Source organism: Silene latifolia, chromosome X (genome assembly GCF_048544455.1).
Source record: "Silene latifolia isolate original U9 population chromosome X, ASM4854445v1, whole genome shotgun sequence".
Classification (NCBI taxonomy): Eukaryota; Viridiplantae; Streptophyta; class Magnoliopsida; order Caryophyllales; family Caryophyllaceae; genus Silene; species Silene latifolia.
The window spans coordinates 335,471,472-335,614,909 of record NC_133537.1 but is presented as its reverse complement, the minus strand read 5'-3'; the positions used below and the strand labels follow the sequence as shown (position 1 = coordinate 335,614,909).

The window sequence follows — 143,438 nt, the reverse complement described above, 5'->3', positions numbered from 1 at the left end:
CCAGCCGAACTTAAAATCGGAGAGGTCCACAAATCGTTGTGCACAATGTCAAAAGGAAATAAAGTTTGAGACAGAGAATTAGAAAATGGCAACTTAATATGTTTGCCTAAAACACAAGGTTGACAAATCAATTTAGAAGGAGAACTACTGTAATCAATGAGTTTATTTTGCGTAAGAGAACGGAAAATGGATGCGCTAGGATGGCCTAGCCTGGTGTGCCAAATTTCAGAGGAGACGACAACATGAGAAGAGGTTGTACTGATGGGTGAGCTTGGGAGGACTGGTGTGAGAGGGTAAAAGTCACCGGTACTGTTACATCGCATAATTCTCTTCCCTGTCTGGATATCCTTCACAGAGAAACCAAATGAATCAAACTCAATTGAAACATTATTGTCAGTGATGAAACGTCGGACAAAAATCAGATTTTTAATAATGTTTTGGGCATGAAGTACATTTTGAAGAGTGAAAGGAGGGTGAGGAAGGTAAGGCAGCATTACCATAACCACGAACTGGAATAGCCTGTCCACTACCGACAATTATATTATTATTTAAGCTCGATTGAAAATAAGACGATAGAGTACCTGGAGATGCAGTCATGTGAGACGTAGCCCCCGTGTCCATATACCAATTTCCATCCGGTGCTTGAAGGTTCATAGTATGTAAAGCCTCATAAAGATTGGTTGGTGTATAGGTAGGCTGTGACGACGATACTTGGACAGAGAAGGCCTGATTGTGCTGTGGACGTGGACCAAGGGTACCGGCCTCACCACGGGGCTGGAATGGACGAGTCCAGGCAGTAGTTGGATATGGGCAAGGTGGCATGCCCCATATCAAGGGGGAACTGCGACCAGGGAACCAACTGAGAAGGGGAAACAGTAGGAGTAGCAGGAGTATCCGCAGTGGTTCCATCACTGTTATTATTGCCTTTATAATTGTGTTTATTATTGTTATTGTTATTATTGTTATTATAGCCTTGTTTACCCTTCCAGTTGCGGTTGCTATTTCCACGTTTACCGCCACTAGATTTATTGGACTGTTGTGTAACAGTAGTATTGGTACGAGTATCAGTGGCAGTGGCAACCAGAGACGCAGCAGAAGAGGCAGCCTGATTGGCGAGACGGGATTCTTCGAGAACGAGACGAGATCGAGTCTCATAAAAATTGGGTAAGGGGTCAGTTTGTTGAATAAAGGAGGCAACAATATTATAGGTCTCATTCAAACCCTTAATGATCTGTAGCACCAAACGTTGATCCGAAACCGTGACACCCACATTAGCTAGACGGTCTGCAATGGTTTTTAACTCTTGACAATATGCCGACACATTGCAGTAATTTTCGAGACGAACACTAGTGAATTGACCTTCCAAATAAACAGCACGCGTATTTTTATTGTCATGAAAAATACCTTGGAGACGTTCCCATGCTTGTTGTGCAGTTGAGTTCGGTTTAAGAATAATTTGGAGGAGATCAGAGGAGATTGTACCATAGATCCATTGAAGGACAATCGCATCATTCTGGGACCAAGTTTCCCGAGCAGCAGCAGCAGTTTCGGAAGCTTTGCTGGCTGAGACTTTTGGTGGGATGATGTGATGAAGAACCTGATTGGCACGACAATGGATTTTGAAAAGCTCCGCCCACGAATCATATTCAGAAGTTTCTACCTCGAGAGGAGTCGAGATAAATTGTTTGATATTGTGGAGGGAAAGGTTGGATTTATTAGCCATGTAGATGAAAGAGAAAAGGAAGAAGAGGAGCAACGGAAGTTTTGTTTAAGAGTGGAGAAAGATCGAGTTTACCGATACCATGAAAGAATACAATCCCGCCTTTCATTGATTTTCAACGAGTTTATATACAAGAGTTTTAGTATCCGTATGTATTCTACAAACAAGGTAACAAATCGATATTCTAGGGAGAATATTGACCCTATAATATTATCCTAACTAAATGAGATATTATGATTATTTACACAATAAAACAGATTAGCATAATATTTATTATTTACATCGGCTGAAACCAATTAGTTAATACTAGTTGAGATTTCGTGCTAAAGCACGGTATTTGTGAGGGTTAAATTAATTGCGCTTTAATTTTTACATAAATGGGTTGTAGTTAGTAGTTACAATAGTATGTACGTTATTTAAAAAGGCAAAATTTATTTATACATCAGAATTTATTTATACATCATAAGATTTTGGAAATTTTTATTTGTATATTAATTATACTCTTTAATTCTATAATCTATATTATATTTTATACAAGCACTATATTGTTTGGAGCTAGAACTTTTCTGTGTATAGAAATATATGATACTGAATATTTTATTTGTGGCAAAGATTGCGCATATAGTTATGGAAATTCTATTAGTATTATATAAGGTAATATTAATATAAAATATCAATGTTTGGGGCCCACCGAGTTTCTTGTTTTACAGAAAAAATTATATTTACACATTGAATTTTTCGTTAGCCCACTAATGTATTGAATGGAAGCGAATTAAGATGACCAAAAAAATAGGCCCACTTAGACCATCCCCAAGCAAGGTCACCGACTGGGTCGTGACCTTGTTGGGTCACCTTAATGACACCTTAAATTAGGATTAAGGGGTTAATTTTGGTGACCTTCAACTACTCAGGGTCAATTGGTGACCTTGAGTTAAGTTGTTGACCTTGTTGGTGACCCGTTAGGTGACACTCTTCCATTGGCCGGAAAGAAAAAAAAGGACAACCGTCAAAATAAAGGAAATGTGACCTTTGGTTGAGTATGGTGACCCGGTAGGTGGCACTCTCTCATTGGTTAGAAAGTGAAAAATAATTGGGTTGGTGACCTAGGTCGCGACCTTCTGCTTGGGAGGATGAAAGTGGGTCAAAATAATTAAGATGTGATGATGAGGAAAAATATTGGTGACCCGATTAACTCGACCTTCTGCTTGGGGATGGTCTTATAGAAGAATGTATTTAGGTGGGAAAAACCATTATTGAGTTTCTTATTCTTTTAGTTTAGTGGGGATGATATGAAGTTGTATTAGATTTTACTCATAACTCGCCATTTGAAATATCCTTCCAGGAAGTTTGGGTAGTGGCAGAGCTAGGGGCCTCTTTTCGGGGTCCCAGGACACCGCAATCGGAATTTTTTTTTATGTATTTTACTTCAACTTTTAGATAAAAATAGAGTATTTATATTTTCATGTAAAAATAGGGTTATATTTTCCATGGAAATCCACAATGAGTCTCTCAAAATTTCCAACATTTGGTGTTGCAAAGTTGTGGTTAGACATGGCATTTTTGGTCTCTGCCAATCTTGATATATATCGTATGAGACAAACTAGTTTGATCTCTATTATCAAACATAATTGGTGAATCTTTATTATAAAATTCAAATATGTGCATCCCAAGTAAAATCACTTTATCACCATGTGCAATTTTTGGTCACTTTGTGCTAACTTGATTAGTCGGGGACCTTTTGATCAACTTAAGAATCAAGTTCTTGGCTTTTTTAATAGATTTTACTGTTTTACATTTTTTTTTTAAATCTTATTTTTTCGTGCTCTTTAAAATGATTTTGATTGTATATAGAGGATCAAATTTTGATTATTTTTCTATTTATCACTAAAAACTAACCAATTTCAACAAATTCTGATGAAGAATATTATTATAGCGCGATGGAGTACCAATTATCATTGTGAAACAATTTTCATTATCTTTTTAATACTCCATTTATAAGAGATTTACCGAGTTTTAAGAAGTTAGATGAATACTTAAAGAGATTGATTACTAGAGAGTACTACTACTTACATTTATAAAGAGTCTCTTTTTTTTTTTGTTCCTAAAGTCAATTTTAAGAAATCTACAGACAAACATCTTTGCATGACAAATTAAACAACTTTAGAAAAATTCGCAAAGATACAAACATGTAATTCTAAAATTGTTTGAAAACAAAAATAAGGTGCTTTGTAATTGTAGACCTGACAAATGGGTCAGTTGGACATGTCTAGGTTGGCCAATACATGTGTATCATACGTTTGGACATGTTTGCATCGGGTCGAGTCATTTTTGGGTATGTTATTTCAGATTTTCAGTCATGTCATTTCAGATTAGTGACCGAGACAAATTTTATTAGTTAACTTGACAAAAAAAAGTGCATTTTAGATAATAACTTTTAATAATTTAGGTTTGATGATTGGTTCTTAATTTTAAATTAACGAGTTTAATTTGAAAATAGTTACTTTGAATTAGTCTAATCATGTCATTTTTGTATTGGTTGGTTTTGGATCTAGACGTGTCATAACAATGAGTATAATTTGAAAAATATGACTCAAATTTGACCGAATTTGAAAAAGACCCGGTCCAAACTAACCCGACTAGAATAACCAGAAAAACCCAAAACTACCTGAAGTGAACTTCTTAAGGCAAGATATTGACTTAACACAAATTCTTGTTTGTGACGGCACATATTCGTCACTCTGACGGATACCATTTTACTTCACAAAGTACCCACTTTTTCTCTCTCTGCAGCACTATTCATGTGCTCCCCTTTTTCCACTAACCCATTTTGTTACCATTTTAACTCACAAAATATCCGACACAAATGGTAACCCGTCACAAGGGAGACCAATTGTTGAATCAAAATAATTCAATCCCAAAATATCCCAACCCGTATAATTAGAGCATCTCCAATGGTTACCCAAAAGGACTTGCTTGCAAATAAAAAAAATTTCAAACTACTTGCTTAACCATTGGAGCACTCCTATTGAACTAGCTTAAATTGAAGCAACTAGCTCATGGATTTAGTAGCTCAAATGGTCCTACAAAAAAATCGCCAACTAAACTAATACACGTGGAAATAGGCATGAAGTACAATTGCATTTTCAGAAATGTTGTTGTGCATATGGGCCCATCTAAGCCACAACACTAGTGAAACTACCATTGTATTAGTTTTTACTTAAAAATGTTGTAAGGCAGAAAATCTTATGTAAGCGATGGTAGCTTTAGTAGCAACTAGCTTACCATTGTGGATGCTCTTAGTTGATTGCCCAACCAATTCCAGTGCATTTATACACGATTTTTTTCAATTAGGATTCTATCCATTTCCTAAAAGAAATGGAAATGCCATTTTCTATAAATGGTCTAGCTTTCATCTTGCAACGATCTAACGGACCCGATTTTAGTATGAAAAATAAAGGTAAAAGTAAGTGAAATCAAAACAACAATACTCCTTATTAAATTGTATTATGAGAGGAAAATGGACTCTCCATTTTTTTAGAAAATGAAAAAGATCCTTGCTCGATTTTCCATGTAAAATTCTTCCCATATACTCCCTCCTATTCACTATTTTCTTCCCTATATCCTTAAACGGATTATTCAGGTTTTCTTCCCCTTTCTTATTTTGGAAACTTTTACTCTTATTTTATTCATCCCTCTCTCCTATAACCAAACCCACCTAACTCACAATTTCTTATTTAATTTCTAATTATTCATTCCTCTCTCCAATTCACAAACCCCACCATCTTCTTTTATTTATTCTTTAATCATCTCCTAAAATCTTGTGCCCACGTCAAAGGGGAAGAAAATAACGAATAGAAGGGAGTATATAAAGTTCAAAGTAGGACAACCATTTGTCCATTTGTATAATACTACAAACAAAAGCGATGGAACACCAACCCCCACCATCATCTCATACCTCATCTCCTTCATCAACAAATTCATCACCATCATCATCATCTTCAATCCCATCTCAAGTTTCCAATAAGACAAAGGAGCTTGATTATCCTCTCCATGCTATCGGTTTTGAAATCGAAGAGATTTCTCCTTCTAAGATTACTGGTCGTCTCCTTGTTACCTACAAATGTTGCCAGGTTATTATTCCCTTTTCCTTTTTTATGCCTTTACTCTTAAAAACTAGAATTCCTTCTCTTTCGTTGTTAAAGGAGTCAGAAGAGCGATTTTGATGCTGACGGAATTTGAACCTCGGTCATGAGCACCACCAGTCATGACTTTACCGACTAAGCAAGTTGACATTAACCCCTTTCTAGTTTTTTTTTTTTTTTTTTTTTTTCTCTTTTGGGCGTGAAATGAGTCACAAGGACGGTACAATATAAGCAGGACGAACCTATAAATAAAATTTTGGGATAACGAATTTTTTTAATACTGTATGTGTGTTAAAGTCCATATATAAAAATTTTGGGATAACAAAAATCGATAATTTTAACTATTTTCTGAAATTTTGGGGCAGCAAGTGATACTTTTGCCACTAGCTGAAATTTTGGGGCAGTAATCTTATAAGGGGACCTAATGTTTAATGTTTAATGTTTAATGTTTTTAGTAACTCCGTCTTAAACGCTAGATAATACTCCCTCCGTTCAACTCCACTTCGCAAGTATGCTTTTTGCACGGATATTAAGGGACGGATTAAAAAAACTATAAAAAGTACATAGGGAAAGAGAATGGTGAGGTTAAAAATGTTAAAAAAATATAAATGTGGGGTTTTATGGTGGATTAGTGTGGGGTATGGTTGACATTTTTTGGAAATATGAAGTGTGAATAAGGATAACATGGTCATTTTCTTTGCCTAACAAGGAAACATGTAAAGTGGAGTTGAATGGACGAAAAAGGAATACATGTAAAGTAGAGTTGAATGGAGGGAGTATGTTTTTCGTAGTAGTGGGATTGATACATGTTGGCACCATACGTGCATGATGCATGTGCAAGTATTAGTAACCATGTGTTTTTACCGGAGCTTAAGGAGGTCAACCATCCCTTGTTTGATCTCACCATATTTTTTTTTTTTTTTTTTTTTATTTTTTTTTTTAACAGCGGTAAATAGATACCATATGAATTTCGATTGTGAAAGAACATGTGGTTAATATACGGCTTATCTGCAAGCAGCCTCTTTGTATTATCAGAAAGCACGTAATTATGATTGTATGGAGTCGTTTGGTTATCACTTGAAAAACACATGCATTAGAAAATCCCATGATTTAAAAAAAACAAGGTTGTTTGGTTATTAAAATCCAATGCCTACATGATGTGGGAAGTGGCTTACCTACTTCCCCTTGGTCATTGGAAATGCCGTGAAATTTAATTCCTACATGGGCAACCAAACAATTTTGCCAAATTCACCCGAATTAGATGATGGAACTTAATTCCTATAAATTGCAAGTTCTTAGAAAGTTGAAGTTCCTTGATCAACCAAACGACTCCTATAAATCTAATTCGTATCCATCCATTTTGAGACAATTGAAAATGTTGAGGTCGATATTGTTGTTGTAATACATGTCGGATAGTACAACCGAAATAATTGAATTGGTGTCATACTTCAAATCATTTTATACCAAACTTACCCAAATTAGCATATACCAATTGAGTTAGGCAAAGTTTGATAGGAATGTAGGATATATGATGTTTTACTCCCTTTTAAAATCAAAATTTTTAAAATTACACCCTTTTGAATTTTTTTTATTAAAATTACTCCCTTAAATTGCATTTTTTTTTTGCTAAAATTGCTCCTAAACTCCACTCTAAATGACTTATTTCGTCTAGTTTTGAACTTATTCCGTTTGTGGCTTAGTCATTCTATACTTTGAAACAGTGGTGGAGCTAGGGGCTAGTAGAGGGGGCGGTCGCCCCCTTCCTCCCCTCCTCTCCCGTGAGATGAAATTTTCGAAGTTTTTAGTTAAATTTTTCGAAGTTTTTTCGAGTGTACCTTATGAAATTAGTCGTTCACCCCCCTAAATTCAAATCTTGGCTCCGCCACTGCTTTGAAAAGTATTACTATGTAGACAAATGTAGAGGGAGTTCAAATACTGAGGAAATAAGTTAACTTAAATTGGAAAAGAAATACAATTTAAGCAAGTAATTTTAGCAAAAAAATGCAACTTAAGGAGTAATTTAAAAAAAAAAGGTTTTAAAAGGGGTAAAATCTAATTTACTCTTTACTAAATGTGGATTTGATATGCTTAATTGGCAGCCTTTCAAGGTGTTACATGGAGGAGTATCAGCAATGATAGCGGAGTCGCTAGCGAGTATGGGAGCACACTTGGCAAACGGGTTAAACCGGGTGGCTGGTATTCACTTGAGCATAGACCATATCAAGCGGGCTGACCTTGGTGATCTTGTTCTAGCCGAGGCTGTTCCATTAAACCTCGGCCGTACCATTCAGGTCCTCCTCTACACACCCTCATTCTTTTTTATCACGAACTTGTGTCGTTAGGTTCGACAATTATATTTAATAGGGATAATTATAATAGTTGGGTCCTTATGGTTGAGATGGTTCATCTATCATGGTATCAGTGTTAGATGAACTATCTCAACCAAAACCTTGAGGTGAAGGTTGAGACCCAATTATTATAATTATTCCTATTAATACTCCCTCCATACCAGACCAATGGTAACATTGACCGTTTTGCTACTATTCATGGTCGTAGGGAATCTTCGATATTATTCTTAATTTATAAGACAAAATATAGTCATGTGAGATCTTGTTTGATTTATCGTTATGAATGCTATAAGAATATCAAATTTTTATAATTTTTAATAATATGTAACAAAAGATATTTACGTTGCAAAACGTATCTCGACAAGTGTGAAAAAGTCAATGTTACCATTGGTGTGGTATGGAGAGACGTGTGTAATTGCCATTTCTGTTGGCGATAACAGATGATGCAGGAAACTACAGTAGTAGTTTTCATCATTCTTTTCCTATGAAAATGCTAAGAAGTACTCTGTAAATGCTAAACAGAAATAGACGAATCCCTCGAAACCCGAGTACATAGGTTTAATTAGTGATGGGGCCATGGCCATTAACTAGATGGAGACATCATAACATTCATAAGTTAGTCTATCAGGCTATGAGAAAGATTGAAAGAATTGTCCTACCTACTAAAGGTCAAAGAATACTAACCTCACTTCTTGGTAGTTCATGAATGAAAGGTACTCGTTCCGTCTGTCTTCTGTTTACCTTTTATATTCATTGTGAGGGGTATTTTAATCAAAGATAAACAAATAATTGGACGGAGGGAATAGGTGGATAAATAGAGCCGTAGGCCTGAGTTGACGAAATGAAGGAGATATAATGTTTCTGATTATTTACTCCCATAGACTACTCCGAGCACTAGCTTCTATCGCGAAGTACTCCCTCCATTCAACTCCACTTTGCAACTTTGGTTTTTACACGGATATTAAGGAGCGGATTTAAAAAGTATTGAAAGTACATGGGGAAAGAAAAAAAAGAGGTTAAAAATATTAAAAAAACATAAAGGTGGGGTTTTATGGTGGGTTAGTGTGGGTTTGGGTGACATTTTTTGTAAATAAAGATTTTCAATAAGGATAAAATTGTCATTTTTTTAGCCAAATAAGGAAACCTGTAAAGTGGAGTTGAATGGACGGAAATGGAATACATGTAAAATGGAGTTGAATGGAGGGAGTAGCATTTTTGGTTGCATATGATCCAACCCTTACATTCAAGCATCATATCCTCCTTAGAGCAAGTCCAATGGTGTAATTTAGGGACTTGCTTGCAATTTTTAGAAATTGCAAGTTAGTGGCTACACCATTGGAGTTGGCCATGTAAACTTGCTTAGTTTAAGCTACTAGCTTCATTAAGCTAGTAGCTTAATTGGGCCCACAACAAAAAATCAACCAATAGCAATTTAGTTTTGGCATTTTTAATTATTTAAGTAAGTATAAATGTTAAGCTAAACCATTGTAGTAGGTTGGTAGCTCAAAGTAATTGTAGCCTAAAATATGATATGGCAAAGGTAAGCTAGTTGCAACTAGCTTACCATTGGACTTGCTCTTAGAGCAGGTTAAACAAAAGGACTTGCTTGCAAATAAAAAAGTTTTCAAACTACGTGCTTAATCATTGGAGCACTTTATATGTACTAGCTTAAATTGAGCTAGTAGCTTCATGGAGCTAGTAGCTCAAATGGACCTACAAAAAAAAATCTACCAATTAAAACAACACTAAATATTTTTAATTTTTATTTTTTAGGTAAAATAAGTAAATGTATTAATTAAAAGAGTGTTTTGGAAGGTAGTTGACATATGGTGCATTTAAGCCACAACACTAAGCTAGTAGCTTACCATTGTAGTAGTTTGTAGCTTACAAATATTCTAAAGAAAATCTTATGTAGAAAGGTAAAAAAAGAACAACAAATTTACCATTGTGGATCTTTCTTATGCAATTGTCTTTGAAGCAGTGGGGTAGCGGAAAGGCATTGGAATGAAGGAAAGGCCCTCTAAATAGTTCCTCATAAAGGATAGTGCTTTAAAGAGTGGTCCATGGATACATTGAGAGTGAGTGAGCTAGGTGCCCTGCACTCCTGCATTTTAAATCTACCCGGCCCCCTTTAAAACACACCAAACACTCCACATGTCGCACCTAGACCTGGCAAAAGCAACCCGACCCGATTGACCCGACCCGAAAAAGCTGACCCGAGACCCGAAGTGACCCGAACTACATCACCCGAATGTGACCCGAAAACCCGAATTGACCCGACCCGACCCGAACATGACCCGAGCTTTCTTAACCCGAACTGGCCTGACCCGAAAATGACCCGATCCGAAACCACCAAACCCGAAAATGACCCGGCAAAATATAACTCTAATTGAACCGAAAAGATTTGAAATGACAATTTCTCTATTATTCATTGACCCGAAAATGACCCGACCCGAAACAACCCGACCCGCTTGACCCGGAACTGACCCGACAACAAACCCGAAATAGACCCGAAACCCGAAATGACCCGTCCCGACCCGAGTTAACCCGATATCAATGAGAAACCCGAACTGACCCGACCCGAATTGACCCGACCCGAACCCGACCCGTTGACCCGTTTTGCCAGGTCTAGACTCGCACCTACCTCTCGTAAAGCATGGCGATACATTTTTTTTTTTTTTTTTTTTTTTTGTCAGAGTGAAAAAGATTGATTTCTTAGGCTATAGACATAGCTATAGCATGAGCAATCATAATAATATTACATTGAACATTGGCTAACAAAAAAAACAAACCATAAATCTAATAAAACTAAAACCGTCTCATGACAAAAGAGACGCCTAGTGACAAGCTGGTAAGATGAGATAGAAAGAACTAACAAAAATTGGACTGTTGGAACCTAGGACTTAACCTATCGAAAATCAACCTTCTCTGAAGTTCAGGTAAGAGTATTTTACTTCCTGCGCGTATTGGCTTCAATTGTGTCTCTTTCTTGGTAAACGAGAAATTGGAAAAAGTCGTGTTAACTGCAGCGATTATTCACATAACGTTCTCCCTTGAGTCTACTCAAGGAAAAACTATACTAAGAAAAATAATTGTTGCTTTGTCCAATTTACTTAAGATACGCATTTGGTCTAACAAAATCTTGATCGCTAAATTTGATGGCAGGTTTGGGAAGTGCGACTTTGGAAGACGAATCCCGGCAATATGGAAAGCAGATCTTTGGTGTCATCATCGAGAGTAACTCTGCTTTGCAATCTTCCAGTTCCGGAGAATGCTAAGAGTGCTGGCGACACTCTACGTAAATATGCAAAGTTGTGATAATTGGTGCACTTTGCCGGAAATCTTGTCCAAAATGAGAATCAAAAGAGTGAACTGCTGCTGTAAAATGAAATCTATATCGAGCACACTACTGTAAAGTAGTCGAATATGTTATTGTGGTTAATGAAAATATCCCGAATATAGGCTACTTATTCTGAACATTCCTGAGAATAATATTTATCTGCTTAGTTCATCAACTTTCCCGAGGATAACTAATGGAACAACAAATGTCAACGAGTTTAGCCGGTGAAGTTACTCAAGAAAGATGATCATGGCACAAGATCGAAATCCCCCTAATTGCGAGAATAGACTAGGCAAAGTTATCCCGACCTGCACTTAATAACCTAAATATGACTCGATGAAATCTAAATTAGCTGGTTTCGAACTACCCTTACTCTAAACCTGCTAATAACATATCAGGCACATACCATAACCCCGAACAAAAACATACCAAAAATGACCCAACCTAAGTTCTAACTCGGAAAAAAGGCCTGAAAAGAAAAAACCCCATTTGTCAGATCTAATTGCAACATTCTTCTAATAAAAGCAAATCCTGGAATTTTTTTTCATTATAGCTAAAAACGAACATTGCCGGTTGGAAAACGAGCATTGAGTGACTAAGGAGACACTATGCTTCAGTTTAACTCAAGTATCGTAAAATTAAGCAAAAAAATCATTCAAATGCTCTCCACATTTGGAGATAACTCTAAACCAGCAATTTACAATTTCTGTTCAGAATAGAAGTTTGTCAGCCGACTGTGAACCAACCAATCTATTTCTTCTTTTTCCCACCCTTTCCAGATTTAGCAGGGGCGTTGCTTGAACTGGAAGCTGCTTCCGCCTTCTTAACTCTTCCAGGGTGCCGAGGTACCAGTTCTGCGATACGCAACATCAATTGCTTTCCTGCATCAAAAGAATGGCAGGTGTCAACCAAGTTACACAAGCAATGACACCAATACGTAGACATATAAATTAACATGTTCGGATGAGCAACTACAGTGTGTTCTTAAGTACTGTTATAGAATGATTGATGAGAAATAGAAGATTTACATAATTATTAAGAATACAAAGTTATGAATAGGGAGGGGATTTATGTAAAACGTTGCTCAGCAACCCCAGAGATATGATAGAATGTGACTGAGGAGGTCAAAGGTGACATCCGTATACAAAACAAGAAATGAATAATGATGCATGTCAAGCTATCTAGGTAAAAAGACGGGTTACAAACATCTGATTTGGGTAAAGCACATGGCTCCAGCTATACAGTGGCCTCAAAAATGAAACTTGAACTCTAGATGGGAAGAGGCAACATCAATGATCCCATCCAACCCAAGGAACTATTTTTTGACATCGGTAATCCAAACTATTTCCTATCTTTTCCTCCAAATAAAAGTACATCTAGAAATCTAAGCATGAACCCAACTTGTACCAAAGAGAGACAAGGATACATTCCACAAATACGATCGTCTCCATCCTCAAATGTACTTCTTTCACTTGTTTATCTATTTATAGTTCTCTAAGAAAAAACTGGAAACAGTTAACCTGAACCTAAATGGCTTTTTTCACAGAAGTTATGGTGGCAACTTGATGGATAATATTTCTGAACGAAGTAAATTGTTAAGGCTGAAGATGGGATGCATTTAGGTTGTTATTTTAAAGGCATAAACTTGAGATACGGTGGTGGGTATGACAGTCCTACGGTTGGACGTAATGATTTTTATTATGTTGAATATGTTCATTACTTTCCGCCGAAGTATGGTTGAGGTAACTAAGAAACAATTGTATTGCTTCTGGATTTAACTATGAGTTAAAACGCATAGTATGATCATATATTCATAAATCATGTTTGTCCATATCCTGCCAAATTAAAGAAATTTAATGTTCCTCTTTATAAATCATGTTTGTCCCAAATTAAGAATTTTTATGTTCCTTCACATTATGGAAGTCAATATAGGTAAAGCCCCCCTCCCCCCTCTCAATATGTCTCCAGTAAAGGCCTCCCTAAGGGTAAAAAAAATTAAACAAACAAAGGATATTGTTGGATGAGCTCATGATTAGTGAAGAGAAAGGAGCATTGAAAGGTAGGAGTTAGGACTCTCTCGCTTTAATTATTATTGATTACTATAAAATTTCATAGCATGTTTTCGGATTACTAGGTTCAATTAAAGCACCACGGACTATATGTAGTAGCTTGCCAATCTCTTACAAAACCATAATAAAACAAAAAATATTAAAGTTTAGGGATCTAGCAACAAAAAGCACAAGCCGAAACACACAAGCCATGTGATGCAATCATCTTAGGACTCAAACATAGTCTAGCAACAAAAGGCACAAGCCGGAGCACACAAACCAGTGATCCAAACATCTTAGGACTCAAGTACTCAACCATACTCTAGCAACAAAAACAAACAGCTAAAGAACACGTACCAAGTAGTGCAATCATCTTAGTATTCAACCCATAGTCTAGCAACAAAAAGAAACAGCTGAAGAACACGAGCCAAGTAGCAATCATCTTAGGATTCAAGCAAACAAACCAAGTGATGCATCACCTCCGCTTTTGCGGAACCACAAACACATCGTGCTAATTGTTCCATTAAGCTAACCAACGTACTTGTATCGGTGTATCCATAGAAAACAATCAACCCTTAATAACTACATTCCCATCATGTGTTAACAAACTTAACACCATCCAACTAATCTAGAGTACCCTCCGCTCCCCCAAAACAAAATCAGTCCTACATTGAACCCTCAATTCACAAGATTGCTTATATACGTAATAACTAATAAGAACTAAGAACGAGCTAACAGAATGCTCCATCGAAAACTCAGCCATCAAGATTTATAAGAATTGAAAACGAAACTGATATTTGTAGTTTTGTACTAAAATTCCGATCATCCAGTCAAGAACATACCAAAAACTAAACCAAAAAATCAACAATCATCAAATACAATGCCAAGCGCAGACAAAAAAGAGCTTATCAGAAAAGAGAGATCATTACTTGACGAAATCTCAGGATTTGTTAAACTGCCATCTTCTCTTTTCAGCATCACTCTTACTCTTCCCCTTTGCATAAAATCTCTCGGATACGCTTTATCAAGCTACCAAACCACACAAAAATCAATCTTTACAACATACATATCATTTACCCTTCTAAATTCACAAGATTCACAAAAATCAACAATAAAAAAATCGAAAAAGACGAGCCAAACCTCGATAGCAGCAGGTAATTTAAGATGTCGACAACAATCGGAAATCTCAGTACAATTAGGGTTTTCACAAGCTTTAGTAGCACAAATTCTTCGACCTTCAGCAATAGTTTTCTTTGAATTGATATAAATCGGATAAATCACCACCCACTTCTTCACATTTCCCAATTCTCCATTCATCTTTTCTTCTTCTAATTAGCTCAGTAAACCCTAATTTCGATCAAGCATCAATGTCAATCGCGTCGGGATCCAGTTAAAACAAATAAACATACTCCCTCCGTCTCAGTCAATTGTGACGGGTTTTTAATAAAGATAAACAAATGATTGAGACGGAAAGAGTATAAAATACAATCTAACCATCATAACCTCTATCAACTCTACCGTATCGTAACCAGCGTCGATCAAACACAATAAATCATCAATCAATTGAATGCAGTTGATTTGATGCTAACAATGATAGATTAAATTGTAGAAGTTGAAGGAAGAATTTACCTGGAAATTGATGGAAGCGTTGAAACTTTGGGGAAAGAATTAGTAGGACGTTTTTTTTTTTTTTTTAACTTGAGAATTGGGGGATGTAGTAATTGAGTTGATTCTTGTTTATATACGGAGTAAAATTTAGAGTAATTTATCAAATACACCCTCAGCAAATGCACTTTTTTAAAATAACTCCCACCTCAATTTTTTTTATTTTTTTACACCCAACTTAATGGCTCCGTTCAAAACTTGCACCCAATAACGTTTCCCGGCAAGTTTTCCGTCAGTTTTTAAATTTTTTGAGTTAAAACCTTTTTTTTCGGACCATTTTGCCCTCATTTCCTCCTTTATAATTGTGTTGTGTTCTTCTTTCTAATTCCCCCATTCATTCTCTTCTTTCTCTTTCAATCCTTCTTCTTTTCCTCAATTTTGTTTGGATTTCGTTTCCTTCATTGTATTCTCATTCTCTGTCAAGGTAAATCATTCTCCATTGTTTGGATTTGGTTAACTTTTTTCATTTTAATTTCGATATGGTTGTTGGTAATTAGGTTGTGATTTTGATGTTGGTTTGATTTGTCTTCTGAAAATTAGGGTTAGCTTGCCAATCAAAATGTCATTTGAAAGTAGCTATGAAAGCAGTCATAACAGTGGCGTTGAAGAGCAACCGGAAAAATGTCTTTGTGGTGTCCGGTTGCCATTTTGACGCCTGGTACTAATGACAATCCGGGGAAGACGTTTTGAGAAGTGCAAGTTCTCTAACCCAACAGGTGGTATGGTTGGTTGTCGTTGGTTTCGTTGGCATGATCGCGTTCAAACCGAGTGGCGAGAAAGAGATAATCAACAAGCTCAAGATGGAGAAGAGACTTGTTGATTATGAAGTTGGTTGTTTGAGTCGTGAAATACAATGGCTTAAGGAGGATAGGAAGAAGCTACAATTTGAGATTGAAAATCTGAAGAACAAAGCCTTCATGGCAAAGTATGAGAGAGGGAGTTATTGTTCGGACTTGTCTATGGTAGTGTTTGCTGTATGTATGATGCTCATCATTTTCATAGTAGTTTGTCGTATGTAAGTTTGAGTATCTATGTTTAATGTAATGGCAACGACAATGTGGGTTTTAAGTTCTTAATGATAATGTCAGACCTTATGTTCTTCTTAATTGCTTGTTCATTTTAATTGCTTGTTCATTACACGCTGCAATTTTTTACATTGCATTTGGTTATTAGCACAACAAAAGCAAGTTCACAAAACCGAAATATTGATAAACGTAAACCGATGAATTGCATTACATCACAAAAGCAAGTTCACAAACCTTACACAAGTCCAACTAATTGTTCATAAGTAACAAAAGCAGGTTTAGAAATTTGTTGAATTGTTCATAAATAAACCTTACACAAGTTCAATAACAATAGCATTCATGACTTTGATCAAGACTGGTGCCATGCTTGATTTCCTTGAACATTAGAAGCTTGGGATAAAAGCTCTGTGAATGACAATGAAGTAGGTGCGGCAGGTGTTTGTTGATGGCATAGCGGTGGAGGTGCTTGATGATGCTCCATTGAGATGTCTTTGTTTTCCATGCTTCCTTTTGGGGCGCCCTTGCCCTTGCTTTCTCTACGATGTTCTCGTGCCCATTCGGTCTTTTTTGTGGTGCCACTGGTGCCCTCACAAAGCGGTGTTTGGTGGTGCAAGAGGGTTTTTGCAAGTTCTCTTGTAGTGACACGAGCCTCCACGATTCCGCAATGTTTAGACTTCTTCCTCTCTTGATTCTTTCTTCTATCTCTCCACTTCTTTTCTTCTCTTCTTTCCCTTAGGTCTTCCCGGCATGGTCCTTAAGGGTGGTGGTAGTGGCTAGCGGCATAGCAAAGAGGTTCCCAATGTTTTACCCCAGGCATAGGGGAAACTTTGTTGGCATAGGTGAGCATGTACCTCTCCTTTGAATAGAAATCATCCACATAGTTTTTTGGGTCCATTCTCTTTTCCAAGAGACATGCCATTGCATGTGGGCAAGGTAAACCAGTTAAGTTCCAATGGTTGCACCCACAAGTCTTGTCTAACAAGTTCACAACAACTTGTTCCCCTCTGAGTTCCACCTCAAATTCATGCTCATCAGATTGCATAAAGGTAGCAAATCTGGACTCATCCTTTGCCCAGTCTAAGTACTTATCCACATATGGCATCACTCTCCCTTCATATGATTTAGCACCCTCTCTCTTTTGACATAATCTTTGCATAACATACTTTCTCATCCATTCTAGTTGTGTAAGTATATGTTTATCTCTAGCTTCCTTCAACACAGCATTAAATACCTCACACACATTGTTTAAGAGAAGGTGTGACTTACAGGTTGTGTCAAATGCATGCCTAGACCAATGCCTTGGGGGAATGTCATTCAAAAAAGACCATGCATCTCTTGATAATAGCTTCATGCCCTCCATTTCTTTTGAGAAATCAGCCTACACATTTTAAGATACATAGATACACCGTAAGAAATAACGATTAAGAGTAAACATAAAAAAACAAGTGACCTTTGAATCTCAATTTCGAGGATACATTAGAGAAGGCATGCTTACCCTTGTCATAGCTCGGTTGTGACCCGAGAATGTTTCTTTGTATAATCGACCACTTTGAATCTCAATTTGATTGGCCCAAATGTGTCTTGCACGAGAATCGATATTGGCCTTTGGCACCACAAAGAGCTAGGGCATCAATCGGACCCTTACATGCGTCGACATCACGTAAGCCCTTCCCCTCTACTTTGCCTATATCACTAGCTAGAAGCTCCAAAAACCAGGTCCAACTGTCCCTATTCTCCACCTCAACCACTGCCCATGCTACTGGGAATATGTTATTGTTTGCATCAACCCCAACAGCAACCAGACATATGCCAGGATATACACCCTTCAAATGACATCCATCCACTCCAATTATAGGCCTGCATCCTTGTATGAATCCTTCTTTACAAGCTTTTAGGCAGACATAGAATCTTTTGAATATAGGTGGAGGCCTCTCAATATTGTCACACACCACAAATGCTGAACTACCAGGGTTGTACTTCAATGTTGCTGCTGCATACTCCCATACTTTGGCATATTGATCCTTGCCATTACACTACTACAAAAATGATCAAAGAGAACGGTTGGTAACCGTTCTTTTATGTAATTTGGACCGTCCTGTGGCCAAGCGTTCTCTTTGATCTAAGAGAACGGTTGAAATCAAGTCAACCCGGTCTCTTTGTAACAACAATCAGAACGGTTGCCTTTTAGAACCGTTCTCTTTAATATATCAAAGAGAACAGTTGCAATATAAGAACCAGTCTCTTTGATAAGGTAGTTCTCGTTGTTAAAGTTTTAGATTTTTTGGCGCCTTACTTCTACCTTTTCAAAGAGAACAGTTGTGATGGTACTAACCGTTCTCTTTGATCCTGTTATTTTTTTTTAAAAATATTACTATTTTTATCGTAACCCTACACGATTGAATCGTATAGCTCATAATAATTAAACCTGTTACAATTCAGAAACTCCAGCAATTTTGACACAAGAAAAACCTTCCGATTTAATTTGAACCATTAGGACAAATTCTATTGAAACAAAATACAAAATCGTTCATGTTGTTAAGAGCCTACAAATATCGAAGATACGCTACCATGTGCAAAACATAAATAAAAGTTACATGCAAAATAAAAAACGTATGGAAAACCAGAGCCTTATGTTCACTTTTCACAGGAATACAACAAAACCTGTCTGGTCAGCAATGGAGGAAAATCACTACTTTTCTTATAATTTTTTCCATTTCTTTTTATTATTCTTTTTTCTTGAGGCGGACGGAATATCAAACCCCGGTCACTGCAATCACGGTCTGCCAACAGTGCCAAGTAAGCAGATATCGTCCATGTGTCTTATCCTGAGTGGCTTAGGCATGTTAGTCTGATAATATGCACAAAGTACAACTATAAAATGCAGTACTGAGAAGTTAGTCTGTGTGGTAGAGCTTGGTAATAAGAGTTAATAAGAGTATAAGACTTACTCTTTGCATATCTTTTGGTTAAGTCTATCGGAGTATCAGGCTCTTTAAGCACATAATAATTGTTGTAAAATGGCCTCAACATCTTTTCTAAAGACTTCCCCAGTGCTTGACAAGTCTGAGTTTGTCAAGGGCCAGACTCTCCGCCTTCCTTCAGTTGTCGGTGTTAGGTGCCACCCAAATGGTCCATCTTTTGTCGCCGTCCGGGCTGCCAGCTCCTATGCCGATGAGCTAGTCAAGAACGTCAGGATTTGTGAGAGTTGAGGGAAATATCATCACTTTGGCCCTACAGAAAAATAGGTAAAAATTCCACACTTACAAAGCTTTTGTTCTTCTCGATGATAATCTTGTTGTAGAAGCTCCTGGCGCAGATTCTTGTTACCTTGCAGAATCTACCGTCTTACAGCAAATTTCAACATACTGCAATACTAAATGAAAGAAATTTGATTAATGATTTGGTTTGGGAACGCAGAAAACCGTAGCATCGCCTTCTACATCAGATAAGCTTACTGCGGAGAAAACATGTGTAAAATTGTTTTCACAAAAATTAAGCAAAGGCTGACATAATAAAGACCAAATATCAGTTCAATGGATGTCCGGCATATGTTTCTTCATCGTGTCCAGAATCAACCACTAACAACCTCGATGGAGAAGGCTATAAAATGCTGAATGAAGCCCATTGCATATATCTGCAATAAGAGAACTCCGTGCGCATGCTCACCAAACACTGGTACACTACCAGATGATGCAGTGATGTATATAAAGGAAACCGTCTTGCTAATTACTATAGCTTATAAAATGACTTTTAAACTGATAAGACAATAAACGATAAACTTGGCAGCTGACATAACGATAAATGTAAAGTATTCAAGTGAAAACAAGAGAAAACTGGGTTTATACTTGAATTAGGTCTTGCTGACATAACGATAAATGACTTTTTGAGGTTTAAAAAACTCAAAAATATAGATTAGAAATAAGATGGTTTGGGACCTTATGCGGTAATACTCACTCAAACCCTATAGACTAGTTCACTAGATGTTTATCTAGGAACACACACATTTGATTGAAGACAAAAACTGTTGTATCAAAAGCTTACAGCTTCCAGCCAATGTCGTAAGGCCAACTTTTGAGTTTTCTCGTTTTGGGACAAACCTTTTCCCACCTACAGTTGGTACAAAAACTATTTTAGTTCTCAAATACTACATATGGAGTCCTAAATAAAGAAATAAACAATCTGGGGTTTGGATTTGAGACATTCCTATGTACCTTAGTAACCCTTGTTTTTGCCCTTGCCTATTTTGCTACAGCACTTTCTTGCTTCTCATCATTGAAGAAAGACACAGAGCTTCTACCAGCAGCAGTAGTAGCAACACCAGCGAGAAAACTCGAATGTTGAAACACACCTTTCTTCTTTTGTCCACATATAAAGACCTTAATGCACTCAAAACAAATATCCATTTACAGTCATCGACAGTCTCGAGTAAGTTACCGCTTTGTTTATATACAAGTTTTCCCTCTTCCACTATCACTTCGTACACTTCCCGTTCTTTCTGAATTATTTTCAGCAGGGTAAAAATCAGAAACAGCAATTGAAAGTTGTTGTATGGGAAAGCGGAAGGTTTGAAATTTACCGGTCCCAGATACTTGATGCATTGCTTCTGTAATTTGGTTCTTGAGCATTTTTGAGATTAAACTCTTTTCCGTCTCCAATATCCAACCTTCATTAAGGCATATATTTAAGGTAGGTATGTTTGAAGAAACTGAATTGGAAAAAGGACAGTAAAAAAAAAAAAAAAAAAAAAAAAAAAAAGAGGAATGTGAAAATACCAGTAAAAGAATGGCTGGCTGGTTTCACTGTTAAACCAGAGATCATAGTAAATGTGCAAGTTGTGGCCGTAACTATGGCGTGGGTCAATCTGTAGTCAACCAAATCACAAGATGTGTCAGCTATCCATAGAATGATACTCCATCTTAGAGCCAATAATTTTCATGTTTTATACATAAAACTCAACTTGAAAGTATAAAAGGGTTCAATTATTGAGCCAATAAATCAGGAATTTTGTTTATGAGCATACTATATTAATTATCAAACCATGAACAGTTAATGACAAAAGTAAATCCAATTCGAAGAACCTCCCACAGTCCAACCTGTACCCATGGTCCGAAACAGTATGACCCGATAATAACATATTAACATGCTGTACATATATCTAAACTTCACTACACCGGGATGACCGACAATAACACAGGAAACATGCCCAAATTACCCTATCTGACCGTTTATCTAGGAACACAAACACATTTGATTGAATAAAAAAACGGTTGTATCAAAAGCTTACAGCTTCCAGCCAATGTCGTAAGGCTAACTTTTGAGCTTTCTCGTTTTGGGACAAACCTTTTCCCACCTACAGTTGGTACAAAAACAATGTTACTTCTCAAATACTACATACGGAGTCCTAAATCAAGAAATAAACAATCCGGAGTTTGGATTTGAAACATTCCTATGTACCTTAGCAACCCTTGTTTTTGCCCTTGCCCATTTCGCTACAGCAGTTTCCTGCTTCTCATCATTGAAGAAAGACACAGAGCTTCTTTTAAGTGAGGCAAATTCTAATGCCTTCCACCTACACATAACATTCATATATAATAATGAATCGATTCTTGTCATACTAACTATATACTCAGGTTAACTTTGGGCAAACCCGGTTCAATAGCAAGTAAACTGTAATGACCAAAACTAGCTCGAGTGAATTTTCAAACATGATACAATTTCATAAATTCTCATACAGTAATGCTGCATAAATATCATCAGAGACAGACTAAAATGTAAGTCTGGCAGGCGGCTATTTGAAAACACATCATTTAAAAACAATATGAATACACCAAACTATAATCTATAAACCACAAATCCACATGTAATGAAGAAAACAGCAAGCCACCATCATTCTCTAGGAAGTAGAAAGTGATGGTGTGCCAACGGAGTTGTGCCGTCAAGGAAAGCACAATTTGATTCTTGAGGATGAAACTGGAATTAGGTGCAAATTCTGCTCATTTGTGAAGATTGAAATAAGAGATATCACACCAGCTTTTGTAAGTCTTTGATTGTTTTTTACTTGTGTTTATGAAGACAAAATTTCCAGCTTTCTATATATTAAAACAGGCACAAACTTTCTGTTCAGAGATTCAGAGCTTCTCATACTTGGCTGCAAGTAGTTAATATGAGTGTGTATAACTTTGGAAATAGGAGACCATGATTATATTTTGCTGATAAAAAATTCCATAAAAAGTCTCATAACCATCTTTTCTCAGCACAAGTTTATGAAATATTTGCCTTTCGATTTTGGTGTTTCGTTCTAAATCCCACAAACTCATTGTTTATCATGAAATCTCCTAGGCTGGACAACTTGACCATAAGAAAAGTTTCCATGTTCTGATTCCATGTTCTGATTCATTCCACTAGGTCCCAACCAATTTTACTTTTTTTTTCTCCCTGGATGAGCAAATTGCTTAAACCCTTTGTCCCAACCACCAAACCTTCATCTTCCCCATATTCTCGTAACCATCATCTCCCCCAAACCCAATACCCAAGCACAAATCCAGTAAACCCTTTGTCACCATCAACCTAACCAGATCCCTACCCCAAACCGTCAATTAAGTGAACCGTTAAATTGTTATCGCTACCCTAACATCACCAAATATTAACCCTAACATGACCACAAATTGAATTCATTATACATGACCACAAATTGAATTCATTAAAGTAGCAATTTAATGAATTAAGTGAAAAATATCATGTGGACTGTAGTATTATCTTGACTACTTAAACTAATAATAAAAAGTAGTGAAAAGTGGTCTTACCAGCAGCAAGAACGATCAGCAACGAGAAAGGCGAGCGACGAGGGACAACCATGTGGTGGCCGGAGTAAGAGCGAGACGGACAACAATGGCGAGACCGTGCTAGATAGGGAAAACGCGATGATGGTCGGTGTTTGAAAGAAGCAATGGAACAGTGTTTGAGAAAGCAGTGGAAGTTTAAAGGCTTAGTATTAGAATTTGGAACGGTGATTAACAATTAGAACGGTGATTAGGTTCCACCGTGCTCTTTGTTTTTACAATTAGAACGGTTATAGCTAGTAACCGGTCTCTAAATTCTTTTAAGACGGTTGGTCAACTTTAACCGGTCTCTTTGTTAATTTAAGAGAACGGTTAAAAAAAACAACCGTTCTCTTTTGGAGTCATATATGCGCGCCATATCTAAAAAAAAGTAACACACCGGTTCCGCTATCAACCGTTCTCTAAGTGGCGTTCTCGTAGCCTTAAATTGTAGTAGTGTTACCATGAATCATGAGCCTTGCCCTAGCTCTTGCCAACCAACATCTCATGTAGGTTACATGAACTCCTAGCTCTTGTAGTACATGTTTCTGGAATTTCTGTAATTTCCAGTCACTATTGTTTCTCCAAAACTCAACATACTTCTGAGCTAGGTACTCAGACCCCACTTTTCTATTGTAAGTGGACATTACACAGTTATGCTTCAAATGTAACCCAGTTATCTCAAAAATTCCTTCTATCACATCCCTAGCATGTACTCTGAACTTACAGGGATTCTTAATCCCACAAACACACTTTGGAAGCTTTGACCTCTTCTTGTTCCACTCACACTTGCACCTATTGTAACAATGAGCTGTCACCCTGTCCCTTCCATTGTGTGAGTAGTAGAAGTCATAGCCATTTGTCACACTATGCTGCACAAGGGCTTTCCTAAAAACCTCAACACTAGGAAGTTTAACCCTAACCTCGACTTTATAGGCTTGCTAAAGTCATGGTCGTGGTTAAATGTAGGGTTAGATGTGCCCTCATCATCATTATCAGATCCAACCAGGCTTCTCAACTCCTCTGAGTCATAATCCAAATCTGCCTCCACATTGACATTCAAGTCATCAACTCCATATAAAACCTTCTCTTTTGCTTTTGAAGGCTCAAGTACATTTATTTCTTTTCCTTTCAATTCTTCAATGCCTAAACCAGCTTTTACTCCCTTTATAGTTAAAGTATCTTGTTTTTCAAATAAGTCATCACTCTTATTTAAACCAATATCAAATTCATTAAGACCAAAATCTTCACTGCCTTGCTCACTCAACTCAGAATCACTGAACTCTTCTTCTTCTATTATGTTTTCAAGCAATTTCTTCCTACCCTTTCTCAGATCTACTTTCTTTCCTTTCTTCTTTAGATCTACTTTCTTCCCCTTCCCAAGATCTACTTCTTTCTTCTGGCCCTTTCTCACAACTACCTTCTTCTCCTCCTTTCTCACGATTCTTGCTATCTTCTTACCTTTACCTTCCTTTGTCACTTCTATGCCTTCATTCACTATAGCTTTCCCTTTTCTGTCCCTTTTTTATGTCTTCCTAGCTCAATAAACCCAGTTACTACACCATTCAAACAACCACTCTCCTGCTCAGACTCCACATCTGAATCCCTTATAACAATCCCAGGCTGAGCACCAAAGTTTACCCTCCTCCTCAAGGGTAACTTCTCCCTAGCAGTGGCCTCATTTACAATAACAAGGTCAGTTTTTGTGATCTTTTTTGTTGAAGCTTCTGTGGTATTTTTGTGTTGTCGAGGGCTTCTTCTTAAAGATCTCAGAGTTGCATTAGTTGGGGTAGGTATTTGTTGGGTGGGTGCTTTGAATTGGAGTGGGATGGGACAAAGAAGGCTATTTTGGGCCTTAGTGTTTTGTTCTGTAGTGCATAAAGAAGTAGAGGTACTTCCCATCAAAGCATGTTTACTTGGTGGGACCACTGTTGCACTTTTGCTCTTTTCTGTTTGTACTATAGTTGAGGTAGAAGCAAAAGATTCTCTCATTAAGGGTTGATTATCCACACGATCAATGTATTGGTAGTCTTGCATAGAGTCTTTACTAAATTGATTAAATCAAAACAGGAAACCAATAACCCTTTTCCATTAGCATCCCTAATACTCCTCATTGGTCTTCTATACCAAATTTCTGAGTCATCTCTTCTAGTTAATCTAATAGCCAATTTCTTAAACATCTCTACAGGTTACATCATCTAACGAACACCGGTTTGAAGATGCACAAGACCCCACATAGTCAAACTTCCCTTCGTGAACCTTAAATTGACCACCATGATTGACACGCAAAGTCACCCTAGTAGGAGTACTTTTTGAAGCCATTTCCTATAACAAAGGACAAAATCAAAGATTGGAAAACCTAAACTAATAAACACTAAAATTAGAATCATAAACCCAGAAATACAAAACCCCAACACCCTAAACCCAGAAATAGATAACCCAGAAATTAGGATGCTCAAAATTAAGCTTATAGAATTATCGGATTACAAACCGAGAAAATAAAGCTACTACAATCAACATTATTGAAGACAAAGGTTACAGAAATCAAAAATAACAAACAAAGAAATTCGAATTAAGAGATAGAATGAAAACTTACATAAATCAATCCTGATGAATGAACAATCCCTCGAAAATTAGGGTTTTAAGCGGAAATTTGGGGAAAATTTAGGGGAAATTTTTAAGAGTTTAAACTGGGATTTGGGAAGATTTTTGGGGGAATTTTAACAAGTGTTGTGTTGTTCAACAGATGGAATAAGGGAGGGAAATGAAGAGTCATAGCTTTTTAAACACGCGGGGGCATTTTCGTCATTTCACATGCTTTTTCACCAAAACTAAGTTATGGGTGCAAGTTATAAACGGAGACATTAAAATGGGTGTAAGAAAATAAAAAAATTTGAGGTGGGAGTTATTTTAAAAAAGTGTATTTGAGGAGGGTGTATTTGATAAATTACTCTAAAATTTACGGGTGCGGTAAATAATAATTTACAGTGTGTGAAAAATACCGGAGTTAGGCTGTACAGTACCGGCCCAATTTTACTTCAAGCTGGGCATGGTAATGTACTCATGTTGGACTTGGCAAAACCGACTCTACCCGAATGTCCCAACCCAAATTTGTACGACCCCGTTAACGTTTATTTTCGTGTATTGGCCATTATCCGACCTTAGGAAGTTCGACTTGACCCGTCCGAATGCTTGCAAAGACAAATGACCCGATCTCAAATTAACCCAACCTATTTATCCATTTGTTTACTAATAATGAGTCTCATAACACTATTCCTCCGCTTTATTGTGGCTAGGGGTGTGCAAAATTCGGTTCAGATAGGAATCTAACGAATCGGAATTTTCTCCGGTCCAACATTTTTTAAGATCCCGGATTTCGAGCCTGATTTTTTCTGGTCCAGACTGAAAAGACCAGAATTGTTGTTATTTTTCTTCTTAGAATAATACTATTTTGGAAAACATTGTAAGCCTACTTAATCTGATGCAACCGGTCCAATAGACCGGATTTTTCCATCGGAATTTGAAAAAATTAGTACGTAAAGGATAGATCCCAATTCCCAACCCAATCAGTCCGGTCTTGGACCAGAATGTTTCCACACTGATCTTGATCCGGAAGTTTATTAATCCGGTCCGGAATTTTTGTCAATTCCGGTTTTGATCCAAAGACCAAACCGAATTCGATCTAGTCTTTGACCGGTGCATAGCCCCAATAATGTAATAGTGAGCAATGTTATGATTTAGATGGATATCGAGTATGAGAGGTAGATACAACCTCAGGTCCTCATATGTTTATTATTGGTTTTGGTTATTAGTTTCATTCAGCCCTTTTAAACTAATACTTTATAAAAGAGGTCAGGTTTGTTTTAAAAGATATGAGTCTTTGTTATATCTAACATTATCTTAATATGAGGCTGTAATTTAGGTATAGAGATTAATAAAAGTATTTTCTATGCTATTAGTCGATAACCTAGTGTGTCTCACTAAGAGCAACTCCAATGGTTGCTTTTAGGGACTTACTTGCAATTTTTGTAAAATTTCAAGCAAGTAGCTTACCATTGGAGATGGAGTGAACAAATGTAGCTTGAAAGCATTGTAGCTTTGTCAAACTACATGCTTGACATGAAAAAAAGAAAAGGTAAATTTTTTTATTGGATGAAATTTATAAGGTGGGACCCATATAAGCTACAAAATGTTGTAGCTTCCCATTGAAACGGTGTGTAGCTGAAAAGCAAAACAGCTTAAAAACCGACTTGGCAAATCAGGCTACAATGTATTGTAGCCGTCCATTGGAGATGCTCTAAGCAAGTTGGCTTTATAAAAAAACAACAAAAGTGCTTATACTACTAAAAAAAAAAAACTAACAAGAATAAAAGATGGTTGAAATAATGTGCAATTAGGTTCCAAATGGCATATGACTACATGGTTTAGGACCTTTAGTCCTTGGTAATCACATCTTTATATGTATGTGTCTTGCCTTAATGTCTTTGCTAACAAGAAAAAATATTCCACCACAACCTCCTAAAGCCAACTATTATTTAACTACAAAAACCCTTTACAAAGTTCACAAATCTTTACTAGTCTCACTTTGTATATATAAGACCACTTGACAATACCATAGGCCATAGCACCAACATATGTAATATCCTCAAAAACTTATTATTTCCTTACATAAATGAAATTAATTTTGGGTTAACAAAATTACATCAAAAGATATATACAATTATACATTATACATAAAAAATGGCAAAAAATAGGCATGGTAAGTACTCTTGCTTGTATATCTTCTTGGACATTTTCAGAGGGCGTTGGGGGAGTCATGACATTGTTGTCGATGACTCAGGGGATGAGGCGATGAGCTTGAGACGAGCGAGGCTGGTAGATGATGAGTATTGGATGACGGAGCCTGGCATTGATTGGAAGGCCTCTGCCTTTATTAGGAGGTTTCATGCTTCTCAACACACCTAGACAGGAAATAACAATACTTCCTCCGTTTCAGTCATTTGTCTACCTTGATCGATTAAAATACCATTTACGAAGAAAATAAAAGATAAACAAATGATTGGGACGACAAAGAGATATTGCATAAGTTTGTTAAGAAGGTTTAATGCAGATTTGATTTGTATGTTTTTAATTATGTGTGTGATGCAAGTAATTGTAATATACTTGCATGGAAAGCTGACTATTCACGTAGGATTATGGAGATTAAAGTTAGCACGTTGTATTATGCTTGCTTTTCGTTTTTATGTACGTAAAATGAAACTTTTTCCTTATCGATCAAATATCCTCTTGTATTTGTTTTTCTCGTTTGTCTAATTGTCTATTAGTAATTTAATTTGAGTTATTCCGTACATCTCAATTCTCAACCTTTAATTAAAAAATATTTTATAAACATATAAAAGATAAACAGATAATTATAACAGACGGACAACGACATTTTATGAGTAATTTGTTACTCCCTCTGTCCCGGTCATTTGTTGTCCTTTTCCATTTTGGGGTGTCTTAGTCATTTGTTGTCCTTTCTATTTTAAGAATGAACTTGATGAGTAATTTGATCATTCTCATTCAATTTGTTCCACTTGTCATTTAGTTATTGGCCTATTCCTCTTTCCTTGGTCTTTGTGCCAAAACAAAAGGACAACAATTTACCGGGACGGAGGGAGTATTACTTAAGATTTTTCAATGAGAATACTTTGTACTTCCTTGTGACTTGTGAGTAGCCTATTATCGAATAAATCTTATTGATAACAGAGTAGTAAATATCATAAGTACGGAGCAGTCTGTTGTACATAGCATAGATAGATATGGAGTTGTTCGCTATAGATAGATATATAACAATCTTAAAAGCATAAGACAACCTGCTTAATGGGTAAAGTCATGAGAGATAGTGTTACTTATTGTGAAGAATATAGACCTCCATTGTTGATGTATGGAAAAGCTTAGAGTAGAAGAATAGTTTGTTATAGAGAGAGAAGTAATTAGTTATAGAGAGATAATTGTGAATGTCAAAAGTTCATAGAGTTAGTTACAATGCTTCTATTTATAGTTAGTCATAATACCACTAACTAACAGAATCTATATACTAGACTTCCTTATATTGTCACACTCCCCCCTCAAGCTGGACTCATCTTATTGTGTCTGAGGCCAAGCTTGGCTGTAAGGAAGTTGTGTTGCTGTGTCCCTAAAGCTTTAGTCATTAGGTCAGCTAGCTGCAGATCAGTTCTAATGTGTTGGGTGCTCAGGAAACCTTCTTGCAACTTTTCTCTAACATAGTGACAATCCACTTCCAAATGTTTAGTTCTTTCATGAAAGACGGGATTATGTGCTATGTGCTCAGCTGCTTGATTGTCACAAAATAAGGCAATAGGTTTAGGCACATCAACTCTTAAATCTGCCAGCAAATTGTTAATCCAGACCATTTCTGAGGTGGTGAATGACATACTCCTGTATTCAGCCTCTGCTGAGCTTTTGCTAACCGTTTTTTGTTTTTTGGTTTTCCAGGAGACCAATGAATCCCCAAGGAAAATGCAGTATCCACTCAATGACCTTCCTGAGAAAACACACTTGGCCCAGTCTGAATCACTGTAGGCAGTAACTGTCAATGAACTCTCTGCCGGATAGAAAAGACCAGTGTTTACTGTGTTCTTCAAGTATCTTACAACATGGGTTGCTGCCTGCATATGAGGTACTCGTGGCTGCTGAAGGAATTGGCTTAGATGTTGTGTTGAATATGAAATGTCCGGCCTTGTCATGCTCAGATAAAGTAACCTGCCAATCAGTCTTCTATATGGTTCAGGATTATCAAGGACTTCCCCTGAATCAGTAGAGAGTTTCAGTCCTTTAGGCAATGGAAATTCTGCTGATGTGCATTCTTCCATATGCATGTCTTTTAAGATGTCAAGGATGAATTTCCTTTGGTTTACCAGGATTCCAGTTGCATTTCTAGCAACTTCTAGTCCTAGAAAGTACCTTACTTGCCCTAGATCTTTAATGGTAAAAGCTTCATGTAATGCTCCTTTTAATTGCTCAATCTCATGTACAGATTCACCTGTAAGTAGCACATCATCTACATACACAAGAGCAACTGTAAACTTCTTTGTAATCTGATCTTGTCTTGTAAATAGAGAGTAGTCTTGCTTAGACTGAATAAAATTATGTTTCTGCAAGAATTTTGTGAGTTCTATGTTCCATTGTCTTGAAGCTTGCTTCAAACCATACAAAGAACGTTTTAATTTGCACACTTGTCCAGGTTTAGCTCGTGTATAACCCTCTGGTGGAGTCATATAGACTTCCTCATCAATGAACCCATGTAAAAATGCATTATTTATGTCCATCTGGTATATTGGCCAATTCTTTGAAGCAGCTAAAGCTAATAAAACCCTTACTGTTGCAAATTTAGCAACTGGAGAAAAGGTATGAGTATAATCTTTGTACTTCACTTGGTTATACCCTTTAGCTACCAATCTGGCCTTGAATCTTTCTACAGTGCCATCTGCTTTATGCTTAATCTTGTACACCCATCTTGACCCTATAGGCTTGTGACCAACAGGTAAAGTAGTTAACTCCCAAGTTTCATTTGCATCAAGTGCTGTCAATTCTTTACTCATTGCATCTACCCACCTTGCATCCTGATTTGCTTGAGAAAAAGAAGCAGGTTCTATTTCACTAATGACATTAGCAAGAGATTGGACATACTCTGCTGAAAAATCAACCAGTTCAGAGAAAACAGCTGCACAAACTGCATTGGATCTGTGTCTGACCTGTGTTGTATTGACTGGTAGCTTATGAGATACCTGATAACCTGCTAGTCTACTGGATAATTGCCTGGGTCTTGTAGATTGTCTGAGACTGGGTTGCTGTATTTGAGGAATATTTACAGTTTGTTCTTGAACTGTGTTATTCTCTGCAGCAGTAGGAATCAGGCCTGAAGTAGGATTTTGTGTCCCCTGATTATTAGTTGAATTGCCAGAATCTGAACCATTATTGTTTCCTGGTACATTACTTGACCTAGATCCATTATCTACTGCAGGATTAGGTTCTGTTGTAGGAAAAACTTCAGTGGTGTCATGGAATAAATCCACCATTTCATCAAATTTTATTGAATCCCCTAATTGTTGTTGATAGGGGAAAATGTCTTCCTGAAAAACAACATCCCTTGCTGTAAAAGTAGTGTGATTCTTCATATCATATAATGTATATCCCTTCTGTCCATATGGATATCCAATGAATATACACTTTCTTGCTTTATCTGCAAACTTATCTTTACCAGTATTAGTTCTAGCAATAGGAGCATAACATTGACACCCAAAAACCCTTAGTTCATCATATGTTGGCTTCTTTTTAAATAAAACTTCAAAGGGTGTCTTCCATCCCAGAATTTCTGTGGGCATCTTATTAATAAGATATGTTGCTGTAAGAACACTATCTCCCCAAAACTTGATTGGTAAGTATGCATGAATCCTTAAAGCCCTGGCTGTTTCTATCAAATGCCTGTGCTTTCTTTCCACTCGACCATTTTGCTGTGGCCTACCCACAATACTTCTTTGATGCACAATGCCATGTTGTTGGAACAATTGAAGACAAAAATCTTGGAAAAATTCTGTACCATTGTCACTTCTGAATTTCTTAATCTTGCAAGCAAACTGAGTATCAACAAATAAGATGAAATTCTTCAACAAGTCTGGTACTTGAAACTTATTTTGAAACAAATATATCCAAGTGACCCTTGAATGGTCATCTAATATGGTCAGGAAATACTTTGCCCCTGTTCTGCTTGCAGTTCTATATGGACCCCAAAGATCCAAATGAACTAACTCAAATAAACTGGCAGCATGTGAATCACTTCTTTGGAAAGGCTGATTGTGAAATTTAGACAATATACATGTCTCACAAGTAAGTTTCTGAGCACTAGTAATACTCATTACATGCTTGAGTTTATCAAACGAACTATGACCAAGTCTAGAATGCAACAAATCTAGATTACATTCTTTATTACAACCATTTGAAGAAGAAACATGTGACACATTATTAGTTGTCTGAGTCTGCAACTCTTGCTCTTTATTCTTCAAGTGTGGCTCAAACCAGTACAAGCCTCTTCTTTTTTCAGCTAAAGCCAAAGGAACCTTACTGGAAAGGTCCTGGAATGCACAGTACTTGTTAGTAAACAAGACAATCATAGGAGAGTGCTGTATCAACCTACTTACTGATAACAAATTCTGCTTGAAATCAGGAACAACAAGCACATTCCTTAACCTTATTCTATCAGTAAGATCAATGTTTCCAACTTTGTGGACTAATTTAATAGTTCCATCAGGTAATCCAATCATAATAGGTTTACTTAATAACCTTATGTCATATAGCAAGTCTTCATAAGATGTCATATGGTCAGAAGCCCCCGTGTCAACAATCCAAGATAACTGACCATAAGTGTTAACTACAGTACATGCCTGTGAATACAGATCAGTACCTGCAAAGTTTACAGATGAGGAAGCCCCTGCAGAGTTTGCTGTGTCAGAAAGTGCCTTATAAACTTGTTTCATGACATTCTGCATAATTCCATCCATCATGACAGAGTTTACTCCTGGTATTTGAGTAGCTGCAACAGTTCCAGGAGCTATCTGGTTTTGATCTGCAATATTAACCTCAAGGGGATTGTCAGGGAAATGCACTGTATCAACATTATTAGCATTAGTAGTCCTGTGATACACATTCCCTCTTCCACCAGAATTATGATTCCTTCCTCGTCCCCTTGAATGTCCACCATTGTTGCCTCTTATTCTCTGAAAACAAGTTGCTGGTGGATGTCCTTTCTTGCCACAATGTTCACAAGGATTATATTGAAAACAGCTGGCCAAATTATGACCTCCTCTCTTACAGTGAGTACAGTATTTCTGTTCTTTGTCAGTCACACCATCCACTTTCTGTCTCTTCCAGTCTCCTTGTGTGACAGCAGCAGACCTTGCAGAAACATAGGCACTTGCCTCAGCATTAGAACTGGCAACCTCAGAAAGTTGCCTGTGTTTTTCTATCTTCTGTAGGAGTCCAAAAGCCTTATTCAAAGGAGGCAAAGGTTCCATGGACAAAACAGTCGTCCTAACACCATCAAAAGCCTTATTTAACCCCATCAAGAAATGAATAAGCTTTGAATTGGTCTCCCTATCCACTATTCTTTTAAGCAACTGACAAGAACAAGCATCAAGAGCACCGCAAGAACAGTACGGAATAGGATCAATAGCATCTAAATCTTCCCAAGCATTCTTTAATTTGCTATAATACTCAACAAGACTAGCATTATCCTGAGAAATTTCACCTAAATCCTTCTTCAATTGATAGATTTCTAGACCATTGGTTTGACCATATCGTTCTAGAATTTCACTCCATAATTCTTTAGCACTACTTGCATATTTGACAGTTTCAGCAATGCTAGGCTCCATAGAATTAGTAATCCAGCGCCTAACTAGCAAATCACACCGATTCCACTGATGATACTTCTTATCCTTTTTATCAGTGATTCTAATTGAACCGTCAATAAAACCTTCTTTATTCTTAGCAAGTAAAGCTTGATAAACTTCTCGCTTCCATTGCAAGAAGTGTTCTCCATTAAATTTTACTTCAGTCAAATGTAAACCAGGTTGATCCGAAGTAGAAATATACAGCGGATCATCAAACATATCATAAGTTGCAGGAGAAGCAGATGAAGAAGATAATGTTTCAGGCATAATTGCAGAATTCAGTAATTGATAAAGAAAGAATCAAAGAAAGTAGAAAATCAACAATCAGCGAAGAAGCAAACGAACGAACAAAACAAAGGAACAAAATGAGGAGACAGTGAAGAAATCCACACCAAAAACAGAGAGGTCTATGGAGAGAAAGATGCGGAAGCGATTGGAAGCTCAAGATCGAAACGTGCACGATGATACCATGTGAAGAATATAGACCTCCATTGTTGATGTATGGAAAAGCTTAGAGTAGAAGAATAGTTTGTTATAGAGAGAGAAGTAATTAGTTATAGAGAGATAATTGTGAATGTCAAAAGTTCATAGAGTTAGTTACAATGCTTCTATTTATAGTTAGTCATAATACCACTAACTAACAGAATCTATATACTAGACTTCCTTATATTGTCACACTTATACAATTATGACCTAGTTTTGACCCCGTCAGCATTTAAATTACCTTTAGGACTCCCTTATATACCAAAAGAAAAATAACAATCGTATGTAAGAAGTAATAAGTCGGAACTAGCATAAATACGGAGTAGTTCATTATAGAAAACAAAAAAATACGATTTCATGACGAAAAAATGGCTTATGCCGAGTTTGTATTTGCACATCAATATATTTGAAAGTTTATTTGTGAATTGTGATTTTGCGCTTCACTGCGAGAATGTGAGAATGTGAGATCACATCAATACATAAAATCCGTAATTATATTTCATAAAAAAAATATTTAAATAGTAAATTTAGATAGCTCAAGCGAGAATGCGAGATCGGACATCAACACTAAGTTTTCGACTACTGAAATCGATCTCGTTCTTCAATGACATTAGCACTTTGTTGAGGTCAATAAACAAGGCTAAATACAGCATTTACTGCCTAATTTAGGTCTCTCTGCCTAAATCCATTGACAATTGGGTGCACTTGGTCAAAAGTTCTTTTTTTTTCCCACGGTTAAGATGCTCATGCTCACTTAGTTTATGAATTTATGATCATGGTTAAAAAAAAAATCACAATCGCCTTATGCATGCATTAGTTTATTTGTGCGTGACCATTAAAAATGTATAATACTCCGTATATTATTATATTTTGTATGTACTCACTTTGTCTCGATTATTTGTTTACCTATTCTATTTGAGATTTTTGGTTGTCTCAATTAATTGTTTCAAAGTGTCTTGCTTGTGATGGGCTAATCCCGTCACATGCTGAAGACCTCTCACAAAAAGGGAGAGGGGACAAGGTGGGGCACCCTCATGTGCTTCCCCACTCACCTTTCATGGGTATTTTGTGAGAGGAAATGGTATCCGTCACTAGCTTGTGACGGATATCGCCGTCTTCAATGAGATTTTGTGTAATTGTTTACCTTTTCTATTCTAGGAATGCTTTTGAATTTTGATAAGCAATTTAATTATCCATATACAATTTGGTCCACTTATTATTTAATAATTGATACCCTCCTGTAATTTTTGTGCCAAAATCAGAGATACATAAATATCCGGAGCGAAAAGAACAGTGTTGAAGTCACAATTTTATAAGAGCCTACCAACGGAAAGAGTAGTTTTAAGTTCATCTCTCATTCTCTCTTTCTCGGCCATTCTATCATTTGGAGGGAGATATTTAACAAGTCACAATCTTTTGTGTAAGATAGTTGTATGATTCGTATTCTCGTAAACTTAAAACAAGTTAAATAAGATAGATGGAAACTCTAAGTTAGTTGTTGTTCTTTGATTTTGATACAAAGATCAAGAAAAGAGGAGATGGTGACAAATGGATTAAATTGAGTGTAAATGATCAAATTACTCATCAAATACAATCCTAAAATAAAAAAGACAATAAGTGACTTAGACACCCAAAAATAGAAAATGATAACAAATGACCGGGACGGAGGGAGTAATGCGTAGGCCGGGACTATTTGTTTGCTAGTCTCATATAGCCAAATAAGGTATTATTTGACCCGTTTTAACTCTTAATATAAAGACAATTACTATATCATTTTAAGAGAGACTTGAGAAATATACTACCTCTGTCCCGGTCAATTGTTGTCCTTTGGTTTTGGCATAAAGACCAAGAAAAGAAGAGGAGATCAGTTACTAAATGACAAGTGGAACAAATTGAGTGTGAATGATCAAATTGCTCATCAAATTCATTCTTAAAATAGAAAAGACAATAAATAACTGAGACACCTCAAAATAGAAAAGGACAACAAATAACCGAGACAGAGGGAGTAAAATCGAAGGAGGAAAAAAAAGGAGGGAGATATGCTATGATATTATCTTTCAATTATCTTTTTACGTGATTTCAAGTACAAACGCAATACTCCCTCCATTCAACTCCACTTTACAAGTTTCTTTTATCACGTTTGCCAACGTAGCTTTTACACGATAAATATCATTAGTTGCGTATTTGCAAAAATTATAAAAGTTAGATATTTTTAATGTACTCTTAAAGACGAATCAAATAGGATCCCACATGAATATATTTTCACTTATGTATCGAGAGAAAATTGAAGTTGAATATCCGCTTGTAAATAGTGCGCAAAATAGAAAGTTATAAAGTGGAGTTGAATGGAGGGAGTAATAATTTGGTGCACCAAACTTTGGTAGAATGAAGTTCGTACAATACAATTATATGCGTTCGTGCTTTTATCTTTAGTAGATGCCTAAAAAGAAGACAGCTTGAAGCAACTGTCCCTGGAAGACAAGAAGCAACAGAGTGAAGAGACTTTCTTACAACATTCAAACATACATCACTACCCAATACATAATGCCTAGAGAATATTTAGTTTTAAAGAGTAAAGAACGTATCTTTTGTAATGTTCACTCTAATAAAATTAAAAATTCTCATTTAAAACGCATATATCCATCTTAAGCTTAGAATGAGTCAAGTATCACACACAATATAAAAGCAGAACGCATTAAAATGAGCATAAGGTTTGTTTTATCTATGTAAGTGGTCAGTGCTATTTAACCTGTTTTATCCTCAAGGGCGATAAAATTTAAGGCAAGAATGAAATTCGGCGTACATCATGCATGACTTAGTACGGTCGTATAAACTAATAGTCGTTGAAGTTAATAAACTACGATTCATTTGACGCAAACGGAACTTGAATTAAGCAAACGGAACTTGAATTAAAGAATTCGTGTTATCATTTTTTACTTTAGTTGTGCTTGAAAATTGAAATTGACCTTGACACGGGCTGGGTTAGGGCTGGGTCGAAGACTGTGTGACAGGTCTCCCATGCCTTAGCCCGGAACCGGAACTTGAAGGAGGGCGGGCTGACGAAGTTGTCCTAACTCTTACGGTTTGAAGCGGGCTCTAGCGGGCCGCGAGCCACTAAACAAGTGCGGCTCACAATATTGAGCCCTGAATTAGTCCGGTTCAGAAGCGGGTAGATGTGGGTCTCTGGCAGCTCTGCCAGGGCAACACGAGCCAAAGATAGGCAACATTATATTATGAAGATAGGCAACACGAGCCAAAGATAGGCAACACGAGCCAAAATATGCAAAGTCTATATTATGAAGATTAAAAATTGAAAGGTAAGAACTATTTGTCACATAAGTTGTTTGAAATTTACCGCGAACGGTTAAAAATGAAGAGCGGAAAATTCCACTCTTCAATGACCATAATGTCTTTTTAAGTTTGTTGCTAATTAGATAGTTATAGCCAGATACGTGAAAAGGCTGAAAACTCTAGAATAAATTTTCACTTATAAAAAAAATTAACCTTTTTAATTTGTATTCAAATTCTCTTCTTAGGTAATTCATTAATGAAATATTTATTATACCATTACATTCATAAAATTCCGAATTTTTATTGGTGTTTTCTTTTAATCTATGATGAATAAGATGCTTATTAAGTGCTTAACTCACATGTATCATACTCTTTCTATTAAATGTTGTTATTATTTTGGCCGTACTAACCTTTAGGTACTCCATATACAACCAAAAACATTACAATAATGAACTACAAATTTGAATTTCAAAGTTGATAGACCAAGAATAGTAGTACAATACTTGTCCTATAAGCAACTTCTCATAAACTAAAATAGAAAATTAAAAAGTAGTGTGTATGATAATGCACTTGGATACCCAAATAGAGAGATTATACATGCATACAACCTATAGGCTATAATAAGGTCATTTAATTGAAGAATGGACTAACTTTTGTAAGTAGGTCAATTTAGAAAGCAAGGGACCAAAACACTTATACCCCCTCAATTTTTTTACCACCATAGATACCCTTCATTACCAAGTCTTTTCATTCCTCATGGTCCATACAATTCCAAATATTTCACATGCATCCCTTAATTCCTTTCCCTATATAAGTATCATAGCCACATTACATATTAAAACATACTAATAACTTCTTTAATTCTAAAACATCACATTAACATAAAACTATCCCGATACTCCCTCTGTCTCTGAAATACCTTCTTATTCGAGTTTTAATATATATCACGAGTTCAAAATTAAATTAAAATGGCAAGACAGAGGAAGTCGAAGTCATCTTCAATATTTGACATATTTAGGTCTTGTTGCTCAGCTGGTAAAGACGATGTGTCCTGGGAAGAACAACCCGTCTATGGAAGAAGAATATATGCAAGTGATGAAGATCGAGGATACTGGGTTGGGGAGCCTGGGATTGATAACCGAGCATCAGCTTTCATTGCTAAGTTTTATGAAACTCGACGTACTGATCCTGGAGCTCTTGTGCATTAGTGATATTCTAACCTATATTATTTCTTCATAATATTGTTTTCTAATGCATATATTATAAGTTTAATTTATGTAGTACCATTGATAAAATTGCTATTTCTAGCACTTGCAAGTTGTATGTACTTATAATGTGTAGTGTATAATAATGTATATGCATGTAATAATGTATTAATGTGATTAAAAGAAATAAGTGTTGTTATAGAATTTTATTCTTTTGCTATATTTATCCATGCTAGTCACTTGAGTAACGTTTATATTACACAAATAGGATTTATACATCTAGTTGTATCATAAGCATTGTACAACCAAGGTATAAGAGTCCGAGCTTATATGTATTTTTTTTTGAGCTAATTCAAAGTTCATATTTTTAATGTGTAAATAGACGAGTTTAATACTTTCTAATAAATTAAAGGTCATATATTATTTAACATAAAGCTCGGATACTTTATCACAAAGCTCATATTCAACACCGTAAAACATATACAATTGGTTGTATAATTCATGAATTTTTTATATTATGCACTTGCCAATTTTATTTTATTTTTTGTCTAACGAAGCGTGCACTTAGTCGCGTTACAATAGGATGCATTTGCCAAATATTGATACTTAATGATGGAAATCGTCTATTGTGTATGTGAAAAGGACACTACCAAACCTAGCTAATCATCATCAGTATAATCTTAATTAGCTCATCTATGACTATATATGAGATTATAGTGAAAATAATGTATTTTTGTTTGTTGTTGATAAAGGGGTATCCTTACAGATATTTGATACAATCTTCTTTAAGGTACTAAAGACAACAATGTAGTGGGTAGATAACCGCATATTGATTAAACCCTCTTAACTTAAAATTTCTCATAATCTTTTTTTTTTCCCAGATCTATATTAATGAGTGTATAAATTGTTGTAAGTTAAGACGGTTTTAAATAAAAATTAGTGGGAGTTTTTGATTAACAAAAGCCAATAATTAAACATCTTACAACTTGTTTAAGAAATGGGAGTTTCTAACATATATAGGCCAAACAGTTTTGATAGAGTGACAACATAAAAGGGTAATAATGGTACTCATGTTTCCCATGAATTTGATAACCAAATGATTAACTTATTTACTCAATTAACTAATAAGTTCAATATTTTATATACAAATAATTTAGATGAATAAACATCAAATAAAGACTAAACATTTGCTAATTATACATGCAAACACACCCCCCATCAAGCAAAGCCTAACATTATTTTGATAATTAAAGTATTACTAAGGTCCTAATCTTTTAGATTAAAACCATCTAAACTGAATTGAACTAAATACAGTTGAACCGAACTGAAGTAAGAGTTAATTTGTAAAGAGAAAAACTGAATGAAGCTGAATTGAATTGAATTGAACTGAACTGAACTAAATTGAGCTGAAATTAAGTCAAAAGAACAAGGTCTAATTTATTATATAATATACTCCTCATCAAGTTCGCTTTTATTGTCCTGACTAAAAGTCATATTTTTAAGAAAATTGGTGAAATATCATAAATACCCCTTGACCAATAAACTTAAATACAAAATATAAGCAAAAAAAAAAGGAGAGGTTATTAAATTATGGGTATAATGGGTTGTTCACTACTTTTGCCTGCTATATTTAGAAATAGGACAATTATTTTGGAATATAAAAAACACAAAAAGAAGACAATAAAAATTAAATATAGGGAATATACATTATAATGTAAATTATAAAAATGAGATGACGTCACGAGATAAAACGGACTAATATAATGGTGATTATTCGAGTTTACAATAATAAGACAATTTTATAAATCAACTAGTACATTGTAATGATATATAGTCGGCAGCAATGATAATGGAATAATACCAAGTTTTGGGGAGGTATGTAATATGTACTCGTATGATTTACATATATGATTAGAATAAAAATCAAGAAAACACAAGAATCTGGTATTTATGAATTATTATGATTGGCCTTTCTTGACCAAATTCTATGGAGTACCTTATAACCATGCATGTCATTTCAAGAACATAAGACATTAACCATCAATTTGAATCTTGGAGGACAATTTCTTGTCTCTTTAATAGTCAGATTCTGATACTAAATCACTTAAAAAAACAAAAGAGGTCATTTATATTGACGACATTGAAAAACACTCGAACGTGAAAACTCCCGCTTTGGCATTTTAGACTATACCTTCGCATTTGGGTGACACGATCTCATTTTAATTAATTAGTAGGTCGACTAAAAGATACTTGTATTTTTATGCATATTTCAATATTAAGTGTAACAATTTGGAATTTAATCCTTCATATGTGATAAATCTTACATTTGTATCTAACTAATGGAAGAAATTATTATACAAAGTTGACTTCACGGTTGACCAAACTAATTTGGGTTAATGAGGAAACCGCAACCGCTCTAGAAGATATTAATAATCCGACAAAATTGTTCCTAGAAGGGCTTGAAAACCCTTTGAGAATTTCACCAAGTTTTAAGTTTTAACTACTAGATTTCACATTTGGAGTCAACTGATACCAATTATTCTTTGTTTCTCTATTGTAATTTTTTTTCTCCTTTTTTTTTTTTTTTTTTTTTTTTTTTTTTTTTGCATTATTTGCTCGTTCTTGACCATTTCTTCTAGCCGTGTGGTTGGGTTTCGTGACTAGTGGAAAAATTTGTCGCCGGAATAGTATGTTCCGTGCCTATCAAGGACTTGAAACGGTTGCTACAGGTTATACGAAAGCCCAGGCCATAATAATCATAGCCATTTTGTATACAAGCAAAATGGACTGTCAAGAGTGGCTTTCTATGGGTTATAAAGCGGGGATTACATGTATACAACTAATACAAGCAAAATGGACTGTCAAGAGTCACTTACCTACTTGGTCGAGTGGACACACTCTGCCGAGTCTCGAGTTTACTCGGTCGAGTGTCCCTATTCGTAATAAAGCGGGGATTACGAGTAGTAGTAGCTGTAGCAGCTTAATTGAATTTTGGAACACTTGTAGCAGTAGCAGTAGCAGTAGTGGTAATAATTTTTGTAGTAAGTAGTAACTACTCCGTAGTATAATGGTTTGCCTCACAATAGCATGCCTCCTCATACGAGAAGCTACACCTTTAAGGGGGTCGCAAAGGTAAATATATTCTTTGATGAGATTTGAACCGCGCACATGAAGACAACCTCTCGTGACTTTACCAGCTAAAATAAGTGACATGTGGAGAAGCTAAGTAGTGAAGAAACAATAAAAACCAAATAAGTCAAATATCCACATTCATTGAGAAATACAAACAACAAGTACAGAGTATGGAGTATTACATAAGAGCACAAACCAAGTAAAGATTACTTGTTACAGAATAGTATTACACGAAGACGAAACAAAACAAAACAAAACACGGAAGTATAGGTTCCGATACACAAATCAATGACGAAAGCTGCGAAAAATCACGAATCACCAAACCATAGACAAAGAATGAGCACCTAACTTCACATATTTTTACGGTTAATCCGACTTCCACTATCGCACCTGAAATATTAAACAAGGGAAAGTTGTCCAAAAGTGTAAGTAAGATATCGGTTGGCTTTAGAAGGAAAAACAATACACCAGTTCTCACAAAAGACGGTCTTACACAAGTTTATTTGTAAATCAGTCATTAAAGGACTAATTGAAAAAGATAACCTTGAAAAAAACGACGAATCAAATGAAGGTATAGATGGAAGGGGACATTACATGATCACTTGGTTATGACATAGACGGCATAGATGATTCCAGGGAGGTATCCGAAGAAGGTTAAAATCAAGCAGATCCAGAACTCCATCTGCAATAACATTCAACAACAAAATCTCAATTAACATTATTCTGATTGAATGACATTAATTCGCCTAACGCTCAAAAAATTCCGCCTATGGTACCATACAGGGGTCTGAATTGAAGGTAACTACGCTTATCCGTGTTGAAAACATATACGGAGTAGGTTATTTCGGATGAACCATGATGAAAATTACGTCCACAACTGAAACCACCCAGACCCTGTTCTTTTGAACTTAAGGTCACTTAATTTAAGTTTACCTTAGATAAGTTCAGTTCAGATCATATAAGTTCAGTCAGTTCAGATCCTATAAGTTTCGGTCCAAAAGAACGCGCCTTAACATCCTTTGTTTTCTACTACTATGCCATTATCAAGTACTCCTATGTCACATCGATTCGCCAGCAATTATAAAATGGTGAAATGTATATTTTTAAAACGGTTTTACAGTAGACTTTTTTATCTCCACCCCAAATGACTTGATCTACGACTCGAATAAAATATCATTGCTTTTGCTAAGTTAATTAGTTGAGAGCAACTAAACAATACACAAACTAAACTGGGTCAAACAGTGCAATTTTTCCAACTTGATCAAGCATTCCTTGCAATTTAGAAAGTCTAACATAATTGAAACTCGAAAACCTTAGGAAAATGAGATAGCGTGACTAGTGGTTGACTGGTAGGTATCGCACATTTAAAATGTAATGACCATTAAAATGATGGATCTTAATAAAGCATGTGATTGGTACCAAGACTGCACCATTTGGTGACGCCCTACCATAATCTAAAAAATTGTCGGTTTTTGAAAACTAATGCCAAAATTGCCAGCATTTAACATAGTACAGTTAATTTTACGAAATATTGCAATAAATAAAGAAATTTTATGCCGAACATTGTTAATTATTACTAGTAATTAACTTATCTGAAAATTGGAAATTTCGAATTCCTTAGCTAAAATTTTCAAAATTTTCCAAGGTTTACTTTATGATATTACCATTTCACCCCCGATATTTCTGGTTCCCCTTATGGGAAATCTGGCTCCGCCACTAAACATTATATTACTTATAAACAAACCCAAATCGTAATAATTCCAATATATAAAGAACACGATGATAAAGATTTAAAGGGCATTTTAGTAAAAAAACAAAATATACACTTCGTCACAATTATTTATTTGTTCACAAATTCAAGTGTAAAACGGTTTTATATAGTTATTATAGGGAAGCAAACAGAGCTGCAGATTTCCTTGCTAATAAGGGAGTCAATTCTAGTACTTTAATTACGCATTTAGATTCTCCTTCTAGTGAGTTAAGCCATATTCTTAGGGAGGACATTTTTGGGGTGGCTATTCCCCGTGTAATAGCTCGTAGTTAATTTCGGGGCTTTGCCCCTCTTAGACACCAAAAAAAAAAAAAAAAAAAAAATAAACCTAAGTATCATTTTACTTAAGTAACCCTATTGAAAGTAACTTCCTTCTACTAATGTTACAGTAAAATCGTTTTACAGGAGACAAGAATAGAAAAAACAAGTAATCGGGACGGAGGGAGTACCTCACAGCCATATTTGAGGAAAACACCAAGAGGAGGAAGGATGATAGCCAAGAGAATATCAATGAAAGTTGCTGTTGACCCCATTTTTCTTTGATGTAATTTTTAGGTAGCGTTGATAGTGGTGGTTGTAGTTTGGTGGTTACAAATGTGAGGTTTTTAGTGGTTTTTATAAAGAGATACGAATAGTCCAATTTACAGTTATTTTTATATTTTTGAAAATGATTTTTTTTTTTTTTTTTTATTTGGGAGTGGAGGTGCACCACCATGTGTAACCATCCACTAGATTTTGTTTAATTTTATGCCAAGGTCGTGAAACACGGGTTTGAGACGGAGGTTAGTAGGGATGCTGGTCCTTACTGGCGTCATTTTCATTTGATTAATTTTTATTTAAATTATATCAAATAAATTATAACTTTATTACTGACGGGTTTCAGTTAAATATGTAGAGTTTTGGAAATTTGGTATTTATTACAATTTGGATGAATCATGCTCAATGATTCAAAATAGATGGTACAATTCTAAAGCGAATCAATAGACGTTAAAAAAACTCTTGTTAGAAACAGAGACGTCGATTATGAAAATTCGGATATTTGTATAGTGTAATTACTCATTTACTTCATACTTTCTCTATGGCTTTGCTCAATAATATCAATATCAAAATAGTTAGAAATTGACAACTGTTAACTATCATTGAGCTACATTTAGTTTGATAATTAAGAAATACACTCGTAATAACTATTATTCAAGATTGGTCTTTTTTATATAAAAAACACTCAGCAAAATAATAAGAGCTATCACATATTATTATGCGGTCTTATTCAATAATCTAAGGCCCCGTTCTTTTTAGCTGAACTGATTGAGCTGATTAAATTGAATGAAGTTAAATTAAATTGAAATTTGCGGAGATAAATCGAGCTGAGCTGAACTGAATTGAAGTTTGGAAAAAAGTAAACTGAAGCAAACGTAGAAGAAAAAAGTCGGTGCTGGAAAACATGGGGGAAATGCAAGTTTGGCTGTATATCCGTAGGACAGATCATATGATTCGCAATCACAGCCCATCATTTGACGGGTAGCCGGGCAGAGTGTTTTGGTCAGGCCAGACTGTTACAGACTTACAGTACTTAAAACCAAAGTACCAAACACTGTCATTGGTCCCCTGGCTACGTTTCGTCGTTTATGAATAAACTATAAAGATTCATTAAAAAAAAATACATTTGTCTTTTTGCACACTATTCACAAGTAGGAAGAATTTTCGATAAAACTTCTAATCAGGGGCGGACCCAGAATTTTTCGTATGGTGTAGCAATATTATAACGCACTAAAAATTACGGAGTATTTGGTTAGCTACCGCACATATATAGTTAGTCGTCTGTTATAAACTTACATTTTTTAATAAAAAAATAAACAACAAATTTCATTAAAATTAGCCCAAAAATTAGAGTAGCACATTTGTGTTGCTTTAAAATAAATGAAGTGAATTGTGATTTGTAGCTAATAACTTTGACATTATCATGATAATTTTCCCAATTCCGCCATCTTATGATATTCAAGATTCATCTTAACTAGTTTAAGGTAAAGCATAACAAATCAAAATATGAATCTTATTTAGTACGGAGTAATTCATAAAATAGCGTCAATACAAAAATACTTCATAGTATTTAACTTAGAGACATATCTATTTCCTCCGTTTCAATCATTTAATTACCTTTGATTAAAATATTTTTCACAAATAATATAAAAGATAAAAAAAAAATATGACCGAGTATTAAATATCTTCTACGTTTGATGTATTTATTACTTCCTCCTTTTCATTCAATTCCATACATTTGCTTTATACATGTATATCAATGCTCGTTTTCTTTTGTTCATATCTTTAGTTACATATTAGTAAAAATTATAAAAATTTGTTATTCACGAGGTACTCGGTAAGACAATTACAACAAAATCTCACATGACTATATTTTATGCTATATATTAGAAGTTGTATCGAAAATTCTCCGTACTTATGAATAGTGTTCAAAAAGGCAAATGTATGGAATTGAGTGAAATGGAGGAAGTATTATTACCACTTAATATATGGCCTCCATTATTTTTCTTTGTATAAAGCAATAAGAGAAAGTTGATAGACAATTAAAACAAATAATTCATACTAATCAACTAGGGAGTACTAATGCTTCATTAAATATTTATTTAATGGTAGATAATACACCGTATATAAACATTGGGATAGGGTATTGAAAAATAGAAAAGGCATTAAACTAACACAAAACTAGTCCACCATGGACATTTAATGGTGTAGCAAAGATGGATTTTCTCAAGGATTTTTTTTGTTTTGGTGTAGCATATGCTACACCTTAGCTAAGTGTGGGCTCGCCCCTGCTTCTAATATATAGCAAAAAATATAGTTAAGTGAGATCTTGTTTTAATTCTTACCGAGTACATTGTAAATTATTTTTACAATTTTTATTAATATGTAACTAAAAATATGAACAAAAGAAAACGAGCATTGAAATACGTGTATAAAACAAATGTATGGAATTGAATGAAATGGAGGAAGTACCATTAGTTCGGATTTGAGTTTCTGATTTATTGTTATCGAATTATTTAGGAGTAATGTAAATTCCCAACTTAAATATTTGAGTCTCAGGTGAGATTGAAATTCAAGTTCATTTATTACGTACTTTCTTTATCTCGGTTATTTGTTTATCTTTAGTTTTAGCACAAAGGCTATGTTTTTGTGTGTGTTTTTGGCCGAATGGAGCTGAATAGAAATTTACTAAGATATATAAAGCTGAATTGAAATTTGCTAAAATATATAGAGCTGAATTAAATTGAGCTAAGATGAATTAAAGGAGGCTAAAAATGAGTTGTATAAGAGGTCAAGTTAAGCTGAAAAGAATATGGCTAAAGACCAAGGAGCGCGGGAGGGGACAATTTATGAATGTTGTTATTGAGTGAGAAGTGGATATAGGTTATGTGAATGATCAAATTACCCTTAAAAAGTATTCCCAATATAAAAAAAAAGGTAAACAAATAAATGAGATACTAATAAATAGAATAGGTAAACAAATAATCGAGACAGAGAGAGTATCTAGTTAGATTATTCATTATGTTTTTACCAAGTCTGTCTAAATTCAAGGGAAGATAATACACTTATTCGTACTCAAGAAGTACAATTGGTCTCCCTTGTGACGGGTTACCATTTGTGACGGATATTTTGTGAGATAAAATGGTAACAAAATGGGTTAGTGGAGAAAGGGGACCACATGAATAGTGTTGCAGAGAGAGAAAAAGTGGGTACATTATGAGGTAAAATGGTATCGTCTTCAGCTTGTGACGGATATGTCATGTCTTCAATGAGAATTTGTGCAAGAAGTAATAGTATGATATTTGACGACTCCTAAAATTATGCCGTGTTAGATGAAAACTTGTAAGTTGTATCTAGAGGTGGTAATTGGGTCATTCAGGTTAATGCGGATCGAGTCATGTCGGGTTTGGGTTGTGTAGGTCACTGACTTGTTGGGTCGGTTATAGTTCATGTCAGGTCATCATCGGGTCGGGTCATCAGTGGGTGGCAAGTCGGGTCGGGTTATTAGCGGGTCAGTGTCGGGTCAGGTTATCAGAGTATATTTTATCTTATGTATTTAGTTTTTGATGGTTAATTTTATGTTTAAACAATACTATATAGGTATATCAATTGTAGTTTTAAATGAAAACAATTAAGATAAATGTCAATTTGATTTATTTATACCATTATCAAGCTAATTTATTATCGGATCATCCATCGGGTTGAATTATATCGGGTCACGGCCCACAGGTCGGATCGATTCAGGTCGGGTCGATTTCGATTCACCCAATTTCCGGATTTTATCGAATCGGATTTTGGGCAGTCGGGTCGAATTCCTCAGGTCAGATCAGCTTTTACCGGCTCTAGTTCTACCAAATCAAATAGAGTAGCTTGTTAACAATTTACATTCACAAGTCACGTATGGATAAGAGCATAGGGCTGTCCATACTCGACACTAAGGCATTGTTTGGATGGGAGGATTGGGAGGGAAAGGGAGGGGAGAGGAAGGGAGGGATACAAAATCCCTTGTTTGGATAACAAAATGGGGTGGAGGGAAATGGAGGGGGGAGGGATTTGGAGGGATCCATTTTCCCTCTTTCAAGGCAAATCAAAATCCCTCCACAATAGGAAAGATTTGGAGGAAAAATATATCCAAACAAGCACTTTCCATTCTCCCTCCCCTTCTCTCCCCTCCCTTTCCTTTCCCTCTATCCCCCTCCCCTCCCTTTCCCTCCTATTTTGCTATCCAAACAAGCCCTAAAGAATCATCTCCTCACGTGCTGCAGAATTCAGATCCAGGGCACCCGGCATCTCATCTCAAGTACTCCGTATCCTTTATCACCTCCATCACATTTCATCGTACATAAAGCCATTTACCATTTTTTTTCCCCTAAATGTATTTTAATTAAAGGTAAATAAATAATGTTTAGATTAGTGTACTCATGCACTAACATAACAACTTGGGTGAACCAAGTGCTTGCAGTCTAGTGGTAGACTTGGGTAACCTCAAAGCTTGCAAAGGCAAGAATTGCGAGATCCCGTGTTCGAACCCACGGATGAGCAATTGCATGCGGTTATCTCGACGGCCCCAATTGGGGTGGTTTACATGGTCCAGGTGGTGACGCCGGAATGCCTGGGCCCGGGGGATTAAAACCCCTCGTCACCAAAAAAAAAAAAAAAAAAAAAAAAAAAAAAAAAAAACTTGGGTGTTCTCGGTAACCATATTAATGTAGGCATGTAGCTATAAAACTGTCTCTTGAACAATGTTTACTTTTCTACCCAACTCCATCTCCGTAGCTTTTTTATTAGGTAGACTTTACACTGTAATATGAAAATCGTAACCTTACTAAGAGTATGTTTGACCTCGATTTAGGAAAACTGTTTTTGCTTTTAGAAATGAGTTTTTAATAAGCTACTTCTTGATAAAACTGTTGTTTGACCTAACATTTTACAAAAAACGACTTCTCAACAACACTTTTTACGTAAGCGGATGGAAAATGAAATTTTTTGTTAAAAAGTATATCAAGATGGGTCCCAATTTGTAGAAAATGAAAAAAATATGAATTAATAAGTATTAATTTTATTTTATTTGACATCTTTATAACATAAAAGCAGTCATTTATGCATTAAAAATCTATAAAATAAAAGTAAAAACTAGAAGCACTATTTTTGGCTCCCAAAATTGACTTTTGAATTTAAAAGTTGTTTTAACTTCTTCAAAATTGATTGTTTTAACTTGTGCTTATTCAGTGGAAAAACACTTCTAAAAGCCGGGCCAAACAGCACCTAATTGCCGATGGAGATGATATCCTGAACATGTTCAGCATAATAAGACAATGCCCTTTAACTAGGAGGAGTAATTATTAGAGAAATATACGACCGACCATTCCCTATTGAACGCCTGAAAATGCTGTATCTAGGAATGAATGCTATCATGTGATGCAGAAATTAAAAATAGACAACTTAGAAAGGCAACATTACAAATAAAACCGACCACGTTAATTCTAAGACGGTTTCTTAGCAGACTTATTCAATCGACAAATTGTTCTTGGACAAGAAGGCATCAATGGATACCCGAGCAAAGGCGACATTGTACTGATGGCTGCGGCTTGCTCTGAATGTTTACATCGGACATTAGTAAACAAGTCTCCGGCATATCAAATCTGAAAAATGAAATTTGGTATCCAGAATTATGAGCCTAGTCGAGTTCAGACAAGCTACGACTCTTGAATTAGCCGAGGCTGAGTCACGACTCATTATAAACCATTCCTGCAATCCTGCTAAGCGTCAACCCACCAAGTTTGAACTTAGTTACGGAGTTCAAGTCTTAATTTGTGACAGATTTTGGAGCAAAAAATAAGGAGGCTAGGTTTGATATATTTGACCTAGTTCCTGACTATCTTATAATTTTACGTCCATTATTTGTGACAGTCAGAAGCAACAGATACACACAGCCCTATTTGGAAAACAATAATCCTGATACAGATCACTAATTTTGCTAATTCAATGCATCAGCCGAAATCAAAGACAGTTCAGATTGAGATACACTTGAACTGCGGACAAACTGCGCAAACATCAAAGATAAAGAATGCCAAAGTGAGCTTTTAAAGTGTTACCTGCAAGAGCAGCTGCTGAAACATGACAGGACTTTAAAACTAGCACATCGATCAACTGATGGAGAATCGATTTAGCTCAACAAGAGGTCGCAAGTTCAAGACCCTGAAAAATGTGCAATGTTAAAACTCGGTAGGAAAACATTTACCTTATAATCGTACCCACATCAAGTCCGTAGATACTATACTAGATCTGATGACCTGCAACAAAATTTAAATAACACTGCTTTGTCATATAATTTCAGTAGCTTAGGGTAAATCTAGGAGCGGGATACGCAGAAACAAACTTCTCCCATAAACAAGGATAATAGGCACTCGTCTGACTTATAACGCACGTAACTAATCCAATAGCATACCAGATAAAGATTCAAACGAACCAAAGACAATACATAGAAGTAACATTAATAACTAAAATAACATAACTCGCAACAATTATACGTGTTGCGTTAGGGAAAATAAAAACACTCTGGAACTGTGGAGTACAATAGTACGAAAACAAACATTTAAGGAAATAAACTAGGGCTGGTGCTGATAATTAGAGGGACCAGCCTCTGCCGCAAAGGGAGCACCCACATTGTCACCCATGATAGCATCAACACCTCCGATCATCTGATTTCCAGCACCCTGATTCAATGCTTCAGATTGCTCCATTGCCTGGACCAGGCGATCCACAGTCCTTTGCCTGTCCTCGATAACCCATACCAATTCCTTTATGTCAACATAAGGCACTTGGACAATGGGCTTTCCAAAAACGAGGTCGGTCATTAGATTCTCCATCCGAAGTTCAACGTTCCTCATCTGCAACCTCTGAAGTTTTTCTTCAGATCTTTTAGCACTTTGTCCTAAGAAACCCTCGTGGTTAAGGGTCCTTTGTTCATTCTCAGTTTGAGGCCTGCTCCTGTATTCCAGCAGAATACGCCTAACTTCAGCTTGATCCTCAGGGCACGTGAAAGGGGTCGCGCTATAGGGAGTGTAAACGATGCTACAGAGGTCAACATCGCATAAAATACCCAGTTCATTGGTTTTTTTCATCAAACCCTTCACTCTTTTCTTGCAAGTTACTTTCCTGGCGGTATCATTTTCTATGAACTGAAGTTTCACCTTCTTGCGGGCCATTTCGTGGTTTTTTTTTTTGGTGATTGAGGAAATACTATCAAATGGTCAACCAGTCAGATAGTAGTGAAACTCCTTTTGTTAAATTGATGTTCTCAAGGATTCATAGAATGGGTTTATATAGGGCTAGTCTAGAATGCGGTAACAAAATCACTTCCGGACATTTACAGAAACACAGATTATGCATATATTCAGTTTTGATAACATATCAAATTGATTTTGTAATGACAGCAAATGATGACGTACCATAAAAGAACGTTACCGGTATACAACAAATATAACGGTATGCTGATCTCGTCTAATTAAAAGGTTAATATGCTCGACATCCAGAATCCAAATACGCTGAATTACGTCTTATTGAAATTTACGACATAAGAGAAAAAAGGGAAGTAATCAATGTTACACCAACATTCCAGAAATCATGATTTGGATATATCGAGATAAAAAAGGATGGATGCTTGAAAAGAAATCAGCGATTTTGTGGTGAATAGAATATGGAAAACCGTTGCTAGCGACAATCTTCCTTAACGAGTTCCCTCTTTCATATCAAAGAGATCATATCATGCGGCACGCCTTTCCATAAGTGAAAAGCTAAATCTAAAAAGAAAGTGAGACATACATTGAATTGAATAATAATGTACTCGAGAACACAGACTGTTTTATTTGTCACGTATAATGTTAACTCTGAGAACCAAGTATATAGGAGCGCAAACCAATCCCGGTTGTATAGATAGTATCCTTTAAGGCTTTAACCGACTCCTAAGCCTCACAAGTTTTACCACCCAATCGCACAGGTATCGTTACAGAGTGTGTAAAAAGACAGTCCTCAAGTGTAAGGGTACTAATTAGGCAGACAACTTTTACCACCCAAACTGAAATATCACTTGAAATTATAAGATAAAGGGAAAGTCAAGAATTTTCACATGCTATGGTAAATGGAAAGTCTTGAATATCAATGAGAGCCTTTAGAGGTCGGGATGTGATCGACATTTGGATAGCAAATAACTTTAAATTTACAGCATAAAAGGAAAAAAAAAAAAAGAGAAAAAAAAAGCCGATTTATGGTACTCGGCATACCTGCAAATCATGACTCAGAAGTCAGAACCCATAAGCTACAGAATTGGAATTTTTTTGCTTCAAAATATCAGCAATTTAAGCCGTAAATTCCTATTTCAAATATTTTTGTGGAACACAGTATATATTATAGTGTTCCTCTTCCCGGTTCACGATAGGAAGTGTTCTACTCTACATACTCAAACCCGTTTCACGAACCAAATCAAGTATTGAACCATATAACAAGCTCTCCACTATTTCCATTAGTTAGGGTTTGACTTATTAATGAAGTCCTGATCTAATTTTAGTAAGACAATGAATGAACACAAGATAAGAGCAGCAAAATGATCAAAAACAAGCTACTAAAAGAAGGTTTTTCAAGGCTACAGCGAGAAAATCAAACCTCGACAAAACAGCTTTGTCAAATCAATTGGTTGGCACCTGCAGATTTCAATGCAAGAAGAACAACACAATCAATCCGTTAGCTAATTGTTCAAATCTCGACAATAAAACTCTAAATAACGTCAAATCTACCAGAAATACGGAACAAACGATTCAGATGGTATAAACCCAATCATGGAACAATTAAATCGCGATGTCAGTTGCAATCACGCTGATGTACTATAATACGGTAGCATGTTTAGCATTATGATTTATCAGCTATTAAACCGTATCTATCTCTACTGGCTTCATTTGGCTTCTACTGGACTAAGTATTGGTCTAATAATGGAGTATCAGTCAAATATCGCCATGCCGGCCAAATATCGTTTATTTTTGGCGAATCTTTATAAACAAATAAAAACCGTCATACTAGTGATTTTAATTGTGGTTACATCTTTATTCTATTTCATATACGTCTGAGGATCCGCAGAGCCCTCGATTTATGTGTTATATATCAGTTCTTACTTTCTTTATGCCAATGTTGGTGACTTGAGATAACTCTCTTCAAATATTCTTGGGATGGGATGGAGTAGGTGTTGCTTCATATTTGTTAATTCATTTTTTATTTACGCGACTTCAGGCAGATAAAGCACCTATAAAAGCTATGCTAGTCAATCAAGTAGGTGATTTTGGATTAGCTCTTGGGATTTCAGGTCGTTTTACTCACTTTCAAACAGTAGACTTTTCCACCATTTTACCGTCTTCTAATGCTTGTACATCTCAATTATCACCCTCCCTGCCTCTAAAAATACTAGATCTGGTGTTTGACCTTAGTTCGGCTCATTTACAGCCACAGGAAACCTCATGTCCTTGTCCACATAAAAGGCATAAAGCTTGTAGATAATTACAAATCTTAATTTGTGACGGATTTTGGAGCAAAAAATATGGAGGCTAGGTTTAATATCTTTGACCTCTAAGTTTAACAGTTTATCAATTGAAATTGCGTATAAACTTCAAAATCAGCAGGGTTTCAGCCTCGTCTCCGACTATCCTATAATTTTACATACGATTATTTTGACGGTCAAAAGCAACAACATACACAGCCCTATTTGGAAAACAATAATCTTAATACAGGTCATTAGGCAAATTCAATGCTTCGACATCAAAGACAGTTCAGATTGAGATACACCTGAACTCCGGACAAGCTGCACAAACATCAAAGATACAGAATGCCGCAGTGAGCTTTTAAAGTGTTACCTGAGTAGTGCAGACTACAGAGCAGCTGCTGAAACAGGATACGACATTGACACTAGCACATCGATCAACTGATGGAGAATCGATTTGGCTTAACAAGAAGTCGCAAGTTCAGGACGACCCTGAAAAAGGTACAATGTTAAAACTTGGAAGGAAATATTTGCCCTATAATCGAACCCAGATCAATTCCGTAGATCAATACTAAATCTGATGACTCGCAACAAAATTTAAATGACACTGCTTTGTCATATAATGTCAGTGGCTTAGGTCTTTCATGAAATTTGGCTTACTTGAGTAATGGGTACTTGCTTACTTGGGAATACGCTAATGTGCATGTTGGACAATGAACGGAAGACGAAAAAAAAACATAAAAGAACGAGCAATTATGTCAGGATGAAAATAGAGTACGTCGAGGAGCGGGATACACAGAAATAAACTTAACCCATAAACAAGGATAAGAGGCACTCGTCGACTTATAACGCACGGAACTAATCCAATAGCTTGCCAAAGAAACTTTCAAAACGAACAAAAGACAATACATAGAAGTAACATTAATAACTAAAATAACTCAACTCGCAACAATTACACGTGTTGCATTAGGAAAACAAAAACACTCTCTGGAACTGTGGAGTACAACAGCATGAAAACAAACATATAAGGAAATAGACTACGGCTGGTGTTGATAGTTAGAGGGACCAGCCTGTTCCACAAATGGAGCACCCACATTGCCACCCATGATAGCACCAACACCTCCGATCATCTGATTTCCAGCACCCTGATTCAGTGCTTCAGATTGCTCTATTGCCTGGATCAGGCGCCCCACAGTCCTTAGCCTGTCCTCCATAACCCATACCAATCCGCTTATGTCAGCATAAGGGACTTGGACGATAGGCTTTCCAAAAACGAGGTCCACCATTTCATTCTCCATCCTTAGTTCGTCGTTCCTCATCCGCAACCTCTCAAGTTTTTCACCCGATTTTTTGGCACTTTGTCCTAAGAAACCCTCGTGGTTGAGCTTCCTTTGTTCATGCTCAATTTCAGGTCTGCTCCTGTATTCCAGCAGAATACGCTTAACTTCAGCGGGATTCTCTGGCCACGTGACAGGGCCCGTGGTATAGGGACTGTAAACGATGCTACAGAGATCAACATCACATAATATTCCGAGTTCTTCGGTTTTTTTCATTAAACCTTTCACTCTTTTCTTGCAAGTTACTTTCCTGGCTGAATCATTTTCTATGTACTGAAGCTTCACCTTATTCCGGGCCATTTTGTAGATTTTTTTTTTTTTTTTTGGGTGATTGAGGAATACTATAAAATGGCCAGGTATTAGTGAAACTCCCTTTGTTAAATTGATGGTTTGAAGGGTTTATAGAATGGGTTTAAATAGGGCTAGTTTAGAATGCAGTAAAGAAATCACTTCCGAACATTTTCAGAAACACAGATTATGAATATTCAGTTTTGGTAACATATCAAACTGATTTTGTAATGACAGCAAATGATGGCATACTATAAAAGAACCTTTACCGATTACAATGAACTTGGCTGACATCTTTCCTCCTAAGGACATTGGATGGGTAAGAAACAAGGGAGGAAAGAGTTCATCTATATCCACTGCCTGAAGACGGAGAATGAGGACATTATTTGGACGGAAATAGATACTGCTAAAAAAATGCTGACTGTCAGAATAAATGAACGTTTGAAATCGCCTCATTGCATCCACTGAGGTAATGTACGTTTAGTTAACATTGTGCAGTATGATGAGAGGAAGCAACTAGATCAGCAAATAGGACAGTATGATGAGAGTACGGAACACTAACGTAATGGTATGCTGATCTTGTCTAACTAAAAGGTTAAGAGGCTAGAATATGCTCGATCGACATCCAAGATCCAAAATCCAAATAACGCTGAATTACGTTTATTGAAATTTACGAAATAAGAGAAAAAAGGGAAGTAATCTATGTTGCACCAACATCCCCGGAAATCATGATTTGGATATATCGAGATAAGAAAAAAGACGGATATTAAAAAAAAATCAGCGATTTTATGATGAATCAGAATATGGAAAACCGTTCGTCCGTTACTAGCGACAATCTTCCTTAACGGGTTCCCAAACTGAAAAATCACTTGAAATTATAAGATGAAGGGACACTTAATATGGGCATTTGGTTATGAAAGAAAGCACCTAGAGTTGCTGTCAGAAAGTCAAGAATTTTCACATTCTATGGTAAATGGAAAGTCTTGAATATCAATCAGAGCCTTTAGAGGTCGGGATGTGAACGACATTTGGATAGCAAATAACTTCAAATTTACGGCATAAAAGGGAAAAAAAAAAAAAAAAAAGGAAGCCGATTTATGCTGCTCGTCATACCTGCGAATCATGATTCACCGAGCCAATAAGCTACAGAACAGGAATTTTTAAATTTCAGCAATTTTCACCGTATATTCCTATTTGAATTATTTTTTTTTGGAAACATAGTGCAAGTTACAAAATTCCTCTTTCTGGTTTACGCTAGGTAGTGTTTTACATACTCAAACCCGTTTCCCAAACCAAATCAAGTATTGAACAATATAACCAAGCTCTCCACTATTTCCATTAGTTAGGGTTTAACTTATTGATCAAGTCCTGTATAGTAAAAAATATATCTTGGGTAAGAGTGTTATTTACTCTAGGATCCAATTGCAGTAAGACAATGGATGAACACAAGACAACAGCAGCAAAATGATCAGAAAACCCAACTATTAAATGAAAGTTTTTCTAAGGCTACAACGAGAAAATCAAACCTCCACAAAAACAGCTTTCTGATATCAATCGGTTAGCACCTGCACATTTCAATGCAAGACGAACAACACAATTACTCCGTTAGCTAAATGTTCAAATCTCCACAATAAAACTCTAAATAACGTCAAATCTAGTAGAAATGCGGCCAAATATCACCATACCGGCCAAATATCGTTTATTTTTAGCAAATCTTCATAAATAAAAAAAATAACGGTGCGAAAAGTTCAAAAATCCTTGACATAACGACCGATGTGTCACGTACTGGCACTTTTTTAATACCATGAGCCCAATAGAGTTCCTCACAGTGGTGGATCGGGGGGGGGGGGGGCACTTAAAATTTCCGAATTTTTTCGAGGTTCCCTTATAATATTACACTTTTGCCCCCGCTTACTTAAAATTCTGGCTCCGCCACTGACTTCCTCATTAACAGAATACCACACTTAATAACTTTCTCAAGTAATCAAGGGAATATATGATAGGCTGTCAGCATTAGAGAAAACTTACTAAAATCTAAAATAGAACACATTTAACACTCTGCCACGGGACGGATTGACGGAAAGATGCAAGTGAAAAATGATCAGCAATGAATAGCTTTCTATACTCTCACTTAAAAAATCGCCACACTAGTGATGTTAATTGTGGTTACATTCATAAGTACCTTGGTCCATCTTTATTCTATTACATATACGTCTAAGGATCCGCATAGCCCTTGATTTATGTGTTATTTATCAGTTCTTACTTTTCTTTTATGCCAAGGTTGGTGACTGGAGATAAATCTCTTCAAATATTCTTGGGATGGGATGGAGTAGGTCTTGCTTCATATTTGTTAATTCATTTTTAGTTTACACGACTTCAGGCAGATAAGCAGCAGCTATGTTAGTCAATTGAGTAGGTGATTTTAGATTAGCTCTTGGGATTTCGGGTCGTTTTACTCTCTTTCAAACAGTAGATTTTTCTACTGTTTTACGGTTTTCTAATGCTTGTACATCTAAATTATCCCCTTCCCCATCCCTAAAAATACTAGATCTGGTGTTTGAACTTAGTTCGGCTCATTACAGCCACAGGAAACTTCATGTCCTCATCCACATAAAAGGCATAGGGCTTGTAGCCTTGTAGCTTGTTACAAGTCTTAATTTGTGACAGATTTCGGAGCAAAAAATAAGGAGGTTAGGTTTGATATCTTTGACTTCTAAGTTCAACAGTTTATCTATTGAAATTTGTATAAACGTAAAAAACCAGCGGGGTTTGAGCCTCGTCCCCGACTATCCTATAATTTTACATTCGATTTTTTTTTACAGTGAGAAGCAACAATATACCACAACCCTATTTGGAAAACAATAATCTTAACACAGGTCATTAATTTTGCAAATTCAATGCTTCAACCAAAATCAAAGAAAAGACAGTTTAGATCGAGATACACTTGAACACCGGACAAGCTGCGCAAACATCAAAGAAAAAAGAATGCCAAAGTGAGCTTTTAAAGTGTTACCTGAGTAGTAGAGAGCAGCTGCTGAAACATGACATTACTTTAATACTAGCACATCCATCAACTGAAGGAGAATTGATCTGGCTTGACAAGAAGTCGCAAGTTCAAGACCCTGAGAAATGCACGATGTCAAAGCTCAGAAGGAAAAGATACTAAATCTGATGACTTGCAACAAATTTTAAATAACACTGCTTTGTCATATAATTTCAGTAGCTTATGTCTTTCATGATATTTGGTTTACTCAAGTACTGGGTACTTGGTAATACGCTAGCGTGCATGTTAGACAGTGAACACAAAAAACCTATAAAGAACAAGCGCTTATGTCAGGATGAAAATAGACTAATAGAGTATGTGGAGGAGCAGGATACACAGAGAAACTAACTTCAAAGATAAAGAATGCCAAAGAGAGCTACATTGAATGACCGCAACTTCACAAGAGGAAGAAGCACAACCAGTTTAGTGAGCCATTTTGATTTATTGCGTGTTGGACAGTGAACACAAAAAATCTAAAAAGAACAAGCGCTTATGTCAAGATGAAAATAGAGTATGGCGAGGAGCGAGATGAAAATAGAGTATGGCGAGGAGCGAGATACACAAAGACAAACTTCTCCAATAAAAGACGATAATGGCCACTCGTCGAATTATAACGCACGTAACTAATCCAATAGCATGCCAAAGAAAGATTCAAACGAACCAAAGACCATACATAAAAGTAACATCAATAACTAAAATAACATAACTCGCAACAATTATACGTGTTGCGTTAGTAAAAAAAACACTCTCTGGAACTGCGGAGTACATTAGCATGAAAAAAAAAAAAAAAAACATAATAGGAAATAGACTAGGGCTGGTGCTGATAGTGAGAGGGACCATCCTGTCCAGCACCTTGATTCCGTGCTTCAGATTCCTCTATCGCCTTGATCAGGCTCTCCACAGTCCTTAGCCTGTCCCCTATAACCCATACCAATTCCTCTATGTCAGCATAGGGGATTTGAATTATAGGCTTTCCAAAAACGAGGTTGGCCATTTCATTCTCCATCTTAAGTTCAACGTTCCTCATCCGCAGCCTCTCAAGTTTTTCACCCGATTTTTTCGCACTTTGTTCTAAGAAACCCTCGTGGTTGAGCTTCCTTTGTTCATGCTCACTTTCAGGCCTGCTCTTGTATTCCAGCAGAACACGCTTAACTTCATCATGATTCTCAGGCCACGTGACAGGAACCCTGCTATAGGGACTGTAAACGATGCTACAGAGGTTAACATCGCACAGTATATTGAGTTCTTTGGTTATTTTCATCAAACCTTCCACTCTTTTTCTGTAAGTTACTTTCCTGGCTGAATTATTTTCTATGTACTGAAGCTTCACCTTATTCCGGGCCATTTCGTAGAGTTTTTTTTTTTTTGGGTGATTGAGGAATACTATAAAATGGCCAGGTTTTAGTGAAACACCCTTTGTTAAACTGATGGTTTGAAGGGTTTATAGAATGGGTTTAAATAGGGCTAGTTTAGAATGCGGTACAGAAAATCATTTCCGAACATTTTCAGAAACACAGATTATGAATATTCAGTTTTGATAATATATCAAACTGATTTTGTAATGACATCGAATGATGGCATACTATAAAAGAACCTTTACCGATTACAATGAACTTGGCTGACATCTTTCCTCCTAAGGACATTGGATGGGTAAGAAACAAGGGAGGAAAGAGTTCATCTATATCCACTGCCTGAAGACGGAGAATGAAGACATTATTTGGACGGAAATAGATACTGCTAAAAAAATGCTGACTGTCGGAATAAAAATGAACGTTTGAAATCGCCTCATTGCATCCACTGAGGTAATGTATGTTTGGCTAACATTATTCGGTGTGAGAGAGGAAGCAACTAAATCAGTAAATACGGCAGTATGATGAGAGTCCGGAACACTAACGTAATAGATATGATGATCTCGTCTAATTGTAAGGTTAGAGGCTAGAATATGATCGACATCCAGAATCCAAATAACGCTGATTTACGCCTATTAAAATTTACGACATAAAAGGAAAAAGGGAAGTAATCTATGTTGCACCAACATTCCCGGAAATCATGATTTGGATATATCGAGATAAAAAAAGAAAGATATTAGGAAAAAAATCAGCGATTTTGTGGTGAATCAGAATATGGGAAACCGTTACTAGCGACAATCTTCCGTAACGAGTTCCCTCTTTCACATGAAAGAGATCATATCATGGGGGCATGCCCTTCCATAAAAGAACGCTAAAACTAAAAGGAAAGCACGACTTTGAATTGAATAATAATATACTCGAGAAACACAGACTGTTTTATTTGTCACGTATAATGTTAAGTGTGAGAGCCAAGTATATAGGAGCACAAACCAATCCCGACGGTATAGCTAGTGTCCTTTAAGGCTTTAACCAATTCCTAAGCCGCACAAGTTTTACCACCCATTCGCACAGGTATCGTTACAGGTGTGTAAAAGGACAGTCCTCCAGTCTAAGATACACATTAGCCAGACAACTTTTACCACCCAAGCTGAAATATCAGTTGAAATTATGAAGATTAAGGGAGACTTAATATCTGTAAATTTCAATGTAAGGCTTTTATCCGTACTAATGAATATGATGAAAGAAAGCATCTAGAGACTAGAGTTGCTGTTAGAAAGTCAAGAATTTGCACACTCTATGGTAAATGGCAAGTCTTGAATATCAATTAGACCCTTTAGATGTCGGAATGTGAACGACATTTGATAACTTTAATTTACGACTTAAAAGAAAAAAAAAAGAAAAAAAAAAAGGAAACCGATTTATGCTACTCGGCAATCGGCATACCTACCAATCATTATTCAGAACCAATAAGCTCCAGAATAGTAGTTTTTTTCTTTCAAAATTTCAGCAATTTTCACCGTAAATTCCTATTTCAAATTTTTTTTGGGAACATGTACGTTAGGTAGTGTTCTACATACTCAAACCCGTTTCCCAAACCAAATCAAGTATTGAACCATATAACAAGCTCTCCATTATTTCCATTAGTTAGGATTTAACTTATTGATCAAGTACTGGTACTAATATTAAACAAAATATCTTAGGTAAGAGTTAAGACTCCGTAAGAGTATTATTTAGTCTAGGATCTAATTGCAGTAAGACAACGAACAACACAAGACAACAGCAGCAAATAAAATGATCAGAAAAACCAACTACTAAATGAAGGTTTTTTAAGGCTACAACGAGAAAATCGAACCTCGACAAAACAGCTTTCTCGAATCAGTCGGTTAGCACCTGCACATTTCAATGCAAGAAGAACAACACAATCAACCCGTTAGCTAATTGTTCAAATCTCCACAATAAAATTCTAAATAACGTCAAATCTAGTAGAAATGCGGAATAGATCATTCAGATGGTATAAACCCAATCATGGTATTAAATCGCGGTATCAGCTGCTATCACGCTGCTGTACTATGATGTGGCGGCATGTTTAACATTATGATTTATCAGACATTAAGCAGTATCTATCTACAATCGGCTTTACTTGGCTTTGGCTTCTAATGGTCTAAGTATTGGTCACATAACGGAGTATCGGTCAAATATTGCCATATCGGCCAATTATCGTCTATTTTTTTGGCTATAAGAAAATAACAGCACAGAAAGTTCTAAAATCCTTAACATAATACAACACATTAACACTCTGCAGATGAGGGAAAGAGGCAATTGAAAAATGATGAGCAATGAACGGCTTTCTATATGTTCACTGGAAGAACCGTTGTACAACGGTCTTGTAATGCTTGTACATCTCAATTATTGCTCTTACTAAATGAGGTGTTAAAGATACTGTAAGGCCGTTGTATGGCGTGTAACGGTCTCATAAGATAATAACTGTTTCGCAAATGAAAGACCATTTATGAATGTTAACAATTCTAAGTAAGTTTCAAATTTGTGGGTGACATAAAATATAACTCGTTTATTAATTGGAAGAAAATAAAGACACAAGTCGCAACTATAACTCTTGTTACGTTCACCAAAACAAAAGCACCTAAAATAACTGTGGTTTACAACAGCATATAGAAGCAAATAAATAGATAAACAGGCTAAGCCTGTTACTGATAAGCAGCAAGATTAGCAGCAGGAGCATTGCCAGCAGCAATCTCCAGCATTTCAATGTGGTGCCTCACACTCCGCTTCTTGTCCTCGATTACCCATGTCAAGTCTCCTATATCATTATAGGGGACTTGTTGCATTGGTTTTCCACAGAGGAGGTCAACCATAAGATTTTCCATTTCTACCTCACGATTCCTCATAAGAAGCCTCTCATACTTATCCTTGGACTTTGCTACACTTTGCTTCAAGTAAGCCTCCTGGCTGAACTTCCTTTGTGTGTGCTCCATTTCTGGCCTGCTCCTGTACTCTAAAAGAATGCGAACCGCTTCTGCTTGACTAATGGGCCACACGACAGGGTCCTTGTCATAGGGCCCGTACACTATAACACAGACGTCGACACCACACAGTATGTGTAATTCTTCAGCTTTTTTTTGAAGGCCCTTCGATCTTTTCTTGTAAGTTACTTTCCTGTTTGTGTTATTCTCAATGTACTGAAGCTTCACCTTTTGCCTGGCCATCTTGACTAAAGCAAAGTCGTGACTTGCGTTAACTATCAAATGGCCAGGCAGCAGTGAAATTCTTTTTATCGAGTTGATGGTGTAAAGGGTTGATAGTACGTGTTTATATAGGGCAAATCAGGAATGCGAGAAATAAATCAGTTCTGAACATTTACAGAAACTGGGATCATGCAGACCCTGTTTTGATAGCATATCTGAACTGATATTGTAGAGACAGCAAATGATGGTTTACTATAAGAGAACCATACGGAGATACAATGAACCTGGAGGATACATTTCCTTCTTAAGAATTTTTGGTACGTAAGAGATAACATCAATTATCCACCGTCTAAAGATTGCCTATAAGGAAGTTATTTTGGACTGAGACTGATATTTACACAAAATGCTGATTGTCGGGATAAATGTATGTTTTAGAAAAATGCAACCTCGCATCCTATAAGGCAATACACTACAGGATGCTCCACGGGATGTTTTACTAGACCAGCAGAAATCAGAATTGCTATCAGAAATGAAAGTTTTTAACTCTAGGGTAAGTTGACAAGCTGGTAACTGAATATTCTTGAATGTAAAAGTAAAGGAGTAGAGGTTGGAATGTACTCGATATCTGGATAGCGAATATTTAGTTCCGTTAGAATTTATGGCATAAGAGGAATAAAAAAAGGAAACTGGTTTATGTTACACAATAATCCCACCAATCGTAACACTCTACCATCAAGACAAAGATGAGAAAATATTCAAAATTTCACACTTTAAACGGTGAACCATATTCTGAAAAACATTTAAAAGTAACTGGTGGCCTTATGCGGGGTAATATTCTTCAACATACATGTATTCAGACAATCAGCATTTTGCACAGAATATTTTGTTAATATTATGGTGAAGTGTGGTGAGAAAAAGCAACTAGACCGGAAGTTGGTAAATGAAAATTCTTGAATATCATTGAAAGGTTTAGAAGTCGGAATATGCCCGGCATCCGATAAAGAATAATGAAGGAAGCTGAACTAAGTTACAGGAACATTAAGATACAGGAAGGGAAATTTTTTTTAAAAAACCTTGCATTTGTCACAGTAATCCGAATTTAAAGAGCTTTTAGCGGCTAAGTGTGCCCTCTTTCACATCTGAGAGATTCTAGCATGCCTTCTCATATGAGAATTGAGAAGCTAAACCCAAAGGAAGGCACGACTTTGAAAATCGTTCTACGAGTGATTGTAATTTCAGTTAAGTCACATTTCCTAGATTCGGATGCAGACCATGCAAGAATACATGCTATTACAAAAGACGAAACAAAACATAGAAGTAATAATCAACAAACGATGAACAAAGAGTAAGCCCCTAAACTTGCACACGCGTAAACAATCAGTTCAGAGAAGGAAAATAAGGTAATGCCGATGTAATGCCATGAACTCATAAATAATTTTAACGAACAAGCCCTGGCATCAAATAAGGTCATAAGACGAGAAATGCTTGTTTAAATTCACATGAGATGCAATATGCTTGTACAGGACTTGGGTTCAAAACAAGTCATATTTGAACCGCTCAAAAGATTCCTTGGGATCACTCTCTACATTGGCTAACTCCTAAAAAAAATTCTACTTAAATCTCATGAAATACAACATAGAACATTTAGCGCTAACTTATAGGATCGCGGACCGTAGGATGCCCAAAAAAGTATTATCCAAATCCAATAAAGCCACACCTAACACAATATATCAGCAGCCTTGTAATCAGAAAAACCAGCTACAATATTAAGTTCACAGAGCAACAATGAGAAAATCAAACCTTGATTGGAAACAATGTTCTGTCCAACAAACATCTTGACCCTCATACGATCAAAATCCTGCCAGCGGTATCTGCAACAATGCAATGCCAAAAGAAGAAGACCATAATCAGTCGGCTATTTAGCTCAAATCTAGACAGTGAAACCGATATTACAACAACGAAGGCATAACCCTAGTATCTCAATGACTCTCGTCTATGGCAAGGTAACGGGTAATCACTGTCAGTGTCATATAGAAAGGATATCTAATACAAAATTCAGGCAGCATCAGCACCTCAAAAAGTTTCTATTTTGGCAAAAGATCTTGCAAAAAAATGAAATAAATAATCTCTCAATGAACCCAAATTATCGGAAAACACGACTCTTTGCAGGAATCATCACTGATATTATCGCAATATCGCCTATTAAGCAGCAAACAGATACTGCATAAACACAGATGAAAGTCTGAAACAGAGAGTCATATTATGCTGCAACAATGCATAGAGGCTAATTCTTCAAGAAATGCTCGTATATAAAATCGTATCCACCTAAATTAATCTCGAACAAGACGATGAATTACTCTAAAATCTAAAGAAATAGTCCAATAGATTGACACAAGTTATCTGCAGCCAAAGAATCAGAAAAAACAGCTACTGAAATTCACTAAGGCTACAATTAGAGATTAAACCTTGATAGAAAGAATAGAACTACTACTCCCTTTGTCCCCGATCATTTGTTTACCTATTATAGTCTTAGTCAGTATCGAATATTTTAATCAAAGGTAAACAAGCGATTAAGACGGAGGAAGTATAACTTTCTGTCTAACAAACATCACAAAATCTAAGTTCATCAGCTGTTTTGGGTGAAAACCTAAGCGGCAATTTAAGTGGAGGACTTTAATTATGTCGTGAAAAAATGAGCGTTCGGCCCTGTATTCAAAACTCGGCCCCGTATTATTTATTTCAAAATCCGCGACTGGAATAATAAGTGAAATAGTGAATATATACCTTTAAATGGCAAATCCAAGGGTATGTATACTAGCGCTAGTATTGCATGCAACAGCATCACACTCCATATCTATTCCTCAGCATCATCAACACCATACTAGCTGCTGTTAGTATGAACTAGGAAGGCATTTTTAAAAGATCAATTTCAAGAAAAACTATCAAAAAGAGAAACTTTCGTCACAAATTGTGAGAGTATGGTGTGAGAGTATGGTGTATGGGAGTACATATTTTTGGGGGTTAATCTGAGTCAATGAGTATTGGCAATTGAATCCGTTGGATCGGGTTATATCGGGTTATATTGGGTTATATTAGTAAATATTTATAAATTAACATTATTAATTTCTCGGTAAAAAACAAAAAAAAAATATTCATTTTATTATTTAAATTTTTATTTACTTCTCTAATCAAAATACATTAAGGAGAAACGTGAAAAATAAGTGAATTGTCAATTTAAATTCTATAAATAATACACTAAAAAGTAAAATTCTATAAATACCGTGCATATATTGCACGAGGTCTATATTAGTAACTCTATAAATATCGCGCATTTATTGCGCGGGATCTAAACTAGTTAAACACTAAATCAAAAGCTTAATAATTGTCGGGTTATCAATCTTGTCGGGTAGATATCAAGCCGGGTCGAGTTTGTCAGCTAGGATCAATCGTTGAGGATATATATTTTGCGATACTAAAGGCGGGTTAATGGAGGTGATGAGATCTTTTACTACTATACTAGTGTAAATCCCGTGCAATTCTTGCACGGTATTTACAAATTTTTATTTTTAAAATCCTTTCATAATATTATGTTTTTCTCTTTTAGCTTTGTAAGGTCAAATTTGCAAACTTCGACCATATATATTTAGAAAGTTGTGGAACATTATAGAAGGCATAAAGTTATTTACATTTGCTATAAACAATGTTTTTATAAAAATATATCTTGGACAGAAATATTACGGGGCTATATAGATGCAAAGAAACGTGGTCAAAGTGTCACCTAAAAGACTGCAAAAAGTTAAATGAAAACATCATATAGTTATAAAGAAAATAGTATATTAACGGATTTTCAATCGTCAACTATTTAATATTTCACATTTATCATTTTTATATTTTAATTTCAGGAAAAAAAGACGAATTAAGAGAGTTGACTAATGTTATGAGATGTGTATTTTAGTGACTTTTTTGTATAAGGAAACATATGATATTTGATCATTCTTTCTCAAATTATTTTAGTGAAAAAAAATTGTCATGAAAAAAATAGTAAGAGTATAGTGTTTACAATTATAGTGGTGTGTAATTAATTTATGAATTGATTTAATAGACATTCAAAAAGATATTTATTACTAATAGTATAGTTTCCTTTTATATAATGAGCACTTTGGAGGGAAATTTTGAAGGAGACTTAATCTTTTAGTAGAGAATTAGTATAGATCTCGCGCGAATGCACGGTTTTTAGATAGGAATATTAAAGAAAATACTCTAATAATTATAAAACTGATATTTAACTCAATTTAAAATTTAATTGTAAATTTATTATTATTAATATTTTGTATTAATCGGTGGAAAAGGAAAAGTTCAGTATAATACAGATGTAAATATAATATAATGAAAGCTCAATAACAGATATGGTATAATAAAAGTCCATTTATACCTAATTCATTTAGGCGGGAAAATTTTGGAGAACTCTTATTCTTTTAGTATAAGGGGATTTTTAAGAGATGAGATCTTTTACTAGAGGTGATCATGGATCGGGCCAAGCAATCTTGGGCTAGGCTGGCTCGGGCTAAATATGTGGGCCTATTTAACGAGTACAAGCCCATCCTTTATGAGTTGAATCGAGAGAGTATGTTAGTATGTATGAAACGAGATAATAACGGTGTCATAACTAAAGTTTTGATTTCCTCTAGATAAATGAGAAACACATATAAATAAATAAGTGAATATAATATGTGCGTCCCTCCAACCTAGTATGAAATACTCCCTTCGTACCACACCAAAGGTAACACTTACTATAAACGGACGTATCACACCAAAGGTAACATTCCTTATTTGGCCCACAACATTACCAAGTTACCTTATACCCATTTGATATTTACACAAAATTCTATTACATACCTCACCTATCAACCCACAATTAAACCCACAATTACATATCCCACCTATTTTTTTCCCTCTTTATCCTTACTTTTTCCACCTTTTTTTAAATACTTCATTTTCCCTTATGTTACCTTTAGTGTGGTACGGAGGGAGTAATAATTTGGCTAGATCATAGGAATATTTTGTAATTGAAAATAATTTTACACGTGATCTTAATGCGGTAAAGTTAACTGGTAATAAGTCTAACTCCAAATTAAAAAAGGTGCACAAAAGTGACGAGTTCATGCAATAAGATGCGAGACAGAGGCACGCGACATTAACACGAGGTGCAATCGCACAAGACAAAACAAATATAGTAGTAAGTTCTATCGACAAACGAAAAAAAAAAGTATGCGTATTCTTATAAGAATCCTTATCCGAATCACATTTAATTAAAACTTTATGATTCATGAAAGAGTAATTAATTACATACCTATTTACTAAGTGATTATATGCAATTCATGGACTAGGTAGCACGGACAATCCTCCTAACTAGTCGTCTCGTGTCTGACACCGTGTTGGACACCCGACACTCGTCGGACACACGCCTAAACATGTTATAGTTTAAAACTAGGAATAAAATGTCAAAAGAGATTGATTAGAAGATGAGTTTGGGTGGAAAATGAGAATTAATTATAGTCAAGGTCAAATTAGACCCTCAAATATTTAAATTTAATATCAAATATATTACAAAACTAAAATCATACGTTATCTATAACCATAAAATATGATCTAATTTTGTAATGTATTTGTGGGATCTTATGTGCGTGTGTATTTGTGCGTGTATTTGTGGGAAATGAGAATTAATTATAGTCAAGGTCAAATCATACGTTATCTATAATCATACGTTATCTATAAGCATAAAATATGATTTAATTACATACCTATTTACTAAGTGATTATGTGTGTGTATTTGTGGGATCTTATATACATTTATGATTGTTTAAAAATATATATGCTTGGTAATTCCTACAAAAAATACTTGTAAAACCGTAACATAATTCTACGATCTTATAAAGTTATAATCTTATGATTTGATCAACAAAGTTATTTTAACTTATTATAAGATATTATTAAGTTTAATAATCATATTAAGTTAGTAACATATTAACAATATATTAGAAGTTATACCTTATTACATAGATGTGCTTACGTGTTTTAGTGAATATGAACGCTCATATAATTTTATGATATGGTCTATTTATTTTAAAACTAGTATAGATCCTGCGTATGTATGCGCGGTATATATACTTTTTTTTTTTTACTTTTTAATATATTATTTGTAAATTTTTAATATTTACATGTTACTGATTTTTCATATTACACTCCTCTTATTTCAATATAAGAAGCAAAATTGAACTGGAAAACTAATTGAGTGAAGTCATAAAATGTGCATTTTAATGAAAATATTTATTTACAAAAAAATAATGACTTAAGTGTATAAATTTTGAAAATTAATTTTAATGATTTGTTTTGTCACAAACCTAATAATATTAATTTATAGTTTTTTTTATATGTTATAAGTGTGTGTTTAGATTTACACCAGTTTTGTTTTAATTTATTTAAATTATTGTAATTTTAAATTTAGAAAAGATCATAGTGACTAAAAGATTTAATGGACAAACAATAATTAAGTGAAATAAAGTCTTGCATGTTTCCTTATTTAGGTGTTGTTTGGCCCGACTTTTAGAAGTCCTTTTCCAATGAATAAGCACAAACTAGGCCAAACAATCAATTTTGAATAACATTTTTTTTAGCCCAAAAGCTAATTTTGAGAGCCAGAAGTAGAAGCACCAATTAAAGATTTTCCAATTTGGTACCTCTAGCTTTTACTTTTATTTTAAAGATTTTTATGCATAAATGACAAATTGTATATTGTAAACATGTAAAGAAAAAGTAATACTTATTAATTCATATTTTTTTCATTCTCTACAAGTCGAGACATATCTTGATATACTTTTCAATAAAAATTATCATTTGTCATCCGCTTATGTAAAAAGTCTTATTGAGAAGTCGTTTTTTTTGTAAAATGTAGATCAAACACCAACAGTTTTATCAAGAAATAACTTATTAAAAAAACTCATTTTTAAAAGCAAAAAACAGTTTTCCTAAAGCGACGTCAAACATGCCCTTAACCAGATTCCTTTTACAAAGAATTTTTTTGAGAATTTGATTCTCTTAGTATATAGGAGATAGATTTTAAATCTAAAAACTTGGCCAATAGAAATTACTAGAAGTCATCAAATAATTGGACAAAAACAAGAGTGTGTTTAGTGACTTGGCCTACCTTTTCAAAATGTATTTTGGCTAAAAAAAATACAAATTGACCAAACACATCAATATGACGCTTCTAACTTTAAACCACTTATAGAAATTTAAGATTGAGAAATAAAATCCCATTTTTAACAAATTAGGCCAAAATGCTTTAAATTCTTAATGCTTTCCCTGCACGGTTTTCAAAAATTAATCAAAACTACGATCATTCGAAAAAGTTAAATGTAAGAGAAACATGTCCAAGAAGGGAAATATAAAATTCTGATAAAGCGAGATTAATGAAATATTGATTGAAACTTTGAAGGTAAAAAACTTTTTGTTGTTGTGTAGTGATGAGTGTAAAAATTGCTCAACTACATTGAATAAGTTGTATATACAATCAATTGTATAATACATTAACGGAAAATATCATATTTAGGCACACACAGAAAAAGGTACCATATGAATGTGCATAATCAAGGAATTTGCATAAATCCTCCTGCAAGTAGAAATGGTAAAATGCCCCCACTTTATGCATGCAATTATTTATCACAAAATCTCATTATAGATCCGTCTATAACTAAAGACGGGTCAAGTAACATTTCACATTACACATAAGACAAACAACAACTTGCGTGGTGAGGCCCAAAAACATTATCATTTTAAGGATATTTGACCCGTCTCTTGCTATAATAAAGGAATTTGCATAAATCCTCGTGCAAGTAAACACAAAATTTCATTCAAGACGGGCACTATCCGTCACAAGCTGAAGACGGATAGTGTCCCTCTCACAAGATGCAAGTCGCAATGTGTATGGGTGCTCCATTTTCCCTCTCACTTGTCAACCCACTTACTTTATTGTGAGAGGTTTTCAACTTATGACATATATTGTCCGTCACAAGCAAGACGCTTTGACAAGTAGAAATGGTAAAATGCCCTCACTTTATGCGTGGCAAGACTTGCTGATTATTTATTTCCAGTCCGTCAAAAGTGATAAATTTTGGATTATATATTTTGCCCAACGACTTTACTTCAATTATCTATCAAACACAAAATCTCATTATAGACGGCAAGTATCCGTTTATAACTAAAGACGGGCCAAATAACATACCACATTACGTATAAGACAAACAACAACTTGCGTGATGGGGCCTAAAAATATCACCACTTTAAGGGTATTTGACCTGTTTCTTGTCCGTCTATAGCAAGAGTTGCTGTCTATCAAATGGGTAAAGTGCACTCACTAATGAGTTATTTGCTTTATTCGATCTTATTTCAAAAAACGAAAATAATAGATCCATTAAAATGAAAATGTTGGATCGATGCATAATTACTACCTCATGAAAAATGGAGATATCAATCGTAATATCATCTAAATCGTAATATCATCTAAAAAAAAATATTCGTACCAAAAAAAAAATCTAAAAAAAATATAACCAACAGGCTGTTTAATAATCATTCAAATAATGCAAGTATGCAACTATTCCCATTACATTTTTAAATTAATAATAATAATAAAAGCAAAAGAAACAAAAATAAAAAGAACTTTTGATTGAAAGTAAGAGCACAGAAAATAAATAGAAACGAGGCATAATCAAGATGTCGTCCCTTAGAATAAATTCATTTCATCATGACCGGTGCTGATGGTAATAGGGACCAGACTGCGGCTCAAACGGAGTACCACCGTTTCCACCCCAGTTTGCGCTAGTTCCTCCCATACTCTCATTCCCAAAAAGAGTATTGAGATTCAGGTTAGAAGTTGCAGCAGGAGCACGGGCAGGAGCAGGAGCATCACCCTTCATCACTCTCATCCGATGCTGCACACTCCTAAGTTTGTCCTCAATTACCCATATCAAGTCTTCTATATCGTCAAACTGGACTTGTTGGACTGGTTTTCCGCAAAGGAGGTCGCTCATGAGATTCTCCATATCCATCTCACGGTTCCTTCTCTGAAGTCTCAAAAACCTTTCCTCGGACTTGGTCACACTTTGCTTCAGGAAACCCTCTTGGGTGAGCTTCCTTTGAGACTGTTGATCAAGGTCTGGCTTCCGCTTGTACTCCACAAGAATACGGCTTGCTTCAACTTCACTCGAGGGCCACACAACAGGAGCCTCGTCATAGGGGCTGTACACGATAGTACAAACGTCAACACCACACAAAATACTTAATTCTTGGGTTTTTTTCACTAAGCCCCTCACTCTTTTCTTGTAAGTTACTTTCCTGGCGGTGTCATTTTCTATGAACTGGAGCTTCACCTTCTTCCTGGCCATCTTGTAGTTCTTACCGCAGAATGGGAAAAACTATCAAATGGTCAGTCAAGTTGCAGGGAAACTCTCAGTTCAAATTGATGGTGTCGGGGTTTAGTATGTGTTTATATACAACTAATCTTGAATGTCATAAGAAGATTAGTTCTGAACAATTTCAGAAACCGGGTTTATGCAGAGTCTGTATTGATAACGTATCGGAAATGATTTCGTAGTGACAACAAACGATTGTTTACTAAAAGAGACAGTGATACAATGAATTTGCCGGACACATTACCTTTTATGGATTTTAGGTGGGGAGAATAAGCGCGCCAAGATGAATTTTTGAAATTTATACTGTTTTTTCAAATTTATGAAAAAATGCTGATTTGGAAATTTTTAGCAGTGCATCCTCTCAGGCAATGGATTTCAGAAAATCAAAAAAGTTTACTTTTTATGGTATGTGGAAATTCTTGAATGTCACTTGGAGGTTTAGAGGTCGGAATGTGCTCGACATCCGGATAGGGATGATCAGGTACATTGAATGTACGACTTTACGTCATAAGAGAGAAGAAGGGGCAAGGAAACTGACTGACTTTACACAATATCCTCACAAATCATGATTCAGAATCATTAAGATACAGAAAGGGGGAAATTATTTCTTGTTCTTTGTTGTAATCCGTATATCAGTGTCACCCCTTAGTGTCCCGTGATTAATAACGTGACTTGTCAAAAAAACAAATAGAAAGAGGGGGGCAATGCAAAATTTAAGCAGCTCGAGATAAATCAAAATTCTAACAGAGACAATTTGCCTTGTAGTGTTCCTCTTTCGTGTTAAAACTGTTAAAAAGATAGGTACCTTGTAGTGTTCCTCTTTCGTGTTAAACTGTTAAAGATAGGTAGTGTTCTACAAACTCAAACCCGTTTCTCAAACCAAATCGAAAATTGACTCAGGCAACGTCATAGTAACCTCTCCACTAGTATGCTATTAAACATTTAAAAGTAATTTATAGAACTGAACAACAAGAAGCCCCGACAAATTTTTTTTTCAGAAAAAGTCGTCTCATGATAAATGTATTATCTAGCTGCACTAAGGCAATAAATGAACACAAGATAACATCAGTCTAATGATCAGAAAAACCAGCAACTAATCTAAGGTTTGAATGAGAAAATCAAACCTGATTGGAATTAAAAATTCACTCCAAAAGCCGCGTCTCAATCCTCATAAGATTGGAATACCATCAAAAGCATCTCTGCATCTGCAACAAATTGATGCCCGGAAAACAAGACAAGCAAGCAGTTAGCTTCATAACACCAAATCTGGACATTAAAGTGGATCTTAAATAACCTGAATCATGGAAAAACTACGAGCCAAAGCGGAAGCTACAGTATATTTTTTCCTTTTCTCAATTAATTTATAAATAAAACTCGTATTTATGCCAAAATGAGTATACTAGACATATTGAATGCAGCAAAATAGACCACCATAGAGTTAACTTGCAAAGAGAATCCAGGGAATCTATGATAGGATGTCAGCATTAAACCTTGATAGAGTTTCTCATTAACTGTAAAACAGACAGAACTTAATAATCACAGGCTAATAATCTTAGAAGCTCAAACTAGATATTTCCAACAAAAACACCTCGAAATACTGCTCTACTGCGTGAACGCAGGCAGGAAGCTTACTGAGCCTACTACAGCTGCAGCTTTTCATGTTCACAATTCCAAAGAGTCTAGAACCCTTTAAACCAACATTATAGACATAAAATGGATTGCAGGGCATCTTTTGTTTAATATAGAAGGCTGTCCCAGGAGGACATTTAACACAGGGAATCACTACCTGAGTGACGGAACATGGCCTAACATTTCAAGGCTGTAAGGACGAACCTAAATCTCAATGATTGAACATAGACACTCGCTGTGGACGGAACTAGTTCAACAGCATGCGAGATAAGGATTTAGGCAGCCAAAGACCATCCATGAAAGTAATGTCAGTATAGAACAGGATGTTCGAAGTAATTTTCAATTTATGATGAAACAGTCAGTTTCTTTATTCTAAGTAATTCAAACAACACAACTCAAAACTACTAACTGTGTTGTGTTAAAAAAAAAAAAATTAACTAATAAACTCTAAAGGAGCCCTTGTTTACAAATTAACAGCATAACAAACAAGAATAAGAAAATACAGCAGGGCTGGAATTGATAATCAGACGGTTAGGACGGACTGCTCTGCATTACAAATGGAGCGTTGTAATTTTTGTATTGTTGCAAAATGTCAAAAGCCGTTACCATCCAGCTTAGACTTTCGAGGCAAAATGGCATGTTTGCAACTTTTCAGATGAGTAAACTCCGATTCTACAGACACGCCATTTCATTTTAATGAACAAGTTCAATCCAATCCAACACGATAATCATTTATTTTGCAAACATTCTTTTATAATAATAAAAGCTTTGGGCTTATTTAGATTTTAGACTACCATATTTCTTCTTCCAATACAACAACAGCTTTTGATGCTCACATTCGTGCTATTGCGGGACACTATAGCTTAAACGAGCAAAACTCTCATGAGTTGAGCTCGCGCCTTTAGCAGTAGCTAGTAGCGATACAAAACCGTTACAAACAATACTCTCACTCAGACCAAGAAGTAAAATAATACTCTGAATTGGCCACATTACCTTACAAGTGAAATATTGCATCTACCTAGAAATGATTGATCGAAGGATCGTTTCAACTTCCAAAAGAAGGTGGGAAGTCTGACAAACAACCTCATGATTGAGCAACCAAGAGTAAATTGTGGTCGAATCCTGCAACACCTTGAACAACCCTATGACACCCAATATCGATCAAGGCTGGCTCGGGTTCATCAAAAGAACTACCTAAACCAAGCCTCCCATTTTTACCACAACCCCAAGCCCACAACTCCCCCTTATCAGTGACAGCCAGTGAATGTACCCGACCACAAGAAACAGTTCTAGGAATCTCCTCGAACAGACCTTCTACAGCCAAGGGTTGGCTCTCTAGGCCCGATCTACCAAGTTGAGAACTCCCATTCCATCCCCAAGAAATGATGATTTTTCTAAGGTCGGTGTTGTCATCTGATGTTGGCATGTCACAGACGGCCAAAGAATGCCCAAGCCCGCAAGCAACAGTTTGAGGATGGAAGGAGGCTAGGTCAACTGGAAGTAGCCCAACATCTTGGTTCACTCTCCCTAACTGGCCGTAGGTGTTACTCCCGCCACTTAGCATGGTTCCATCACCTGATTCAATTTTGTAATATGTGAGATAAATTGGGCAGATTTAGTCATAGGCAATGTGAAGTTAGATACTCGCCCATTTGACTTTCATGGTCAACCGAATTTGACATTGACAATAATTTCGGTCAAAGTTGACATAGTTTGACCATTAAAGTCAAATGGGGACAATATTAATAGGATGGAGGGAGTATACGGTTATGACTTACGGCAAAGGATTATGGAATGATCAAGACCGCAGGAAACATCTATCACTTCAAGGCGCTGTAGTTCTTCAATTACTTGAGGTTCCCAAATAATTGGCATATCTTTTTCCTTCTCCATACTTTCCAGTACAAGTTTATCAGCAACTTCATGCGCTTCAGAAGGGTTCATTGTACGTCTGTTATGCAACTTTGAACTGGAATTCAATTGCACAGTCTCCCCCAGTTTCCCCAGTCTTCCTTCTGCTGAGTAACCCCAGCCAAACAACTTTCCATCGGCAGTTTGTGCAAGTGCATGTCCCCATCCAAGTGACACCTATAAGCATATGCCAAAATAAGGAACACTTTCAAATGAGCGAACAGACTGAGATTGAGAGTCAAACAAAAATACCGACAATAGATAGGTATAATTTCACTTTGATACCATGAGGTTTAGGCTAATTCCATTTGGGCACCTAGCATTTCACTAATTTCACATTTATGACCTGAGTTTTGCACAACTTCTCACATAGTCAAAACTTATCTAAATCAATTTAACATTTTCAAGCATAATGGCTGGCACAAAATACAATTAAATAAGATACTAAAATGATTTTTAACATAATTTTACTGAAAACATAAGAGTATTTTGGTTCAATTATATTTTAGGACACCAAAGTGGAAAACCACGTAAATAGCAGGCACTACAGTAGATTTGGCCATTTGGGAAACCGAAAGTGAAATTTCAATCCAGTATACCAAAGTGAAAATTTTCCATGTTACCAATAACAAGATTCATATTATAATAATCTAGCTTAACATAAGAGGCATGAGAAACCACCTTGACTACGTCTTCCTTGGCAAGTGCTTCAACTCTGGATGGAACAAAGGCCTCCAAAACTCCTTTGCCATGTCCAAGCTGCCCACGTTTAGACCTTCCCCACGTCCAAACAGAGCCGTCATCTCCAACTGCAGCAGAAATGACACCAGAAGCAAACGCAGCTCGAACTTTCACATTTGTCAGACCATCCACTACCCTTGCTTCATTCCATGAATGTCTGTAGACAAAGTTCAACTAATGAGAAGGCCAGATGGGTAAAACTACTGAAGCCCTCTATCTGAAACGATCAACAAGAAGGTTCAACTTAGTTCAGAAAGTATTTTGCTTGTTTTTTCCTTTAAACATCTGCAATAGCATTGTCACATCCTACGGCCATGGATGCAGAAGGGTGGTGTTTAGCTTTGATGCCATTGATACGAGAAAAGGCATAACATAATTGCACTTCTGGGCTTATTTCATATGCCTACATTTCTGATGGGAGCTCAAAGAATGACCTAATGGCCCTCTTATACATCAAACTGCAGACTAACATGTGACACCAACCCGAGTTTTTATGCATTTCTTGCAGTTAATGGGGTCATCTCACATGTAACTATGTAAGTAAGACAATCTCATACAAGTTTTGGGTAAATCATGGAGTAGACGGAGTAAAGAGGGAAAATGATAGTGACAAACCTGGGTTCACGTATACCTCTACCAAGTTGACCCTCATCGTTTCTACCCCAAGTCCACACCTCCCCTTTAGCCGTCACAGCAAGAGAGTGGTAATGCCCAGCGCTCACACTCACAATGTCATCTGGGAGCCCGGGAACTAAAGTGGGTTCATAAGCATCAGCCCCTACACCGAGTAAGGAAGACGGCAAACCCAGCGCTCCTTGGCTACCATCACCAAAACTCATAACAGCTAATGACATGCTTTCATTTCCACCACCCGCTTCACTACCGAAAAATCTATATCTCGACAACGAAGCATTTGATCCCCATTTCTTGCAAATTAATCGCAACATATCTATAATCAGTTTGCTAAAATCCGTTTCCTAGTCTGAATTAGTCACAGCATAAGTCGTCAACCAGTAACCTGTTTCACATAAACAGTTTCTCAAAAACCAGACTGAAATCATGCTGCATCGCTAATTAAGTTATCAGTAATATCATGCTGCATCGCTAATTAAGTATCAGTAATATACTCCCTCTGTGTCCCGGTCATTTGTTTACCTATTCCATTTTTGGGTGTCTTAGTCAGTTGTTTACCTTTCTATTTTAGGGATGTTTTTGACGAACAATTTGATCAATTCACACCCAATTTGGACCACTTGTCATCGAATAATTGGTATCTCCGCAACTGAAAACCCCAGAAATATGCGAAATACAGAACAATTTGCCAGTATGTAATAGAGTAGTAATCATTAAGGTAAATTTGTTATTTTATATCATTTTCATAAACAATCGGAACATACAAAATAGAAAGTACGACAATAAAAATGGAACGGAATGATGAACAGGAGTCAGGTACTCTACAGAGCAAAAATGGTAGATTTGGGATAGAAACTCCATATTATAGGGAATCGACATAGAAAAAGGAGGGAAAATTAAAAGTGTGAAAAAAAGGAACCTGGTTAAGATGAATGGCTTCCGAATTGATCATGGAGACGCTGGCCTGGCCATGGCTTTTTTTGGGTGCGGGATTATGACAGTTACTAGGTTTGGTGTCCACGCTAATCGGACTACCTCTGTTTACCATTTAGGTGTGACACTACGAGAGAGCTATACGAGCCGAGATCAAGCTTTGATTTTAAGAGGTCGGTTCGGGCATTTGCTCGAGTTCAATTTAACTTTGATTTCAAGAGTTTGGGCTCGGGCATGGTTCGAGTTCAATTTTGATGTACATGGCAATTCTGAGCTAAAGTGAAATGGATATTGGCTCGGTTTTGTTGTATCCTTACTTTATATAGCAACACCTTGATACATGCAACACAAATATTATGTGTGAGGGATTATGGATCGGTTTTTAAGAAGGAATTAGTGAAATAAATATCCTTATATGATCGAGCCTAATCGAAATCCCTCATGCTCAACAGTTTCAAATATTCATGTCACTGACACCAAATCATTTTTGAACTAAAGATCTAATATTGTTGTTGTTTCATTGTTGAAGTTTCCTTTAATAAAAAAATTATTTCCTTGGCAAATTGGAAATCGTTAGACCAATGTTCCACGTTTCACACATCCGGTTGCCTTTAGCATTAACACGAGCCAACTACCTTTCGTACACATCCTGAACGTGGCTGTGCATTTGACCATCGCAAGGGGTGGCATCACTTATGGCCGACAACCTATCAATCCTAACATACTAGCACACCTTGACACATTTGTCACCACTCCGGAGACATAAAGGAAACACTCAGCTTTAGGACGCCATGACAACCCTAACATACTTATCACAAACTCTTGAGTTATGATGTTTAGCATGTCGATTATGAGAAAATGCTTAAACGATATTCAAATTTTAACTCATGTAGATAAAGTGAGGCCATAATTTTTACGCTACTCCTACGGCCTACCCACCACAAGTCTAGTGTAACGCTTCTCCATATCCGGAGTTGGAACCAACATTGAATACCATAAAACACACACATGCGATTTTTTTTTTTTTTTTTTTTTTTTTTTTTTTTGCATAATGAGAGGTACAATGGTAAATATACGGTTAAAATGAGGCATAAATCATGTATAAGTTCCTTAACTCCACAAAATAGATGTCGAGATCCTTAACCGAATTTTCTTTTCCAAAGTTGTAGTCCTTATTTAGGGTTAACTCGTACACTCTCCGTCCTAGTTGTTTTATTTACCTATTTCCAGTTTTGCGTTTTCATTCATTTGTTTAACTTTATATATTTAAAATACTTTTAGCAGATAATTTAACATTCCTCATGCATTCAATTACATAGCGTTATCAGAATGAAATGATGGTTAATACCTTTTGCAATTAGGTCATCCATATTTACGTAGTTCAAACAACCATACCTCCGGTCCCCCATTCCTTATTCAATTACCTACAAGGTTTTAAGTTCAGGATTTGTCCGGATCACATCTCAGTTGTGAATACAAAATATTTAATAATCTATATATATCTATATATATATATATAAAAGAGAGTTTTTTCGAGCGATCTGAGAGCGTCCACATCATCAAAAATAAATTTAGGAAAGTATAAATTTTGATGTAAAAAATAAAGTGGAGAATCTTTTAATTATTATAGTATGTATATTTCCTAAATTATATTCAAGTGATATTTCCAATTTTTATATCAAACTTTTACATTTCATTTGTCAAAAAAAATATCGTTACAAAAATTATGAAAATAATATAATTAGCTTTGTGGTAAAAAATGCTATCATTAGAGTATAAATTTCATATTATTTGCACATATTAAAGATGGTGTACTTCTTAATATGAAAAATTGTGTACTTTTTAGTATGTTTTATCCCACATTGAAAAATAAGTAGGTGTGGTGAACATACTACATATAAATAGTAGAATTGTCCCACATCGAAAGATTAGTATAAGGTGGGTGATTTTATAATTATAAATAGGAGGCATACTTGGAACTTAGGCATCAACCCAAAATCTTTTGAGTCTCTTAAGTATTGTCTTGGAGAGCTCTTAAAAGTTTATATCATTATATTTTCTACCTATAAATTTTATATGTCCCACATTGAAAAATAATGTAGATGTAGTAAATATACTATGTTTAAATAATATAATTAGAATTGTTTTAAAAAAAAATCTATCATTAGAGTATAGGTTCACATATCATTTGCACATATTTTAATTATGATAAAAAATAAATAAAAAATAAATGTATGAATATTAATAGATAATATAGTATTTGCTTATTATTAAATCGGGTTGGATGTCGAATTAGGTTCAAAAAATATGGTGTACTTTTAAATATGTTATTCGTCTCACATTGAAAAATAATGTATGTGTGATAAATATATACTACGTATAAATAGTTGAATTGTCCCACATCATAATATTATCATAAGGTGGGGTGATCCCATGATTATAAATAGGATTTATCCTTGAAACTTAGGTATCACCCCAAATATATTGAATCTCTCAAAGTATACTTATTATATAAGAGACTTTAAACATAATCTTGAATTAAATGTTAAATTTTTAAAGTTGTAACATTTTTTTAGGTGGGAGAAAGATCGATAAAATGGTCAATATTATAACGGAAATTTTTCATGGTACCCTCGAATTTTGTTAGATTACACATAATACCCCTAATTTTAAGTTTGTACATATAATACCCTTGTGTGTACTTTTTTCATAACGTCGTTACTCCTATGAGTAACTAGATGAGTAATTGAGCATGCCATGCTATTTGTGTTTTGTTATTTAGGTATTAAATGTTAGTTTATTAAATAAAATATGGATTTAAGAATTAGATGATGAAGTGTTTGTGTAATAGATAACAAAATTAAAGAAAAAGGCGTCAAAAGTCATAGGAGTAATGACGTTATGACGGAAGTTGTCAAATGGTATTCTGGGAAAGAAAAAGGTGAACATAGGGGTACCATTTGTAGAAACTTAAAATTAGGGGTACCATGTGTAATCTATCAAAGTTCAAGGTTACCATGAGAAATTTCCAATATTTAAAAGAGAGAGATATCTGTACCAATAAAACAATAAAGGGGGTATTATTTTTTAATTGTTATTTTATTGCCACGCCATCAAACTTAACGTCTATTTATCAGCCTTTATATTAGGGGGTACCATGGGCAAAAAAATGGAATTTCAAGGATACCATAGGCTGATTCTTAAAAGTAGGGGTAACATGGAAAATCGACAAAATTAAGGGGTACCACGGAAATTTCCGTATCTCAATTATGATAAAAAAAATGAAGAAAAACAACGACAAATATTAATGGAGAGTACTTGATCATATTATTAAATTTAAATATAACTATTAGATATAATGAGTAACAATTAACCGTATTCGGTATTCGGGATCTGGTTGAATGTCGAACTAAGTGCAAAAAAGATGGTGTAATTCTGAGTATGTTATTTGTCCCATATTGAAAAACAATGCAAGTTTGATGATATACTACGTATAAATAGTAGAATTGTCCCACATCAGAAAAATAATCCAAGTTTGGTGAATATATTACTTATAAATAGTAGAATTGTCCCACATCGAAAGATTAGTATAAGGTGGGGTGATTATATGATTATAAATAAGAGTTAACCCACGTATATATTAATCTTTTATTTTTTTTGAAGGAGATATTTTAATAATATGTAAACAAATCATTAGACATAGAATGTAAACATTAAACCCTTATATTTTTTTTTTGCATTATAAATAAGTTAATTACCCCGTTGCAACGCACGGGCATTCAAACTAGTATATATATAAAAGAGAGTTTTTTCGAGCGATCTGAGAGCGTCCACATCATCAAAAATCAATTTAGGAAAGTATAATTTTTGATGTAAAAAATAAAGTGGAAAATCTTTTAATTATTATAATATGTATATTTCCTAAATTATATTGAAGTGATATTTCCAATTTTTATATCAAACTTTTAAATTTCATTTGGCAAAAAAATATCGTTAAAAAAATTATAAAAATAATATAATTAACTTTGTGTTAAAAAATGCTATCATTAGAGTATAAATTTCATATTATTTGCACATATTAAAGATGGTGTACTTCTTAATACGTAAAATTGTGTACTTTTTAGTATGTTTTGTCCCACATTGGAAAATAAGTAGGTGTGGTGAATATAGTACATATAAATAGTAGAATTGTCTCACACCGAAAGATTAGTATAAGGTGATGTGATCCTATGATTATAAATAGGATGCATATTTGGAACTTATGTATCCACCCAAAATTTTTTGAGTCTCATAAATATTGTTTTAAAGAACTCTTAAGATTTTTTATCATTATCTATGATATGATATAAAAAATAAAGTGGAAATCGTTGGGAACTACCCGGGAAAGAGTTAAGAACATGAACAAGAAAATCAAAAAATAACTAAAGGTTTTACTAATGGTAATCTCCTGACACAATACAAAACTATAGATTTTACTAATGGTTGTCTTCTGAATGTAGTAATAGAGCGTTAATGAGTCGTTATATGTACGATGTAGAGATCCATATCTAATGATCGAGACTAAGTGATTTTACTTTCAAAGAAAAATAATATGTATACAATAGTGATTTTTTAAGAAGAGACATGTATTTCTTGGTATGTTATATCTTTCACATTGAAAAATAATGTAGGCATTATGAACATACTACGTCTAAATAATTAAATTATGTATCTCACATTGAAATAATAGTATACGGTAGGGTGATTCTATAAATATAAATAGGAGGCATCCTTGAAACTTATGTATTAATCCAAAATTTTTGGACATAAAAGATATAGACTTTTTAGCATGTTATATGTCCCACATTGAAAAATAATGTAGGTGTTGTGAATATATTATGTATAAATAATAGATATGTCCCATATATATACATTTTCTATATTATATTAAAGTGATGTTTATAATTTTTATATAAAAACTTTATATTTCATTTGAAAAAAAAGTATCGTATGAAAATTATATAAGTAGATTGTGACAAAAAAATGCTATCATTAGAGTGTATATTGTATTGTATTGTATTTTCTCATTATTGAATCGGGTTGATGTCAAAGTAGGTGCAAAAAAAAATGGTGTACTTAGTATGTTATTTATCCTACATTGAAAAGTAACGTAAGTGTGGTGAATATACTATGTATAAATATCAGAATTGTCCCACATCGGAAGATTATCATAAGGCATGGTGATCTTATGATTATTATAAATAGAAGTCATAACCCAAAATATTTTGATTCCCTTAAGTATTATCAGGGATAACTCTTAAAAGAGTTTGTATTACTGTCTCTACAATAATGGTTTCTAACCTAGGTTAATGTTTGGAAAATCTTTTAGTTATTATAATATATACTATGTATTTCTTATTTTATATTCAAGTAATGTTTCAAATTTTTATGTAAAAACTTTTAAATTTCATTTGACAAAATAATGTAGGTAAAAAAATTATGAAAATAATATTATTAGATTCATGGTAAGAAATGCTATTGATGGGGCATATTCTGCACCCGCTGACCAAGTCAACATGAGCAAGGTCAAAGATATCCACAAGCAAGTCAACGACTTAGACAAAATTTAATCTAACGCACGCACTGTCGGCTGTCTCTTGTGCCTCGGCTAGACAACTAGCGCCCAGGGCACATATCCGCGAACTCATATCCAAGACCCCTCGGCGGCGAGTCAACAGGGCCCGCCGGCCTGCCATGGGTCCCTCGGCCGAGGGTAGATCAGTCTTTCCACCTGCTGGCCACTTGGCCACTACGTGACAAAAGGTGAAAGTCTATAAATACTCCTCAACTCTCATTGAGGAAATGATCGACAATTTAACCTAAGAATCACTATTCATCTGGTAATATCTTCCTTATCTCTCTACAATATATACTTCGCCAAGTAACAACAACTTATCTCTCTAAGTTTACTGACTTGAGCGTCGGAGTGAGTTCGCTCGGTGCAAAGCCGAGCCCTCAGTTTGTTCATTGTTTCAGGAGACCGAAAGGAGGATCCAATCAAAGACGTCATTCTACAAGCACGGGTGGTAACAAATAACTGCTCTAGAATTACACCCGGAACAAAAGGTTACAGACATATCAGTTGAAGCGCCAAAAGATGGCAGAGAGGAAAGGCTCAATAGTTGGCCCCCCGATGCTAAAAGCTATCCGAGATGCCGGTGAGTCCGGGTGACGACCGCCCGTCTCCCTATGCTTATTGTCGCCCTCCATCGGCAGCAGAAGAAAGATCATCTTGGTGGTCGGCCCAGAGGAAAGCTCGTCATTTCACGTGCCCTTAGCCTCTCGGCCTCCTCGTTGGCCTCCTTCACCTTTGCATCATAGGCCGCCTTGGCCTCGCCTATCCGAGCCGCTTCGCCGCCTCCGCCTTCTCGCGGCCGCTTTTTCCGCAAAGATCACCATCTCATCCGAAGTCGCTCAAATTCTTGCCACGGGAAGGAGCCTTCAGGAATGAGCTTCTTGATTGCCTCCCGGTCGCTTCCTCGGCCCGATCCCTAATTGGGCGCACATTTTAGGGATGAGCTCAGTTTGAAGCATCTCAATATCTTTCTCCTTTTGGGCAAGGACAGCCCTCGTGTCCCTATGTGCCTCCGACTGAGACAGATATAGATCCTTCTATTCTTCCCTCTTGGCAACAACGGCGTCGTAACCGCCCTTATACCTGTCCCGCTCCTCCAGCAGCTTGGCAGCGGTGACATCAGCATCCTCAACTTTGGCCCTCTCGGCCAATAGCAGCTTCTCAGCTTTCTCCACACGCTTTCGTGCAGCAAGGAGGTCCAGCTTAGCCTTCTCGGCTTCCCCCTTTGCAGCGGAAAGATCAAGCTTAAGCCGTTCGATCAGTGGCCCAGCCTGGGCCATGACCTTTTCTTGCTCCATAATGTGGGGAGCGATTGAGTCCACTTCGCCCACCTCTTGTATATTCTTGTACCCTCCGCCACAAGCTCGGCGGGGGAACCTTCCTGAGTACTGAGTCAATGGTGACATTTCTATCACCCGCCTTCTCAGGCGCTTCTCTAATTGCCGATCAGTAAGAACGGCGGCTGCCGACGGGGGATCTACAAAAAATTCACACAGCGCAGCCATGTCAACATGCATTGACACATCAGAGAGTCTGTCATCGGGAATGCATAATGAACCAACTAAGTCTGAACCACATGTTAGATCCGTACCAGTCTGGACCTTCTTAAATGGAGGACCGGATGAATCATTCTTTTCCCCGGCAACGGTAGAAGCCGGCAGTGGCTCTTTTCTCTTCTTTGGAGGAGGAGGGCCCTTCGCAACGGTCACCACCTCCTCGGTGATATCGACGACCTCCACGTGCTCCTTCTGGACCGCTGGGGTTGAAAAGGGAGTTGGGATTGACGCCGACGCCGACCTGGACGCTGCCTTTGGTTTTCTCTTCGGCATGCCTCCGAGAACCCGTGCTTGGGCCACCGCCGGATCCAGTGCCTTCAGCTGCTTGTCCATGAGTTCGTTGGAAGCCAGTCTACGATCACGGGCGTCAGCCTGAGGATGCTGCTGAACGACCTTCCCGTCCTTATCAAGCCCTAACCTCTTCAAAGTCCTCTCAGACAGATCCTGGCCAAACCGGTCTGCAAGAAACCAGACGAGTTAAATAAAAGAAGTAAAACAAGGCTCTAAAAACAGAAGCATAACAGACAAAGATGGGCCTCACACCGACCCTGCTTACCCCGGTTGAGGGCCGGTATGAGGCCGACGCGGCAAAGCAGCTCGTCCTGAAGAATAATCTGAGTCGGGGGCGTCCATCCCTTCTCAGCATCAAACACCTGCATCGCCCGCTTCTCATCCGCATTAAGACAGACCTTCGAAGCGTCCATCTTAAGCTTACCCCGGGAGACATATTTCTCATATTCCCCCCGGTTCTCGCATCGCAAGTGAACAAGGCTCTGGAAAGATCGAAGCAATGGGTAGTCCTCCGGCATTTGGACGTACACCCACCGCCGTTTCCAGTCCTTACAAGAAGTAATCTTGGACACGGAAGCGTAGCCCGGCTCCATCTGCACGCTGTACCACCCCACTTTACCGGAAGTTGATGGCCGAAGATGATGAAGCCGGCGGAATAAATTAACTGTTGGGACCTCCCCCTTAAAGAGACAGAGCCACACGAAGCCGACTATCGTCCTAATGGCCAACGGATGCAGTTGAGCCACAGCGACGTTCATAGCTTTGATGATGGTCATGACGTATTCATTCAAAGGAAACCGGAGCCCATACTCCAGATGCCTAATATATACGCCGATATGGCCCGGGGGAGGGCAACAGACCGCCTGACCCTCCCCGGGGATAACAATTTTGTACCCCTCACCAAAGGAGAAATGACCCTCGAAAAGAGTTCCACCGGAACAACTGGCAAATTTATTGGTCCAGGCGCGATCAAGACCATCGTACGAGGCCTGCCTCGCCGTGATCCAGAATATGCGGCCTCTCATCACCAGAAGGAGTCCTTCCCTCACCGTCATCATCAAAGTCTTCATCAGCTTCGTCATCATCCTCCCAATCCTCCAAAGCTTTTGGATCAACTTCGGGAGAGGGAGAACTAGGGCCCCCAGACCTTATAGGGATGGCGTCTAGTATCTCCTCCTCATCAAGACGCGACGGGGAACCCCCCGGCGCACGGTTACTAGGCCCGACATCAGCAGAAGACATAGTAGCAACAATTACTTAACAAAAAGATGGAGAAGAATTTATTTGTTTACCTTGAAGAAAAGCACTAGCCGAAGCAACGACTCTGAAGATTAGAAGAGAAAGAAGCCCTTGAAAGTTTAGAGAGAAGAAAATTTTAGAGAAAATGAAATTGGTGGCCAATTTGTGGACTAATCGCCCTATTTATAGGGGAAAGCCCATGAAGAAGGACCAATCAGGGCACAGCCCATGAAACGTCAGCCAATCAGCGAACAGACACGTGTCGGACATGCAACCACGAAATGTCAATCGTTGCAACAGTTGAACGTCAATCAATACAACAGTGACCAAGCGTCTTCAACATGCCCCTTCATATCTCTCTGCCTATTCATCTTCCTCAACAAATTCCTAAAGTATCTGTTCTCCGCCGGCCACATGATCAACCAAGCTAGATAGCACCGGCCGGGGGCAATAAAAAACAACCGGCACTCTCAACCCAGGTCTCGGCCAGCGTCACTTTCTTTTCTACATCGGATGCCCTTTACACATCCATGTGGAGGGGGGATATGGTACGGCCTAAGCAGAACCAAGCCAAGGTAGAAGAAGCCGGGGCAGAAAATTTTTTTACTTGCGCAGAATATACGCTCAACATACATCGGAGCCCATACCACGGCATAGACTACGCTGGGGGCAAATTGATGGGGCATATTCTGCACCCGCTGACCAGGTCAACATATTGAGCAAGGTCAAAGATATCCACAAGCAAGTCAACGACTTAGACAGTCTAACCGACGCAGCCTGTCGACCTGTCTCTTGTGCCTCAGCTAGGACAACTAGCCAGCCGGGGCACATATCCGCGAACTCATATCCAAGACCCCTCGGCGGCGAGTCAACAGGGCCCGCCGGCCTGCCATGGGTCCCTCGGCCGAGGGTAGATCAGTCTTTCCACCTGCTAGCCACTTGGCCACTTGGCCACTACGTGACAAAAGGTGAAAGTCTATAAATACTCCTCAACTCTCATTGAGGAAATGATCGACAATTTAACCTAAGAATCACTATTCATCTGGTAATATCTTCCTTATCTCTCTACAATATATACTTCGCCAAGTAACAACAACTTATCTCTCTAAGTTTACTGACTTGAGCGTCGGAGTGAGTTCGCTCGGTGCAAAACCGAGCCCTCACTTTGTTCATTGTTTCAGGAGAACGAAAGGAGGATCCAATCAAAGACGTCATTCTACAAGCACGGGTGGTAACAAATAACTGCTCTGGAATTACACCCGGAACAGCTATCATTAGAGTATATATAGATTTCATATAATTTGCACATATTAAAGATGGTGTACTTCATAGTATGTTATATCTCCCACATTGAAAAATAATATAGGTGTAATAAATATACTACATATAAAAAATAGAATTTTCCCATATCGAAATATAGCATAAGGTGGGTGATTCTATGAACATCCTTGGAACTTAGGTATCAACCCAAAATCTTTTGAGTCGTTTAAGTATTGTCTTGGAGAGCTCTTAAAAATTTATATCATTATATTTTCTACCTATAGATTTTATAAGTCCCATATTGAAAAATAATATAGGTGTGGTAAATATACTATGTTTAAATAATATAATTAGAATTGTGTTAAAAAATATTCTATCATTAGAGTATAGGTTCTTATCATTTGCACATATTTTAATTATGATAAAAAAAAAAATAGAAAACAAACGTCCATGGTAGCATGTGTAATCTATCAAAGTTCAAGGTTACCATGAGAAATTTTCAATATTATAATGATATAGTTAATAAAATTTGCATTTAAAAGAGAGATATCCGTACCAATAAAACAATAAAGGGGGTATTATTTTTTAATTGTTATTTTATTGCCATGCCATTAAACTTAACGTCCATTTAACAACCTTTATATTAGGGGGTACCATGGACAAAAAAATGAAACCTCAAGGGTACTATAGGCAGAGTTTTAAAAGTAGGGGTAACATGGAAAATCTAACAAAATTAAGGGGTATCACGGAAAATTTCCGTATCTCAATTATGTTAAATTTTTTTTGAAGAAAAACAACATACAAATATTAATGGAGAGTACTTGATCATATTATTAAATTTAAATATAACTATTAGATATAATGAGCAAAGAATTATCTCGTATTCGGTATTCGAGATCCTGGTTGGATGTCGAACTAAGTACAAAAAAAGATGGAGTAATTCTGAGTATGTTATTTGTCCCACATTGAAAAATAATGCAGGTTTGATAAATATATATTACGTATAAATATTAGAATTGTCCCACATCAGAAAAAAAAAATCCAATTTTTGTGAATATATTACTTATAAATAGTAGAATTGTCCCACATCGAAAGATTAGTATAACGTGGGGTGATTATATGATTATAAATAAGAGTTAACCCACGTATATATTAATCTTTTATTTTTTTTAAAGAGATATTTTAATAATATGTAAACAAATCATTAGACATATAATGTAAACATTAAACGCTTATAACGTTTTTTTTTTTTTGCATTATAAAAAAGCTAATTACCCCGTTGCAACGCACGGGCATTCAAACTAGTTTTCAATTATTTGCGCAATATACGTATCTGAATTATCATCCGTGTTTGTCCAAATTAAAATCGGGCTTCATTAGTTCCAAACTTTATACATTGTTGTTACTTTTGATATTTGTGTCAAAAACAAAAATAACAAAGCCGAGATGAAAAATAAAAATTACTCTTATTAAACCAAGTTTCCGGATCTCGGACTAGCCTTCTAAAACCGGGTCATTCGAATTGAATTAGCTTTGCAAAATCAACAAATATTTTCCCCTACGAAGCCCCTCGTATACAAGTCAAAATTATTTTAGCCCTCAAAACCCTTAAAATAACATTTGGAAGAAAACCTCAAATAGAACCCCTTCTCCGCACCTTACCACCGCCGTTGCCGCCGCCGCCGCCGCCGCCACTGCCACCGTAAGTTATCGAACTAACGACCTTGTCCAATCGTTATCGAGAATAATTTCATCTCAATGTATCGTTAATTAATCAATAATCATCATCAATAATATGTTTATATTGCGTTTCATATGCGTGTTTAATTGATTTTTAATTTTATTGATTACTACAGCATCAAATCAATTGCGCGTGTATTAAAGAATTAAAGGAAGTTTAGGGATGGATAATACTGTCGGAGAAAAGATTGTTCCAGAAGTAATTGATAGTAGTAGCAATGAAGTAACTTCAAAGCTAGCTGATATCAATTTGGAGAGTTCTGAGGTTGTTGTTGATGATAATGATGACGTAGCCGAACCGTCCTCCGATGCCAAAGGAGGTGAGGATGTTTCCGTCATTTCTTTACGTTTCCGTTTTGTGGAGTACTAGAGTGTGCAAGTTGTTGCTTTGTATTAAGATGTAGGAGTTGTGAACAAATTCGACTTTTAGGACTTGCCTATGTTGTGTAGATAGTTTCCGTCATTTCTTTACGTTTCCGTTTTGTGGAGTACTAGAGTGTGCAAGTTGTTGCTATGTATTAAGATGTAGGAGTTGTGAACAAATTTGACTTTTAGGATTCACCTTTGTTGTGTAGATAGTTTGGAGTTTGGACTATAGGGAACTAGAGATGATTGTAGTTTAGCTTCTTGTGGTGGAAAATGGGATATGGAATGTTGTGAAGCTAAAAAGAATAAAATGAATGCGAAACAATTGCTAGGAATGGTAATTTTGTATCGTTGTGATTAATTGCAGGTTTTAATTAATTTGACACACACGAGTTAGGGATGATTTTATTGTTACTTGTCTACATACGAGATGTTTAGGTTTGGTTTGACATGGTTTTTTTGGAATATCCGTGTTTTGTGTGGACGCTAGAATCTTGTATGCTTCACAGTCACAAAGCTTATAATGTAGTCTGTGCCATTATCACAAGAAATACTCCCTGTATGCCAATCATTTGTTACCTTTGACTAAAATACCCATCACAGAGAATAAAAAAAGGTAAACAATGATTTGGACAAAGGGAGTATCTAGCATTCTGTTCCAGGCACTGTCACAGGGACACTTGGATCGTTTAGTCTGAGTTTCTGATACAAGAAAATACGAATGTTTCCATGCCCCTGTCCGCATTAGGTTTTTTGATTTGTGTATGGAGGAGTAGGTAGTGTGAATGACGCTAATTACTGTGCTTCTGTATTTGGAATGTGTTTGGCAGATGGTGCAAAGAAGAAGAAAAAGAAAAATAAAAGCAAGTGAGGACCTTCTTTTGTTTCGGTCTCTAGAATCTTGTTGAAACTAGTTTGAGTTTAGTTTTTATGCGTTGACTAAGATCGATTATCTGATTGATGTGAGAAATGCTATCTTCAGGAAAAAGAAAGAACCTTTGCAGCAGACAGATCCTCCGTCTATTCCTGTGGCTGATCTTTTTCCATCTGGGGATTTTCCAGAGGGTGAAATTCAGCAGTACAAAGACGAGTAAGTGTTCTCCATTCTTCTACCAGTCTCTTAGTGCCTATAAACTTTTCCATATTTCCAATGGAGCCAAAGACTCATTACTCTTTGGTTATGGATTATAATGGAATAAATCAAAATGACTCACTAAAGTGGTTGCGCTTCTTTCTTTTGTGAAGTAGCGGTCCTTCGATGCAGTTATCGACGCAATTTTCATCTTGGGTCATTCGGAAACAGCCTCTTTGTGTTGCTAACGCAAGGGTAAGGCTGCATACATCCGACCCCCCTACCCCGTAATTTGCGGGAGCCATTGAGGCACTGGGGTAATGTTGTTGTTGTTGTTTTTGCGGTTGTGTGTTCTTTACTCTAGATTAATTGTTCATCAAAACCCTATGATATGATCTTAAGTGTTCAAATATGTAATTAAAACTGATTCACATAATCACATTATTATTGTTGTCATCATTATTACTGAGGTTTTTGTTGCAAGTTATTATACATGATCTAATTTTCCCTAAATTTTCTCTATGGATTTGTTCACCTTGTGAGTAATGAGGTTTCCTGCAAAATTTGTTAATTGTCTGGTATCAGTGTGCTAGGTTTTAGACTTTTATTTGGGCATGTAGTGATGGTAGGTTAGATGATCATTAGTTACTTTATCTTACCAAACTACCACTTTCCACCATCTGTTTTTATGCGGATACTAACTTTGATTTTTTAGGTAGGTTTTTGTTTTTAGTATCGTTATCGTTGTCATCTACCTATTCACACTGAAACATGACTGTACTCTTCTCTAGCCTGGTTTCATCATTGATGTACGAATTGCAACAAATTACTTGCGGTGCACTCCTTTTCCACATCCAAAGTGACAATCTTGCCTCGGTTTCTCCTTGCTATCCACTTTGGAAAGAGGATTTGTCTGTGGCTACGATTCACATCTGCTTGGATTTGTCTGTGTCTAGGATTCACATCTGCTTAATCTTTCATGTACTCTTCTTATTGTGAGTCAATGCTTATTACTCTTTGATAATGATGTCTGTATATAATAAAACCGTGTTGCTGCTGGTGGTGCAGTAACTTATGGAGAGTGACTTCTGAAGAGAAGAGAGAGCTGGATCGTTTGCAAAAGCCTATTCATAACTCAGTTCGCCAAGCTGCTGAAGTTCATCGTCAGGTTTGTCCTCCTACCTGAGGAACATTAGTTGTTTTGCTATGAGATGCATTACAGTTAGTGATATCTTTGGTTAGGTTCGGAAATATATCAGAAGCATTGTGAAACCTGGGATGTTAATGACCGACCTATGCGAGACTTTGGAAGACACAGTCCGTAAATTGATATCTGAAAATGGGCTACAAGCTGGCATTGCCTTCCCTACTGGCTGTTCTTTGAATTGGTAATTTTTCTTTTTAATGTAGTTTAAATTGTTAGTATGCACTATGCTTTTACCATATCTGGGACTTTATTGCTTTATATTCCTGACCAGGGTTGCTGCTCACTGGACACCCAATTCTGGAGATAAAACTGTGCTAGATTATAATGATGTGATGAAGTTGGATTTTGGAACTCATATTGATGGTAATATTTCTTTAAGATCCTATAATAGGAGTGCTTCGGTTGAATATTATTCGCATTCAAAGTTATATCATTTTGCATTGGCACCAACATGGTTATTTTATTCTCCACTTTGCAGGACACATAGTAGATTGTGCTTTCACTGTTGCATTTAATCCTATGTTTGATCCACTATTGGAGGCTACACGTGAAGCAACAAATACTGGAATCAAGGTATTTATTATTTCTATTAAACTTCAATCCTTTTAGCATTTAAAAATCACTTTGGAGATTGTCACTGATTAGCTAACCGCCATCTGTATCATCGATAAAATAATACTTGGCCGAGCATGATTGCAATTCTTAATTCACTTCGGTTGCCATTGATTGTGTACTAGATCGTCTTAGTTGATATTATGAGTGATGAAAGTCTACACAGTTTTGCCAAACGTTTTCTCCATTACTTAATATTTTATTGTTAATGGCTGATCAAGTGTTTTTAAAAGGTCATATTAGGAATTCAGAGGGGGAAGTTGGGCACTGAATTTTTTTCCAGGGATTTTTAGCTGGAAGCCTTTCTTGAGAATGCCGAGTAGGCCTAATGCTTCCTCATTGAGCCTGGTGCTGCAAGCAATTTTAAAATCCGAATTACCTGTGAAGGTTTGATCTGTTTGGTCGACCATTTGTGGTATGGGATTATTAATACTAATGATAGTTGCAGCGACGGAGTCGATATGTAGCATTAGGCGCGCAGTCTTAAGTTTTATGTTGGAAAAGCGCCGAGGATGATTCACATTTGTTCTTACACTGATTTTGCATACTACCTTTGGCATTCACTATTCGGCAAGAGAATTGGGTGTGCCCAAGCAGTGTAAGCTGTGTAACCCATTATTGGTTGAAATAGAGATGAGAAGTTCATGTAACTTTGCTTGCAGTGTTTTGTGTGTGTCTGGCTAGAGCGGAATTCTCGAACGTTTTGTTAGTTCATCATTATGTAGAGCCATAGAGCAAACTTGGGGTCAGGTTATTTATCTAATTATCTTGCTTCCTTATAGACTAAGGTAACAGGGGCTTTTGTTAATACCTCAATTACGCTTCTTAAAAGGAACTGGGAAATTTTATTATTATTATAGTTAGGATTAGGATGACTTGTTTTTTTGTAGCTTGTTCTCCTTTTATAACGTTATTAGGGAATACCGAATAAAGTTCTGCTCCACACTCCCTTGGAAGAATTTCCTAAATCCTTGGAATTTTTCCATACACTTGGCATTGTAAGGCGTCCTATATACAAATTCACATGAATTTGGAAAGTCGTTTGGTTGCGAATGTAGGAGTTGAATTCACAGGGGTTGTCAACTACCTAGGGAAGAGTAGGTAATCCAATTCCCCATTATGTAGGCATTCAAAACTCCTAGGAATATTGAATGCCTACATTTTGCCAAAAAATTGGCAACCAAGCAAGGTCTTAATTTTTTTATATGGAGAATAAACTATAATGTAATGCAATATATTTTGGCTCCAGATGGAGATAGATGTTATATCCCAACTGACCATTAAGCCTTATTACCTAGCCTTTGAGTAATTGAAAGTGGTTTTCTTACAATCCTTATGACAGAGATCCCATCTTGTCGACATGTGCTTTTCCTTGATAAATCAGTGCTGCTTCTTAGGTTTCAGTTTTGGAGTGTTAACCAAGGATTAAGTGTTACACGTTAGCTAGCTGCCCTTTTGGCCTTTTCTTGTCAGTTGAACTGTTTTACCGTACGTTATTAACTAATGTGTGCTTGTTTCTACATATTAGGAAGCTGGGATTGATGTGCGTCTTTGTGATGTTGGTTCTGCGATACAAGAAGTGATGGAGTCGTATGAGGTTGAAATCAACGGAAAAGTCTTTCAAGGTAACTTTTGTGAAGCTTCATTTTTTATTTATATTTTGAGTTATGATGCTCCATTTGTGCCCTAAATAGTACTGCTGTCCGTTGGAACAATCATACTTTTGGGATACAAACACTTTTTTAGGCTTCTTGTGAGGCATACGTGATATGTGTTTCTGTTGAACTCATCTCATGTTGATGTATTTCCTCATCAAACTCCCGAGTACCAAAAGAGTGATCTGTGATTGAATGAAAGCTGTCGGAGAAAGATATAATGTTCGTGGTTCTAGTCAGTGGACTTGTTCTGTCTTGTTTTATTTTAAATGTTTGAAGTTGACAGCTGTTTGTCTATTGAGAATCTGCTTATTGTGTCAGTTTCCATGTTGGGATGTTAGGTACTACTTTTACTTCATTATTGAGATGGACCTTACAAGTTACAATCCTAGTCAATAAGAGGAGCTGTTTGCAGATTGACTCCCTTACTCCCTTAGTAATGAGCTGAACAATGGAACTCTTGGATTTTCTCCTTCACAGCCACGCTTGTTTTCTTTGTTATGTTTTATAGGTTTAAGTTAGCATGTGCTGTGCTTCCTAGATAAAATTCTGTCACTTGATTTTTTTCGCTGGATCATATTTTTGAAGTACTTGATGTTATTTCCGCAAGTTTTTTTTTATTAAATATAAAATAACCGCATACTAATTTTTTTTATTTTTATAATAAGCGTTATTATGTGTTAATAAACTGCATAAATTCATATAAAATGATTTTTTTTAGTTGTCAATCTTGTGATTTTGGTTGAAAAAACATATTTTGGGTTGGATTTCTCTTTGGTCAAAGTTATGGGGCCTTCGACAACATTTGAAACTTAAAGGGATTAATGCCACAATTGGCTAGAGTAAAGGGGTTTAGTCACCACTTACGCGGTTTATAAAGGCTATCATACATCTTGCCATCAAATGTTACTTGTCTTGTGTATAGTATTTTGCTAGAAGTCTGAATTTGTTGGGCGAGGGCTGCAAATTCGTCAAAAGTGATATAGCTGTTGGTTTAAATTGCAGTTAAAAGCATCCAGAATCTTAATGGACATAGCATTGGGCCGTACCAGATACATGCCGGAAAATCTGTACCTATCGTGAAGGGAGGTGTACAGACTAAGATGGAAGAGGGTGAATTTTATGCTATTGAAACTTTTGGGTCAACAGGTATAAATTCTCACCTACAAAACTTGGTATTGGGCTATGTTAAGTTGTAAGGTTTTACCAATTTGCGTGTGTTAATATTTGTTTGTATATCAATGCAGGTAAAGGATATGTCAGAGAAGATTTAGAATGCAGCCATTACATGAAAAACTTTGATGTTGGACATGTGCCATTGCGGTTACCTAGAGCGAAGCAACTGTTGGTTACTATCAATAAGAACTTCTCCACATTAGCTTTCTGTAGGCGATATTTAGATCGTATTGGGGAGACTAAATATTTGATGGCACTGAAGAATTTGTGTGATGCTGGCATTGTTCAGGTATTAAGAAGTTTATATCTTCCTAACTTTCTGATAGTAGAATGTCTTGCTTCGCTATTAAGAATGCATACATCATCTGGTGACACATCATAGTGAGCCATTTGTTGTACTGCCAGTGTAAGCCTTGGCAGGTTTTTTTGAAGTTCTGTTCTAAATGACCTTAGGCACTGTTAGCGTAGGTAGCTTTAAAGTTCTGCCAGTTTGACCGTTTCTCATGCACATTGCTGCTTCGTTGTCTGTTATATAATAATCTTCTCTGTCTTTCTCACCTCCCCATGGTAGGAGATGGTTGCCTTTTGAAGGTTTTGTTTGTTTGCCTCTAGTATTAAGACATTTCCTGCCTAAGGGCTCGCTGGGGTTGGGACTAAATGTTATGGGGTTCTTCCTATTTTCCTTAATTTTTCCTTACATTGTCCTCAATTTCACAGAACAGCTATGATTGTGTGGATTTAGCATGTATAGGTGGACTGCTATGATTGTATGAGGTTTTGTTTATTATTTAATTCATCAAGTATAGGTGGATTTAGCATAGGTGGACTGCTATGATTGTGTGGATTTAGCATAGCAACCGTAATCTCAGTCGTTTAATGCTCGAAAACCTATGTCATCAGTTACTTGAGCTTGTAAATTTCTGAGAGAATTCCCGATGTTCCTAATCTGCTGCAGAATCTCATTATTGTTGCTCATGTGTTTGCTTTCGTTATAATGTACTAAATTGAAGTGCGGTTCATAGCCACGGGCATTCATGTATAGTTTTTGTTTTGTTTTTGCAGCCATACCCACCACTCTGTGACGTGAAGGGAAGTTATGTGTCTCAGTTCGAGCATACAATCTTACTCCGTCCTACCTGCAAAGAAGTTGTTTCAAGAGGCGACGACTATTGACATCCAAATCGTTAGTATTTCCAGATGTTTGGCCACTATTTATGTCTGTACACAAATTCAGCTTTTGCCTTTTCATTCTCGATACATAGTTGCGCGATAAATTTTTACAAGCTATTCTCAGTTTACTAGTGGAAGTGTACTCAAGCCTCTCATCTTCATGCTACAGATAAATTTTCAATGATTATCCTAAGTCTTGTCTTAACTTCTAATTAAAAGTTAAATTTCCTCAATTCTGTGGGAAATTTAAGCTTTTACCAGCAGCCAAGCTGATAAAAACCGACATGATTTGAAGACCTTTTATGGTAATAGTATACTTCGAACTTGATACTCTTCAAGTAAGGATCATGAATATCCAACATGAGTTGAAAATCATTTTGAAATGTTCAGTGGGGAGAAACTATGAACTATATAGTGAAGGATGGTATCGAGTTTTGACTACCGAGATCCAGTATAACGCGGTTACCGGACTGAAATCGAAACAAAGCTCATGTTTGAATGCAACAAAGATTTAGTAAGTCTCCCTTGTGACGGGTCAAATTCTACCTACATTGGTAGATAAGACAAAACAAAATGCTACTCCCTAGACAATTTGCTTTTGTCTTATCGGATATGCCTGTCACAAATGAAAATTTGTGCATCTAATTAGAGTTAAATTTCCTAAATTTCAGGGTGAATCGCTTCTTAACACAAGCGAGTGTATGACAAATTTGACAATTAGTGGGAGAGTTGATAAAAACCGTGATCTGAAATGTTTGTGAGAAAATATGAAATGTGTGAAGGATGTTATCGACTATAGAGATCCAGTATTACGCGGTTACTGAACCGAAACCGAAACCGAAACAAAGATCGGTGCGAATGTAGTTGATTCGGTTAAACCCGATCCGAAATCAAACCAAATGATCCATTCTGGAATGGTCTGTTAGGTCACCGCATCGCATTGAACTTGAAATTAAGGTCAGTCCGAGTGAAACCGATTCGACATAATCCGATCCAAAACCGATCCGAATATTACACATTGACCGATTGATGCTATATCATCAAACAGATAAAGTACTAGTAGTGCCTGAAACAAAGACTCAAAAAAATGGCAACGAACTACATTCTAAAAGGAACAACAAACCTTCTCATCACCTCCTGCAATCGCACCATATCAACAATTCCTACACCTTCCACCATCCGATTACTCCCATTTTCCCCCTTTCTAAACCCTAATTTTTCACCTGTCTCCCTCTCTCTCCCCTCCTTCGCGCACCGCCATGTCCGCCTCCAATGTACCGCCGCGGAAACCACCACCACCTCGCCGGATACGGCGCCGCCACCCGCGGCTCCACCCGCGGCGCCGGATATGGCGGCAGTGAGGGAGGCGGCGGGATTGCTGGATATAAGAGTGGGGAAAGTGTTGAAGGCGTGGCGACATCCCGACGCCGATACGTTGTATGTTGAGGAAGTTGATATTGGAGAGGATGAGCCTCGGACGATTTGTAGTGGTCTTGTTAAATTTGTGAATATTGATCTTCTTCAGGTTTGATTTTAATTAGGATTTATTGTTTTGGATTTTCATTGTGTTTAATTGTTGGTAATTTGGGGAGTTAATGTTATTAGTGTAGTGGCGGAACCAGGATTTTTAGTTAGGAGACGAAATTTATTAGGAGACAAATAGTTACTTATGTAATGTGGTATAACTTGGAAAAGTTTGAATGTTTTACTCCATTGAATAGTTTACCCTTACTTTATTTTGTGAGGAGGAAATAAAGCAGGTGTAAGCTATTGACTGGGACGGAGGGAGTAACTAATTGTATGTTCGGTTTTACGACTTACGACACCCTATGATTGTGTATAATTGTTGGTAATTTGGGGAATTAATGTTGTTAGTCTGTGTAGGGGCGGAATCATGATTCTTAGTTTAGGAGGCGATAAATTTTAGAAGAGATAAAGTTCGAAAGTTTAACTAATTGTAGGTTCGCTTTCAGAAGACACTAATAGAAAGTAGGTAAAATTACAAATATATACAATTATGGTGATTGTGTATGGTTGTTGATGATAGTATATGATGATTGTCGAGGGTGGAACCAAGTGGAAAAAAAAGAAGCGGAAAGTCTAATTAAAAAGTTTCGAACTTTTTACACTGGAGTACCGGACCTTGGAAGTAATTTAAAGTTGCTATGAAGTAATGCTGGATTGTTTGTGAAAAGTTGTTCACAAATTGAAGATAGTATTCCCATTATTTAAGCAGAAAAGCTTCAATATCAATCACCTGTTATCACACAAGTTGTTAGTTCTTAGCTAGTGAGAATCACGAGATACTGGAGGAGTGGAGTAGGTTGAAAGTATACAGGCAAGTCAGGCGATGATTGAATGATGATGTCTCCCCATTTGACTCGAATGTATCGTTTATGACTTTATGTTCTGTAGTATTTGGATAAAAGTATTTTTTTAGATACTCTTGTGGTTTTGTCGCTGTTGTGGTTGTTTAGTATTGGAATTGGCAGTTGAATGAAGTTAAAGATTTTTGAGACGTTAGTATAATTTGTAGGGCATTCTATTAGATTCATTCGTATTTATTTGTTTGCAGCTGAGTCTGACAAACCAAGAATTCAGGCTAGTTTTGTATGTGGTTGACTGCAGGATAGAAAGGTCGTTGTTCTTGCCAATCTGAAACCAAGGAATATGCGTGGCATCAAGTCAAGCGGCATGCTCATGGCTGCTTCTGATGCATCACATGAGAATGTTGAGCTTCTTGTACCTCCGGAGGACTCAGTCCCTGGCGAAAGAATCTGGTTTGGCTCAGAAGATGAAAAGGAAAATCAACCTGATGCGGCATCTGCCAATCAGGTATGAGTTTTATCAGTTACGCTTGCTCCGCTTTCTTTCATGAATGCAAAACATGAGCCGTGGCCTTCTTGTACCCCACCGTGTGCTCTGCATCTGTGGAGTATAGAATTCGGCAACTGTGTCCCAACGAGAAATGATCCATGTGCTCTTTGTGTGAAATTCATTTGATGTCTAACTTCCGATCACTCGTTCACAAAAGAGTACAACAACAACAACAACAACAACATCAGAGCCTTAATCCCAAAATGATTTGGGGTCGGCTGACATGAATCATCCTTTCGAACCGTCCATGGGTGAACGCACGCCTCAAAATGCGAATAAAAAGGGGAAAATGAAAAACAAAAAGGAAGAACGAAAATGTAATGGAAAGTCAAGGTAAACTTAGGGGTATACTTACAAAATAAATGCGTATTCAGATTTTAAATTAAAATAAATGCGTAGATTTTAAATTAAAATAAATGCGTATTCAGATTTTTGCACCTACAAAGAATGTGGCCAAATACTCGGCTTAGTCTGATACTCTGATTGTTTCGGTGTGTACTTCACTGCTTTGTCTTATTGTCTATTCTAAGTTCTTACTCCTTTTATTTTATGTGACAGCAACATATGACTAAATTCTTCTCGAATTGTAATAATCTTGGTTCGGGCAAACTAGATTTTAGGCTGTTTTACGTGACCGTATGCTTGTGCTACTCTAATCCTCCATTTTTCCTACTAATTACCATTTTAAGAACAGTTTGTCGTTGACTGAATATGTGCAGATTCAGAAGAAAAAGGTGTGGGAATTAGTCCAACCTCATCTCAAGACTGATGCTGCTTGTGTCGCAGTGCTGGACGGGCGTTTCATGATGACATCTGCTGGTCCTGTGGCTTCTTCGTCCCTGTTGAATGCAAATATATCCTAAACTCGTGAGCTTTGGAAATACCGTTTGAAAATTTAGGAAACTTGAAGGATGTTTAACCTAGATTGTCATTCTTAGATCTGCATTTATGAACAAGGCCATTTTGAGGCTAGTTAGTTTGATATGACATGGTTGTAAGTTATAACATGGTTAGAGCAAATGTGAGCATTGCTCATGAAAATGGCCGCAAAATTTGCGCGACACCCTATCAGCTAATTGAAAAAAAGGAGGGAGTATTATTAAATTTCTTTGTTAATAATTCCGGTTCTTATGTGTGGCATAAAGTCATCCGACATGCTCATGGCTGCTTCTGATGCATCACATGAGAATGTCGAGCTTCTTGTACCTCCTGAGGACTCAGTCTGGTTTGGCGCAGAGGTTGAAAAGGAAAATCAACCTGTTGCAGCATTTAGCCATCTACCAGTCAGGTGTGAATTATCAGTTACTCTTCGTCTACTTCTCTTCAAGATTCAAAACATGAGACGTGGCTTACTTTGGTTAGAGATGAGAGAATAATAATAATAAATCGTTAAGGCCTGCACCGCAGGTGCTCTACCCAAACCCGAGCCCAAGCTTGAGTCGGGCTGGGCCGGTGCGCACGTATGTGTTTAGACCCAAACCCACACGCCCAACACTCCCAACAAAAACCTACTTGGTCCACGCAATTAACCAATAAAGCACACCAGACTATAAACCAAGGAAAGAAAAGTTTCCCACCGATGTGGGACAATTTAGAAAACCAAAACTTTGTTTTGGCATATGTTTCACAGCCATCTTTCCAACCCCCCATATTGACACGGCTATCGCAACCCTATCAAAAATAAAACCAATCGGTCTCTATAAAATGTAGCAGAGGTAGTCGGTTATCGAATCCACAGGGAGATGAAATTTTGTATGCTAACTAAGTCTGTCTAAGTAACCGTTTCTTGGGGTTTTGATTATTTTTGGTTCTAAACTACGAAGATATAAGGGGGGAGAGCGGAGAAGGAACAAGGACTATATTTTTAAGGAAATTGACAAATAGAGAGAAATAGCTAGGACAATCGGTTCACCATGGTTTTCTAGGAGTCCAATCTAGGGTCATAGGTCAGCATAAACTTGGTTCGCAGGGTAATGAAAAGGTCCTTTCGATCCGCTATTCGCCCTAAAACATTACTAGCTTAGCTTTCACCCTCATTAGAATGCCCTAATGTTCATTGCAAGTCTTACCCCTTCCAATCTTTCGACTAGGTCAAGATGTACCAAATCAATTAGCTAATTGCGTCGACTCAAGCAACTAATCGCTATTAAATGCAATGATTAACAACACAGACCCAATTTGTACCAAGCCCTAATCACCTATTCATAATCTCCCTAATTACCATGGCTCCCCTATGTCCTAGCATGAAAGGATTAGCTATGCATAATGGATATTGAGGAAATAATGACAAGCACAACAAGTAAATTAAACATGATGGTTAATTAGTAAAGAGATAAGAGAAAGAGCAATCAAAGAAAAGAGATTAAAACAAGAATAAGATTGCAATAATTAATTGAATTAAAGATCGAGAATACCGATTACAAAGCAGTTCCAAACAATGAGTTTTTTAGGTCTCAAGAGTAAAGTCCTAAGAGAGTAGATGAGAGAGCGTGCCGTCATTCTCCCCCCTCTTATTTATTCTGAGATACGAAATATAATATCCGAGAATTAACTAAAAGATTGCGTTATTGACAAAAGCTCTTGATCGAGCAGAAATAAACTACTCGATCGAGTAAGATAATGGAAAAACATCTCGATCGAGGAACATAGAAAATACCCTCTCGATCGAGCATATTAAAGCACTCGATCAATGATCTTCAACATCAAAGGTACTCGATCTACCGGTTTTGACAACCAATCTTGGTCGATCGAGCATAATAGCATTATATCAGCGTTGTGACACCCCCATATACCAAGGAGCCTTAATAAAACCTTCCCTAGCATATAAGGACATCACCATCTCGGTTACCCGAGGAAAGTAATCACCAAGGTTCGATAAAAGAACATTTATACTTATTTTACAAGTGATATAACCAAACTACTAATACAAAAGATACATCTCTTCAAAACTATATAAATTACTTCTGTCATTACTCGTGAAGACTCATCCCGCCAAGACTCCAGCTACCATCCAAGACAACACCTGCTAAGACTGACTGCTCACCATAAGGGATCACGACAGACACAACAGAAACAAACAAAAAACAACCACACAAGGTCAGTAACTGAAGAAACACACCAACCACCGGCATAACAATATAGAAACAACAACATTCACACAAGCCACATCTCCTCCAATCAATCACCGTCACCGACTGTCCACTGGACCAGCCCTGCCAGTGGGGGACCGCAGCCGCTCCCACCTAAGCCCCGCTCATCATACTGAGGGATAACTCTGTCCCATATATTAATGTGCACATCCCCTCCCGTGGCGGGTTCCACGGAGGGCGAAACTAGGGCGTGAAGCAACTCCCGCAAGTGACTCCACTCAGCCGAGGACGCACCTCGAGAACCATAGACAATCAATCACAAACAGCTGCATCACAACAACAACCAATGAAACAGCACACACCAACCGATTACCATACACAATCAGCCACACTGACACAACAACAATACAACAACCGTCACACTAGACAACCAACATAAACTGAGTAGGCGAACCTACCTTTAGCCAACCGCAACAATTAGTTGACCAAACACATGACATCAACCAAGCAAGCAACCCCTATACAAACAGCATAACAGCCTATTACTACCATCACAGTCCTACAAGGAACAACAATGACAGAGATGATGATGATGACATACCTATGCATTGTATATTGGCGTCAAGACCGCTACCCGACTCAAGCAAGCTATCCCCAAGGCACAAGTATCCTCAATGGCTCCCACGGAAGGAATTAAGGTGAAGGGAAAGAGGTGAGGCGACATCTAGGTCTGAAGAAAGAAGGCGGAAATGATTTGCGATCCTAACAAAACACGATTATAGACCCTCACTGGAGAGACGCTACTTAATCAAGTAACTAACTTACTCGATCGAGCGACCCCTACTCGATCGAGTACCCAAGCTACTCGATCGAGTAGCCTCTACTCTATTGAGTACCACTCATCCCCAAAGTCTATCTTGACACAAGGCATCTCTTGCACGCAATCCTTAAGGCTATCACATGCCCCCAAGGCCGGTCAACGTTGGTCAACGGGTCCCTAAAAGGACGGGTATTACAGTCTTCCCCCTTAAAAAGATTTTCGTCTTCGAAGTTCAACTCACCCTCCCCCAAACCACACGACAAGAAACCAAGGTCGACATCACCGTTTACCCGTCACAGGTCCACAACTCTCTAAAAGTATTATCCCACTAAGTCATCATCATCAACCGTCCAAACACACCACATATTCAAGCCTCTAAAAACCACTACTTGAGTTACCGAACACACCACATGCAACAAACGATCCTATCACAGATTCAACAACGTGTGATTCATAGTCACATAATGCAAAACTACAGAGGATAACCCCGCTATTGTTCATGGTATCGTCTTCTCATTATGACCACCTTCTCATTATAACACGTAAATTACTCATCTTTTACTTAAATATACAATTTCCTCAACAAAATTATTAAAACAACTATAACCTCGTACTTAAAATGTAACAGAGACATTATAAAATATTACAAACATACGGCAAAAATTGTTATAATTTCGGCTTTTTCTTTTGCGACATTACTCTTCTCCTCTAAAAAAGAACTTCGTCCCCGAAGTTCACCATCAAACGACTTTTCTGCCACTGAACCCGGCACATATTGCACCTTATCGACATTACTCACTAATCAAGAGAAGTAGTAGCACTCATAAAAGCAGCAGCACATGTGTGAAAGGAAGGACTTTGGTTGACAACATCTTTGTTTTTGTTTGAAGGCTTGAAATCAGCAAGATAAAGGCCATGTATTTGCTTACCAAGGATCAAGAGTTTGTTCAAAGAAGGGACGTGAAGAAGGCAATGGTTAGGGGTAAAGATGATGGAAGAAGATATATCCTTAGTTAATTAGCTGGTGGATGAAAGATTAAATTGAAACTCAGATACATGTAAGATATCCTTTAGATGAGAGTAATATAGGTCTTGGGTCTTTATAAACCCTGGGTAAGTTTAAGAAATTTAGTATGATACCACTTTCCTAAATATTAAGTTATTGGGTTTAGTTTTGGCATCATAATATCAGTCGACTTGTGCTCTTATTGAAAAGTGAGATGTTATGGAAATTTCATCTGACTAAAAAGGCGTCGGTCTAATATGTCACTCATCGAGTTACATAATAAAGGAGGCGTTAAAAAAAAAAAACAGGCCATCCTTACGATAAGTTAGTCTGGATACCTGATGACTTTCAAGTCAGACAAGTAAAAAAAATTTTTGTTATCCGCCAAGTCTAAAAAAATGACAGGGTGACGTCAAAAAAAATTCCGCAAGCTACTACCCTTACGACAAGTTGATGACGCTACTCGACTTCCAAGTCAAAAGAAAAAAGTCGCTCGCCAAATCAAATAATGATAGGGTGACGTTACAAGAAAAATGAATTGTCTCAACGACAAGTTAAGGTGCCCTTGACTTTCAAGTCAAATACAAATTCACCCGCCAAGTTGGATAACGATAGGGTGACAAAAAAAAGATGGATCATTCTTGCGATAAGTTAGGGTATTCATTATCAATTTCCAAGTCAAATCAAGTCAAGTAGAGCCGCCTTCGCGACAAGTTATGGTGTCCATCATCGACTTCCAAGTCAAAGCAAAATGTATCGAGACCTCGCCACGTTAAGACACCAAAAAAAGGCGCACGTGACAAGGTCCCGAGGGGGCAATTTGTAGGCACGGAAAATTTATTAAAGTACCGAATAAATAAAATAAATTAATTATTTTGAGTTAATACCAAATTTTAACTTAATTTAATTATTTTGTCCCGATTAAATGAAATGTGGGTCGATTCGGATTACCAAAGAAGTTATTCGGATCACTAAACCCGAAAAGAAGCAAACTTGGGCCAAGTTCACTAATAAACTCACAAATGGGCCTGTGACCACCAAAGTCCAACAATGAGATTTGAAACTCTATAAATAGAGCTCACCTCATTCATTCAAAGGGTTGAAAAATTCATAATTGCAAAGGAGCTAGAGAGAACAAGGTACAAAATTCCTACAAATCCTCTATGTCAAAATCATTGCAAGCAGTCAAAGGGCACATCAAATCGTGCCGCCTGCGTTGAAGATTCAATCACAAATTCAAACCTTCAAGAGAGATTCAAGTCATCGCGACCCTCTCAAGAAATCAAATTTGTGATTAAATTTGTCTACACGCGCACCCCTCACGTGTACCCCGTACACGTACCCCTTACGGCATATTAGAATCAGAGGATACATTAGAGATTGTACACGTACTTTTTGATATTTATTAATAAAATATAATTGTTTCCTTGTTTTGTATTTCAGTTATCGCAATACAAAATTTGCTGTTACAATGTTTTCCTAACATTTTTTTTTATTTCTTTAGTTTATCGACATTCTTATTTTCATTTCTCTTCTACTCATTTTTTCGTATATTTTTTTACGAAAATGCGATTGTATGACCGTCGTATCTACCATATGAAAATTTAAGCATTTTTTGGTAAAATAATGACCACTTTTTTATAACTTAAGGTCCCCCCAAATTGTTCATTATTAACCAAAAAGTAGTCACTTTTTACTCAAAAAACACGAAAAACACTATCATACAACAAAATCTCTTATTTTCTTAAACTGATTTCTCTTTGTGATGATTTATCGTTTTTATCTCAAATTTTTCACATTATTTGCACATGTGATTTTAAATTATTATAGTTTCTATATTTTCCCGGTGATGTACTCATTTTCAAAGAAAAAAATTTCTCCATATTGAATTTTGGGTAAATTGGTAAAACTACCAACTTTAGTCATCTTTTTCATAATCAATAGCAACATAATCAAAAATTAGTAATCACTACCAAAATATTAAATTTTTTCTACGATAGGTACCAAGTCGCCTTCTTACTCTAATTTTTTTTCCTACTTTAAAGGTGTTTTCATCTAAGAGAGGGGTTTTGGAAGTGGCCGAGTGGAGATTTGTACTTGAATGATGGCTTTTTAGACTTTTTCAAGTAGGTTGAGATTAGATTTTCAAGCGACTTAGTACCGATCGTAGAAAAAAAGTGAATATTTTGGTAGTGATTACTTATTATTGATTATGTTGGTACTGATTATGAGAAAAGGTCCTTATATTGTTACTATTTATCAATTAACCCTTGAATTTTTTATATTGATAATTTTTCCGATATGTTTTTTCCTTAATTTATTTGTGGAAGATCATTTTTTTCTTTTATTTCTCAGCGCACTTATTTTATTTAATCAATTTTGTAATCTAATTGTCGTTTTTTTTTTCACTCCTAAAAAAATTTTCCCAAACTTTTTTCTCACCAAGTTAAATTTTATATCAAATTCAAATTTTTCTATAAATATCTTACAAATAAAGTTGTAAATCAAATTTTGAATGAACCAATTGGACAATATGTTAATTTTAGATTTATCAAAGATAGATGATAAATAACTTATTTATTTAATTTTATATGTTGTGTCCTTAAATGTGATACGATCATTTAAGATTGTTATTCAAGATTATAATATTTTAATTAAAAAATTAAAAGAAACTCACGACTCTAATAAACAGAATTATATATTAAAATAAATTTCTTAAATTAGAAATGTTTTGAAAAACCTGCAAAACGTAATTGTGATTTCTAAAAGAATATAAAAATTTAGACGATAAACTTTTCTTTGCTTGCATATAAGTTTATAAAATTTTAAAATCTTATTAAAGTAAATAAAACAATAAAAATATTAATTAAATTAATCAAAGTGTTTGCAAAATTTTATATTTAAATGCATTTTCATATTATTTATATTTGATTAAATTTCTTTTAGATTTTAGGTTTGCCTTAACATGAAAATATCTTAATTTAAGTCGGAAAAGATACTCGCCGCGGGAGTTTGTTAGTCCGTGGCAATTTTTTTTTTTTGCCACGGAACAATTCGTGGCTAATTAAAATTTCGTCACGGGTGTGACATAGTTCGTGGCTAAAATGATTATTTGTCACGGGTGTAGCCTATTTCGCGGCGCAAGTGACTTTTTGCCACGGGAAAAATCATCCCGTGGCATAAATTTTTTTCCAAAATAATGAATAAATTTTTCCCGTGGCTAAGCAGATTTTAGCCACGAATTATAAATTCCCGTGGCATAATTCATGGCGCAAGTGACAATTTGTTGTAGTGTTAGCCTATAGTTTCTCCCGGTAAGAACACCGTGTTTGTAAGTCATGAACTCCTTGGTGACCATCATAATCGCAATCATAGGCCCAAATCTCTTCCCAGGAGCAATTATGCCTTTTCGATCATGAAACTTGCTTAAGTTTGTCGAAGAAGTGAAACTCTTGTAATCAAGTATCTTTGATCTTGGCAATCCCTATAAACGAAACCAACCAAATAGAGTCATAACAACAAATTATTATCAAAGTGAAACATATAAGGAATCCCAAGATACTAATATATACCTCTATATATTTCAATTTTCTCCCCTCCACTGGAGCAGCAAGATTATAATTGTGCTCAGAACAAATCTCATCAAACTGGGCATAGTCAAGTACGACAACTTCGTAATTAAACGGTTTTGGCGTCATGGCATCCACCATATGTTGAACCGAAAGCGGTGGTGTGAATTCTTTCCCTTCCTCGAGACTCGCAACGTTGTATTTCGCTTGTATGGCCTCCGTAGTAGCTAAGCTCATACATTGACCATCTTCCTCACCAGCTTGAACAACACACCAAAGTGAACAACAATCTTAAACACATCACTTGGATTTTGTGAAATTTTCAACCTTTCAATTTTAATACACACCAATAACAGGAAGGACATAGTCTAAACTCACAACGCAAGCATAAAACAGAAGAACAATACAAAATTGGGTTAAAAAGATGCCATTTTTCTTGTTATTTGACAAAAGAAAAAAAATACAAACTTCCAGAAAATTAGCAACAATATAACACAAACATAGGGGGAAAAAATACGAAATTTTGGCTAAAAAGATAAGGTTTTTTGAAGCTATTACCGTGTTTCCTTGGATGTAATCTCTCTGATTTAGCACGGGAGGTAAGTAAGATTCCTTGTCAAAATCCGTAAAGAACCGTTCAGTAATTGGATTAGCTGGAATAACGTTCATGGTTAAAAGTGGGGAAACTTTGTTGTTATTGTTATTGTTGCTGCTGCTGCGGAAGGAGTGAGGTGAAGAAGCGAGGGGGGGTAATATTCTGTTAGTACATCTTCTGTGACATTGCTAACTACGGAATTTGATCAATGTTAAAATTCAATTTTCTATTCCAAACGACAAACGTAGTACGTAATATTCTTACTTGTGACCATTATAGAGGTGGTAGTGTGGTCACTCGAATCGGTTTAAGACGGTTCGGGTTGTGACGGGTTGGGCTAATAGATTAAGATCACTTATTAAGTTCGAGTCAGGTTTTAGTTAGGTCAATAACTAAAACAGGCCGTTTTGGGTTTTGGGTCGGTTGACCAATGGATCAGGATATACGGAGTATCAGTTTAATAATGGTATCATAGAATGGGTGGGGAACTGGACCAGGGATGAAGGCAGCAGAGACAAAAAGGAAATATTATAAGGGGGCTTTTAAACATTCGAAATTTTCAAATTTCAGCGGGAGCGACCCTGCTAGTCCCCCTCGCTCCACCACTGATGGCAGGCAGAATTTGACTTAGGAAGGGCGAAATACTAATGTTTGGAGAATATAAGATGTCGTCAATCAAACAAAGAAGTGATCGGTGGTGGAAAGTAATTAGGGAGCACCTTATAGATTGAAGAGGTTTATAAGTGATGGGGCATATTCTGCACCGCTGACCAAGTCAACATATTGAACAAGGTCAAAGATATCCACAGCAAGTCAACGACTTAGACAGACTAGCCGATGCAGCCCATCGGCATGTTAGCCTGGGTCTCGGCGTGACTACCTGCCAGCCGGGACACATACCCGCGTACTCATATCCAAGACCCCTCGGCGGTGAGTCAACATGGCCCGCCGGCCTGCCTTAGGTCCCTCGGCCGAGGGGTAGATCAGTCTTTCCACCTGCTAGCCACTTGGCCACTTGGCCACTACGTGACAAAAGGGGAAAGCCTATAAATACTCCTCAACCTTCATTGAGGAAATGATCCCACAACTTAACCTAAATACACTATTCATCTGGTAATATCTTCCTTATCTCTCTACAATACACATTTAGCCAAGTAACGCAACTTAATCCTTTAAGTTTACTGACTTGAGCGTCGGAGTGAGTACGCTTGGCATAAAGCCGAGCCCTCAGTTCGTTCATTGTTGCAGGAGAGGCCGAGAGGAACGATAAAGGCAAGAGGGGTTCAACTCAAGACATTATTCTACAGGCCAAGGGTGGTAACGATACTTGCTCTGGAATTATACCCGGAACAATTGGCGCCGTCTGTGGGGATAGACACTAGAAGCTAGTCACATTCATTCCCAAACAAAAAAAAAACAACAAAAACCCACCCAAAAAGCTAAGAAAATGTCGAAACAACAAGACGCAGTCGTGACCGACGAAACCGCATTCTACCAAGATGATACTTTCAACAATTGCCGAGTCGTGCGGCCCTCCACCGGCGGAGTAATCCAACCGAGTTCGGGATGCCAATAATACCCGACACGCCGCGCGCCAACCAGGTCACCATCATGGGACATGTGGTTGACGTAGCAAAACCGAAAATGCTCCCGGACCTAATCGATGTACGCCTGCTCACACTGTCACGCCGACAAGAGCGGCGGAAACCGTCCAGGAGACCAGGGCCCAAAACGTGACTCCGAGAAATTTGAACGGAGCACTAGGAGAAGCCGACCCAGTCAAGACGCCGGGGGAGCCCAAAGTGGGCGCGGTAGACCTAAGTCCTTCCCACACTCGTGGGAGGACAGCGTCCCCGCCGCACGAACGAGGCTTACCCCAAAGGAGCCAGAGGAGTCCGACTCAACAGAGTTGGAGGAGAAGTCCAAGCCGAAGAAGGAGTCCTTCCCGCTACGAGGAGAGGAGCCGGATTAGGAACGCGAGGAGCCGATCGCTGCGTGTCGTTCGGCACGTGGTCAGACAGCCCCTCAGCGCCTACGTCCTAGAAATCCAGGTGCCGACTAAGCTCAAGTTGCCACCTCTGTCATACAAGGGAGATAGCGATCCAGCCGACCACGCTGAGGCTTTCGAGTCTTACATGTCGGTATGGGAGCAGCCCGATGAGGTCTGGTGCCGAGTTTTCCCAACAACTCTGCATGGAATGGCTCAAAGTTGGTACAAGGGGCTTCCCGACGACTCGGTATACTATTACGCCGACCTAAGGGACGCCTTTCTAGCCCAGTACGCTTGCAACAAGAGAAGGGCCGTGGAGACATCGGACCTCCTAACTATCAAGCAGGAGGGAGGCGAGTCTCTACGAAACTATGTGAAGAGGTTCGACGGAAAGGTCCAGCAGATTCGAGAAATCAATCCCGAACTGGCGGCCTTCGCGCTGATGAAGGGCCTCCCAAGGGGAGATTTAAAAAATGAGCTCATCAAGTGCGGAGGCCTGGGCTTGGACGCCGCCAGAAAGTTGGCCGACCAAGCCATCAAGGTAGAGGACTATCACAAGACCTGGGTAGGCCCCAGCGAGGCCGAGCACTCAGAAAAGAAGAGCCGCCGGGAGGACAACCCGGATGAAAGACGCCGTGACAACAACAGGTCACGGTCCGATGAAAGACGCCGTGAGAATAATAGGTCACGGTCAGACAAGACTGCCTGGAAACAAAGCTCGGCGGATGCCGGGGGGAGCTCGGGAACGTACTACAAAAAACGGTACGATGATCATACCCCCCTAGTCGTATCGGCCGCCGAGGTCTTCGCTTTGAGCAAGAACGAGGGCCAGAAATGGGAAAGACCCCCTAGGCCGAGGAGTGACGGTGACACGAGCCAGTACTGTGAGTACCACGGCCACACCGGACACTTAACCAACGATTGCCGACACCTGAAGGATGCCATTGAAGAGCTGATCCGGAAGGGGAGCCTCGGCAAATATGTTGCCAGAGGCCAAAAACCAGATGTCGGCGGATCAAATAGCAAGCCCGTTTCTGAGCGAGTAGGAGTAGTCAATGTCGTCATCAGGGACAACGAGAGCGGTGGGTCCGCTCATGGGCACAAACGACACTTGGATGAACCTCATCAGGCCATCAACTTTGTGCCCAACACAGCCACCCCCGCTCCCAACATCCCCGATATGACCATCGGACAGGAGGACTACGAAGGAGTCATCGCTCTTCATAGCGACCCACTTACAGTCCGCCTGGACATAGCCAACCACTCGGTGAAGAGGTGCATGATTGACACAGGCGCCTACACGAACGTTATGTACAGAGAATGCTTTCTCAGCCTCGGTCTGAGGGTTGAAGATTTGAGCCCCTGCACCAACCCGTTGTACAGCTTTTCTGGGGCCGGTCTGGTACCCCTGGGGTCAGTCAGATTGCCGGTGAGGTTCGGCGAGGGAGGTGCAGCCAAGAATGTTATATCTGAATTCGTAGTCATCGACGGCACATCTGCCTACGACGTTCTCATAGGTCGGGTCACCTTGAGCGAAATCGACGCTGTGATATCCATCCGGGCCCTGACATTGATATATGTCTCGGACCGGGGGGAGGCGCATAAGCTCGTCTCGAAGAACGAGGAGGATCCCGGTTTATGGGAGGTTTACGCTAATGGCCCCTCCACGACGAATAGCTCGAAGGCCGACATCGTTATTATCAGCCCAAACGGAGACGTGTTTGAGCACGCCTTGAAGCTTACCTCATTGGCCCCAAACAATGAATCCAAGTACGAGGCGGTGATAACCGGAGTTGAGCTAGCTAAAACCGCCGGGGCAGAGCGTATCATGGTGAAGACAGATTCACTCTTAGTGACCAACCAGATCCGAGGAGAGTGCGAAGCCCAGGACTACGAGACGATAAGGTATCTAGTAAGGGTGAGAGAGCTGTCGTTCTGAGAACTAAAATCCTTAGGATACAAAAAGTACACCCCCAGATCTGGAAACGACCGGACCATTGGCATGGTCGAAGGAGCAGAGACCGAGGAGGTAGAGATTGATCCGGGCCGCACCGTAACCGTCGGTGTCAACCTGGAACCAAAATTCAGAGCCGACCTCCCGGACTGCCGAGGAAGAATAAAGATGTTTTCGCATACTCGGCGGCCGAGATGCCAGGCGTGAGCCGGGAGGTGATTGTTCACAAGTGAACGTACTCTCCACCGCTCGCCGATCAAGCGAGAGAATGAGGAACTCCTCGGCCGAGAAGGACGAGGCCATCAAAGCCGAAGTAGATAAATTACTAGCGGCGGGTTTCATCATGCCTTGTACTTACCCTGAATGGTTAGCCAATGTTGTAATGGTGAAGAAGTCATCGGGGGCATGGAGAATGTGTGTAGACTTTACCAACCTTAATAAAGCATGCCCCAAAGATTGTTATCCCTTGCCTCGAATAGATAGTTTAATCGACGCCACGGCGGGCTACACCATCTTGAGCTCGCTGGACGCCTTCTCGGGGTATCACCAAGTGTTTATGGCCGAGGAAGACATGCCTAAATGCGCATTTATCACCGCCAACGGCACATACATGTACAAAATGATGCCGTTTGGTTTGAAGAACGCCGGAGCAACGTACACGCGGCTGGTGGACAAAGTGTTCCGAAACCAAAAAGGACGAAACATTGAGGCTTACGTCGACGATGCTATTGTAAAAAGCAAGTCCGACAGCGAGCATCTGACCGATTTACACGAGACATTTTGTTCAATAAGGAAATACAAGATGAAGCTCAACCCAATGAAATGCAACTTCGGTGTCCTCAGGCGGGTAAATTTCTAGGTGTACTTGTCAGCGCCAGAGGCATAGATGCCAATCCGGACAAAGTCCGAGCAATCCTAGACCTGCCGGAACCAAGGAATCGAAAAGAGGTTATGATGCTGACCGGGAGAATGGCGGCTCTCGCCCGTTTTATCTCTCGGTCAGCCGACAAGAGCACCCCATTCTTCAAAGTGTTGAAAGGAAATAAAGACTTCAGTTGGGGGAAGAACGAGCACGGCTTTCAAGCAATCGAAAGCTCATCTTCGACTCTCCCAACTCTGTCGGCCGATCATGGGGAGACGCTATACCTATACATAGCAAGTAACCTCGGCCACGGTCGCGCCGTGATCATCGGGAAGAAGACAACAAGCAACACCCAATCTACTTTGTCACCATGTTTGTTGCCCCGCAGAGAGAAATTACCCACCGATCGAAAAAGCGACCTTCGCCGTCGTCGTTGCCACAAGGAAGTTAAAACCCTACTTCGACGCACACCCCGTGACGGTCCTAACCGATCAGCCGTTGGAGAAAGTTTTGGAAAAATTCGAACAATCCGGCAGGCTCATCAAATGGGCGGTGGAACTCTGGTTTCGGTATTGAGTACAAACCAAGGCCTTCGATAAAGGGGCAAGCACTTGCAGATTTCTGGCGAATGCACATATCGGGAAGAGCCAAACCCAGGCATATGGGAGGTCTACACCGACGGCTCCTCCACGACGAACAGCTCAGGAGCCGGCATCCTTATCATCAGCCCAAACGGGGACGAGTTTGAGTACGCCTTGAAATTCACCTTCTCGGCCTCGAACAATGAATCCGAATACGAGGCGGTGATAACCGGAGTCGAGCTAGCTAGGGTCTGCTGGGAGCGAGAACACATTGTGTTGAAGACAGGACTCGTTATTGGTTACCAACCAAATCGAGGGGAGTATGAGGCTCGGGACGACGGAATGGTAAGGTACCTAGAAAGGGTAAAAGCCGACATAGCAAAGTTGAAATCTTTCCAAATCCGGTCGTTCCCGGATCCGAGAACAACCGGGCCGACACTCTCTCCAAGCGGCCACTCAACCATCAAGAATGTCACCGAACCGTCTTTGGTAGATATCGGGAATGCGAAAAGCATCACCGAGACCGTCGGCATGGTGGGTAACATAGAGACCGAGACAACGTGGATGACTCCGATAATGAAATACAAACTTACGGTGGGTGAATTCCGGAGGGCCGCAATCCCTCGGCCAAAATAAAAAGGATCGCCGCCAGGTACTTGGTGTTCGAAGGGGAACTGTACAGAAGATCCGTAATAAGACCACTCTTGAAGTGTGTCGGCCCAGCCGACGCAGAACTGATACTGACAGAGATTCACGAAGGCATCTGTGGACATTACATGGGGGCAAGAACACTAGCCCACAAAGCTCTCGAGTGGCTACTCAGCCCACCATGCTTCAAGATTCGAACAAAGACCAAGAAATGCACGAACCTATCGATGCATGCCCCGGTGATACACGCTCCCTCCGGGGACCTACAACCGGTGCTTAGTCCCCTTCCTTTCGCACAGTGGGGGATGGACATGCTAGGGCCGTTCCGACGACCTCCGGAGGAAGGAAGTTCTTAATCGTCGCCGTTGACTACTTCACTAAATGGGTTGAAGCCGTAGCAAGCGATACCCGGCGAAGACCCAAAGAACGGCCGTCGAAAGGTAATCTGGGAAAATGTTATAACTCGCTTCGGATTACCCCAAGTTATGGTATTCGACCACGGCCGAGAGTTTTGGAGCGACCTGATAATGAACTGGTTAGAAGAGCTTGGCATCAAGTTTGCGTATTCCTCCGTCTGCCACCCACGAGCAACAACGGGCGGCGGAGGCGGCCAACTAACAAAACAATCCTCAACGGTTTGAAGAAGACAGTTGAAGACCTTAAGGGAAGATGGGCCGATGAACTACCCGGCGTCCTGTGGTCCCTTCGGACGACGGAGAAAGAAGCAACGGGGTACACCCCCTTCCACCTAGTCTACGGTTCCGAAGCAGTCCTACCAATTGAAGCAGCGGTACCAACATTCAGAACGGCCACCTTTAACCCAGTTGAAAACGAGGAGGGCCTAAGAGCCTCCCTAGACCTGGTCGAAGAAAGCCGAGATACGGCACGCCTCAACTTGGCCGTATATCAAAACCGGATGAAGAGAGCCTACAACCGAAGAGTCCACAAAAGGGACTTAAGAATGGGAGACCTAGTCCTAAGGAAGTCGGCTGCCACCAACAAAGGAAATATTCATGGTAAACTGACGGCAAACTGGGAGGGTCCCTACAAAGTGGTCGAAGAAATGAGGCCGGGTACATACCGACTGACAGACATGGGAGGTGTGCCTTTGATGAGCCATTGGAACACCGATAACTTGAGAAAATACTTTGTATAGCGGTGGAGGTGTCCAAACCCATTGTGGACACCCCAACGCACGATCATAACAAACAAATAAATCGCCCAAGTTTTCCATCACAGTGTTTATCCCCTCCACAAATTGCCACCAGGCAGGAACTCAAAGAGAAGAATTGCTATCGAAGCCGCAACCCCGATTACCTCGGCCAAAGCCGAGAGTGACGGGGAACACGCCGGTCGATACGCTAAAAAAGAAACGTATACTCAGCGCAATTGAGACGCCAATCTAGCGGTCAATATGCCTACACAGTTACGAACGCTATCGCAGCCGCAACCCCGATTACCTCGGTCAAAGCCGAGAGCGACGGGGAACACGCCGGTCGATACGCTAAAAAAGAAACGTATACTCAGCGCAATTGAGGCGCCAATCTAGCGGTCAATATGCCTACACAGTTACGAACGCTATCGCAGCCGCAACCCCGATTACCTCGGTCAAAGCCGAGAGCGACGGGGAACACGCCGGTCGATACGCTAAAAAAGAAACGTATACTCAGTGCAATTGAGACGCCAATCTAGCGGTCAATATGCCTACACAGTTACGAACGCTATCGAAGCCGCAACCCCGATTACCTCGGCCAAAGCCGAGAGCGACGGGTAACACGCCGGTCGATACGCTAAAAAAGAAACGTATACTCAGTGCAATTGAGACGCCAATTTAGCGGTCAATATGCCTACACAGTTACGAACGCTAAAGACGTTAAACACAGTTGAGACATGCATTCAAACTGCCTCGGTCATGCCGAGTGTAAAAACGAAGGCACTCAATTAATAACGCAAAAAGACAAACGAGGAATTGTGATCGAAGCCCCGGCCAAGCCAAAGGCCGATAAGATAACTTTATTAAAGATGATTGCAAGGAGAGTACAAACGACGGCCGTCTCCATAAGGATAGCCTAAACTCTACCTACCAAAGCTTTACAAAAAGCGAAGAAACAAAAAAGCAAAAGGTTACAGACTTGGGATTTGAAGCGCCAAAAGGATGGCAGGAAGAGAAGGCTCAATAATTGGCTCCCGAACAGCTAAAGCTATCCGAGACGCCGGGTGAGTCTGGTGACGACCGCCCGTCTCCCTATGCTCGTTCTTTGCCCCCGTCGGGCAAAAGAAAGATCATCTTCGGTGGCCGGCTTTGAGGAAGGCCGAACATTTTCAAGCAACTTGACCTCTCACCCTCCTTCACTTTCGCATCATAGGCCGCCTTGGCCTCGCCTATCCGAGCCGCCTTCGTTGCGCCTCCGCCTCTGTCGGCCGCCGCCTCCGCAAAGCATCGCCATCTCGTCCAGAAGCTGTTCAAACTTATCCCACGGGAAAGAGCCCTCGGGGACGAGTCTCCTTATTGCCTCCCTGGCCGCCTCCTCGGCTTGGTCCCGGAATTGGGCGCACATTTTAGGGAGAAGAACATCTTGAAGCATTTCAATATCCTTCTCCTTTTGAGCAAGGCCAGCCTGCGCGTCCCTGAGCGCCTCGGCCTGGTTGTGGAACAGATCCTTCCACTTTTCTCCCTTGGCAGCCACGACGTCATAAGCATCCTTGTACCTGTCCCGCTCCCCCATCATCTTCGCAGTGGCGGCATCAGCTTCCTCCACTTTGGCCCTCTCGGCCCCTAGCAGCTTCTCAAATTCCTCCACGCGCCGGCTGGCAGCAAAGAGATCCAGTTTAGCCTTCGCGGCTTCCCCCCTTGCGGCAGAGAGATCAAGTTTAAGCTTAGCGATCGGTGGCGCGCACTTGGCCCATGGTCTTCTCCCGCTCCAAGATGTAGGAGCCGGCTGTTGGGTCCACTTGGCCATCCTCTTATATAATTTCACACCCTCTGCCACAAGCTCGGAGGGAGGAATCTTCTGAACCGAGGAGTCAACGATGACATTTCTGTCACCCGCCTTCTCAATAGCCTTCTCAGGCTGCTTCCCTAATTGCCGTTCAGTGAGAACGGCGGCTGCCGAAGGAGGATCTACAAAAAATTTACACAGAGCATCCATGTCACCATGCATTGACACATCGAAAGCCGGTCATCCGGGATGTCCAACGAACCGCCTAAATCCGAACCACAAGTTAGATCCGTACCAGTCTGGACCCTCTTCGTTCGAGGGCCGGCTGAGTCAGTCTTCTCCCCGGCAGCGATGGAAGCAGACGGAGGATCTTTTCTCTTCTTCGGAGAAAAGGCCTTAGCAACGGTCACCGCCCCATCAGCGATTTCGATGACCTCCACGGGCTCCTGAACCACTGGGGTCGAAGAGGGAGCTGGCACAGACGCCGCCGCCAACCTGGACGCTGCCTTCTTTGTTCTCTTTGGCACGCCCCCGAGAACCCTTGCACGGGCCGGATCCGGATCCAGCTTCTTGTTGCTTATCCATGAGCTCGTTGGGAGACGATCTACGATCACGCAAGTCAGCCGTAGGATGCTGTACAGCGACCTTCCCGTCCTTGTCAAGCCCTAACCTCTCCAAGTCCCTCTCAGACAGATCCTGACCAAACCGATCTGCAAGAAATCAAACAAAAGTTACATAAAAGAAGTAAAACAAGCTCCAGAAACAGGAATATAGCAAGCAAAGGTGGGCCTCACACCGACCCCACTCACCCTGGTTGAGGGCCGGTATGAGGCCGACGCGGCAAAGCATCTCGTCTTGAAGAATGATCTGAGTTGGGGGCAGCCATCCTTTCTCAGCGTCGAACAAATGCATCGCCCGCTTCTCATCCGCGGTAAGGGGGACCAACGAAGCGTCGATCTTAACCTTACCCCGGGAGATACATTTCTCGTATTCTTCCCGGGTCTCACACCGGAAGTGAACAGGGCTCTGGAAAGACCGAGGCAATGGGTAGTCCTCCGGCACTTGAACGTACACCCATCGCCGTTGCCAGTCTTTGCAAGAAGTAAGCTTGTTCACGGAGATATAGCCAGGCTCCGTCTGCACGTTGTACCACCCCATTTTGCCGGCCGGCAATCGACGACCGTAAATGATGAAGGCGGCGGAATAGGTTGACTGTCGGGATCTCCCCCCTAAAAAGACAGAGCCACACAAAGCCAACTATCGTCCTCATGGCCAGCGGATGTAGTTGGGCCACAGCGACGTTCATGGCTTTGATGATGGCCGCGACATATTTATTTAGAGGAAACCGCAGCCCGTACTCCAGGTGCCTGATATACACGCCGGTGTGACACGGGGGAGGGCAACAGACCACCTGACCCTTCTTAGGGATAACAATCTTGTACCCCTCACCGAGGGAGAAATGGTCTCCGAAAAATGTCTCGCGGAACAGGCGGCGAACTTATGGGACCAATCACGGTCAAGACCGATCGTGCGGGGCTCGCCATGATCCGGGATAGACAGCCTCCCACCATCAGAAGGAGTCCTCTCATCCTCATCCTCCCTTTCCTCCAAAATTGGTGGATCGACTACGGGAGAAGGAGACCTAGGGCCCCCAAACCTTATCGGGACGGCGTCTAGTATCCCCTCCCCATCAAGACGCGACGGGGAACCCTCCGGCGCAGAAGTGCTAGTTCCGGCGTCAGCAGAAGACATAATAGCAATAATTATTTAACAAAATAAAAAGTGAAGAAATTTGTCTGTTTACCTTGAAGAAAAACACTCGCCGGAGTAACAACTCTGAAAATTAGAAGACAAGGAAGCCCTTGAGAGTTTAGAGAGAAGAAAAATTTTGGAGAATGAAATTGGTGGCCAATTTCACGGAATAACTGCCCTATTTATAGGGAAAAGCCCATAAAGAAGGACCAATCGAACGACCATGAAGCGTCATCCAATCAGCGTGCAGACACGTGTCGGACATGCAACCACGGGATGTCAATCGTTGCAACAGTTAGACGTCGACCAATGCAACAGTGACCAAGCGTCTTCAACACGCCCATTCATATCTCTCCGCCTATTCACCTTCCTCAACAAATTCCCAAGCATCTGTTCTCCGCCGGCCACTCGATCAACCAAGCTAGGTAGCGCCGTGGGGCAATCAAAAACAACCGGCACTCTCAACCCTGGTCTCGGCCAGCGTCACTTTCTTTTCCACATCGGATACCCTTTACGCACCCATGTGGAGGGGGGATATGGTACGGCCTAGGAAAAAGAAGCCGATGCAGAACATTTGTTACAAATTACTTGCGCAGAATATACGCTCAAACGTACATCGGAGCCCATACCACGGCATAGACTACGCTGGGGGCAAATTGATGGGGCATATTCGCACCGACCAAGTCAACATATTGAACAAGGTCAAAGATATCCACAACAAGTCAACGACTTAGACAGACTAGCCGTCGACCCATCGGCATGTTAGCCTGGGTCTCGGCGTGACTACCTGCCAGCCGGGACACATACCCGCGTACTCATATCCAAGACCCCTCGGCGGTGAGTCAACATGGCCCGCCGGCCTGCCTTAGGTCCCTCGGCCGAGGGGTAGATCAGTCTTTCCACCTGCTAGCCACTTGGCCACTTGGCCACTACGTGACAAAAGGGGAAAGCCTATAAATACTCCTCAACCTTCATTGAGGAAAGGATCCCACAACTTAACCTAAATACACTATTCATCTGGTAATATCTTCCTTATCTCTCTACAATACACATTTAGCCAAGTAACGCAACTTAATCCTTTAAGTTTACTGACTTGAGCGTCGGAGTGAGTACGCTTGGCACAAAGCCGAGCCCTCAGTTCGTTCATTGTTGCAGGAGAGGCCGAGAGGAACGATAAAGGCAAGAGGGGTTCAACTCAAGACATTATTCTACAGGCCAAGGGTGGTAACGATACTTGCTCTGGAATTATACCCGGAACAATAAGCATTACAAGTTTGATCGAACTGAATATTTATTATTATTATTATTATTATTATTATTATTATTGACATTTAATCTAATTAAAATGGTTTTGACTCTTTTATAAAAAAAAAAAATAGTTTTTTGATTTTTAAGACGTTATTTAAAACTTGTGTGTTGAAAATATAAACGAGTTTGTACATATTCGTCCTCGGAAATTAGGCGGGAAGTTTTGGTCATAACATAGGTAGAGCGTTTGTGATCCGTCCGTTCACTTGAGAACCCCGTCACAGGTTTCTGTTTCTTTTTAAAAAAAAGAAAGAAAAAAAAGAAAAGAAAATTGATCATCCAATGTTATTTCTCCTTGAAATTTAGGGTTACAGTATCGATCGAAAAATTAGGGGATTTGAGAGTGTTTCAACAGATCATATACAGACATTCGTAGGTTAAATTGGGGGATTCCTGGAAATTAGGGTTACAGTATCGAAAGATGGAAGTTGTTGATTACCCTGCTCAACAAAATTAAATGGTTCGTATTCTTCTTACTATAATCGTCATTGTCGTCTTCTTCGTTACTGTTTCTAATGTATAATTAGCTATCTTTCCTTCTGTCATCATCGTCGTTGTTTTCATGACTATTTAATGGGTAATTAGCTATGTTTAGAGGAGAATTTGGAGGGAAATCGACGCCAAAATCCCTTGTTCTGTTAGCAAATGATCTTCAAGGGAAATACCTGTAATGATATTACCTCTATTTAACTCGATTAGCTTCATTGGAATTTTGTGTGAAATAGAGGGAGTACTAATCATCATAAACAACTCAACATTCTTCACCATGGGAACTGTCAGATTGAGAAACTCAACTCCACTGCTCTATTTTTGTTTTACCTTTTCATTTCTTATCATCGAACCTAATATGTCCACCTCGAACCCGTGTTATCTGTGTGTTTCATTAGGCCCAATGCCATCCACCTTTTACTGGCTTAAATATCATTTGGAGTAGCAGAGAAGGTTTAGTTCTAATATTCTGCTTAAACGTGAGAAAGTAATTGGCTAAGCTACCAGTATAAGTGTATAGAGCCCATGGCATTCGACTTTTCTGTAGTATTACTACATTTTATGAGAATTCATGTTTATTTATATGAATAACGAACAAAATTGAAGTGAACATATTCCAGGGAAGAGGGAGGACGGACAGTGGACTGTTCCAATCATATTTGACTTATGAAGAGTATGCAACACATCGGAAGGAGATGGATGAATTCTTGCCGTAAGTTTCTTCTTTATATTACCACTTATGTTCTACCTTTGACATTGTCATATACAAAGTACTCTGTTTGAACCAATATGTCTGGTCTTTTGGCAACTTTAGGCATCCGCTTAGCGGGAATGACCCTAACACTTGTAAGAAATAAAGTGCTGAAATTTTCTCACAATGTACTAAAATTAAAATTTTAGAAAAATATTATATGATTTCAAGGACCATCTATGTCAAATGAGACGCTGGAAATGTGATGGAGCTTGTTTCATTTTATATGCAGTTGTAGAAAGGAGACTGTACCATGGTTTATAGACTACTTGCTAGATTTTCTGTACCAATCCAAATTTGTCACTACAATTCTTTGTTGAACACTTATCTGTTTGTCATCTGTTCATGCACATATGGCAGTGTTTGAGCCGAGGATTGTTACGGGGTAGGTCGAACTTTGTTAGAGTAACATGTGTATGTTGATGTTGAATGATTTAGATTTTAGGTTGGCTATTGAGATAATACTGTCATATATTCGATTATTCGTATACAAAAGTAATTGGTGGAACCAAAGTCATGTCAACAAGTATGTTTTAGAAGTTCGGTAATTAGATAATTAAAATAAATGCATCATCTATTTAGCTCAAGGTTCAATTAATTAAAAATAACAACCACTTTAACTAAAGTTTTGTAATTTATAAATGTCTGATTATGAACTCGTGGAGTCCATGAATGCAGCTATTATAATAACTTGAGTTCTTTTGCTCTTGTGAAAATTAAAGCGAAGCAGAAAGCTGCTTCTGATTCTTAAACGGGAAATCTTTTGCTTCTCTGAAATACTAATGGACTCTTCTTCAGGTCTATACATCAACACGTACATAGTTTGAAAATTTGGCTTCCATAATCTGGATTATCAAGGTCAATAGCACCTTTAAAATTTACTCTTATTTGACTGTTAGAACTTAGATATATCCTCAAATAAGGTGTATGTGGTTAAATTCTCTAACAAAGTGCGGAAGGTAAACAAGAGTGAATAACTAAATGCAGGTTCGGTTTTACGACACCCTAACAGAAAGTAGGTAAAAGTGTAAAACCATATATATGTACACACAATTATGGGGATTGTGTAGCTGTTGGCGTAGGGTAATTTTTGGAGTTAATCTTGTTAGTGTTGGATGATCGTCAAGAGGCAGAACCAGGAATTTTAGTTAGGGTGTAAAAAATTCATTGGGTACTAGTAATGCAACAAGGTAAACAAGAGTGAATAAAACGAAAAGTCTAACTAAATGTTTCAGACATTTTATCATTGTTACACTCGGTCTTTTGAAGTAAGAAATTATATATTGGGTTTAAAGTATATTTGCTACAAATTGAAGATATTTTTCCATGATTTGAACAGAAAAGCTTCAATATCAATCACCTGTTATCGCACAAGTTGATAGTTTGTAGCTCATTGATAAGATACTGGAGTAGATTGAAAGTATACATGCAAGCCAGGCAATGTTGAAATATTGTATAAAAGATGATGTCTGCCCATTTAACCCGAAGGTCCCGAACGTATCATTTATGACTTAATGTTTTGTGGTATTCAATAAAGATATCTCTTTTTATGCTGTTGTGGTTTTGTCGTTGTTGCCTGTTGTGGTTGTTTAGTAGTGGAAGGGGTGGCACTTGAATGAAGTTAAAGATTTTTCGGACGTTAGTATGATTTATATGTCATATTATTAGATAAATTCGTATTTATTCGTTTGTGACTGACAGACTGAGACTGACAAACCAAGAATTCAGGCTACTGTTCATCAATCAAACGTTTATCTGTGAAATTTCTGTCAATAATTCAGGTTAGTTTTGTATGTGATTGACCCCAGGATAGAAAGGTGGTTGTTCTTGCCAATCTGAAACCACGGAATATGCGTGACATCAAGTCATGCGGCATGCTTATGGTTGCTTCTAATGCATCACATGAGAATGTGGAGCTTCTTGTACCCCCACGGATTCGACTCAGTCCCTGATGAATGAATCTGGTTTGGCTCAGAAGATAACATAGAAAATCACCCTGATGCAGCATCTGCCAATCAGGTATCAGTTATACTTGCTCCACTTCCGTTCATGAATGCAAAACATGAGCCGTGGCCTTCTTGTACCCCGCTGTTGTGTTCTGCATTTGTGGAGTATAGAAGTCGGCAGCTATGTCCGAACGATAAATTATCCATTTGCCCTTTTCTTTATCATGTTAAAACAATAAAGGAGTATTAGTGTATTACTATACTTTATGCAAAGACATTATTTGTATGAATAACGAAGACAAATTGAAGTGAGCATGTGTTTTTTTTTTTTTGTGATACATTCCAGGGAGGGCGGTGCACCGTTCTATTCATATATGAGCTATGAAGAGTTTGCAGATATTGAGAAGGAAATTGAGGAGCTATTGTCGTAAGTCTCATCTTCATATTACCACTTTTGTTACACCTTTGTCATTGTCCTATACCCTGTTTTAATCAGTATGTCTTGTATTTTGTCAACTTTAGGCGTCCGCCTGACTGGGATGAGACTTATGACAAGAGTTCCTCAATTTGCTTCTCATTATCTGCAAACAGTTTGCATAGTATGTGGGTGACTTATTTATCTAGCAACATTTCCCGCAATAGATTCTGATTTCTATTTCAGCAAGAACACTGAGAATTTTGCGCATGAAACGTATTGGTCCCATGCGTCATCCTTAGGGTGTGTTTGGATAGCAAAAGTGGAGGGTAAGGGAAGGGAGGGGGAAAATTGTATCCAAACACCTACATCCCATTTGCCCTCCCCTTCCCTTACGTCCCTTTCTCTTCCCTCTTTCCCCCTCCCTCCATTTCCCTCCACTCTTATTTGCTATCCAAACAAGGGATTTTAAATCTCTTACTCTCCGTCCCTTTCTTTTCCCTCCAAATCTCTCAATCCAAACACACCCTTGGTCTTATGCAAAAAAGAACACTCAGTAGTTAGTTAGCTTCATTCCATTGTTTTTTCAGTCAAATCGCTAATTACTTGTTTTTGATCTGCATTAGTGATGTTATAGGTTTTGATTATTGGTAGGCGTAAATGCTCCCTAACCAATCATAATCTTATCTAATTATGATATATTAGTAATTAACTAGCTTAATTCTATCATTTTTCGTTAAACACTAGTTAGTTCTTGTCATTATTGATCATATCATCAATTCTATGATTTCAATTTGAGTAAGTGATGTCATAGGTTTGATTGATGGAAGTTCTCAAGGGTGCTGATTACCGTGAGTTAGGCTATGATGGGAAATGGGTAAGTAGCGATCTGGCAGTGGACCAACTCAGGAACATAAGCTCAACAAATCACATGGTTGGTATTCTTTGTAATATATTCATCTTCTGATTCGCGATCTTCTTCTCTCGTGCTAGGGTATTATCGGCGTAAATGTGTGTATTATCATGTGTGCTTTACAATTTAGGGTTCCATAGGCCATGACTCAGTTTTCTATGATCTTTAAATATCTTTTTGATGTAATTTGTAACCACTATTCTCAACTTTAATTTGTTTTGTTGGGTTTTCACTCAAAATTTTTTGTTTTTGGTTTTGCAAACATTTAACTTCTTGTAACTAAGTCTTATTGACATAATAAGTCAATATCCATCAACTATTAAGTTGGAGCGTTCCTAATCTACTAATCTAAGTTTAGAATAGAGATGAATCAGTAAGATTAGAATGAATGTGTAGTGAACAAAATTATGCTAGGAGTTTGTACAATAAACCCATAATTAATACTATCTCAATTTTACTTGATCAGCATTATTGGGATTTTTTTTGTAAGCACGAAAATGTCTTGCTGTGTTGATTGATTAAATTGGAAGGAGTAATATAACCACTAGTCAGCCTTATTATTCTTGAGGGAGTAATAACCAATAACCAGCCTTATTATTCTTGACCATGGAAATTGTCAAATTTTGAACTCCATTACTTTATTCTGTTTTAGTACCGGCTATTTTGGTTTTGTGATTTATGAATCGGCCGGAAATGAACTTTATAGATTAATCATGGGGCTATCTTATTGTATTCTTGAATTCTTGAATGAGTTCTTCCTGAATGGTGTCTTGAGACATTTTCATTTTTAATTATCGGAAGTCGTAACCCAATGTGTCCAGCTTGAAGGCAAGTGTATCTGTAGGTTGCTTAAGGCTCGATGCCGTCCATCCTTTACTAGCTCCTTTATTTGGGGTAGCAGGGATGGGTGGCTTCATTTACTCCATCACTCTTTCAGTAGGTTTATACTTTTATTATTCTAAGCTAGCAATATAGTGCATAAAGGCCAGGGTGTTCGACTATTCTTTATCATGTTAAATTAATAAAGAAGTATTAGTGTATTTACTGTATTACTATACTTTATGCTAAGACTTATTTGTATGAATAACCAAGACATTGATGTGAGCATGTGTTTTATTGTGATATATTCCAGATTTCCAGGGAGGACGGTGCACCGTTCTGTTCGTATATGACCTATGAAGAGTTTGCAGAGAGTGAGAAGGAAATTGAGGAATTCTCGTCCTAAGTCTCATCTTCAAATTATCACTTAGGGTGTGTTTGGATTGAGGGATTTGGAGGAAAAGGGAGGGGAGGGAATTGAAAGGATGAGAAATCCATTGTTTGATTAGCAAAATGAAGGTAGAGGGATTTGGAGGGGAGGGAAAATGGATCCCTCCATTTCCCTCTTACAAGGCAAATTATTTCCCCACCAACATAGGCAAGATTTGGAGGGAAAATCATCTCCTCCATTCTCCCTTCCCTCCCCTTCCCTTCTTTTCTCTTCCCTCCTTCCCCCTCTCCTTCCTTTCCCTCCTTTTTTCCTATCCAAACAAGGCCTTATGCTGTGATGACCCTAACACTTGCAAGAAAGAGAAGAAATTTTGTGAGGAATGTTTCCCAGTTATCCAGAAAAAGTAGCCTATGGTTCGCCCTTTGTTCTTTTGTTGTTGTTCTTCTTCTACTCTCTTACGCCTTTCTATTGTTATTCACCTTTGACTTCAGTGATTTAGGTTAACTAGTAAGTCACTATAGATCAAAGTATAGTTATTTAAAAATAACAAATAATTAACTGAAGTTATTTAATTGAAAATTTACAGATGTTGGATTATGAACTCGTGGAGTCCATGGATGCATCTATTTTTATCACTTGGAGTTGTTTTGCTCATTGAACTTTAAATCTAAGCAGAAAGATGCTGCCTGCAGATTCCTCTACATCAACCCCATATCTTTTTTATTTACCGTTATCTAACTGTTGGATCTATCTTCAAGTTTAAGGTGTATGTAGTTGTTTCTCTAAAATGTGGTCAACTTGTTTAATTTCAGGTTATATTCGCGGTTGTTCGCACTGCCATGACCTTGAATGTCTCGATGCTATTGCAGGTTATGTGTACCATCACAAGAACATCAGTTCCTTTCCTGGTGGTTATTAAAGAGTGGTGGTGACTATGGTGAAAGTTTCGGCACAGTCTGATTATTTCATTGTACAGTGCTAAACATTTAGCTTTGTATAAAAGGGAGTTATTTACTAGAGAAGTCTTAGGCTTAGTGATTAATGTCTTATGCCATATCCCCAAGTAATAGCTTGATCACATTTGATTAAGCTCTTTTTTAGGATCACAAAAACTTTAGAGAGAGACCTCACATAATGGGGGGAGGGAGTTATTTAAAATCCTACCGTTGTAGGATAGGGAAACATTCTAATTACCTCTTGGTATGTAATCGATACTCCCTCCATTCAACTCCACTTTACAAGTATTCTATTTCCGTCCATTCAACTCCACTTTACAGGTTTCCTTATTTGGACATGTAAAAGACCTTTCTATCCTTATTGAAAATCTATATTTACAAAAAATGCCATTCATACCCCACACAAATTCACCATAAAACTCACCTTTATATTTTTTTAATATCTTTAACCCCACCATTCCCTTTCCCTATGTACTTTTAATAGTTTTTTTAATCCGTTTCTTAATACCCGCGCAAAAAGCAATGTTGCAAAGTGGAGTTGAATGGAGGGAGTATATTGTTGCCTAATCTAAAGAATGTTTAAAATAATTGGAAAGGTTTGGGATATTCTCTCGTGTACCCCTCAGCTTTTTCATTTTCTATAATATGCCCCTCTTTTCATGCAAAAAAAAAATTAACTGTTAATAACTCTGGGCTACAAGTTCAGAATACGATAAACTTTTTTTCCGAATTGACCGTCTTTAAGAGGATTTCCGTTTGAAAAAAAATTCACCGACGTTTCAACTGGTAGACGGGAATTATGGTCGGTCAAAGTTTATTCGTTAAAAAATGTTTGATCAACCATAACTACCGGCTACGAGTTTAAAAAGCGGTGAATTTTTTTTTCAAATTGAAGGCCTTGACGAGATAATTGGTTTGAAAAAAAAAAAAATAACCGTTTTCTGAACTCGTAACAGAGAATTATTGTCGGTCAAAGTTTTTTTGCGAAAAAAGAGGAGTACACCATAGAAAACGAAAAAGTTCGGGGATACACGAGAGAATATCCCAAAAGGTTTTAAAAAACTGTGCCAGAATATGTTTTTTGGAAGTTGGTCATGATTAGAACCCTCGTCGGAGATGGAAAACTTAGTAATTTTTAGGTAAAATTTTCAGAAAAATTTCAAATTTCTCTTATTTATCACACCCCGGCTTGCTCCAATATCATTTTCAGTAACTCTCCTATAGGACCGTCCTATAGCATAGGACGGGCCCAATAGGAGAATGCAGCCCATTAAAACAGATTTTTTATATAATACTTAAATTAAAAAGATTAAAAACCCTTTAACATAACAGTATTCATAACTCATATACTCCATTGTCCTGCAAATTGCAATTCACCTTCGCATGTATTACCACTCCAAATCACACCCTTATCGACATAACTTAACCGCCTCTGCCGCCCATATCCTCACCGTCGTCGCCTCAGCAATCCGATGCCTCCGCAATCCCGTTCGCAGTTTTGTGTTCTAGTTCCAGTTAACAAGTTAAACTGAAGATTGAGAGTGTTGATAGTCACCGTCCGAACTCAAGAAGCCAGTTACCTAGGTTTGAAGTTTCAGATTTTAAAATTAATACTACTAAACTTTAACTCGTTATTTTAATTTGAATACTCTTGCTTTTATATTGAGAACTAGAAATTTTAAATTGAAAATTATAGGTTTTAAATTATTTTGAAATCTCTATTACATAATTAACTCATAATTTTAATTGGCCATAAAACGTCTAAAAATTTTAACTTCAAAACTCCAAATTTTAGTTTGAAAACTTCATATTATTTTTTTGAAGAAAACTCTAAGTTTTTAATTTTACTTCTTTTAATTATAAGTTTAGATTATTGGTTTATTTTTGTCATCTAAAATTTTTAAGATAATGAGTACCAATTTCAGTTTGAAAACTGGATGTTTTAAACAAGAAATTATGGGTTTGCGATGAATCTTCCTATTGCGATGTTTTGAGAAAAGATAGTCGGCATCTGAAGCTGGATTTTGAGGCGATTCTAGGTGTATCAATGGTTGGGAAGACGTAGTAGAATGGCAAACAAAGAGGTTGAGAGTAGTTCGTGGATCATAATGTATATAACTGTATATCAGTGGGATGAAGTTGGTTTATTTCACGTGTATTTGAACTTTTTAATTATGATAGTGGGCTTTTTTAATGGACTCGTCTTATGCTAAGAGACGGTCCTATACAACAATTTGTGTATCATTTTATATGCAACATGGCCTGAGGTTGACACTTTATTCTTTCGTCCTTCTGTTACTATGTTTGTTACAAAATTCAGCCCATCTCGTAAACTTGACAAATCACATGGTTTACATTCTTCCCTTTCTTATTCCTACTATAACTAGTACAGATTCCGTTCATACATGCGCTGATGTGCGGTATTTCTAGATCATTTAGTTTATAACTAGTTTAGACCGCGTGCATTATAAGCAGGATACTTAAAGTTTAATATTTTTTTTTATAAAATTACTTATATAATATTGGTAACTCATAGTTGTTTACATTTCTCATCATTGTATTTTCCTTTAATAAATAAAAGGTATAACTGAAAATTAGTTAAGAGAATTGAGTAAAGAGTTAAAATGTATTTTAATGAAATTAATTTTATAGCATAAAGCTAATGAGTTTCAATTTATTTTATTTTCAATTTTTTTTTTGTCACGAAAGTAATAACAACGATTTCTAATTTTGGTTATATATGGAATATGAGTTAACTCATCATTTAATAATAACATCAGTAAAAGATTTAGCAATTTATAATTTTATATCAATTTTATTTTTTTTTTAATTAAAATATTATAGCTTAGAATTTAGTGAAAATAATATAATTTTATGAAAAGATTATTTTTAATGAAAATATATTGATGAATTAAATTGTAATTGTTACTTTCCTTATTTAGTGAATGAATATAATTATTATTAGTTTCCTTTTTTGAGAATATAAATTTTGGCGGGAAAATAATAGAGATCACCTATTCATTTAGTAAATAAGGGATGTATTATTTATAGATTTAAAATTGACACATTATTAATTTTTCATATTTTAATAAAAAAAATTGAAGTGGAAAACCAATTAAAAGAATTGAGTAAACTCATAAAATGTGTGTTTTATTGAAACTTTTTACTACAAAAAAGGAATTTTTTAGTCACGAAATTAATAACACACTTCATATTTTTTTTAAATGAATTAAGTACCTGGTAATTTTTTTATACGAAACTAATACTATTAATTTATTGGTTTTTCATATATGAATTTTTATATTTATATCCTTTATTTTATTTTAATTAAAAGATTATAATTTAGTTAAAAAAGATTATAATGATTAAAAGATTTTATATAGTAATTGAAATATAATAATTCAATAAAACATAAAGCCTTGTTATAAGTAGATTCCTTTGGAGGGAAAACAATTGAGAATAAAATTTTTATTATCTTAGAGCTTGCCTGGAATTCATGGAATAATCGAGGGTAAATTTTAATTTGGTGATAATTACTGGGGAAGTTAATTAATTAGATAATGAGTTCCTAGATTTGGCATATAAGAGTAATGATTACTGTGGAGATGTTTTACTCCCTTAATCATTACCCAAGGGGGAGGGTGGGTAATGTACTAATGTATTACCCCTTCACGAGGATAATAGATTCGGGAGGTGAATAATTACTCTCATATCAAATGTGGAAAACGCACCTTACATGTCACTCCCCTATTTATTCTCCCACTTTTACCCTCAATCCAAGCAAGCCCTTAATAGTAAGGGAGATTGTCAATTGTCAACGTTGTGGTCTTCATTACTACTCCCTCCGTCCCGATCATTTGTTATTCTATTCCATTTTGAAGCGTCTTAGTTAATTATTGTCCTTTCTATTTTAGGATTGTGTTTAATGAGCAATTTGATTTTTCACACTCAATTAATTCCACTTGTCATCTTATAATTGGTTCCCTCCTCTTTCTTTGGTCTTTGTGCCAAAATCAAAGGACAATAACTGACCGGAACAGAGAAAGTTTTAGATGGATAATGCTATGTTTAGAGAAGAATTTTAAAAAGAGACGGAAACTAAATCTCTTGTTTGGTTAGCAAAAATTAGGGACAGGGGAAATCGAATCGAAGGCATTCAATTTTCGTCTTTCAAACATACGAAAGATTTACCAGGAAATTTCCTTGATCCACTCTCCCTCACTTTCTCGTCTTATTTTGTATACAAACAAGGCCTTAAACCTGTAATTATGGGCATCAGGTTGAGCTTTGCGGCAGTGTGTTGATGTTTTGTCTCGTTTTTCAGTGAGAATGTCGAGAATTTGGTGCTGCACCCAAGGTTTTGATGAGGCGTTGTAAATTATCATTGAAATGTATTGATCAGAGGATTGCTCGACATGGAAAAAATCAATGTCGACATTGCTCTTTCCCCCCCTTTTTCAGCTTGGGCTGTGTTGTGAGGAATTCTGTGGGTGGTTGGACCGTCGGGTGGTCTTCTCGCCAGTTTGGATCGGACCCTTTCACTTGCGAGCTAGTTGCCATTAGGGAGGCCATTATCTTTGCTGCCAAAACTCATTGTGGCTACATTATTGCTTCTGATTGTTTGAACGCGGTTAATGCCATTAATAACCGTAACCCGCCTTCTGGTCGTTTAGCTAACATAATAATTGAGTGCAGGGAAATATTGAGGAACTCTCCATGTGTGGAGATTTTATTCGAGAAGAGACGCGCAAATGCGGTTGCTGATGCGTTGGCCAAGTTCTCCATCCGAGACACCGGTTCTAGTTCTGGATTATTTACTTGGATTAGTCCCCAAACTTTGTTGTCAATTTATGTACTATTGATACCGCGTCAATTGCGGCACTCTCCCCTGACCCGCGCCCGTGATGTAACTAACACTTGCTCTTTTATTTATGCTAACGTTCATCTTGGCCAAAAAAATTGTTGAAGTATGAGACTTTTAGTGTATTCTAAAAGTTTCCGGAATGTTCTAGATTTATCCGGAATGTGCTAGAATAATGTAGAAACAACTAGATTAGTCTAGAGGAGTCTAGAAGGATCTAGAAGAGTCATGTATGTTCTAGGTTTATGTAGAACAATCTAGAACCTTCTAGACATGTGTATAAGTGGTAAGGAACTCTAGAGAGTTCCGTGTCTAGGCCACTCTAGAATGCTCCATTCTAGAGTGTTCTTGGGATGTAAAAGAAGGAGGAGGAGCTCTATAAATAGAGGACCTCCCCTCCCATTTCTATGAACCCAAGTGTACCCAAGTGTATCCCAACAAATTCACAAACAAATCAATACACAAACTAATTCCTTCAAACTAAACTCCAACTAATCAACCTACAAATTAATCAACTAAACAAACAACTAATCTCCACTCTACCTCCTATACTCCCCTATACACCAACAAGTGGTATCAAGAGCTCTAAAGATCTTAGGGCAACAAACTAAAACTATGGCTTCCGCATCAAACACTCTATTACCCGCTCCTCTAGATTTTCTAGATTTATTTAGAGGAGAAAATTATGACCATTGGTGCATTAAAATGAAGCTCTTCTTAAGAGCAAATGCATTATGGGAGATAGTGGAAAATGGTCCCCAAAAACAACAAGAAGGTGTTCCAACCACCGAAGCCACCTTAAAGAAAATAAAAGAGGATGAAATAAATGACGCCAAAGCCCTGTGTTTCATCTTTAATACCGTTTCGGAGATCATTTTTCCAAAAATAATGTGGGCTTCTACCGCAAAAGAAGCATGGGATATACTCCAAAAAGAATTCTATGGTGATGAAAGGATAAGGGCATTACGCCTTAATGCCTTAAGAAAACATTTCGAAAATTTGAAAATGGGGGAGAATGAAGACATAACAACCTACACTTGGAGAGTAATGGAGACAATTAACCAAATGAAAATATATGGTGAAGAAGTCGCTGAAACGAGGATTGTGCAGAAAATTCTCACAACTTTGACAAAAAAATTCGACATGATTGTCACTATTATTAAAGGATCAAGGGATCTATCGAAGCTCACCGTGACAGAGCTAATTGAATCTTTACATGCCCATGATAAGAAGTTCAAGACTCAAGAATCTTCTTTCGAAGATACATCTTCCCATGAAGCAGCCAGGCATTGGGAGGAAAAGAAGGTAGAAACAAATGTGACCTGGGAGGAAAAGAAGGTAGAAACAAATGTGACCTTACTCCCTGATCATCCCCAACATCCACAAGGTAATGCTGACACAACCAACAACAATGATTCTCCTATTCCTCCATCAACTCCTAAAGCACATTCTCCATCCTCGAATGACAATGTGGAGAATGTTACAGGAGCACAAGGTAAGAGAAATCTCTCTGAAATTTATGTAGAATGTCTCTCCATTCAAGATACTGAAGAGTGCGAAAGATGCTACTTCACTTTTGAGGAGCCAAAAGACTTTGACGAGGCTTCCAAACAGAAGGAGTGGCAAGCACCTATGGAGAAGGAGATGAATATGATAAAGGAGCTCGTTAACAAGCCAAGAGATCGAAAGGTAATTGGTGTAAAATGGGTTTATAAAACTAAGTTGAATCCTAATGGCTCTATCAACAAGCACAAAGCAAGAATGATCGGCAAATTAAGGATATTCCCAACAAGATGGAATTCACTATGAAGATACATTTGCTCCAGTTATTCGTCATGCTACCAGCTCGAGGAGGAGACGTACATCGAGCAACCTCCGAGTTTGGCGTTACAAAAGAAAAAAGAAGAGGAAGAGGAATGATCAAGCTAAGTGTTACACCAAAAGTCTCAAGGAGGAGTGTTGAAGTATGAGACTTTTAGTGTATTCTAAAAGTTTCCGGAATGTTCTAGATTTATCCGGAATGTGCTAGAATAATGTAGAAACAACTAGATTAGTTTAGAAGAGTCTAGAAGGATCTAGAAGAGTCATGTATGTTCTAGGTTTATGTAGAACAATCTAGAACCTTCTAGACATGTGTATAAGTGGTAAGGAACTCTAGAGAGTTCCGTGTCTAGGCCACTCTAGAATGCTCCATTCTAGAGTGTTCTTGGGATGTAAAAGAAGGAGGAGGAGCTCTATAAATAGAGGACCTCCCCTCCCATTTCTATGAACCCAAGTGTACCCAAGTGTATCCCAACAAATTCACAAACAAATCAATACACAAACTAATTCCTTCAAACTAAACTCCAACTAATCAACCTACAAATTAATCAACTAAACAAACAACTAATCTCCACTCTACCTCCTATAATCCCCTATACACCAACAAAAATAAATCAGAAATGAGTAACAAAGACAAAAAAAAGGAAAATACATAAAATTTCGTCTGATTAATTATCTTGTAACACAAGTATTAAACGTACTTATAAGACATAGGTCGCGGGCGTCATTCATCCTCACATTTGTATATCTTTGCATTCGCATATTCAAGTTTGATAGTGATATTACGGAATTTTTTTCCAAAATGGGGCTTTCTCACAAAATAATTAACGAAATAGGTTAACTTTAAAACTTATTACCGAAAATGGGTCCACGTAGAATCGGATTTAGCGAGGCTAGAGGAAGGGTTCAAGTTGCTGGCCCGGAAGGCGACTTTGTTTCTTGCCTATATTGCACATTCCTCTCTTTCCCAATTCACTTCACTACGTTTTTTCCCAATTTAAAAAAAATTCCTAATTCAAAACCCTAACTTTTCTTACTCGATTTTTCTTCCAAAAACCACCCTAAATCATTCAATGAATTTGATTAAATGTCAAGATATTAGTCTCTAAGCATTCATTTGGGGTTGTTTGTTGGAATATTGTTCTTAATTATGATGATTTTTTACATGGCAATTGTGGGATACAAGAAGATTGGATTATACAATATTAAGAACAACTCGAGGTAAGAACTTGATAATGAAGCTGGAAGCGACATACAGCCAAGTCGGTGAGGGAGCTGGCAATGCAGATAAAACATTGTCTACATAACTTCTTTCACTCAACATATGCAGAGGTTCAGCCTCAAGAATTTCGGGATTGAGATTACCAACTGAAGTTCTCAAGTTGGGCAACTTGTATTAGAACATGAGAAGTTCTCCAAAGCATCTTCATTAGAAGAAATGTCTTCAAGTTGCAAATCTATATCGATCATTGAACAGTTGACACAGTGCAGCCACGAGAGGATCATCCAGGTTGATCCACTTATTATTAGATAATTTAACATATGATCCAGCAAGGCTCGAAAATTAAAATTTATAATGTAAACAACCTCGCTTAAGCCTTATATAAATGTTCGGCAACAAGAGCATATGAGACTTTAAGCTAAAGGGGAGACAAGGATCCATGCAGAAAATGATGTCAAACCCAGGACTCCGTAGTTAACAACCTGGTCACATATGCCAATAGCAAAACCTCAATGGCTAAAGTAGCTCGGACAAACTACTTGTCTACAAACATCATCTAGCTCCCAATGAGATGCTCACTTTGAAATTAAATCATGTCAAACTGCAAACTAGGATATTAAATAAACAAAACTCCAAATCGCACCAAATTAGTTAAAATTTCTTCAACAAAAAATAGTAAAATTAAATTATACCCAAATCAAATAACCCAGAGATTAAAATCGCCCCCAATTATCATATGCAATCAATTTAAACCTAAAAAAAAGTCCCAAATCATTGCATGCAATCAATTTAAAAAAAAAAGTAAACTATTTCATTTAATTGACAATCAATAACCCGCCTCAAAAGTTAACATATATAGGAAGAAAATGACAAGAATCAACATGACAACTTAACTGCTACCTGCAGAAGCTCACCAAGTCAAAACCCTAATCGTTGAAATGGTAAGCAATTTGCAGAAGTGGAGTACAATCCTGGCAGGTTAAAGTCACAACAACATAAAGACAGAAAGCGCATGAGTAATGGAGATGGGATTGCTAATGTAGTGACTGAAACATCATGCAAATGGCGGACAAATGTTGAAAGGAAATTGCACTGGAGAGATAGAGAGATAGACAGAGAGTGTAGAAGAAAGAAAGGGAAAGCAGCGAGAAACATAAAAATATAAGAGTCAGGGGTAAAATGGTCAGAAATACTCAAAGTTACCATTGTAAAGGGAGTTGGAGTTTTTTAAAGAGTATGGATATGGATATGGATAAATTAATACTCCGTACAAAATAATAAAACTTACCAAAAACAGAAAGAAAAAGGTAATCAGACTTGTCTAAAAAAGGAAAGAAGGTAATAGAATAGAAAGTTTAGAGTATTATAATTTGGGAATACGATATATGGAAAGTTGGAAACCCAAACCCAATAGAAGACGACTTTGTTTCAAAACCAGACCAGTATAAATAATGCTCCGATTGGCATCATCACAATTCACATAACACAATTTCGGTTAGAAAAATTATACTTTGTTAACCCTAATAAAAAAATAAAAAAAGAATACCAGTCAGTATACGCGGTAAAGCGATCGGTCCTCTAACAGTGGAAGTTATCATGGAACGTGAGCGCGAGGATATTTCACGGTTCGTTTTCTTCTTCCTCGTTATTCTTTAATGGAACTAGGTTTTGATTGGATAATTTAATTAGAGGAATAGAGAGTGGAGTATTAGTGTAAGTGCATAAAGCCCAGGGTGTTTCGACTTTTCATTATCATGTTAAACCAATAAAAGAGTATTAGTGTATTTGCTGTATTACTATACTTTATGCGAAGACTTATTTGTATTAGAAATAGAGAGGGAGGAATTCATAAAGGAAATCGTGTTATTGATAATAGTTCGTTCGTGTTTCTAACTATTACAATTACGATGTATATATAGTACTATCGAAGATCTCGTAATATCGGTAACCGAATATATCATAAGCTAGAAAATCACAGCATTATTCTATACGATATATTGAATATATCGTATTCCCTAATTATAATATGTCGATATCTTAGCATATCGACACATATCTCTAACAATTTGTAATGATTTACGAAGAAAAATTGATGTGATCATGTGTTTTTTTTGTGATATATTCCAGGGAGGGCGGTGCACCGTTTTGTTCGTATATGACCTATGAAGAGTTTGCAGATAGTGAGAAGGAAATTGAGGAATTCTTGTCGTAAGTCTCATCTTCATTTTACCACTTATGTTGATCCTTTGTCATTGTCATATATCTTGTTTTAATCCTTATGTCTTGTCTTTTGAAGGCATCCGCCTGGCTGTGATGACCCTAACACTTACAAGAAACAAAGCGAAGAAATTTGTGCGGAATGTTTCCCAATAATCCAGGAAAAGTGGCCTAAGGTTCGCCCTTTGTTCTTTTGTTTTTGTTAACTAGTGAGACACTATATATAGATCAAGGTATAGTTATGTAAAAATAACAAATGCTTAACTGAAGTTATTTAATTGAAAATTTGCAGATGTCGGATTATGAACTGGTGGAGTCGATGGATGCATCTATTTTTCTCACTTGGAGTTGTTTTGCTCATTTGAACTTTAAAGCTAAGCAAAAAGGTGCTGCAGATTCGTCTACATCAATTTATTTCGTTGAGTTTGACATCACAAATCGGGAAATCTTGTGCTTCTGTGAAATACTAATCGACTCTTCTTCAGGTAAATAAATGAATTTCTATTATTAGGTTGAAAATAAAATTCTTAACCCATCTCTTTTTAGTTTACTGTTAAAATCTATCTTCAAGTTTAAGGTGTATGTTGTTATTTCTAATGTCGTTCACTTGTGTAATTTCAGGTAATAGTCGCCACTGTTCCCACTGCCCCGAACTTGAAGGTCCCGATGCTGTTGCAGGTTATGTTTACCATCCCAAGGAGACTAGTTCCTTTCGTGGCCATTATTGAAGAATGGACACTAGTTCCTTCCGTGGCTGTTATTGAAGAATGGTGGTGGTTTGTAGTATGTTTTTTTTTAAGTGATGTAAATGTATAATGTTGTGGTTTAGAAAAGTTGATTATTTGAAGTTGTATTTTGTGTTTTGAATTGTGATTGCTGGAGTTTCATGGTGGCTCGTACATCTAAGTTTTAAAGTCAAAATAGCACAATTCATGCACTTCTATAAGGTAGTGTAACATCTCAAGAGAATAATCTATTAGCTAGTTACTCAAAGCCACATGCCTGCAGTAATAAAAATAAAAAGTAAAGTATAAATCATCTCATACCCATGGAAAGGCATCTTCCTGGGTTCTATCCAAAACAGCAACACGATACATCCTTCTGATGGATCGGAGTTTAATGTAATCTTTTTCAGCAATCCTCTAACCTAAAATTGATGTTACTCTAGTTTAAAAATGGAAAAAAGCATCTGATATCCTCAATATACAAAGGGCAGCACCAATGACAATTCATGACTATAACTTACTCCGTACAAGATAGAAAAGAACATACTACTTGGAACATTTTTTCATTTGCCTAACTTAATTACCCACTGCCTCAATCCTACAGCCATCTAGAAGCACATCATATTGTTAATTTGGAAATTAAAGAATAAAGATAAGTTATTTGATAACAATTCATTAGTAGGATGCGTAACGGGCATCAAAGTTCACTATAACTAACCCAAGTCTGAATGGGGTCTTCCTTAGCAGTAATTAGGGAATAACATTTTCCACTCTAGAAGAGAAACCAGTGAGTTTGCATCTTCTTTCGGGCCAGAACCTAAACCACATCATATCAAGGCTACCTAAATATTAACATCCAAAGCAATAACCTTTCGATGTAATAAGAGGTCTTACGCCGTGTATATTAACATCCAAAACATAACTCCAACCGATGAAACTATGCGGGTCGATGAAACTATGCGGGTCAATCGGCCAAAATAGAATATACACAATGAAATTTTGTTTTGACCCATTAGATAATAAACTTCAAAGTACCCTATACGCAAATGGAGCCAAATAGAAAGGAAATCAATGATTGACACCCAAAATAAAATACGTAAACAATTGATTGGACTTTGGAGCGGAGGGAGTAACATATATTTCACCATTTGATGATACCAAAAAAATCATGAAAATTCATTTGTCTTTGTATAATGCATTAATGCAAAATTGCATTAATGCATTATACCTTTAGGAGAGTCAGAATTCATAAGGACGTTTAAGGCATGTTCTTATTTGATTTATCTTGGAGGAGGGAAATTGATGCCTCCCCCTTCCATTTTTCTCTACCATTATTTCATTACTATTTGCACGGGAATATATAAAATAATAGATAGGTTTTGGTTTCAAAAATATGCTAAGGAACAATTAAATCTTGTTGGTGTCAATGACCGGAAATGTAATGTCTACTCCCTTCATCCACATTTGTTCTTCTCATTTGACTTGCGCGGTCTTTAAGATGCTACTTTGTCCGCATTGCATTTTTTGACATGTATTTTTTTTTTTTGTAGAGAAATATATTTCGTGAAAAATCGTTAAATGACAAATCTAAATATTTAAATTTTATACTGTATTTTTTTTTTATTTTGAACTCATTCAAGGTCAAAGGTTGATAATTTAATTTTAAACCTAAAAAGTTAAATGCAAAGAACAAATAACAATGGAGGAAGTACTTGTTGAGTTTACTTTGAGAAAATTCATTCCAAGAATGGAGGGAGTAATTATTAGTAGAAAACTCAGGGAAAGCAAGTTCTTATCTCGAATAGGTGACGAATATTGTAAAAGGATGTATGTGAAAGATAGGAATTTGTAGCCAAAAGAGAAGCAATTCATTACGATTCATATTGTTTTCGTTGAATATGTGAAATTGGGGCAAGATGAGACAAAAAAGTGGAAGAAAAGACGACAAATTGCTCAAAAACCGTGGAGAATATGTGTTTTTAGGGTTGTAGGTAGATGAGCGGGAAAAAAAAGTTGATAAGAAAGTGACATGTGTCCAATCTAATGTATAGATGTATAGTGGTTCTTGTATTATACTTTTATATAGATATAGATATATAGATAGATTTGTAGTAACCCATATTTTGAAGTTATAAAGTATAAAAGTATTTATATTAAATTTAAAATAAAATTCAGATTATGTAGTATTCCGATATGATAATTTGGGAAATTTGCTAGCTAATACGGAGTACTGTTTTTGTTATTGAAATTTGCCATATTATATCCCAATGTTCATGCTTAAATTGGCTTCCAAACTTTAATTTAGGACATTTAATAAATATTTGCTCTTTACCCTTTTTAAATGCAGGTTGAACAAACGACCATAAATAAGTATCCTCTTGATCAACTTGATAAGCTATCACCTTCCGATGACGAATGTTCTTCCTCAGAGGACGAATGTTCTTCCTCAGACGACGAATGTTCTTCTTCAGATGACGAAGACCAGTGGTTTACAAAGGACTGGTCTTTAGATGAGAAAATATTTCAATCTTTGTATTTTAGCGAGGTTAAGCGAAATATAGTTGCTCCTTCCTTTTATTCAAGTATTCTCGGTCTCACTACATACCGACACTGATGATAATAAACCATGTGAAGTTTATGGTTCTATTTATGCTACTAACTCCCGAGGTGTTGTTTCCAATCTCTATACTAAATTCGTTGCCAATCCCCAGACCGTTCCTAACAAGGGTATCTTATCTCTATACTACATACCGACATTGATGCAGACGTCTCAGATCCCCGTGGCCGATTAGTTAGTGGCTCTGTTGAGTTCCATGTGGGTGGTCAAAGCAAAAAGTCAATTGATGATGAATTTGGTACTATTAAAGTGATTGTGGTCTTGGACCGTCCTCATTCGGAGTTTATACCAGATTTTGATAGTAGAGAAGATGTCGGAGAGGCCGAATTGGATGCACTGACAGATAATTCACGGGTCGGCGTTAGCAACAAAATTGATGATCAGAAAAATATCCAGGTAAACTCATTAAGTTCCAAATTTTTATGACTTCAAATGTTAATATTACGAGTTCAATCTATCAAACTAGCGTTGGGCAGCTACGGGTTAGTAATATTGGTTTGCAGGGCCGTATAATGAATTTGAGAGGCCCTCTTCTACGGACCGATATGGAGGGCTCAGATTAAAAAATAGCGATCCTTACGAAATTTAAGAAATACTATATTAAAATGTTAAATAAAGTCCCTAATATATTTATTGCACTAAAAAGATGTATTGAGTACATTTTTGTAACATAGGAGGATATTTAAACTTTAACTTGCCATTTAAGCAAGTGAAAGTGAAAAAAAAGGAAAAAAAAGTGTGTCAATTAGCGGGTATCCGAAAGATTTGGATCGGATATGGATATCTGCTTTCAGGATTGATTGATTTCCGATTCGAACTAGCATTTTAGATCGGAAATCCGATCAGTGCTCTGCCCTATTAGCGGGTATGGGTCCTAGGTGGGGATTGCGGGTTTGGGCCTAGGTGGACCTGACTGAAAGCCGACCCGATGGACTTAACCCAGTAATGTTGTTGTTTTAATGACTTAACTAATCCTATAGTTCAATGGACTTAACCCAGTAATGTTGTTGTGTGCATAATTTGCCTGAGCAATCACTTTGTAAACTTCATGGGAATCTAGAGTGATTAAACTTCGGTTATGTTAGTTGAAATTTAAAAACTTTGCTGGATAATACCAAATTATGACGTTTTTTTTTGCCAAAGTGTTTTACTATTGCTGAACTTTGTTAAATTTCGTTGGTGAGTTGGCCTAAACAAGCATATGCTTAAGCAGTTAAGCCCAAGGCTATGCGAGCCACGAGCGAAACAGTGTGTCTTGCTTCAGACGGGACTTTTTGGTCTGAAATAATAAGACGGGATTTTGTAACCATTTTACAGTTAAATGTGACCACTATTGAAAAACCAGTTATTATAAAATGGTCACATATACCCCGTCTGAAAAATAAGACAAAAAGTATCCCTCTGAAATAAGAATTTGTGAGAGCGAAAAGCCGGAGTGTGGTTTATATTATTTATAAACATGGCACCTCTAGTGTGCTTTAATAACATGGCACAATTGACGAGACACACTAATACATAGACCTGTCAAAACCTGACCCGACCCGAAAACCGACCGTAACCCGACCCGTAAATAACCCGCAAATAACCCGGTGTTTTCAACCCGAACCCGAAAAATACCCGAACCCGTTTTAACCCGTAAATAGCGGGTCGAAACCCGACCCGTAACGGGTTGACCGTTGGGTCAAGGCAATATATCTTCCTTAAAATTGATAATGTCAAATAGGTATTGACTTAAAATTTTAAGGAAAGATATGTATATATATACGGAATGTCACGTCATCATCTTGAACCATATGCCACGTCATCACATCAAAGTGTGTGCCACACCGTCATTTTTACCATATTACGTCGATCCGTATTCTACGTCAGCACTGCCATGTCATCATTTCAGATGACATGTCACGTCATCACCTTGAAGTGTGTGCCACGCATTACTTTCAGAGTGTTACATCGAACCGTATTCCATGTCGGCACTGCCACATCATCACCTCGATCAAATGCCACGTCATCACTTCGAAGTGTGTGTCACACTGTCATTTTCATCGTATTACGTGGAACCGCACTCCACGCCAGCACTGCCACCTCATCACCTCTGATCACATGCTATACGTCATCATTGTCATCTTATTTGAGTCTCATTGTCATACTTAGCGAGTTAGTGAGGTAATGATGATGATGACAAGATGGTGATGGCGAGAATGGTGACAATTAAGTTGACTAAGACGAACCAGATGAGAAAAAACGTATAAATGGTAGGAATTACGATATAAAAGAAGTTTTAAAAAATGATTGAAAAAGATTTTGATCGACCCATTTT

At 37.4% G+C, this 143,438-nt stretch overlaps 12 protein-coding genes and 2 long non-coding RNA genes across 27 annotated transcripts; 6 read left to right on the top strand and 8 right to left on the bottom strand.

Annotated features, from left to right (window-relative positions):
- Nucleotides 1-5,546: 5,546 nt before the first annotated feature.
- LOC141618981 (1,4-dihydroxy-2-naphthoyl-CoA thioesterase 1-like) lies at nt 5,547-11,725 on the top strand. The gene is made up of 3 exons (XM_074436028.1): nt 5,547-5,850; nt 7,962-8,153; nt 11,376-11,725. The coding sequence occupies exons 1-3, from the start codon at nt 5,644-5,646 to the stop codon at nt 11,526-11,528; spliced, it is 552 nt and encodes a 183-aa protein (XP_074292129.1). The 5' UTR covers nt 5,547-5,643; the 3' UTR covers nt 11,529-11,725.
- A 344-nt stretch (nt 11,726-12,069) lies between these two features.
- LOC141618979 (signal recognition particle 19 kDa protein) lies at nt 12,070-15,324 on the bottom strand. Its single transcript, XM_074436027.1, has 4 exons — nt 15,228-15,324; nt 14,739-14,945; nt 14,528-14,627; nt 12,070-12,431 (listed from the first exon to the last, which is right to left on the bottom strand). Exons 2-4 carry the CDS (start codon nt 14,913-14,915, stop codon nt 12,301-12,303), a joined length of 408 nt encoding a protein of 135 aa, XP_074292128.1. The 5' UTR covers nt 14,916-14,945; nt 15,228-15,324; the 3' UTR covers nt 12,070-12,300.
- A 1,718-nt stretch (nt 15,325-17,042) lies between these two features.
- LOC141620955 (uncharacterized) lies at nt 17,043-17,792 on the bottom strand. Its single transcript, XM_074437693.1, has 2 exons — nt 17,784-17,792; nt 17,043-17,666 (listed from the first exon to the last, which is right to left on the bottom strand). The coding sequence occupies exons 1-2, from the start codon at nt 17,790-17,792 to the stop codon at nt 17,043-17,045; spliced, it is 633 nt and encodes a 210-aa protein (XP_074293794.1).
- Nucleotides 17,793-41,785: 23,993 nt separating this feature from the next.
- Nucleotides 41,786-44,050, bottom strand: LOC141618978 (hydrophobic protein RCI2B). Its single transcript, XM_074436026.1, has 3 exons — nt 43,886-44,050; nt 42,260-42,347; nt 41,786-42,055 (listed from the first exon to the last, which is right to left on the bottom strand). Exons 1-2 carry the CDS (start codon nt 43,967-43,969, stop codon nt 42,264-42,266), a joined length of 168 nt encoding a protein of 55 aa, XP_074292127.1. The 5' UTR covers nt 43,970-44,050; the 3' UTR covers nt 41,786-42,055; nt 42,260-42,263.
- Nucleotides 44,051-49,305: 5,255 nt separating this feature from the next.
- LOC141618974 (agamous-like MADS-box protein AGL80) lies at nt 49,306-65,741 on the bottom strand. 8 transcript variants are annotated; one of them, XR_012531553.1, is made up of 9 exons: nt 65,501-65,741; nt 64,517-64,587; nt 61,366-61,403; nt 58,135-58,243; nt 56,648-56,686; nt 53,870-53,988; nt 52,635-52,672; nt 50,069-50,266; nt 49,306-49,615 (listed from the first exon to the last, which is right to left on the bottom strand). XR_012531553.1 is itself a non-coding variant. In XM_074436021.1 (8 exons), the coding sequence occupies exon 8, from the start codon at nt 51,179-51,181 to the stop codon at nt 50,582-50,584; it is 600 nt and encodes a 199-aa protein (XP_074292122.1). In that variant the 5' UTR covers nt 51,182-52,672; nt 53,870-53,988; nt 55,391-55,481; nt 56,648-56,686; nt 58,135-58,243; nt 61,366-61,403; nt 64,517-64,587; nt 65,501-65,741; the 3' UTR covers nt 50,390-50,581. The 8 variants fall into 8 exon arrangements, 5 of the variants coding, with proteins under 5 accessions (XP_074292122.1, XP_074292120.1, XP_074292121.1 ...); XR_012531552.1 differs by having other exon boundaries at nt 50,069-50,171; XM_074436021.1 differs by lacking the exons at nt 49,306-49,615; nt 50,069-50,266 and adding an exon at nt 55,391-55,481 and having other exon boundaries at nt 50,390-52,672.
- Nucleotides 54,007-55,384, bottom strand: LOC141618976 (agamous-like MADS-box protein AGL80). Its single transcript, XM_074436024.1, has one exon. It carries the CDS (start codon nt 55,131-55,133, stop codon nt 54,534-54,536), a length of 600 nt encoding a protein of 199 aa, XP_074292125.1. The 5' UTR covers nt 55,134-55,384; the 3' UTR covers nt 54,007-54,533.
- On the bottom strand, nt 62,117-63,160 carry LOC141618977 (agamous-like MADS-box protein AGL80). The gene has a single exon (XM_074436025.1). The coding sequence runs from the start codon at nt 62,735-62,737 to the stop codon at nt 62,219-62,221; it is 519 nt and encodes a 172-aa protein (XP_074292126.1). The 5' UTR covers nt 62,738-63,160; the 3' UTR covers nt 62,117-62,218.
- A 5,554-nt stretch (nt 65,742-71,295) lies between the features above and the next one.
- On the bottom strand, nt 71,296-78,142 carry LOC141618973 (ultraviolet-B receptor UVR8). Of its 4 annotated transcripts, XR_012531550.1 has the most exons (7): nt 78,017-78,106; nt 77,080-77,482; nt 76,405-76,621; nt 75,591-75,900; nt 74,806-75,387; nt 73,308-73,388; nt 71,296-72,010 (listed from the first exon to the last, which is right to left on the bottom strand). XR_012531550.1 is itself a non-coding variant. In XM_074436017.1 (5 exons), exons 2-5 carry the CDS (start codon nt 77,409-77,411, stop codon nt 74,897-74,899), a joined length of 1,350 nt encoding a protein of 449 aa, XP_074292118.1. In that variant the 5' UTR covers nt 77,412-77,482; nt 78,017-78,113; the 3' UTR covers nt 74,518-74,896. The 4 variants fall into 4 exon arrangements, 2 of the variants coding, with proteins under 2 accessions (XP_074292118.1, XP_074292119.1); XR_012531549.1 differs by lacking the exons at nt 71,296-72,010; nt 73,308-73,388 and adding an exon at nt 74,137-74,259 and having other exon boundaries at nt 74,649-75,387; nt 78,017-78,142; XM_074436017.1 differs by lacking the exons at nt 71,296-72,010; nt 73,308-73,388 and having other exon boundaries at nt 74,518-75,387; nt 78,017-78,113.
- Nucleotides 71,515-72,156, bottom strand: LOC141620953 (agamous-like MADS-box protein AGL80). Its single transcript, XM_074437692.1, has one exon. The coding sequence runs from the start codon at nt 72,154-72,156 to the stop codon at nt 71,515-71,517; it is 642 nt and encodes a 213-aa protein (XP_074293793.1).
- An 11,352-nt stretch (nt 78,143-89,494) lies between the features above and the next one.
- Nucleotides 89,495-97,193, top strand: LOC141618971 (methionine aminopeptidase 2B). The gene is made up of 12 exons (XM_074436016.1): nt 89,495-89,692; nt 89,847-90,050; nt 90,927-90,963; nt 91,079-91,186; nt 92,237-92,336; nt 92,411-92,556; nt 92,647-92,738; nt 92,854-92,948; nt 94,516-94,612; nt 95,648-95,791; nt 95,890-96,107; nt 96,881-97,193. Exons 2-12 carry the CDS (start codon nt 89,894-89,896, stop codon nt 96,989-96,991), a joined length of 1,305 nt encoding a protein of 434 aa, XP_074292117.1. The 5' UTR covers nt 89,495-89,692; nt 89,847-89,893; the 3' UTR covers nt 96,992-97,193.
- Nucleotides 97,194-98,036: 843 nt separating this feature from the next.
- LOC141618969 (uncharacterized) lies at nt 98,037-100,969 on the top strand. Its single transcript, XM_074436014.1, has 3 exons — nt 98,037-98,513; nt 99,617-99,823; nt 100,585-100,969. The coding sequence occupies exons 1-3, from the start codon at nt 98,076-98,078 to the stop codon at nt 100,726-100,728; spliced, it is 789 nt and encodes a 262-aa protein (XP_074292115.1). The 5' UTR covers nt 98,037-98,075; the 3' UTR covers nt 100,729-100,969.
- A 20,188-nt stretch (nt 100,970-121,157) lies between these two features.
- Nucleotides 121,158-126,721, top strand: LOC141618967 (uncharacterized). Of its 4 annotated transcripts, none has more exons than XR_012531545.1 (7): nt 121,170-121,438; nt 122,088-122,179; nt 124,027-124,237; nt 124,511-124,591; nt 124,687-124,763; nt 125,394-125,513; nt 126,625-126,721. It is a non-coding gene; the product is annotated as an uncharacterized LOC141618967 (long non-coding RNA). The 4 variants fall into 4 exon arrangements; XR_012531546.1 differs by having other exon boundaries at nt 124,687-124,767; XR_012531544.1 differs by having other exon boundaries at nt 121,158-121,438; nt 124,005-124,237; nt 124,687-125,513.
- A 304-nt stretch (nt 126,722-127,025) lies between these two features.
- LOC141618968 (uncharacterized) lies at nt 127,026-127,946 on the top strand. Its single transcript, XR_012531547.1, has 2 exons — nt 127,026-127,115; nt 127,289-127,946. It is a non-coding gene; the product is annotated as an uncharacterized LOC141618968 (long non-coding RNA).
- Nucleotides 127,947-137,035: 9,089 nt separating this feature from the next.
- Nucleotides 137,036-138,802, top strand: LOC141622437 (uncharacterized). Its single transcript, XM_074438471.1, has 5 exons — nt 137,036-137,187; nt 137,690-137,770; nt 137,859-137,955; nt 138,072-138,264; nt 138,401-138,802. Exons 1-5 carry the CDS (start codon nt 137,159-137,161, stop codon nt 138,505-138,507), a joined length of 507 nt encoding a protein of 168 aa, XP_074294572.1. The 5' UTR covers nt 137,036-137,158; the 3' UTR covers nt 138,508-138,802.
- The last annotated feature ends 4,636 nt before the right edge of the window (nt 138,803-143,438 follow it).

Excerpts from the sequence above, each read along its gene's own strand:
- LOC141620953 (XM_074437692.1), bottom strand. The coding sequence starts at position 72,156 with ATGGCCAGGAAGAAGGTGAAGCTCCAGTTCATAGAAAATGACACCGCC.
- LOC141618978 (XM_074436026.1), bottom strand. The coding sequence starts at position 43,969 with ATGGGGTCAACAGCAACTTTCATTGATATTCTCTTGGCTATCATCCTT. Across the intron at positions 42,348-43,885 it reads TCCTCAAATATGGCTGTGAG|ATGGAGTTCTGGATCTGCTT; the intron begins GTACTCCCTCCG and ends ATGTTATTGCAG.
- LOC141618971 (XM_074436016.1), top strand. The coding sequence starts at position 89,894 with ATGGATAATACTGTCGGAGAAAAGATTGTTCCAGAAGTAATTGATAGT. Across the intron at positions 92,337-92,410 it reads CTGCTGAAGTTCATCGTCAG|GTTCGGAAATATATCAGAAG; the intron begins GTTTGTCCTCCT and ends ATCTTTGGTTAG. Across the intron at positions 94,613-95,647 it reads CAACGGAAAAGTCTTTCAAG|TTAAAAGCATCCAGAATCTT; the intron begins GTAACTTTTGTG and ends TTTAAATTGCAG.
- LOC141618974 (XM_074436021.1), bottom strand. The coding sequence starts at position 51,181 with ATGGCCCGCAAGAAGGTGAAACTTCAGTTCATAGAAAATGATACCGCC.
- LOC141618973 (XM_074436017.1), bottom strand. The coding sequence starts at position 77,411 with ATGTTGCGATTAATTTGCAAGAAATGGGGATCAAATGCTTCGTTGTCG. Across the intron at positions 76,622-77,079 it reads AGAGGTATACGTGAACCCAG|ACATTCATGGAATGAAGCAA; the intron begins GTTTGTCACTAT and ends CTTTGTCTACAG. Across the intron at positions 75,901-76,404 it reads CCAAGGAAGACGTAGTCAAG|GTGTCACTTGGATGGGGACA; the intron begins GTGGTTTCTCAT and ends ATATGCTTATAG.
- LOC141622437 (XM_074438471.1), top strand. The coding sequence starts at position 137,159 with ATGGAACGTGAGCGCGAGGATATTTCACG. Across the intron at positions 137,188-137,689 it reads GAGCGCGAGGATATTTCACG|GGAGGGCGGTGCACCGTTTT; the intron begins GTTCGTTTTCTT and ends GATATATTCCAG. Across the intron at positions 137,956-138,071 it reads TCCAGGAAAAGTGGCCTAAG|ATGTCGGATTATGAACTGGT; the intron begins GTTCGCCCTTTG and ends GAAAATTTGCAG.
- LOC141618969 (XM_074436014.1), top strand. The coding sequence starts at position 98,076 with ATGGCAACGAACTACATTCTAAAAGGAACAACAAACCTTCTCATCACC. Across the intron at positions 98,514-99,616 it reads TGAATATTGATCTTCTTCAG|GATAGAAAGGTCGTTGTTCT; the intron begins GTTTGATTTTAA and ends GGTTGACTGCAG. Across the intron at positions 99,824-100,584 it reads ATGCGGCATCTGCCAATCAG|ATTCAGAAGAAAAAGGTGTG; the intron begins GTATGAGTTTTA and ends GAATATGTGCAG.
- LOC141618979 (XM_074436027.1), bottom strand. The coding sequence starts at position 14,915 with ATGAATGGAGAATTGGGAAATGTGAAGAAGTGGGTGGTGATTTATCCG. Across the intron at positions 14,628-14,738 it reads AATTACCTGCTGCTATCGAG|CTTGATAAAGCGTATCCGAG; the intron begins GTTTGGCTCGTC and ends GTGGTTTGGTAG. Across the intron at positions 12,432-14,527 it reads AAATCCTGAGATTTCGTCAA|GAAAGCAATTGATGTTGCGT; the intron begins GTAATGATCTCT and ends CTTTTGATGCAG.
- LOC141618976 (XM_074436024.1), bottom strand. The coding sequence starts at position 55,133 with ATGGCCCGGAATAAGGTGAAGCTTCAGTACATAGAAAATGATTCAGCC.
- LOC141618977 (XM_074436025.1), bottom strand. The coding sequence starts at position 62,737 with ATGGCCAGGCAAAAGGTGAAGCTTCAGTACATTGAGAATAACACAAAC.
- LOC141618981 (XM_074436028.1), top strand. The coding sequence starts at position 5,644 with ATGGAACACCAACCCCCACCATCATCTCATACCTCATCTCCTTCATCA. Across the intron at positions 5,851-7,961 it reads TTACCTACAAATGTTGCCAG|CCTTTCAAGGTGTTACATGG; the intron begins GTTATTATTCCC and ends CTTAATTGGCAG. Across the intron at positions 8,154-11,375 it reads ACCTCGGCCGTACCATTCAG|GTTTGGGAAGTGCGACTTTG; the intron begins GTCCTCCTCTAC and ends ATTTGATGGCAG.